We start from the raw sequence: 144179 nt of genomic DNA on the forward strand, positions 1-144179 counted from the left end.
CTCATCTACTCATTCAACAAAGTTCACCGAGTGCCCGTTAGTGACACGCAGTAGTGAGAGTAGTAAGAGCAGCAGCTACCACATAGCACTTCTCCCGGGCCGCACGTTGTTCCAGGGACTTTTAAATATGTGCCCCTTGCTCCTCGATGAGGATTATCTGATTATCTGATTATCTGATTATCATACTCTGATTATCATAAAGAAGGAGACTGAGGCACAGAAGGGCTCAACAGTCTGCCTGAGGTCCCTTGGCTAGTGAGTGGTGTGAGCAGGATTGAAAGCCGGGCTCTCTGGACGCGGAGCTCACGCCTGCATCCGTAGCCAGATAACCTCGATGTCCTGGGGTGCCGCCTGCTTTCCCAGCTGAAGCAAGACCTGCCTCCTGCCATTAAAGGAATGGACGATCCAGCGGAAGTTCCAAAAGAGCAGTGAACAGGAACATGGAGGAGAAGGTCCGCTGTGAGGCTTCAGTCAATCACAGTTTTCCCCGGGTAGGCCCAGATGGTCTTGCCCTCAACGGGGTCACCAACTGGAGAGCTGGCGGAGGGCGGGAGCCCAACAGCAGCATCCAGCAGAGGGAGGAGGGAAAGTCAGACCTCCCACACGCTCCCCTACCCTCCTCACAACAGATTGGAATTAGGCACATGTAGCTGGAGCACTTAGCAGGTATCTGGAACTTATCTCTGGTTTCCCTGAAATCCTTTATCGAAAACGAAGTCTAGGACATCCTATGGGTTGCCACTACAGGACTCTAAGGCCCTGCCAGGACACTGTTGACGTTTCATTTAAGATGATCTCTGCGAAAGTTAAATGGCCTTTGGGAAGCAACTCTGCATTAGTGTCCAGGTTAAAGAGTGCTTATGAGCTGAACACACTGTAGAAGAGGGACACGCGCACATTCCCGAAAATGTGCAGGAAACGCAGATGCACCCGAGCTTCCTTGCTTCAGAACCCGCATGACTGTCACTGCCAGGCTCTGTGCCCTCTGGCTTCGGCTCCTTCAGAGGACCCGAGAAGAAGTAGCCCTTCACCCTGCGTGGGTGTGTGCACGTGAGCGTGAGGCCCACCAACGTCATCAAGGACTGTTCCCTGCAGTTCTTAAGTTCTCTTTAAATAAATGAACTATTGGGGCACCCAGGTGGCTCAGTGGTTGAGGGTCTGCCTTCTGCCCAGGGCGTGACCCCGGGGTCCTGGGATCGAGTCCCACATTGGGCTCCCGGCATGAGCCTGCTTCTCCCTCTGCCTGTGTCTTTCATGAATAAATAAATAAAAATTTTTAAAAATATAAATAAATAAATAAATAAATAATAATGAATAAATAAATAAACGAACTATTCCAGTTATTTACTGCTCCCTAATAAAGCACCCTAAAGGGATGCCTGGGTGGCTCAGCGGTTGAGCGTCTGCCTTTGGCCCAGGGCATAATCCTGGAGTCCCGGGATCGAGTTCCACATCAGGCTCCCTGTGTGGAGCCTGCTTCTCCCTCTGCCTCTGTCTCTGCCTCTCTCTCTTTCTGTGTTTCTCATGAATAAATAAATAAAATCTTAAAAAAAAAAAAAAAAAAGCACCCTACAACGCAGAGGTGTAAAGCAACAAAACAAACCCTCTTTTTGCCCCTAAGTCTACAACAGGGGCCAGAGCTCAGCAAGGGACCCTAACTGGGTTCTTTACTCCACCCGTGGGCTCTCCAGAGGGACACCTCAAGGTGGCCAGACTTTCTCCGGGTCAGCTCAAGGCTGCCAAGGCCTGTGTCCCAAGAAAGGGAGCCAGGAAAAAAGGCTGTGTTGTCTTTCATGGCCTCACCCCAGAAGTCGTGCAGCCTTACGTCTACTGTATCCTGTTTTGGGTTTCTTGGTTTTTTGTTTTTTGTTTTTTTTTTCCAAAAGAGTTTCTTCTTTTTTAAAAAAATTTTTATTTAAATTCAATTTGCTAACATATAGTGTAACACCCAGTGCTCATCCCATCAAGTGCCCTCCTAGTGCCTGTCGCCCAGTCACCCCATTGCCCCGTAATCCTCCCTTCTGCAACCCTTCGCCTGCCATATCCTGTTGATCAAGGTGGGGGCGGGAGGGAGGATGGGGACAGACTCCGCCTCTTGTAGGGAAAGTAATGGAAAAGATGGTACCTGTGACTTTTGCTGCAGTCTACCGTCCGAACCCACAGGAAGAATTTGTTTCAGATCCTATACCAGGGATTAATGTGATGCTACCCAAGAAAATGTTGGCTGAGCTTATGAAGCTATGGATCTTGTTTCTCTTTTATCCATTGGCTTCCAGAAAACTCAGAGACAAATATGTTGCCTTCCTGTAGCCAGGCCCCTTGGCAAACTGCATACATAATAACTTCCCTTGTCTTCATTTTTACTTTCCTACCATTATTTTCCTTTGGCTCCAATTTTCCTCACTTTAAAAGCACCCTGTTGTCGTGTGCGTATTTTGCTAGGCTGCCTTAAACAGAGTGAGATATGAATTTTAAAATATTCTAAGAAACCAGAGAATCTATGCAATAGGAAATAAATCTAGTAAAAAAAAAAAAAAAAAGATACCAAAAGAGTATAAACCTCACTAGTAAACAGAGAAGTGCACATTAAAACAAGGCACTTAAAATTGAGTGTGGACCTGAGGCTCAGTGCACAGTCCCTCACTAATGTTATGAATTATTAAATTGATTTTCTTTCCTGTAGTTAGGGGTCAGGGTATCAATAGTGCTATCTGGACCTGGGAGAAATGTGAGCTGGGACAACTGTTTTCACAAAATAATTTGGTGATATTTAGTAAATGCTGTAAACATTGAAAAAGAGCTTTTCTATAAGAATAAAGAAATAATCCAAGTTCTGGGAAAGGTGTGTTACGCAAAAGGACAAATGCATTTCCTGTGTGCATTAAGGCATCATCTCGGCTTTCTTTTTTTCTTTTTCTTTTTCTTTTTCTTTTTCTTTTTCTTTTCTTTTCTTTTCTTTTTTTTTTTTTTTTTTTTTTACTGTGGTAAAGTACACACACACACAAGACTCACCATTTTAGCCATTTGTAAGTGTACACATCAGTAGCATCGAATACATTCACATCGTTAGGCAATCACTCCGTCGCCAAGACTTTTTCATCATTCTCAACATTAACTCTGTACCCATTAAACAGTGACTCCCCACTATCTCCTCCCCCCAGCCCCCGGTAACAACCACTCTACCTTCCGTCTCTATAAATTCAGCTATTCTAGGTACTTCATGTAAGTGGAATTGCACAATGTGTGTCCTTTTGTGTCTGGTTTGCTGCACTTAGCACAATGTTTCAAGGTTCATCCGCATGGGAGCATGCATCAGAGCTTCATTCCCTTTTAATGCTGAGTAATATTCCATGATATGTAGAGACCACATTTCATTCACCCATTTGTTCATTGACGGGAATGTTGGTTATTTCCACCCTTTAACTATCGTGACTAATACTACTCTTGTTAGAGATGGAATTGGCTTTGACTTATTTTATATCAATGAAAAATTAGAAGTAATCACCATGTACAACAAATAAGGGAATTGCTAACTAAATCATGGTACATATTCTTGATATCCATCTCCTTTTAAAATGAGGACTCTGGAGACCTCGCAGGCTGCTTCCGGCCTGCCCTCCTGGGCCCCTGGTTCTCCACACCCCATACCTGCCTCCATCACAGAACCTGTCCTGCCATGTAATAGCTCCGTTGAGCGTTTCCCCTACTAGGTCCCTGTCAGGACAGAGATTTTCTCTTCCATCTCTGGTCTCGGTTCCTCAATAGCTGGCACAAAATACAAGCTTGAGTAGTGTTGATTAGACAAAAGATAAATTAGCTAGAAATGGGAGGTCAGAAATCACCTCATAGTAAATATGATTCAGACGCCTACCAGCTGATTGTGAAAGCCTTCCCAAGGACATGAACCTAGACCCTAATTTGGGGAATACAAAATGAAAATCTTAGAAATGATGGGAAAATCTTAGGCGTGTGAATATACCTAACATTTGAAGGCACTGAGGTGGATTGTTTTGTTTTAGGATTTAATATACAGAGAAAGAGTGAGATTCTTGAAAGACCCGAGTCTTTTAGGAGAGCCAGGCGACTCTTTCCCACACAGAAGCATTCACATCTACACATTACCCTTTCCTGTCTATTCCAGTGAATGTGCACACAAACATACACACCTATATTCTAAGATAATAAATGTGTCCAATATTCTATAATGCCAGAGCTAGTAGAGATTTAATAGCCATAACATATCTAACCCACTCTTAAGTCTTAAGGAAACAAATTGACTTTTAGTAGCATATATCAGTAAATCCCAAGTCTTATTCAATCCAGATCCTCAATTTTTTTCATTTAATAGTGCATCCTCTTGAAAACTGAGTCAGACCTTTATTTAATGTCACTTCCTCCAAGAAGGCTTCCCTGATCCACCCCTCCCCCGAGCACACCCATCATTCTCCTTCCATGGAGACTCTTCCTGTCATTGATTATCACTTGACTTGCCATGTGTTTAATCTTTCTTTTGTTTATGTCTTCCCCTCATTTTAAAAGGTATACAGCAAAAGTTTTTATTTATTTTTTATTTTTTATTATTTTATTATAAGGTGCTTAGGGCATCACTTACAATACAATAGCAACTCAATAAAAATTTGTTAAATGACTATATATAAAGTTAAATTTAAAAATCAGGAACTAAATTATATACACAACATACACACTCCACACCCACACACAATTATGTGTAAATACACCAATAGTTAACCATAACATCACAATTGTAACATGGGTGGGATGCAACTGGTCTCTTCTGTATTCTAATGCTCTAGTGTAGTTACATTACTTTTATTGGTGGGCTATGTACCTGGGTGGGTATTGCCAGAGTGGGCAGTTTGCTACCAAGAATTCTCATGTTAGGGCTTCAGTAAATGCACAGTGCTCTAGCATCTTCTTTTTCAACTTGGTAAGCTCAAATAGTTGATTTTTTTTCTCAACCTGAGATATCATTCCTCTATGGAACTCACACTAATGTTGCCTACAAAAGACTAACATATAAACCCAAAAATGCGAATTATGTCTTTAAGAAATTTACTGCTAGGGGCACCTTATTGTATCCCATCGATTTAGTGATTACAGAATCAGATCAATAGTATTTGCTTTTAAGATTCTGATGTTTAATATGATAGATTATTCTTTATGGGGTCAGGCTGTTCCTGTCCACAGGCAGAGGAAGCCTGGTGGCCAAGTGATCCCCTCCTAGGAAGAACTGGGATGTATGGCAAATGTGGCTCTGTGACTTTACAAACTTCTATTACTGACCATCTGCTTCCTTTTCTGATTGACATGTTTTTTTCTTATGACATATTAATACAACAGAACCCATAATAGTTTTTTGACATGCTAATATAGCCGGTTTTATTGTACTTTCTGCTTCTGGATCTGAGCAATATTTATATTTAAGTCATGTTTTACATATATCTAATGTCATTATTATGGGCATAGGATCAGTAGGTTGAGTGGTTGCCTTCAGCTCAGGTCATGATCCCAGGGTCCTAGAACCGGCCGCTGCATCCCCTGCAGCGGGCTCCCTTCTCAGCAAGGAACCTGCTTCTCCCTCTCCCTCTGCCACTCCCCCTGCTTGTGCTCTCTCTCTCTGCTAAATAAACAAATAAAATCCTTTTTTTAATGTCATTATTATGCTTTGATTTGATTTTAATAATTCCCAGAGACTGAGGAGCACCTTCTTTTCACTGTTGCCTACATTAGATTCATTTAAAAACCATTTCTAAAGTGAGAAAGATAAATAATCCACATTATGAGAAGTTCCTTTTTATATCATTTTTTAAAATCTAAATGCTTCACAGACCAGGTGTCCATCAAACGATGAATAAAGAGGTGTTATACACACACACACACACACACACACACACACGTATATACATATATATGTATATACAATAGAATATTACTCAGCCACAAAAAAAGAATGAAATCTTGTTATTTGCAACAATGTGGATGGAACTGGAGAATATTATGCTAAGCAAAATCAGTTAGTCAAAGGAAGACAAATACCATATGATTTCACTCGTATGTGGATTTTAAGAAACAAAACAAATCAGCAAAGGGGAAAAAAGAGAGAAGAGAGAAAGCAAGAAATCAAGAAACAGACTCCTAACTACAGAGAACTGATGGTTACTGGGGGGGAAATAGGTGATGGGGATTAAGGAGTGTATTTGTGATGAGCATCGGGTGGTATGGAAGTGCTGAATCACTGTATTGTACACCTGAAGCTAATATTACACTGTATGTTGACTACTTGGAATTAAAATAAAAACTTTTAAAAATACGTATCAATGCTTCAGAATTTATAGCAGAGTTGAATCCGAGTGTGTCCTCCCGGATTCAGTACAAATGGGCATTGCAAAAGGACTGGTGGAACAGGCTTACCAGGGATCTAGTTTAGTGATGATCCATGCCCTTCCCAGGGAAGAACTCATCCTAAGGATACAGGCAACAGTCTTGGCTTGGAAGGGAGGCGTGAACGGGAGCATAGCACGTGACTGTCACTCAGACTTTCCTCCAGCCCACACTCATGGCAGGTTGCACCCATAGGAACCAAAATACTTCTTTCTCTGAAGCTTCCGTGTGGCCTTCAGACTGTGAAATATCAGCAACATTGGTGCTAACGGTGGCCAGGTGGTGACAGCAGCAGCTTCGCGCACATTGTCACCACAGATGGTGACAGCTTCGAAGCCCTACACGTCAAGGGCATAGAGGTCAGTGCCCTCCCTGCCAGGCACTGAGTCATGGTAACATTGGCAGCTGTGGGGCTTGAGGTGGGCACTGGGGACATAGCTGAGTGTGGCATCTGCAGTAACTGGATTCGTCATTACAGCAAGCCAGGAGAGGAGATGTTTTTGAAGTTTACACGACAGACATTTCTTAGAGACCTTTAGATTAGTTCACCAAATGTGAGAGAGCTGAACTTTCTGCAGACCAAGTGAGAACAGAAAGGCAGAAATATTGCCTTGTGACTGTCTTGGAGCCTCCTTCCCAAGGTAGATGTAGCCTGGGAAATTCGGATAACACACCTAAAAGTTCCATCTCAGCTGCATAGAATCATTTCATTTACAGAAAATGACTCAATCTCAGATGACAGGAGACCAAGTAATCACTGTTATTCTTCTTAAAATCAAGTTACATCTTCCTTTCAAAATGTTTGTTTTGAAATTTGGGGGAAAATATTTTAAAAATGCAGAGTACAAATGACATAAACACCCTCCCTGCCACTCAAAATGAACATAAATATATTTTTAAGATTTTACTTATTTATTCACGAGAGATGCAGAGAGAGAGGCAGAGACACAGGCAGAGGGAGAAGCAGGCTCCATGCAGGGAGCCTGATGTGGGACTCGATCCCAAGACCCAGGATCACAACCCGAGCCGAAGGCAGTTGTTCAACCCCTGAACCATCCAGGTGTCCCTCAAAATGAACGTTAATATTTTGTCATGAGTGCTCTCAAATTCTATCTTTTAAGAAAAAGCATCACCATCAAGGATATTGTCCCCTACATTCTTGTCCCCTGACATTCCCATCCTTCACTCTCCATCCCAATAGGAAGTAATGGATGCGATTCTTAAACAACACATGATTTATGGATACATAAATACAGAGCAAAAGTCTTAAGACAATGAACAGATACATACCAAGGTAAAATTTTAAAATAAGGGGTGGGAACAGAACGCTTTACTCTTCCTATAAATACTATCAAGAACCTGATTCTTTTTTAATTCAAGGAAAGTCGAAGGCTTTATAGAAAAGTATTGCACAGCCATAATCTCACTCCTCCTTTTCAATTGAGTGTGAGAACATGATAGAAGGAAGTTGGGAGCTGGGAACCAGAGATAAAATAGTTTCTTCCTTCGGCAATTCTTCCTTTTCAGAACCTGAAAGAGGAGGAGACTAGGAGAAACCTGCAGTTGATCTCGGAGCAGTGAATAGCTGGAGGCACCATGACACCAGCCAAGCCTAAAGGATAAAGCAAATCCCTGGGCATGGCTTTTGATTCCAAGCCAAGCGATTCAAAGTAAGCTACAAAAAGCATTCTAATCAAGGCCGACATATGTTTGATTACCATAAACAGGTATATCAGTAAAGTTAGTTAAAAAGCTACCCAGTTTCTCCATAATCTTTCCACAGTCTTTATTCGCTTTAAGAGTGAGTATAAAGCTTCAGTTAAGCACAATAGTCATTAAAAGTATTTAATAAGGTTTTCAACTGAAGAGCAAAAATAATGTACAAATTGCGGATTATATATCAGGGGTCAGATTTCTAATTAAACAAGAGATTAAACCTTTTATCTCTGCTCCTTCCTAAAACCCAACCAATATTAATACTAAAGGAATAAAAATCTATTAACTCTCACGTTTCCAGTGCATAGGTAAGGGTTTGGCAACTGACCCTAGATTGGGGAGAGACAGTGCAAATCTCCCAGAGAGCAGACCACAGAAAACAAGAGGGCAGACAAGAGCAGGAGAGAAGTAGCAACAAGGCTCTGGGAGCTAGAAATGAGGTGGTCTTGTGGTAATTGAGTTAGTCTAAGAGGGAGGGCTAGAAAGTACTGTAGAAAGTGGAGAATATGGGAAGAAGACAAGAAGTAAAATATCAGAAAGCGCGACAGAACATGAAGACTCCTAACTCTGGGAAACGAGCTAGGGGTGGTGGAAGGGGAGGTGGGCGGGGGTGGGGGTGACTGGGTGGCGGGCACTGAGGGGGGCACTTGACGGGGTGAGCTCTGGGTGTTATTCTGTACGTTGGCAAATTGAACACCAATAAATAATAAATTTATTATTTAAAAAAAAAAAGAAGACAAGAAGTATTACCTCTTCACACCATAGGATTCCAGAAAGACTCAAGGTCTGGAAGTGCTGGGAGACAAGGCTGACTGATAAATCACACCCCCAATTTTTCTCAATTGAGTAGAAAATCAGTTAAAACCTAAATGCAGGGTGCCTGGGGGGCTCAGCGGTTGAGCATCTGCCTTCGGGGTCCTAGGATCGAGTCCCACATCGGGCTCCCTGCAGGGAGCCTGCTTCTCCCTCTACCTGTGTCTCTGCCTCTCTCCCTCTGTCTCTCTTGAATAAATAAATAAAATCTTAAAAAAAAAAAAAAAAAAAACTAGATGCAGAAGCCAGACAATAGAAAACCAAATATCACCTTTAAAGGGAAATCCTGGATTAGATCCTGGACCAGAAAGATCTGTGGAAAACCTGATGAAATTCAAATAAGATCTGTGGATTGGTTTATTGTACCGTGTTGTGAATCTCCTGCTCTCTGTCTTTGTACTGTGGTTAGCAGGCCAGTAATAGCATCAGGGGAAGCTGGACAAAGGGTATATGGGAACTCTACTATTTTGGCAACCTGCCCGTAAGTCGAAAGTCATTTCAAAATTTAAATGTTTTTAAAATGTCTCCTTTATTACTAATAAAGCTCTTATTAGAACATAACAGGTTATTCTGCCTAAATTAGATGAATGTGCCAAATCCATTCCTGAATCAGATCTGCCCAATCACAATCACAGGCAAAGATGGGCCAACTCCACAGAATCAACCAGTAGGCCCTACGCTAACCTGCGGCTGAAAGCTGACAAGGAAGCACACTCTCTATTGACAACCAAACCTTAAACTTAAGATTTTAGGATTCCCCCAAAAGAAAGGAGAGAAGAAAAGACTTAGCCGTGTTTGCCTGCCTCTCCCATGCTCCACAGGTAAGTCACCCTTGCTGCCTGGGGAGAGGCAAAGGAGGAAGAAAAAAGAACCCAGGAGGATTATTCTAAGGCACGATCCCAGACTTTGGGGTCTCCAGACCCCTTCACACTATTAAAAACTATCAACGACCTAGAAGAACTTTTGTTCATGTTGGTTTTACATGTATAGATATAGATACAGAGATATTTACCAGAAAGGGGGTACTTTTTAGTGTTTAGTTATTAATTTATTTAAATAATATTAGTCAATCTGGCACATATTAACATATAACATATTTTATGAAGGATGATTATATATCCCCAAAAAAAAAAAGGACAGTGAGAAGAGTGGCTTTCTTGCACATTTTTACAAATCTCTGTGATGTCTGGGCTTAACAGAAGATAGCTAGATTCTCTTATCTGCTGCTGTATTCAATCTGTTGTGATATCACACATCATGTTGCCTCTGGAAAATTTTTCTGTATGCTCATAGAAGAATCTGAAAGAAAAGAGCAAAAGATATCTTAGTATTATTATAAAAATTCTTTTGACCTTTCAGACCCCTAGACCATACTCTGAGAACCACCATTTTAATAAATGCCCCTCTACATGCAATAATGGCAAAGGAAAAGTTCCCCCAAAGGAGAGAGTGAAGACCTGTGAAGGCTGGAGGAAGGGGGAGTCTGAACCACAGCAGCATTGGTTGAAAGTCTGCCTATGAAGCAGTTGAGTCCTTACTCCTAGGTGCCCTCGCTTAGCCGGCAAAATCAGGTGACTCTTTTATGCTGGCAATTTACTGAGAGGCAAAGCCCAGACAAGCCACAGACTCAGGGTGCCAGCCAGAGCTGAGAAACACCCTACAAAACCAAGAAAACTGGGTGAAGTCATGCATGAGGTGCACTGAGATCCCAATTGCCTTGGACCCATTTGGCTTTTAAAATCCTGGCAGTGGGATCCCTGGGTGGCACAGCGGTTTGGCGCCTGCCTTTGGTCCAGGGCGCGATCCTGGAGACCCGGGATCGAATCCCACGTCGGGCTCCCGGTGCATGGAGCCTGCTTCTCCCTCTGCCTGTGTCTCTGCCTCTCTCTCTCTCTCTGTGACTATCATAAATAAATAAATAAATTTAAAAAATAAAAAAATAAAAAAAAATAAAATCCTGGCAGTGTAGTTTGTTATCCATCCCCCAACACACACATCCAAAGCAGGAGATTGGGTAATTTTTCTCTGAGGAAATCGAACAACCCCCCCAAAAAAAGACCTATAAATACTGATAGTTGGGATATCCATCAATGAAACAACACCAACCAATTACCCTAAATTAAAGCCCACGTTTTGACAAGGCCTGCCTCTGCACACTGTTCCAATCAGCTTTTGATGCATCACTCTTTAGTGGTAATAGTCCAGGACTACTAAGCCAAACATTTTCAGAAAGCATCCAATGGGAAATAAAAAAAATACACCAAATGATAAAAGTAGAATTAAAGTGCAAAAATTTTTCAGAAAAAGAAAGAAAGAAACCTTCATCAGGGACGCCTGGGTGGCTCAGCGGTTGAGCTTCTGGCTTTGGCCCAGGGTGTGATCCTGGAGACCCAGGATCGAGTCCCACGTCGGGCTCCCTGCATGGAGCCTGCTTCTCCCTCTACCTGTGTCTCTGCCTCTTTCTCTGTGTCTCTCATGAATGGATGAATAAAATCTTTTAAAAAAGAAAAAAAAAAGAAACCTTAATCAAATAACAAAGTACTTCTCGAAAATTAAAAATATCAAAGCAGAAATTTAAATATCAATAAATTTCAATAAATTTATTTCAATAAATCAACTGGAAGATCCAGTTGCAGAAATCCTTCAAAAAGTAGATCAAAGAAAAATTGATAGAAAATAGAAAAATAATACTAAGAAAACCAGAGAATCAATATGAGTTAAACACGTCACAAATTTGACCCCCAAAAAAGTTAACTGAGAAAATCATCAAATAAATAAAAATAAAAACTTCACCGAATTAAAGAGCTTGAGTTCCTAAAAGGAAAGAGCTGGTCATATACTCAGGAAAAAGTCGGCCTCTGAAGCAGTTAAATCCGTATTCCTCAGTCCCCTCTGTTAGCTGGTACAATCAGGTGACTGCCTCTTTCTATGCTGGCAATTTACTGAGAACAGAAGCCCAGACAAGCTCCAGAATGAAGCTTGGAATATGAAGAAGAAAAACACGCACACACCGAGATATGAAGCTCCAGAATGCAAAGAATAAGGAGAAAAGTCTAAAAGCCGTACAAACACAAGAACAAGGAACAAGGAACAAGGACCATGGAGATTCAGAATGGTTTTGGCTGAAAATAATAACTCGGAAAACTGCATGATAATGATCATGGGGCAACCCCTTCAAAATTCTGAAAAATAATATCAACCTAGAATTCTAAACCTTCATTCAGGGATGAGGATAGATTAAAGACATGTTCACAAATGCAAAGGCCGAAAAAGATAACTTCCCAGCCAACCCTTTTCAAGATGCTACTAGAGAATGCAATGTAGGGCACCCAGGTGGCTCAATTGGTTAAGTGTCTGCCTTTGGCTCAGGTCGAGATCTCGGGGTCCTGGGATCCAGCCCCACGTCAGGCTCCCTGCTCAGCAAGGAGTCTGCTTCTTCCTCTTCTTCTGCCCTCTCCTCCCCCTGCTTGATCTCTCTCTTTCTCTCTCTAATATATAAATAAAATCTTGTTTAAAAAAAGAAAGGAAGGAAGGAAAGAAAAGAAAATGTAATCCACCAGAAGGAATTAGTCAACCAATGAGAAAAAAACATGGAACCCAGGATAAAAGATGTGGTAGCCAGTCTTCAAAGTGGACCCAAATGAGCCCCTCGTCCTGGGATTCACACTCTTGTACAGTTCCATCCCGTGTTGGACAAGATTGGTCTGTGTGACCCACAGAAAATGGCAGAAGGAACAATCTGTTACGTCTGAGATTAGGTTATAAGGGACAGTGAGGTTTCCATCTTGGTTGCTCCCTTGCACTCTTTGTCGAGTCACTCACTTTAGGGGAAGCCAACTGCCATGAGATGAGCAGCCCATAAAGAGGTCCATTTGGTGAGCAATTGGATCTTCCTGCCAACAGCCACAAGACTATATTTAGAAGCAGATTATCCCACCCCAGTCAAGCTTCAGGTCATTGCAGACTCTTGAGAAACCCTGAACCACAGCCATCTAGCTAAGTGGTTCCTGGATTCTTGACCCACAGAAACTGTGAGAGAATAAATGCTGCCTGTTTGAAGCTGCTAAATTTGGGGGTGATTTGTTACGCAGCAATAAACAACTAATATATGGGAATCCAACCCCGAGGAGAAGTGAAAGAAATTCCCAAGATAAGAAAGCCCCAGGGACAACAGCCCTGAAGCAATCTTAGTATCCAGTCCACATTCAAGCAGGAAGCCAGAGGGCTCTAAAGAAGGATGTCTCCCCTCTAAAATAAAAAAATAAATAAATAAATCAGAACTGATGAAATTGTCTTATGTAGCTTTTTTGATAGAGAGACGTGTATTGATTTGCTTCAGTGTGAATATACATTTATTTACACTCACACTTTAGTTTTCAGACTGGAAGTGTTAACAGGTACAAAAAAAACTGAGCAGAAGAAAAATTGGAATAATTATTAACTCTAGGGGGAAAAAAAGATTGATAAAGAAAGGAAATGTAACTAAAGTACCTATGGATCCCAGATGTGAACAATATTTAAAAAGTCATAGTAATGTAGACACTCAACACTGATTTATACCAAAATTATAATAATCCCACGGAGGGTACAAAGAAACAAAAGTGTGCATAGCGCAGAGTGGGTGGTGGCAGGGTGTGCCATTTAAGAAAGCTGAAACTTAGCTTCTATAGGAGGAAGTCAATAGATAATGCGTAAAACTTTAAAGATAAAAAAAATTGTAATGTAAGTATGTTATGGAGAAATTCAAAGGTTAATAGAATACCAAGATAAGAATACCAAGATAAGAGCTAAAAGAATTAGAAGCAGTTGACTCTGGGAAGCAGAAATTAAGGTTGAGGGGAATGGGGCCACAGAGCACTCTGACACTCTGAGCCTTATCATTCTTTGTCTTAAATATAAACAAAACACTTTGATTAAAATACAATTTTAATTTAGTAGTATTTACCTACCAAAGGAAAAAAATTGTAATCGTAATGAATAAATCACAAAATAGAAAATTTCACTGGGTGTTATGCTATATGTTGGCAAATTGAACTCCAATAAAAAAAATAAAAATTAAAAAATTAAAAATTAAAATTAAAAATAAAAATTAAAAACTGCAATAAAAAATAAAATTTAATTAATTAATTAATTAATTAAAATTAATTGAACTCCAAAAATAAAATAAAATAAAATAAAATAAAATAAAATAAAATAAAAGGAAGAAAATCTCCTTACCTATTTGTCAGTAGCCACCGGAAGATACCAAAAAGAGATAATAATCCAAATGTGCGTTCCTCTGGGAGGCAGGACTGGGAATGGCGTGCCAACATTTATTACTGTGCTACAAACTACCCCAAAACTTAGTAGTTTAAAATAAAAAGAATCGGGACCCTGAAACAGAAACAATGCAAGGCCTGGTAGGAAAGGCTTGTCGCTGCTCCCCCAGAGGCAGCTGAGCTAGCTCAGCTGGGGGACCAATGACCCTCACCCCAGACTGGTGCCAGCACCACACAGCCTCTGAGTGCCAGCTCTTACGTTCTGACCCCTTGTGCTCGGCCCTAGGCCCACACTGAATTCCTAATGTGACTTCATTCATTCGTGCTGTTCTGCAAACTTGCTGTCAGCCTGTAGGAGTAAGAGAGAAAATCCCCCTACCCTGGGGTAGCCCTTAGCATTCAGGTTCCCTCGTTGAGCCAAGCAGAGATGGGCGATTTATACTCTTCGGAATGAGACTGTAAATGAAGTGGCCTTTTTTTCCTACATTTGTCCTGCATGTGTTCAAAGAAAAAGAACTGTGGCCAGCCCTGGCCTCTTACTTCATCGCCACGAGGCCCAAGTCACACGCTTGAACAACAAGATGGGTGACAGGGAAGCTGTCGGTCATACAGAGTCCTGCCAGGAGACAAGCAAGGAAAGAATGAAGAAAGAAATGCCATCCCCAGACCTCTGAAACTGCCCCAAGCCTGAAGCTTGACTCTTTTGTGTCTGAAGTCAAGTGACTGACTCTGGTTGGGTGACTTTGAAGGTTGGACACAGGTGACATTTTTAAGGGTTGCATCTGAGAACACACCATGGCCTTGACACTGGGTTGTGAAGAGGAAAACAATACAGCCCCACGTGTGATAGGTCTTTCTTTTTGAGGAAAGAGTCTATCTTAAAGCAATTTTACTTCATGCCAGTTTTGGCGATTTTGAAAACTGGTTTCTTTTTATTTTTTTTTTTTCTTTTTGCCTCGCCTTTTGCTTTTGTCTGAAAGTCTACTATAGTAATAATATAAAATGTAAACTGGGCTGGAGCTCCTCTAGTCCCTGGGTGAGCCATGATCAACCATTACAACCAGGAAGTAATACAGCAAAGCTAATCAACAGGTAATCAACAGGTAATACAAAGACCTTAGCTTCTTATTCACACAAGCCTTTTTTCTAGACTTACTCTCATTCTCTCTCTTGAAGATGTTTACATATAATGAAATGACCAAAATTTTTAAAAAGCTGAAAAATTTTTATTTAATTTTTAAATAAAAATCCTCCTCTTCAGTTCATCTTCCTTTATTCAAGTCTTGTAAGTTGTCTACTTTTTCTTTTGTTTATGTATTTCAAAGTTCAAAGGAAATTGCTAAGCTGAAATTTCCAGACATACGAGAGGATGCACAGTATGTACCTCAATTCATCAAGAGTCACCTTTCAATTAGAGAAGACTGAAAGAAGTCTCCAGCAAGAAACCAGTACACTTTGCACAACCAGAGTTCTGCATCACTTGACTAATCGGAAAATATTTATTGGAGAAGTATCTTTCGGGTACTCTTCTAGGCTCTGGAGGACATAGCAATGTTCTGGGTGTCTATTGCTGCAAAATGAGATATCTCAAAATATAGTGGCTTAAAAAAATAGCAATCATTTTCTTATTAAACCACATAGATATGGAGGTTGACTAGGGTAACCTAGGCAGTTGTCCCTTGGGGTTTCTGATAGTTTCAATCATATGGTGACTGGGGCATAGAGTCATCATCACAAAGTCTTCCTCAATGACATGGCTGGCCATTAATGCTGGACCGCAGCTGGGAGTGTCACTCGCTCAGTTAAATATAGCTTATTCTTGTAGTCTGGGTTTTCTCACAGCAGGGCAGCAAGGTTCCAAGACTGAGGATCCCAAGGGACAGGGAAGAAATCACATTGCCTTTTACGAGTTAGCCTTGGAAATCACATAGCATCACTTCTGCCAATAGTCACAGGCCTGCCAAGATTCAAGAAGAAGAAGAAGCATAGACCCACACATCTCTCAATGGAGGAGTGTCAATGTCACATTCTGAGAAGAGCTCTTGCAGATTCATGTATGCCATGAAAAGTAAGCAAAAATATAAAGTCTCTGCCCTTGAGCCTACGTTTAGGGATAAATGAAGCCCGTCAATAAACAAATCAAGAGGTAAATGCAGGAAATATCAGGTGAAAATAATTCTTTTTTTTATATAAGGTGAAAATAATTCTATGAAGAATAAGAAGGGAAAGGAAAGGATATTGAGAGTATTATTTATTTTATAAAGGGCAGTCACAAAAATCTTCTCTCCTAAGAAGCCATTTGTGCAGAGATTCTGGGGCAAATGAGCCATGCAGATAGTGGGGCAAGCGCGTTCCAGGTGGAAAAAAGAGCAAGGACAAAGATCACAAAGGGAGAGGGGGCTTCAAGTGGTCAGGGAACAACCAGGAAACCAGTGTGGTCAGAACAGTAGCAAGAACTCCAGGAGAGGGCAAAGGGGTTGCTGGAGACCAAATCCACAAAGTCTTAGGCCACAGTGAGGACCATGGTGCTCGCTCTGAGTGAAATGGAAAGCCGTGGAGAGTGTTTAGCAGGCAAATGACAAAACTGACTTGCATTTCATAGGAAAACTCTGGATCCTGAATGGAAAGTAAAAGAGCAGCCTGACCAGGGGTAGGAAAAAGGAGACCAGTTCAGAGACTTGCAATCACCCAAGCGTGAAATGATGGTTCCTTGAACAAAGTATTTGCAGTGGACATGGTGCGAAGTGGTCAGGTTTTGATGCCAAAAATGTTAAACTCCATTATTTTTTTGCATTCAGGTAATAAGCTATTTTTATTTTATTATTTATTTTCTTACTTTTTTTTAAGACTTTATTTATTTATTTATTCATGAGAGACACAGAGAGAGGCAGAGACATAGGCAGAGGGAGAAGCAGGCTTCATGCAGGGAACCTGACGTGGGACTCAATCCTGGGTCTCCAGGGTCATGCCCTGGGCTGAAGGTGGCGCTAAACCGCTGAGCCCCCCGGGCTGCCCAATAAGCCATTTTTTATTTATTTATAACCATTATTTATTTTTTGTTTACTGATCTAAATATTAAAACCCGGGCTTAAATAATAAATGTTGATAGATAAAAATGCATCAGTTATCATCGGGCTGCACGTCACAAGGCATTATGGATTATCTCAAACACTTTGGAAAACTTTCCCTTCTACAACTTTAATATACATCCCTCCTTTGACATCTTCTCGTCCCTGTGTTCAAAGTGAAATGCAAGGTTAAGGTAATCATCATTAAGGCCAAAAGCCAATTGAAAAAAAAGTGTTTCAGGGGTTCCACATGACCCAGGTAATTACCTCAAATTTCCACTTCCCTTTACATACGCAGATAACAGTAGCAGCTGGGGTAAAATTCATGGGTAAGAAATATGTCACCCCTGTGGGGTAAATGGCTTTTTGTAGGACAAGAGAGTAAATCTCTCTTGGGGGTACTAGGTGCCCTAAAAGGGGCCGCTCCCTCCCACACATCAGATCACTTTATTCCCAGGGAGTTTGCAGCTCATGCCGGCTCATTGACCACACAGTCAGGATGGCTCTGCAGCCCTTAATCAATTATGGGTTATTTCCTTATTATGTTTGCTAAATGGTGGTGCATCTAATCATTTTTATCACGTAGGGAAATTTCATGAGATCTCCCCGGCCCAGCCAAATCCCAAAACAGGATTCCCCGTTTATTCCCTACTGCCGTAACTAAAAGTTAGTTGAACCAATTAAAGAGTACATAATAAGCCAATTAGTTGTTCCTCACTTTTCTTAATGAGTGTATAATGTGTGCCTACTCAAATTGCAGCTCATTTGATAAGATTCTCTGCTACGCTGCTACTACTACAATTTGGCATTATTTCATTTCTTTTAGTATCCACGGCATCAATCCAGTAGCTGAGATTCTCCTTTGAGATTCCATAGGAATTGAGCTTGTTGTTTTGTTTTGTTTTGTTTTTACAAGACAATCATTCACCCTTCAAATCCAGCATCCTGACCAGCAATCCGAGTTGTTGCAACATGGCCCCTCAGCAAAACTAAGCTGAAGCCAAACCATGTTCTGAAGACAAGACACTTTCCAGGGGAATCAGCCAACCCTTCAGATATAAGGGACTGTTATTTCCAAATTTATACTAGTAACTTGCTCCCACCAGAGGTTAATCACTATGTTCTGTTAGGCTTTCTTTGCCACGATTCATCCTCCAAGATCAAGCACGCACGACCTATCCAAGGCCAACATCCTATCCATAGATTACGAGGAAAGAGAAACTCTCGGATTGTTGTAAAGCAGCCAGCTCTAGTATCCAAAGAGAAAACAACAAGCTTTGGGGGGGAGGGGGAGGGGAGAAAAGAAAAAAAGAAAGAAAATTTTGTAACTTTGTCAACATTTATTTTCACCAAACAACTCATTAAATCACTATAAAAGTCAACGCATATGGTTGGATATGACAGTTTAAATTCCAGAAAGAGTTATAAGTCAAGTTAAACTCATAATACATAATGTAGCCTGGGTGTCTCATCCATGAATTATAACATTTTTATTACATCCCAACTGCAAATTATCAACTTGTTCCCTGTCCTGCCAATTTCTTGATTAAATGAGGGACTGTTGGGCATTATGAAAATATATTATAGTAAAGGATGACTCTATCATTTGTCTCGGTTATTTCAATATCTTTATTTAAAGCTTTATCACTAGAACAGCTGGCCCAAACTGAATTGTTGATTTAGCAAAGTGATAGCAGGGACAAAATAGAAAAAAAATTTTTTTTGCCCTAAAAGGCCCATGTTCCATAGTCATTATCTTGCTGTGTCTCCTCATATCTTTCTCTAATATTTGTGTGCCTTTGATACTTTGGTGTCCATTTTGATCACTTTAGTTCCTTCTCTTCAAAGTTATTCTTGCTTTACAGGCCTCATTCCCATGGGCCCAACTGAAGGGTATTTTATTCTGTGTCTTACACTGATAATGGGGCAATAACTTGTACCCATCAAGTTTCCCCATAAAATGGTTTAATGTCTTGAAGCAGTGCCAATATGTCAGCTGAGGGAGTGAATCAAGTAGATATCATTTCACGTATATCAGAGGCCTACAGTGCATTAGGTTCTTGTAAGGAACTTGCTCAAAAATTACTCTCTTTTAGAAGTTTAGAGTCTATTCTTTTTAGAAGTTTAGATTCTAAAACTAAAGGACACAAATTTTTCAAAATACAAATAAGTACCCATATATTGATCTTTTCATAATTTTCCTCTTATTTGTGTTTGTTTTGATCAAAGTGGTTCATCTACTTTTTTCTAGTTGCAAAGAAATGCATATCAGCCTAGAAGTTTTGAAAATCAAACATCCTAAAAAAAAAAAAAAAGAAGAAGAATCACCCACAGTCCCAAAATCCAAAGAATGGAGTAGTAACATTTTACAGTTTTCACAATTCATTCTGTTTTATGTTCTCCATTCATAGTAAAAGAGGAAAAAAAATTAATGCATTTCCTTGAGAACTTTCCTCAAGGAAAAAGCCTTCTTTGTTTAGGAGCACCTAGTAGACAGGTTTGATGATAAACTTAAGTCAACAGCTGCAAGCATACAGGCTTGGCTTGAATCTTCTAAGACAAGACAAAAGAAAATCTAAATGTTTTCCCCCAGAAATGGACAGGAATCATAATCTAGGAAGAAAGAGAAAAATTAAAGAAGAAAGGGGTGTCCCTGGCATGGTAGAAGAAATGACCAGTAATTTTTAAGGCAGATCTATCTGATGGATAGAACAGAGGAATGTCTAATATGCTTTTAATACTAGCAATGAACTCAGACCCTCTGACCCTCTAGTTCAGCTACTCTCATCCCCAAAATTTTCAGTAAATTCTGCAACACACAGTATCTTAAGTTGGTGGGACTCTGGGGAGAAAACACATTGGATAAGAGCACTATGCAGCAGGATAACATTGTGCAGGGGGAAAAAAACAGCATCCAAGAGGGCAAAATGCAGACGGGAAATCAAATAGGGAATCAAAGTAGGAACTCACAGCCAGAAGCAATTACAAAAAAATGTCACTTCCCTAAAATCCCAGAGATAATGGAAGAAACATTGAGTTTCCCACTGGGATGGGGACATAAGCCAAATTTTATTTAAATATCAAAACAGATGACTCCCAGCAAGCTGGAAGCTTCAGACCCAGTATGTGGGTTACATTTTTAAGAAAATACTGGAAACTTTAGATAATGATGGTGATGCTTACATACTTAAAGGTGGATGTGATGGAGGAGACTATGGGAGTAATCTAAAAAAAAAAAAAAAACTACTCAGTCAGTCAGTCAAGTAGCCAAATAAAATTCCAATATTTGCCAAGCACTTCCAGAAACAATTTGCTCAGGTAGGTAGAACACAATCCTGACTGCATCCGGGTTTCAGATCTGTCCCATTAATAGCTTCTAAATCTACTCCCCCTATCTACAGCTAACTCTTTAGAGATGCTTTGGCATTGGTTACATGGTAATGAAGGGGGAATACAGAAGGAAGTAGAGAATGGGGTTGACTAAGTAAGTCCATTTGCATTATAACCTTGTGCTGTGCCCTAAATCACAGGCAAAAGGAACTACAGATATATAACCTTCAATTCACAAAGAAACCATATAGGTGGTACCAACTACAGTCCAGTGATCAGGTAAGGGTAAGTCATTAAAGAGGGGAGATAGTGAAGAAAGAGAGAGAGAGAGAGAGAGAGATAGGAGAAGAGAAAGAGAGAAGGGAAGAGAAGAGAAGAGAAGAGAAGAGAAGAGAAGAGAAGAGAAGAGAAGAGAAGAGAAGAGAAGAGAAGAGGAAATGCCTGGGTGGCTCAGTGGTTGGGGGTCTGCCTTTGGCTCAGGGCATGATCCTGGAGTTCTGGGATCTACTCCCACATTGGGCTCCCTGTGGGGAACCTGCCTCTTCCTCTCCCTCTGCCTGTGTCTCTGCCTTCTCTCTTGTGTCTCTCATGAATAAATAAATAAAATCTTTAAAAATAAAAAAAAAGAAAGAAAGGGAAGGAGGTAGGGGGGAGTGGAAAGACAGGAAAGGGAAGGAAAAAGAAACAGAGATGAGGGAAGATCATTCCAGACTACACAAGGGTTTGTTAGGACATGGGAGATGGGAGAGGGCAGAGAATATCCCAATCAAGCAGAAAGTCTAAGCTCGGGTTAGAAACCCAAAATAGGATCAAATAATGAAGGCTAAAAAGAAGACGGAGTCTCAGTTTATGAGGAGATGGAGAGTCCGTGTAGATTCTTGATCAAGGACTGCCATGACAAAAGTGGCACATTAGAAAAATCAATTGAATCTAGTGAGAGGGATAAAATATAGTATGGAGAACACCTGAGAAGGAATCCGAGTTCAACGTGATGAGAGATGTGCCTTAAATGGGCTCCGCAGTGCTATCTTCATGGAGACACCGGCTACATTGAACAGGAACCTAAGAGCAATCACACAAAGAAACAAGAATCGAAGTGCCTATTTCTATTTGTCTAATGGGTTAATAAGAAAGAATAAGTAGGACAAGAGGGAGATGCTAAGGAGTCACGTGGAATAAAGGGATTAAGTAGGAAAACAAGAAAACCCAGAATATTTGTCTCCCACTACTACTGTCACAAGCTGTCACAAATTTAGCGGCTCGAGTAACACGAATGTGTTACCTCCTATAAGTCCACAGGTAGTGTCCTCTGTTTACACTCATTGACTAGAACGTTGTCATGTGGTTCCACTTAGTTGGGAGATGGAGGAATGTGGATCTGAGATGGGCCAGCAGTCAGCAGGGTCCGTGACATCCATAAAACGATTTTTTAGTGGAATCGGAAAGTTTTCAAATACAGACTCACCGTTGCTTCAGGGGTAAGCACCAAGGATGAAAAACAGAAGGGAGAGGAAGGAGAGATGCAGGTAGAGAAACATCGCCTCACAGAGTAATTTCTTGATATTTGATAGCATTTATGGGACATCAGAAACTATTTCCTAGCGATGTGGGAGGATGTCTTTCCCTGGAGATATTTAAGGATTTTCAATTACAATCAAGTGGACAGAAATGTTTTATGATTTCTCTCCTCTTAGAAAGCAAGGAAATGGACAAAATAGTCCCTGGAGTTGCCACGTAATCCCAACCTGTGCTTCTGGAATGTTAGGTCTCTGTCTTCTCAGTACTGTTTAGGGAAGTGTTCCTGGCAATAATCCAGAAGCTTCCAAGTGCAGGGATGAGGTCAGGAGAAAACAAATGCCAGATATTTAAAAAGTAAAGATATCAAAATATTTCTGGGGATACATAAAGGATGTGAATGGCTTGATTATAATGTCATTTTTTTTTGTTGTTTGAAAGATAATTTTCAGAGTCATGTCACCTATAATGAGTCAAATTCCATACGTGAGCTTCCTCCATATCTTCAAACATGTAAATCCAATGAAAGTAAAAAAATGACTCACAAAATCTTTCAAGAATCTAGTCACTTAGGAGAGGATATTCTCATCACAAATATTCATGGAGGACTATCCAACTGAAAGAGAGAACACATACCTGTGTGTGTGTGTGTGTGTGTGTGTGCAGGAGACAGAGGTGGAGAGAGGACTGGGAGGGGCAGCAGTAAAAAGAAATAGAAATGTTTTTTTATTAATAAAACTCTGAAAACACTGCCTTCCACCTGTGCGGAAATTACTGAGAGCGGCGCTACTTTGCTGATGCAGCAAGATATTTGGTTAGCAAATCTCCTGACTACACAAGAACGCATCGTCAAGTTATTTAACATGCTAAGAACTTCAAAAAACAGAAGTCCTTGGCAGCCTCTTTTGCTATGGAGGCATATTTCTGGGTTGTGGGCTCCCCTTCACTGCTCTTGCTACAGCTCTTCTCCCTCCCCTCTGCTCTGGCAGTCTTCCTCTTCCCACCCTTTGCTCCCAGTCCCATTTTACCCAACTCTCTTTGTCCAAGAACCTGCATTGCAGCCCTACAATCTCATGTGTCCCTGTGCAGACTGAATATATTCATTGGTTCCCTGCAATGATCCTCTTGTCTAGGCTCGTATAATTTATGAAAAGAAAGTTTGTGAAAGTTTAAATGGGGGCTGCACCATATTTAATTCAATGCCTTTTGATCGAGGGCCACCCAGAATTGTGCTTTGCAGTGTGTGGAATATAAAAGGAATACATAGCCCCGTCCTTTCTGTCAAGGAGTTTGCAATATTCCTGGGAATAGACTTTGGATGCTGAAGTAATTACAGGATACAAGACAGTATAGAGCAACACAATTAAATTATGTAACCAAGACCAAAAATATAAGGTGCAGACGACATTAGGTCTGGTCAGCGCAGGCAGGATGGAGCTCCAGGGAATAGCTTGTAGAAGAGATGGAACTTGAGTTTGTCCTTGAGGGATGTATGGATTCGGCTGAGTGCAACTTGAAAGGAGAAAGGCACTTGAAATAGTGGGAAAAGAGGGAGGAAAATTGCAGAGCAGAAACGATGGGCATGATGTGTCAGAGGGAATGTGAAAAGCTGCCCTAACCAGAAAGAAGGGGAAGGGAGGTCTCAGAGCTGTGTTAGAACAAGGTGGATGAAAAGAATATAAAAAAACTATGGAAAATCTTGAAGGGCACAGAAATGAATTTGAACTTGAGACATGCCCTTAATCTCTCTCCCTCCATTCCTTGATGCTGGTTCTTTCATAGCCAGCAGAGAACTCACGCATTGGCAGTCAGCATGACATGGTGCGAATATGGGCCCTAGAGAAAGAAAGTGCTGACCCTGAGTCACATATGACCTTAGCAAAGTCATTTAACTGCTCGGGCTTCAGTTTCCGCTACTGTGAAAATGGGCAAATCAATGCCAGTAAGTTAAGGTTGCCTTAAAAACACAGAGATAATGCGCATATTGCACCTTGTGGGTGTAAGTAGACACTCTTTTATGAGTTTCATTCATTCTGTATCTGTTGCATGTCTACTCTATCCAATGCTCTGTTCAGCACTAGGAAAACAAAACCAAAAATACACAGTGTCGCTTCTCAAGACGTGAACACATACAGTTTAAAACAATGGAGAAAGCAGCAGCTTGGAGTTGAAAGCCATTGCCACCATTTACTGGGCGTACGAATTTGGGGAAACTATTAAATCAGTCTGAACCTTGGTTTCATCATTTGTACAATTGGTCTAACAGTATCTACCATATAGGCTAACTTGGGAATTAAATACAAATATGTAAAGAAAGTGATATAGTACCTGATGATTGGCAACACTCAACAAATAATATTTATGTTACAGTAGAAAGGCAGGCATAAAAAAATAAACTTTAAAACAAGAAGTAAATGACTGGAAGAGAGTTGGAGAAGTTTTCACAGATGACAAAATCCCTGCACTGAGACTTAAATAGTGAATAGGATCTGCTGAGGGCGCGCGTATTGGGGAAACATTCCTGAAAGAGGAAGCAGCACAGGACAAAGCTTAGAAACATTAAAGGACTAGTATCTTCTAGGGCAGGCAGGTAATTCAGTGCTGCTAAATCATAATAAGCTCCAGGAAGAGGGTCCAGGAAGTGAGAATGGCCAGAAAGAAGGGGCCAGAAGAGCCTGGAATGCACTGGAAGGGGTTTAGAGCCCATGCAACAGGCAGTGGGCAGTCCTTGTTTAGTATTAAGAGGTAAAGTGACACGACCAGCTCTCTATACTGGAAAATTCTCTGCAGTACGGAGGAGAGGGGCAGGAAGAGCAGTAAGAGAGCTATCGAAAAGATCTAGATGGGACAGGAGATGAAGAAGAGGTGATGATTATTGGAGACATTCACGAGTTGGTTCCAACAAACTCAGTTTTGACTGGGTTTTAGAGGAGGGTAGAGATGGGGAAAGGATCTAGGATGCTTCTCTCCTTGCTGGAAGATTTCTTGAGAATAAGAATGCAGATGGGAAGCAGGTTTGGAGTCAGGATGAGACATCCTGTCTGGGTCGTGAATTTGAGGTGCCTGTGGAATATCCAAGGAGAGACTTGGACATGTTGTCCTGCAGTGGAGAATGAAGAACTGAGATGGCTGCTGATACGAACCTGGACGTTGTTGACACGTACGGGTGAAGGTCAGCCTTGAAAATAGACTTGCCCAGAGAAGAGGCAGTTGCCAAGTCAGGCCATTCCCGCCTACTCTCAATCATTGAGCTGCTCAAGCAGACTCAAATCCTTGAGGGCGGAAAGATAAACCTCTGCATGAGAGCATGCTGCAGTGTACCCAAGGTCAAAGAAATCCATTTCCTGGCGTAGCTTTTCTCTACGTAGTCGAAGTTTCATTTGTCGGGAAGGAATGAGAGGGAGCACACGGAGAACAGTTCTTGGATATTGAGGGACTACACACAGAATGACAATTATAAACAACACTGTCTCTAGAAAAGCACTTCATTTACAAAGCAGATTTGACAGCTCAAGTTGCTTTTTGGCGGAGCAACCCTGCCTTGCCCCTGTGCGACCTGGTGAGCTTCGATTACAGCTTTGATGCTAGCTCTACCACAGAGACCCCCTAAAAGGGGAGTGATAAATGAGGTCCTGTCAGGCTTCATTCCCCGGGTGGCCTTGAATCTCTGCCATTATCTGTTACCTTGCCAGCACTGACAGTGATGAACACAAGGCAGGCAGCTAACGACACCCCGATTCATTACCCAAAAAGAAGGGAGAGCAGAAATAAAGGGAAGGTGACTGCCATGTCGAAGCTTCCCTCACATCAGTGCCATTTTCCTCCTACAGGTCTGAATGGTGAAGAAATGATGGAGCCCATTTGTCTCAGAGAAGGGCTCTAATGATACTTAGAACAGAACAAGTCACAACAAAGCTTGCCGAGGAAACTACACCGGCCTCTTCACGGTCAAGTTCTCCACAAGCCTCACAGACATAAGAAAAACATTTATAGGGCCTGGTTTCCTTTTAGCCCACTCTTACTCTAGGAAAACACTTAAAAAAAAATCAAAGACGCATAAAAACATCCGTCTACACTGCTTGCCCATGCTAAATTGTTATTCATTCCAAGAGAGTACACAGTTTCTCTCTGAAACATTATACTAAGCCTATGACTCTTCAGGAGCAAACATTTTAGGCAGGCCCAGCCATTGCTTCCCATAATAGACATTTATCGTTCAAGTGGTATCTGGTTCCGCTCTAAGCAATATTTCATCAAGATTTTTGTTTCAACTGGGTTTTTTTCCTGACCTCATAGGAAATGAAGGCTTTTACTTCATTGGCTTCTTTTTCTTCTCAATGGGGCTCCCTGCGCTACCTGAAGACATTGTGCATGTTCAAAATAAATACATCTTGAATCTAATTCCCACAAAAGACAAGATTTTCCATCTTAATCCGAACTATCTTAATCCAGGATGTTAATCAGAGCATGGTTCTGTGAGACACTAAGAGGAAGGAAATTTCAAAAAAGAGGAAAAGTAGTTCCACGGTCAAACAGAATTGAAAAACCCTTGGTTTATACCTTCCTTCAGGTTTCTTTCCTACAGGACTTTTTCATGGTCCTTAATATGCCAATGGACATTTTGATTCCCCTAAAACAAATATAATATGTAGTATTTTTCAATAGGTTTTCTCCCCAGAGTTTTTTTTTTTTTTCAGAATATTTTTATAAGATATATATCTAGGCCACACTTCGGAAGCTATTGGTCTAGCCTTTCCCACAAGCCCTATCTTCTCACTCATTTATCCCATCAACAAAACCAAATGATTTAGATTCAAGCTATGTTCTCAATATTTGGCAAAATGAGATAGCCTGAGGCTGGAATACATGTTAAAGAAGATGTGGCTTCTGACCCTAAAGAATGAATACATCCTAGCCTTTATTTGGCCCCCATGTATTCTGCACTTTATCCTAATTTTTCCCCGTCTAAAAGAAAGAAGCATCAGTTAAAGAAGATGCTGAAGCAGAGAGAGAAGCAATAATCTTAAATTTGGGACAAAGGCAGTGGGGATGATTAATACATGGATTTTATCCTTGCTCTTCACTAAAGATCAAATTCTCTTTCTAAAAAGTAGCATAAGGCATTACCATTTCTTTTGAAGAGCATTCCAATTTTTTTTTATGTTAGTGCGAATGAAAGTGGTCAGAGCTTCAGAATACCTAAAAACTACAGCTCAAGTTAAAAAACAAAAAGTGACGAATCCAATAGCAAGCACAAAAGGGTAACTCACTTTAATATCATCAGACGTCTTATGTGTTTCTTGTTAAGCATCATATGCTGCTTCTTTAGATAAGACATATACACATTTCTCATGTTGGTTATTTGGTTTCCTCTAATAAAGTAAGCTACTAGTTATGTTCAAAATAGCTGAGGAAATCTGAAACCTGGGCTTTGGCACAAACAAAATTTAAAAAAAGAGATATGAACTAGCCAGCTTTATTTATGAGCGTTTGCTAATTAAGCTATGGATCAAAGACAAAAATAAAAGACTAGAATTTTCATTACCCAAAGAATCTTAAACTAGTATCAAAACAGTGTGTAAGTGGCAAGCTTGTAATGACTAGAAATGGACTGCAAAGCCTCTGTGATCTTTTTCATCTTAAAAAGCAATCAGGATTCTGGTGGGGAGAACCGATCATCCAAGAACTAAAGTAATATCTGGAAGAGATGAAACCATCATTATAAATTAGAAGCAGCCCATCATTCATTTTTCTGCTCTCTTCTCTTCAGGAGAAAGTAGACTCTCTGAAAAAGCTTACAGCCTTCTTTCTTCCTTCATGTGCTCCAGGAATTCAAAAGCCAATTATGATGTTTCCTAAATAATGGACAAATAAAGACATCTACATTTTTTCCCCCTCGTTCCCAGTGGCAGATTATTTGGATCCAGACCTCACAGAGTTTACCAGTGATAGGATGGATATAATTCTGTGGGTTTTGAACACAATGAGGTTTCTCTTTCCACCACATCCATGCAAAATTCTTTCTTTCCAATTTCCTACAACCGTGCGCCTTCTACTTTTCCTGCAGAGCCATTTATTTCTGCCTGACCAACCTGAGCTGTTCCGTTGCCTTGCTACCCACACGGTGACAAATATACTCCCTCATTTCTAAGTTTTCTGAGAGCTGGAGGATTGATGGGCATGAAGGAAGAGCTGGGATCACCAATGCAAGGAAGGAATTCATCTTATTAGCTTCTGATTTGAGTTAATCACCAGGGAGATAATATTTTAAGCTGCAAAAGACTTCTTGGAAGTTTCCAGAATTTCTCCAGAGACACAGATCAATAGACCAGAATAATCAAGAAAAGAGAGCAAGTTTGCCAAATGCCACTCACTTGGTAGGGTGTTTTAGTTGAGTAAGCAAAAGACTTTTAATGGAATTATTCCAACCCAGTAGAAAGAAGGAGCAAACCAGCCCTCCAGGGAAGTGCCTCCAAACCAAAGCTAAAGATAAAAGAAAGGGTGACACTTTAATTCCAATCTCTAACCCTCAGCACAGGGATAGAGATGGCACTTCTTTGTTATGTTGCTCAATTGACAAATAGCTTTCCCGTCACACTGAGCAATCAACGCCCTGTCCACTCAAAATAATGCATGATAACATGAGGGTCCAGGGCCCCATAATTTTGCAGAAGACTCCTCTCTCCTCTTTTAGCTAGAATAACTGAAAATGAAGTCTGCTTGATTGCTCTGAGGGCTCCTTCTTTGATGTTTAAATATCAGCCCCCAGAGCCCAAACTAAACTCCCATCAGCAAAGCAGAAGCTCTCAGTCCTGTTACCCTGAACCAGGCATGAAAATTCAAAATTTTTAAAGCAAAGCCTAAATTTTAAAAACAGAGAAGAAATCACACCTGGTAAGGTACAAATAACCAGTAAACCTCTTGCTCCCAAAAACATTTCAGAAACTTTTGTCCTCAACTTGATATGCTCTTCTCGTTTTTCTCATCCCCCACCCCACCCGCCTCCGCTCAATCTCTTTTTCTTTCCTTTTCATTCCTCTCAATCTCCCTCCAGGTGCCTTTCTTCTCTGCTTATGGCAGCCACTTAAGCATCCGTGGGTGCTCAAACTTGGCTTACCTGGCAGGGGGGCATGGAGGCTGCCCAGGAGAAAGGAGACACTAAGAAAATATAAAAATCTGAGCAGGAACAAAGCATTTCTTTAACTTGAAGTCAAAGGTATTTTCCTTAGCCCATGCTGCATGTGCTGTATTGTTAAGTTCTATCAAAGGGGTTCATATCTTAGGAATCACGGGAAAGTTTCAAACATGACTGATGGCTGGTCAAAAGAACATCCACAGCGCGATAAGCTGCAGAGAGGGAATGTGCTGAGCCGGTTAAGGATTGCCTGGCTGTGCCTTTCAAATTCCTTTCATCACAATCGGTGACTGTAAGCACTGCAGGGTAAGAACAAGCCAGGACTTTGTGGAATATTCTTAACCGCTGATATGTAATCCATACAGCCAGTGGTAGCGGCCCGAGGATAAAAGATTTAAAGAAATGGAGACACAAGGACTGATTTTTTTTTTGAAAGGCAACTTGGAAGGGGGAAAAAAAAGAGTGAGAACAGTAAGATTTATGTTAACCCATTGGGAGTGCTCTGGAAATCTCTTTGATGAAGGATTGAGATTGCTTTGAAGCAGACTTTATTGAAGCAAAAAGTAAGTGTGGTGCCCGGGGACTCGGGTTGACTGGGTCACTTACAGTCTTCCTGACTTTGAGTTTCCTTTTTCTTGCAAATTCTGCATGCTACCAAACTCCTAAATGCTGCTCTACAAAAATACTCTCCTTCTGAAGAGGAGGCTTTTATTGAGCCTTAGTAATTAGTAGAAAATTGACTGGGCGGCAGGGCGGGGAGCAGGGGGTAGCGGGGGGACATAAGGTTAAAAAACAAGAATCCAGAAAAGAGAACACACACACGTGCACAAACACATCTCAGTATAACATATAAAAGGCTACTACATAGTCTTAACCATTATGCATGACTTTTCTTACCAGGAGTTCAGGTTTCAAATACAACACTCCAGGAGAGTTGTGAACAACTCATGGGGGAAGTATCATGGGGAAGCAAAATGGTTAACAGTTTCCACAGCTGGGGGAACAGTGGCTGGGCCACTTTGACTTCAGGAACTGGAAGTCAAGATGCTCTTGGCTAGAAAGGAGACACCAACAAATAGAGTTTTGAACCATCAAAGAATTTGCACGGAACCAGGAATACAAAAGCTTCCCTTAAACAAGTGGGACTGCCAGTTTAGGGATCATGGAAGAAATCCTTAGCAGAAAAAGATTTTTTTAAAAAATCAAGGAGGAAAAAATAAAATTAAATTAAATTAAAAATAAAATAATTAAATAAATAAAAAATCAAGGAGGAAAAGAGACAAGTACTAATGAGTGAAATAATGACGAGAAAAGGACACAATGCTGACGATCAGGAAAAACTGAAAACATTGGACTGTCCTTTCTAGCACAAGCCATTGGCTGTGGCTGTGCTCAGGATGTTATTATAATCATTTTATGCTTGTCAGCTGTGACCATAGAGTAAGGAGACCGATTTTTTTTTTTTTTAAGAGACAAACTACTGCTTATCCATTCAAATGGTGTTGATTTTTCAAAGAGATCAATACTGGTGTTAGATTGTAAAGTCCCTGATACCAGCAAACTATTGTCCATGTGACTAATGTTTTGCCTCTGAAGGCAGTTTCCAAAGGGAAGTCCCAGAAATGGTTTGAGCAATCACACAACAGTGTCCTTAATACCACTGGAGTCGGTGTTTAACCTTCCCAGAAAACTCTTTGGAAGAACAATACTAATCTGGCGATACAGGTTCAAGAACAGTAGTACAGAAATCAGGCATTGGTCACAAGATGAAGTGACAGGATTATTGCAGCAAGGGGGGATTGATCCTTCTCTATAGCCCTTTTGACAGATACTAAGAAAGAAAGCAATCTGGTTACACTGATAAATGAAGAAACCACTCTAGAAAATATGAAAGCAAGAGCAGCGGAGACTCCACCTATTAGGTCATCATAGCTCCAGAAACAAAATGAAATCATTAGGCTGCCATTTGCCCTGATAAAGAAATGCAAACACAGCGTATTCTCAGATGTTTAGCGTGCTGATGTGTTCTACCGAGAGTCACAAACCCAACACTAATGGCCAAGGTGATTCCTAGGGAAATCAATAATACCACTACCTGGCAAACATTCAAACCCACTGCCTCCTCTTAGATTTTCCATGAGAGAGCAAGAACACTTTAAGACACAAAAACTTCAATATCTTAAATGAGTATCTGTCTAGAAGCAACTCATTCTTTATAGAAGGAACCGATCAAGGGTCATAACAGTAAATGGATACATCTCCTCCATAGGAGAAGACCGAGCGGCACCATCCCACTGAACCTCAGAGAGTGTCAAAACAACAAATGCTGTGTTGTTTTGTAACATCTGGGCCAGTTTCCTATGTTTTATTACACTGCCCGCCATTGTTGGAGTTCCTCTGGGGTGGTCAACACCAACGCCTTATAATTATGGCATTCTTATTTGGCTTATGGGAAAATAAACAGTGAACACATAAACTTTGGGAAAGGTTTTTTTCTACTGTTTCCAGCCTCTATAAAATCAATTAGTTACCTGAAGCTTTTTCCCAAACATGAGAGAGCTGACTCAGCTTCAATTGTTGAATTCTGATACTCAGAGGAAACCCGAAATCCAATACAACAGGTCAACATATGGGCAGATGTGATGAGCTCCAATGTGGCATCACTTCTAAGGCTCCAAGAGATGAGCAGGGCCCAAGCAGGGGAAGTTCTTGAGGTCACTGCAGGGATCATAGTCAGAAAATTATCACAGCTGATTTCAGACTTGGGGCTAAGTCCCAGGAAAGCACTAAAAAACCAATATGAGGAAGAAATGGTTTCTTTACCATGACTGGCCAATCTCTCTGATAAGCCAAGTTGATGTTTTCTGTTCAGCCTAAATTGATGTGTTAAGGGAGAAAGAATAGAACGAAATGACATTTGTTGAACCTCTATCATGTGCCAAAGACTTTATATCACAACAACCAGCGTGAGAAGAATCATCGCCTCCACTTGTGCAGATGAATCAGTTGAAGACTCTGAAGTGATGTGATTTATCCACCATCACAGAGCTTGCAAATGGCAGATGCGAGATTCAAACCTCCGGTCTCTGTGGTGTATCTCAAGCTGGGTACTTCTCACATCCCTAAGCCGAGCTCAAGTGAAGGCTCACAAGGTGTCTTACAGTTGTTTCTGTTTTCAGGCAAGCAGTACTAGGAAGATCCGACTTTATTTTTTTTTTTTTTTTGGAAGATCCGACTTTAGAAGAGAGAAATGAATTAGGATAAAAACTCTGTTTTAAAAATAATTTGTCTTTCAGTTCCTTTAATAAGGGGCTCACCTGGAGCATCTTCATAAATAGGAAGGATTCGTTCTCTTGCATGAAGTAGGTGTATTTGTAGAAGTTTGGGGTCTTTTTTTTCTGTTGAATCACAAATCCCCTTCCTCATCTAGCTCTTCACTCTGCCCCCCACCAGCACTGCTACCAACGACTCCCAGCTAGGCCTCAGGGGAGCCACAGCAAGGGGCATTTAACAGGTGAAAACAACTGAGGAGCCTGAACTTGGTCATGAGACGACAGGGTGTGACCCCTCCACTCTGAGCTCCCCTCTGCACTGGTGTTCTGACTCACTTGGCCCAGCCTCCTACTAGAAAGCTGTATGGCATCCACTTTTCAGTGTCAGGCACTCATTAAATTAAACATAAACACTATACTCCACGGGGTCCCAAACAAAACCATAATTCAAACAGCGCTTAAAGGCCCTTGGTCACCATTCTGTTTCTCCCATCTCCAGCCCGGTTCAGAAGCCTCATAACTTGTCCTCTCCACAAGTGACTTGGCTACAAAGCAAGTTGTTTAGAGTATCAGATAACAACCTCCCTTGAAAGAAACTAGTGAGACATTTTCGAAAACAGGGTCTGTAGCAAATGTGGTCACAGGAATCACACAGCAATCTCTCAGGACTCATTCCCTTAAGCATCACCCTAATGATGCTGCTCCCAGTCTAAACGATGGAGAACAGTGCCCCAACACCCCCTAAGGGCTGTGACGCCCCAGTATTTTCTCTACATCTGATGTGCAGGGAAAACTGAACGGATGACAGTGCCAAAGGACTTTCTCCTGGTTAATAGAGAGAATTTGAGATCACCTGGAGAGTCTCGGTCTATTGCAAAGACTCTTTGGGCAATAATGAGACTTGCGAGATTGATCTGCCTTCAGGCAAGGCCTCTCCTAAACTACCCCAGATGAGGCTCTAGCCTATTTTAAAGACCTCTTTAGAAAGGAGAGTCTTAACTCTTCCCTCCTATGCAGGAATAGGGAGAGAAATCGAAAGGCAATTTATTTACATCTCAAATCAGCTTATATTGGAGTCAACATGATTGGCCAAACAAAACTGAACTCCATGACATCAGGTAAGTCGTTCTTAGATCGTTTGTAATGAAAGTACATTCCTATCACCAACTGATAGCATCTGAAAGAAGAAAATGCAACCGAATCATTTCCTTGATCAAAATTCTTCTATGACTCTCCATAATCCAAGGAATCTCACGCAAAGGAGACTAAAGAGAGAATCCCTCTTCTCACATGCCACACATGCTCTCTTAAGGCCTTGCACTTAGTGTTCGAGACAGCCTATGGCTCATGCCCTCACTTCCTTTAAGTCTATCTGCAAATGTCACTTTCTCACTTAGACTTTCCATCACTATCCTATTTAAAATTGTAATTGCCCAACACACACACACACACACACACACACACACACTGAACTTTCACACCTTTCTCTATAGACCTTATCACCATCAAACATACTCCGTAACTTATCTTTTTTTATTGTCTATCTTCCCCTATCAGAATAAAAACTCCATGAGGGAAAATATTTTGGTCCACTTTGCTCACCGTTTTATATTAGTTATTAAAACAGAGCCTAGTACATCTAGTACTCATTACGTGATTGGTAAGAGAATTCAATGAACATATAGCTTCCTGCAAGACTTAGAGTCTTGTATAAGCTTCCGGATCATTACCTTTTTCAAATAGGACATGGACTAATGAATATGCAATAGTTGTTTCTAGTTAGGATCTTACTTCTAATTCTCTTTAAGAGTCTGGAACAGGGGGTTTCAGCTGTGAGCACCAGAGCCTTGGCATTCCTCAGCAATATTTCTTCCCCTCGGCCCTCAACCCCTGTCTCAGAGCCATGAGAGGGAAGACCGAAAAGCAGGGCTTCTGGCTTCCCTACCCCTAACCTCAACCAAGACAGCTCTTCTATTACCTGTCTTATACACTAGGATTTTCTGTCAGATGTAGTGGGAAGGAGACTGTCCCATTGCTAAAAACATAGAAAAACTATAGCCTGGACCATGAGACAGAAAAGCATGAAAGAACACTGGATGGAGTGTCATAGAAACACAAACTTAATTCATTTAACGAATATTTATAGAGCATCCATTGCGTCCCCAGGTTTGTGCTGGACAATGGGAATACACAGACAAGTAGGACATAGTCAAACTCACCTTTAACCAAGTTCACACAACAAAACATAATAATACCCTTGGAAATTTTGGAAAAATCAAAGGAGAATTGCAGAAAGATGTTAGGGAATGTACCCTCTTTAGGACTCAGTTTCCCCAACTGTAAAAAGGGGGGGAGGATCAAAAATTAGCTGATATGGACTATCCCCCCCAAGTATAAAAAAATGTATGGATCCAAGTTTTCGTACCTGCCCTATAACCAGAAAACAGCAATCATTAGCTTCAAGCAATATTGCTGAATATGGAACATTTTGGCCAATTCATTTTATCATTAATAATTTATCTGGCACAGCATGATGATCAGTGAGTCCCAAGGAGTCTTTTAAATTAATTGGTTCTCTTCCATGTATGAGAGACTTTTATTGCATTACCCAACTTCAATTTCAACAATTGCACTGTACTATGCTAAATGCCACATATGAAGTAACCTTAACACAAGCTATGGAATCACAAACGTCATTGTTCACCATTAGCATCAAGTTTGTCTTTACATTTGAGACATTCTCCCACATTTAACATATTGAGCAAGGAAGCAGAGCTCTCTAAATCTGTTAAATTTGGAACGAAGAAAAATTTCAAGACATTTTCCTCCTCCCTGCCTTCAAATCATAACTAACATATCAGCCAGGAATTTGTTCACTGTCATCAACTACCAAAAACTGTCAAAAGTTACCAGGTTAGCATGACGATAATGAGTGGGATTCTGTATTAATGCACTTTGAGAATGTCTATGTTGAGCTTTTGAGGTGTATAAATCCCATTACACTTATGGTGCCCATGAACGTGGTCACTACCCAGAGGATCAAAAAAAAAAGACTTAGCATTGAAGGAATCAAGTCAATGGCAGTATTTCTAAACACAAATATTGGGGTATCCTTAATCTTAAGAAGAAAGGGAAAGATATGAAAGGAGATATTCTTAAATTATGAAGTGTTCACTGAATTTACTTCACAGTTCTGACACTGACTGACTGTCATAACTTGTCCTCTCCACAAGTGACTTGGCTACAAAGCAAGTTGTAGCCACTGTGCAGACATGACTTGAGTGTTTTGATACTGTTTCTTCATTTATCAAATGAGGGTATCAATACCTATCAGAATGGAGACAATCCAGATGTTTATCAACAGATGAATGGATTTTAAAAATGTGGTATATCCATAAAGTGGAATAATATTCAGCATTAGTAAAGACTAAAATACTAATACATGCTACAATATGGATGAACCTTGAAAACTAAATGAAAGAAGCCAGTCATAAAAGATGATATATTAAATGGTTCCATTTGTATGAAATGTCAAAAAAAAAAAAAAAAGCAGATGTATAGCAGCAGAAAGTAGACTAATGGTTGTCTGGGGCTGGGGTGGAAGGATGGTGAAATGACTGCAAAGGGGTATGGAGATTCTTAGAGGGGTGATGAAAACATTCTAAAATTGATTGTGGTGACAATTCCATACTCCATGAATGTACTAAAAACCACTTAACTGAATACTTTGTATAGGTGAACCGTATGGTATTTGAAGTATATTCCAATAAAGTTGTGATTAAAAAGTAATACCTTTCAGGTTTATTGTGAGCATTAAACAATATAAGAAAGATGAAAGATCTTCATTAATTATGAATATCCAAAATAAGATTAGCCATACAGTTACGTTTAAATTTTCCTCGAAAAAGATGCTTTCAATGCCACCTTCCAGTGATATCTTCAAGCCTAAAACTATCAAAGGAGCCACGATCCACCACATGCTCTTAACATCAGAGTGTCTACCCAGAATGGAGGCTGGCCCCATGATCCAGCGGTGTGGCAGGAGGAGTCTGTCCGTCTCACTAAGATGCCATGTTCCATCTCCATCGCTGAAAACTTGGGCATCTGTCACTTTAGACTTCGTCAAACTTCTAATTGTCTCATTACTTGATATCTTGCTCTGAACAAACGCCAATAGAGCAGACAAGGATCAAGGTGCTGGAAGGTGTTTGGATATAGAAAATCTACTGTAAAAAGAGCTGGTGCCAGGTGTACATAAAGCAGGAAAGCTGGAGAGGAATTTTTCTCATGTGATAGAACCATGTTGATTCCAATTCTGAAACCATTTCCCCTTGCAATTGGAGGGCATATTGGTGAACACAGCTTTCTCTTGTTTCATTTAACAACTGCTGTTAAAATTTTAGTGACAGAATGAGAAAGCCATTTAATGGAGATTGCCAAATGTCTGATGAGATGATGGTGGAAACCAAAGGAGGGGAATCCAACTGCTAAATATAATAAACTCAGGCAGAAAATCATTGATGAAAAAAGAAAATGGCACCTTTCTTTTTTCAAACGGGGTACGCGGATTAGATATTTTCTGCGAATCCCTGTTAAGTCCATTGTCTAGTTATTGACTAACTGAGCTTCAGTCCTACATTGATTTCACATCTGATCAAGCTAAGACCCAGAATCACTGCAAACTCATTGTCACTAAAGGGGAAAAAATGAACATGTGCTTCTAAAATTTAAGAAAATAAGTAAAAACCATAAAAGAAAACATCAATCCGGCTACCTGAAAATCTTAAACTACTTTTAAACAAAAGTCACCTAAACAAAAATCAAAGACAAAAACCAGATTGTGAACGATATTTAAGACAAATATGAAAGACAAAATGGTTGTATCCAGAAAATAGGAAGACCTTCTACAAATTGATAAGAAAACAGACAATCTAGTAGGAAAATAAACAAAGATACAAATAGGCAATTTATTGAGAAGGAAATACAACTGGACAAGAAACATAATGACAATAGGTTCCCTTGCACTATTAACCAGGGAAATGCATGTCAAATCACTGATGACATTTTGCCCCAATCAGTCAGGAAGAAGTGTTTAACATTTGAAAATTCCAAGCATTGGCGAGGTTTTAGAGAGAGAGGGAGCCATTTGCCAGCGTTGGCTGTGTAAATTAGAACATTCATTTTGTACCACCTGTCAAAACATGTCCACACCCATGGGCCAGCTTTTATACTTCTAGATATCACTTTTTAAATAAATAAAAAAATTTTAAACCCCTCTGAGCATACGCAAAGATGTTCATTGCAATAAGTACCATGGAACTGTTGAACAAAATGTATATTCAAGAGGTGAAACATATGTAGTGGATAAAATGAATGAACTAAAGAATGAGCGTGTGCGTATATACGCACATAGCCATAGGTTGTTTGGTTTACAAGTAATTTGCATTAAAATATGTAAGATACAATGTAAATATGGTTTTATGTGGCAAGACAACACCGTACATTTCATAGAAATACATATATATGTACGTTAGTACAAAAAACAATTGTCCGGAAGAATATAAACCAAATTCATGATTATGAATACCATAAAAAGGCAGCACTAACAAAAAGGGAGTGCCACTCACAAAAGAGAGGGCGAAATTTAGATGATAATTGACAAGAACTTCAGCTCTATCTGGAATTTTTTAATAAAAAACATATAAGGAAAATACAGTCATATGCTCCTTGTATATTTTTTAAAGTGCATGCTTTAAAAAAAGCCTGAAAAGAAGTCTATCAAAATGTTCAAGTGGCTTGCTTGATGATAGAAATGATAGATAGATAGATAGATAGATAGATAGATAGATACTGATATTTTCACATATATGGGGAAGAGTGAGGGTGGGTGTGCGTATGTATGCGTAGATGTGTTTCCCAAATCCCTCACGTTAAAAAAAAAAAAAAAGAAAATATGACTACTATAGTTTGTTATTCAGTCATATGGAATGACAAGCCCAACTGTAAGAGTGGCCTGGATTTCAGTGTGGTAAAAGAACTTATATATTACATCGGAGGGATAACCCACTAACCAATCCACTATTATCCAATATATTAAACATTAGATTAAAATCTTCATTTAGTTTAAGCTTTCACCTTGGAAATCAAAGAGAAGACCTTTGAAGAATGAGCAGGGCAAGTAGGTTTTTGTGATTAAATATTACTACATAATTTGTCTTAAACGCTTTTCCTTTTTAAAATGTCAACATAATTATATGTTAAATATTACCTTAATAAGCCCTAGAAATTCAAATTTTAATTATAGAAACGTAGGAAACATGAGCTTCTAGCCTCACATCATTTAACTCTGGCCCCATGGAGTTTGCAGGTTACACCAGAATCCTTCATTACCTGGTTACACACTAGTGGACAATATGACATTTTGCTTGGAAATGATATAGGATAATATGATGGAAAATAACTGCACTTTTTCTATTGTGCTTCTCCTGTAAGGCTATAAATAAGTTGAATTGTGCTCCCTTGATTTATGTTTATGACTATTATTATGATGATTTATTTTGGGTTGAGTGCTGACAGTGTGCTGAGTGCTATACCAGACTCATAAGAAGAAATGGTTATGCCCCAGAGGCTTACATACCAAGACAAACAATTCGGCCATAAAATACACCAGCAAAGAGATGCTTAATCTCAGCAGTACAATGCTTCTTGGAGTTTATATGTAGGTGGAGAAAATTTCCTCCACCTGGAGGAAGAAGGTTAATGCTCTTTGAAAGACTTTGAGGACCAGTTTTAGATAGAGATTTCATACAGGGGTAAAGAAACATCAAAGTTCATGCTCTTAGACATGGTACAAAGCATGGCTGATTGAGGGTTCCCCAGCAAACAGTTTCAGCTTTTGAGTTACATATTGTGGACGGAGATTGCCCTTCAAGGGCTTCAGTCTAGTAGGCACACTCAACTATCTGATTCCAGGTAGAGTCAATGTGCTACTTTGATATTACAACCACCTTAAATCTGTTGTGGAATAATATGTGTTATGGACATCTAACTAGATCAGTGTTTCAGAATGTATAATTTAAAGAACACCAGATTTGGAGGTTGTTTTTAGGTGTGACAAAGTGAAAAAAAAAATCTGTGGACAAATAAACTTGAGAAATTCTGGATTGAACAAAGTGACACAAGTATCTCTATCTCAAGAAGACTCAGAGTCATCAATCAGGCCATGAAAATTGTGAATCTCTGAGTTTGAACGCAAAATGATTTTTGGTAGAGCACTTCACAGGACCAGGATCCTGGGAAATACACACTGGGAAATGTCAAGGTTGGCAGAAGACAGACCAAAGAATAAATTAAACTTCCAATTTGTCTTAACCATGATGCTCATTGGCATCTTTTGCTTTCTGATTTGAGGGATCAAAAGACATAGTGCACGCTGTGCCTCTTTCAGCAAGGCTGAGCAAGGCACAGTTCTCCCGACCATGATCCAAGCATGGATAGTAGGTGGGGCATAATAAATGAGTCTACACTTTTGTGGTAGACAGCCTCCAAGATGGTGCTCAGTGATCCATGCCTCCCTGCATTCTTGCCCTTAGGTAGTCTCCTTCCACAAAGAATAGGGATGACTTTTGGAACATTGTGGAAATAATAGGATAGGATATTGTGAAAATAGTAGAGTGTGACCTCCAAGGTTAGGTTGTAAAAAATATCTTAGCTTCTACCTTGCTGTTTTGTTTTTTTAAAAGATTTTATTTATTTATCCTTGAGAGACACAGAGAGAGAGGCAGAGACATAGGCAGAGGGAGAGGCAGGCTCCCTGCAGAGAGCACAATGCAGGATTCAGTCCCAGGACTCTGGGATCATGCCCTGAGCCAAAGGCAGATGCTCAACCGCTGAGAGCCACCCAGGTGCCCCTACCTTGCTATTTTGGATCATTTGCTATGGAGAAGTTAGCTCCCATATTGTGAGAACATTTAGCAGTCCTATGAAGAAGCTTATGTGGCAAAGAACAGAGGCCCACCTACAGCCATCTCAGGGAGTCATCTTGGAAGCACCAAGTCAACCTTTCAGGTAAGTGCAATCTCAGCCAACATCTTGACTACAGCCTCATGACAGACCCTGCACCAGCTAACCTGATCCCAAATTCCTGATAAACAAAAACCATGTGAGATAATAAATGTTTGTTGTTTTAAGCCACCTCGGTTTGGGGCTGGTTTGTTACACAGCAATAGACAACTAACACAACAGATTTTTCAAGTTTTCAAGTATCCTGTTGTTTATCCATATGTCCTAATTTGAGGATTCAAAACATTTGATCACAGGAAGAAATGCTTGCCTTCTTCATAGGGTGAGAATCACTGAATCTCTATCAGTACCAGCACCAAAAGAGAACTCCAATAAAAATCTGTGTGGCACCCTTTGAGAATATATTACTACCACCCACTTCACTGAAAACTTCTATTTCCTAGATGGGGCAGGCCAACTTCATAATAGACTGATAAAATCTCAGAAATAATGAGATTTTTTCCCTTTTGGAAAATAGGCCCACTGATCAGGCTACTGAGAGTCAGAAAGTAGCCTCTGTTCTCAGTTGACACTGATACTGCCTAAGCTCCACTATGAGGTAAAGCTCCACTATAAGGTAAAACAGAAGGTTCCATCTCTTATCCTAACCGAGCTCGGGTGTAGAGATGAATCCAGCTCTCCTCATGTTAACATTAGAAAGAGGGAACTAAATGGTGTCCAAGGATGAGGCAAAGATTGGAAATAAGAGACACAATACAAAAGGCCTAAAGAAAGTTGTGCAAGATGGTAAGAGAGTTGAAACTGAGATAAGGACAGAGCGAGTGCGTCTAGAGGAACATGTCCTAGCAGCACATCAGCAGGAGCCCTGTAGAAAGGAGCTGTGGGAAAATGCTAAGCAACTTGGGAAAGATAGTGATCCAACCTAGACGTATGAAAAGTTCCCAGATGGTACGGGAGAAGCAGACTGGCCTGGAAGGAATAAACACGTGGGTTAGGCAAGGCTCACAAAGCAACAAAGGAGTAGCATGCGCAAAAGAGGCTCTGAGATGTGTGACAGGGGGCACATGAGTGGGAAATCAACCATTATGAGAGAGACCTATCTGAGCTATGACCTTAGGGTCATACCCAAAAATGAGAGGGGGAAGAAAGGAGGAGAGGGAACGGAGGGAGAGTAGGAGGTAGAGGAGAGCCAGAGAAGTAGGTGGACTTCTTTGCTCATGGTAGCCACTGTTCTCCTTAAGGAAGTTTGGGAAACACTTGGCAGCCGTCTAGCTGAGTATGGATTTCTGGGTAAGGAGGTAAATCATAGGAAAATAACCCAGGGCCATCTGGACCACAGATGCCTGTGACTCAAGAGTGTAGGGTACTTGAGCGTCTATCAGTCTCCTTTTAAAAGAATGGTAAACTTTTAAGGAATTCTGCACAAATAAGTTGGAATTATTTTCACCCATTGCACCAAATCCAGAAATAGTCCATGACCAATGATCCATTACAGCTGCCGGTAGAAATAAATTTACTTGAAACTTTGCAACAGGCTCAATACACAATCTTGCCCATGGAAACGCACGTAGCGGTAATCAGTATTCCTCTCTGGCCCCAGACCTGGTGGATAATTACAATTAAGCTTCAATGGATTAGCTGCCAGCGGGACAGTAGATAGTGAGTGGTATTTTACATCTCTACTTTTTCAGCAAATTTGGGCATGTGGGTTTATTTCCTTCTCCATAGAAAACAAAAAAGTTATTTCCAATTAATTCAGGAGGCCATCAAAATTACTGAAAATGGTACTGTTCCCCATGGTAGGATGAATGAGGTACAGAACGACTCTCCTCATTGTGTTAGAAATGCAAGGGTCGCTCATATTACTTACAAAGCCCCTAGTTTACATTTTCCAATTAGGAGATAATCAGTGTGCCATTATGAGTAAAAATTGTTGGAATGACCTTTTGGCTGTATATTTTAACCAGCAAACCTTTGGGGAGGGTTTGATTGAAAGCATGACAGAAGAACAAGGCAAGTTATACTGATGATAAATAAGAACAATTATCACACTTATTATCTGATAAATAATTTATTGTGATTTCCCATTAATCCATCTCAAGCCACCTCCTGGATAAAAATACACCCCAAAGACTGACTTCTTCAGCTTTTCCCACATCATGTCAGAAATTCTTGTCTGAAAAGCACAAAGGAAGCATTTACCTGGAATATAAAGAGCTGTCACTGCATACTTGATCATTTTAATCAGGGCTGATAAATTATGCCCCTTATATAATGGTAAATCAGTACTTGGCTCTCAGTTTAAAAAGAAACAAAGCAAAACGAAACTTGCACGAGGCCATTTTGAGAAGCCATAGCTCAACAAGGAGCCAAAATCACATGGCACAAATCATCATCATTATTTTCTTCTTATATCTTGTCTCCCATTCTTATCAAAAAGACCTCAGCCTACGCACTCTCAGTCAACACCTACAGCAATTGCAGAATGTATATATTATTAATTGCAGAATGTATATATTATTATAAGAGAATAATTAAATTCTCTACAACTCTCCATAAATCCAATTGGTAAGGATTGGTTGAGTCTATAAAAATGATTCTAAATGTTGGACATTAGGGATAAATGTTGCTGCTTCTACTGTACTCTACTTGATAATTCCAACAGGCATCTATGTATTATTGTTGGTCCTGATGCCAGATAAGGAAGATAGAGCTTTTGTACATACAGATCACATTTCCCCAGTGACTTCATCTACTGAAGATTTTTTTTTTTGGAGGGGGGAATATTAATACTATTTTTCCCTTCGTTTCCTCAAATCTAACCCCATTTGTGTCTCTTATTCAAAAATGAAGTCTTAATTCTGCTTCTTCTCTTTTTTGGTAGGTTGTTCCTTTTCAAAATGGATTTTTTTAAAAGCAAATTAAGTCAATTTCTTACTATTTACCTCTGATGTTAAACATACACCCTCTATTAGGATTTTTTTTTTCCCACACTTTTATCTCTTGACATTTTTGGTCACCACTTTACTATTATTCACCCAGTCATCCTACCTATAAGCTTGGACTCATTCCACAGGATTCCAGGAACATTTTTAAATCAACAGAACATTGAAATTGGGTAGAAATCCATGTATCATTATCAGAAATTACAAACTGGCATTATCTGATCCAGTCTTCCCAACCACAGAACTGAGTTATGGACCTAAATCCAAAGGGTACTTTTCTCTGCCTTCAGGTATCTGAAAGAGATTAAAATATTTTTTAAACTCGGTTGAGAATCTGATTATATAAACATTCAAGCTATTTGGCATCCTCAGAGTTAGGAAATACTTCCCCATAGTTACCCAAATTCCTCCATCTGCAATAGAAACCCATTTTAAATTTGATTTGGGGACTGGGGGACTTATTGAACTCCAAATTTCACAGATGAGGGAAGAGTGGGAGAGCAGACACCACAGTGCCTTATTGTCAGTGCGTCCTTAGCAATGGCTGAATGAGGGAGGTGGAATTTTTTATAGTTATTCCTACCCACAGTCAGAGAGCTTTCTACCTACCATTATGAGATGAGCCAGGATGAACTTCATGAACCCCAACGAGAGCAGCCCTGAGAGACCCAGCCCCACGTGCTTTACAGAGCAAAGCAATGGGATGGAGAATTATGGTATAGTTCATGGCATTCTACAAATAATGGGTAAATTTTAGATTATACTCAATTTAAGGACTAAGACACTTCTCTTAATTTCTAACGTATCATACACGTCACAAAACCTCCCTCCACGTAGAATCATAGAAACTGTGTAAAGAAGCCTAGAAAAACCAGAAAGAAAAATGCATGCAGCTTTCCCTTGCCTGACATGAGAAATAGATTTCACTAATGCAAATCAGGACAACTGAAGGTCTCATGATAATGCAGCATTCAGTATTTTAAAGCCACACCATGAGAATTCATGAAAGGAAAGAATTTTTTTCTCTCTCCTATTTCTTTAGCGAATGCGTATGTGCAAATGCGTGTGTGTGTGTGTGTGCGCGCGTGTCTCAGATGACACAAGTACTGACAAAAAAATAAACGGCACAACAGAAAGAGTACTCTACTCTCCTCTAACAAAATGAATATGAGCTTCTCATAGGTGTGTTACTCTTTTTATTTTTTTTTATTTTTTTGTTCTTTTTTGTGTTTTTTTGTATGGTTTTTTTGGTTGTTGTTGTGTGTGTGTGTGTGTGTTCCTCTTTTTAAAAGACAACTCAGGGATCCCTGGGTGGCGCAGCGGTTTGGCGCCTGCCTTTGGCCCAGGGCACGATCCTGGAGACCCGGGATCGAATCCCACATCGGGCTCCCGGTGCATGGAGCCTGCTTCTCCCTCTGCCTATGTCTCTGCCTCTCTCTTTCTCTCCCTGTGACTATCATAAATAAATAAAAATTAAAAAAAAAAAAAGACTAAAAGACAACTCACTTTGAAAGCTGGTAACCCAACTCTCCCCAACTGGAAACTCTCTGGAAAATTAGGTAGATGGTATTTGATTTACCAAAGGCTAACAGAATGCTTATGGGCAGATCCTTCTGTTTTAACCAATTCCAGAAATGGCCCTTCTGTGACGATGCTTGTGTTAGAACATTCCAGCACTCCCTACCATGCAGAACAAAGCTCACGTTTCACACAAATCCAGATATCCTCGGGCCTCCCAAGTTACCACCTGTGGATTTGGATCTAAGCAAACAGAAACCTAAAAGAGGAGAAAAATCATCAGGAAATCTTGTAGGTGCCGATCCACAAATACTGGGAGCCAAGGGAAATAACCAGGAAGTGATGCTGCCAGAAAGGGAATTATGATCCGGTTGGCCTTGGGGAACCTGTTGGAATAAATCAAATGACTGAAATGTCAATACTGAGGCATGCAATCTGTGAAGAGAGGACAAAGAGGTGGGGCAGGGAGGGCTTACGCTATAGATCACAAAGGGTTGGACCCACAATGAAATACAGATGGATGATAAAGGAAGTAGCAACGCTGAAGCTTTATGAGTTAAGGTAAAAGAAATATATGAAATAAAGGGGAATTAGCAGTGGGGGTCCCCTGTGCACTACTAAATCAGGATGCGGTCACTGATAAATTACCATAGAGGGGCTCAAACAGATACCCACGTCCCCCTAAGCAAATAAAACGTAGCCTGCGGTATAAATCTTAGACTCTCCCTGCCGCTACCCAGTACGATGTCCCAGTGTGCTTCCCCTCCTTCTCCTCTTCCTCCTTTGACTCCCAAACAAGTGTGAGCCTGAGACCTCAGTTCAACTTCTCACCTTTGGATTAATGACGACATTCCTGGTTTCGGTGCTGCAAGTCCCTGGGCCGACGTCGACCACTCCGGGGTGGGAAGGCGTGGTATAAGTAAGGCCAACATAAGGAAAATGCTAAATGACAAGATCACAAAACTCTACTACTCTAGATTTCAATTACGGAGACATTTCTTAAGGGATCATAAAAAGAGCAAAACGCGGGTCATCTGGGAATTTTTAGAGTTGTGTTGCTATTAGTTGCTTGTTTCATAAAGTGGAAAGGGCAGCTAGAGGTGAGGCAATTTGGGCCTGCTCACAACAACTAAGGAAGAAACAATCAGGACTCTCGGGGTGAAGGGCACTTGGGAGCATGACCTGATTCCATTTGCTATGCTGAGAGGAGCCCTATTTGGGCAACTTCTCACAGATACACAAAATTGGAAGAAGGTGAAGCCGTAAGAGAGAATGCTGCCCTGAAAGTTAAAACTCACAAGGGAAAAATCTGTGAAGCAAAATTACACTGTGAAATGTCATTCTCTAAAGGGCTTAAACAAGAAGTGTGATAAATGTTATTACTCTGCAGCGCCATAAGGGTGTCGAGGACGCAGTCACCGCTCTGATTTTGCCCAACAAGTGCAAGAAGGCAGTTAGGGGAAAGCAGCCCCTGTCTCAAAGTGCTTTCAGCCTAAAGGCTGCAGGGAGAGAGGCACAACGGGAAAACCACTAATACAACCATCCAGCTCATACATAACTTCGGATCATCACTATCTGGTTGCCCTCTTGGGTTTAAAGGCACCATGGGGTCAGGGTAAGCGAAGAATGAATAAAGTGAAAGGTCAGAAAGGTCCAGAGAAAATCCACTCAAGAACCAAAAGAAAACCAGCCTAAACCAATCTTTAAGACTGATTTTCTTAAAGATCTCAGCAAAACAGTTTCGAGAAACCCCCTAATGTCACTTCGAAATCAGGCAAGTGTGTCTAAGACCGGAGAACAGCTGCACTGCTAATCTGGGATGCAGATAAAGAGTATCTAAACAGTTAGAAATTAACACCCGTGGGGATGGTGCTCAGATATGTGATCACAGAAACTTTACAAAATGTGTGTGTGCGTGTGTGCATATCGATACGTGTGTGCGCGCGTGGACGTATCACGTCATGTCATCATGGACTCTAGCAGCAGTGCAAGAGAGACAGACTTTTATGAACTAAAGTGTTATTTGAAATATTTTTTTTTAGTCACCCTTTGCAGAGGGTGGACATTAAGGCTATGTTACCCGAGTTGTAATCAAGCCTTCCCAGGCTACAGCCCCTGTAATGTGGTTTCCCAAGAAGGGTCCATAAATTAAGAGGAGGATCTGAAGGTGCCATGAAAGAGAAGGGCAGAAAGGGTCAAGAATCAAAGAAGGAGTTTGTTCCCCCAAATTCTCCTTAGACGCTCAAACAACTGGCCCTGAACGAGGAGTGCTCCTTCCCAGTGCACAAGGCTATCTCCGAGCTCATCAGTGAATCAAAGCCACCAGCAAAAGCAAGACAGGAGACTCTGAGCTCAGCTTTGGGCTTCCCCCGCAGGGACGCCCAAAGTCTCCCTCACAAACCTGCACAGACTGATGAGGAAAGGTACCAGCGACGTACTAATTTTTTTTTTTTACAAAGAAAGTTATAGAAAAACATGGGTAATATGATCCCATTTTTGTTAAAATACATACACGCTCAGTGGTTGAGCGTCTGCCTTCGGCTCAGGGTGTGATCCTGGGGTCCTGGAATCGAGTCCCGTGTCAGGGTCCCCGCATAGGGCCTACTTCTCTCTCTGCCTGTGTCTCTACCTCTCTCTCTCTGTCTCACATGAATAAATAAATAAAATCTAAACACACACACACACACACACACACACACACACACACACACTTGTACCTGTAAGTATTTCATGAGCGTAGAAAAAGACCTAAAGCAATATGCAACAATCTTTAATGGTGTTTACTGTTGAGTAAGGCCAGAGGGAGGGCTCTTACTTCGACTTGATCCATTTTTTGCAATGTTTCCATTTTTATAGTAATCGGGTCTTATTTTTATAATTATTATTATTATTTTTATAATTAAAAAAAAAAACAACTCTGATTTTCCCTGAATTCAACCTTGAGGCCTCCTAGCTGCCTTCCAAGACTGCTTGTTAATATAAAGTAACACTGGTCTATTCAACTTCCCCGAACTCTCTTAAGGTCGAGAGTTTACCTTCCCCGTGAAAGACAAACAAATGAAGCTGCTGCTCCAAGTGAAGGAGACGAGACACGGGACAACCATGCACAGTGCGTGCGCACCTGGTCTGGATCTGGACCAAAGGAGCTTATTTTTGTTGCCTTGCCATGTAAATTGACAAAGTTTGAATGAAGTCCGCAGACTTAGTAGAACTGTCAGTCTAATTTCTTAATTTTGATGACGGTACTCTGGGCATATAAGAAAATATCCTCACTGAAATAGAAGCAGAAAGAGGCATCTATCTTGTCTTCTGCTTCCGCTTAAGTAGGTCAGAAAAAAAGCATAGATAGGGATACACACACAAAGAGAAAGAAAGAGAAAGCAAATGTGGCAAAATGTTAGTTAGCATTTGGGCAATCTGGGTAGAATTTATACATGAATCCTGTGTACTATTCTTGTAACTTTTCTTAAAATCTTAAATTCTTTCAAAATAAGGTCTGAAAAGAAAAAAAAAACAGAAGAAAGAGAGGGAGGGGAGGAGAAAGGAAGAAACTTGTTCTAGTCTTTGCTTACAAAGGGTGCTCTGCTCCTCTGCTCTGTGTAGTTGGTTTTATTCATTTACATAGTCTGATCTGACCGACTGATTTCCTTCAGAGGAGAGGTGAGTTCTCACAAATATTTGAGATGAATTTAGCTCGTAAACACCTCGACATATTTCATAAGCAAATATTGATGACAGGTGTGAGCAACCCGATTTACTAATAGGTCAGAAAAACGTGAGAAATTTGGACAAAGTCAGAATAAGTCAGTGGCAGGATTGGAAATAGAAACCAAGTTTCCTAGCAGCTCACTCCGTATGATTTTTTAAGCAGGAATTTTGTGATGCAGCAGCTATTCTATGGTGGAAAATTGCCCCTGGGAAGCTACAAGAGTTCATCAAAGGCAGAGGGTCAGAGTCCTCTGTCTGCTACGGTGAGACGCTGGTCATATTGCTATGCACCCCATAAATCACAAATAATAATATCCCGAGGCATTCTCCTCTGTATTAAAAGATAAGAACTCTGTTTTTGTTTCCAGAACCATTGCTCTCTTTCCCTGCTTCACATGGCTCATGTAATTCAGAAGATAGACTTCATTCAAAGAATGAAAAATAGGTGAGTCTGACTCCTGGTGCCTCTCTCCATCAATCCAGCAGGCCGCAGCGCGTTATCTGCCTTGTAAGTAGCCCGGCTCCCTCTAACAAGATGAATTTTGTTTCTAAAACAGGTTTGCACTTAGGGGTTCGCCCCCCGGCAGCGTTAGCACCACTTGGAAAAGGATGCGCTGCTCTGGGAAGCCCAGATGTGGGCCTTGTCGAGCGCACATGGGCCTCCTCCTTGGAGGGAACGAGATGCACAGGCCCAGCCAACAGCAAGCCCTCGCAACGCGCGATCAGGAGACGTTCTCCGTGAGTCTGGCACAGACAGAGAGGCAGGCAGCCTCCAAAGTCAGCCACCAACTAGGAATGGACCCAGAGGCTTCCTGCAGGCCGCCCTGGCGTGGACTGAAGCCTCCCCACTCTCAGTGTGGCCCACACCTGCAGCCTCAACACCACCACCCTCCTTTTTATATATCTTGTCCAATGGCTCACGTTCCGCCCACATCCATCATCATGATGTTCGGGTCGCAGAACACCATGTGGCCACACTGAGTGGCCACAGCCAGGAGGTGTGTGGACTGTGCTGGGCCCCAGATGGACAACATTTGGCCAGCGGTGGCAACGATAACTTGGTCAATGTGTGGCCTAGTGCTCCTGGAGAGGGTGGCTGGATCCCCCTGCAGACATTCACCCACCACCAAGGGGCAGTCAAGGCTGTAGCTTGGTGTCCGTGGCAGTCCAATGTCCTGGCAACTGGAGGGGGCACCAGTGACCGACACATTCGCATCTGGAATGTCTGCTCTGGGGCCTGCCTGAGTGCCGTGGATGCTCAATCCCAGGTGTGCTCCATCCTCTGGTCTCCCCACTACAAGGAGCTCATCTCTGGCCATGGCTTCGCCCAGAACCAGTTGGTTATTTGGAAATACCCAACCATGGCCAAGGTGGCTGAGCTTAAAGGTCACACTGCCCGGGTCCTCCGCCTGACCATGAGCCCAGACAGGGCCACTGTGGCCTCAGCGGCCGCAGATGAGACTCTGCAGCTATGGCGCTGCTTTGAGTTGGATCCTGCACGGCGTCGGGAGCGGGAGAAGGCCAGCGCGGCCAAGAGCAGCCTCATCCACCAAGGCATCCATTGAGGACCAACTCATTACCCCAGTTTTTTGTTTTTGTTTCTTTTTTATTTTTCTAATAAAGTCATGTCTCCCTCAAAAAAAAAAAAAAAGAAGAAGAAGAAGTCCAGGCCCCTTCGTGGACACGTCGAATCAGGATCTGCACTTGAGCAAGATCTCCGGGAGACTCTGCGGCACATTGGAGTGGGAAACATGGGGCAGAAGAAATGGGGCAATGGAGAGCTCGAGCCAGGGAGGAGCACAAGAAAAACTCTGCATGCACGCGGGCGTGCGCACACACAGACACACACGCCACTGGGAGGCAGAGAGGACCACGGAAGACCCCCTGTTCCAGTCCGAACTAGCCCCACTCTGGCATCCTGTACCCTGCCACCTCATCCCACCATCCCATCTGCATTCTCTCTCCCTCCCCTGAGTCATGGGTCGATGACCCACGTTCATCCAAAGGGAGGGGCGGATGCTCTGCAGCCTCATGGACTGTCACCTTAGACGGTCGTGTGGCCTACATCTTTCATTCTCCTGATGCAGATGAATCCTATTGAGTGATCTGCATGTGTTGAACCATCCTTGCATGTCACGGGTGAATCCCAGTTGATCACCGTGTGTGATCCTTTTAATGAGCTATTGATACAGTTTGCTAGTATTCTGGTGAGAATTTTTGCATCTCTACTCATCAGTGATATGGGCCTGCTGTTTTCTTTTCTTATGGTCTGACTGTACTATTTTTATTCTTTTTTAAGATTGTATTCACTTGTTCATGAGAGACATAAAGAGAGAGAGGCAGAGACACAGGCAGAGGGAGATGCAGGCTCCAGGCAGGGAGCCTGACGTGGGACTCGATCCCACGACCCCGTGGTCACAACCTGGGCCAAAGGCAGACGCCCAACCGCTGAGCCACCCAGGGATCCCTGACTGCACTATTGTTAATTGCCTGGGAGACTAAAGGAAATAATTTCTGTTTATTGAGTGCTGACTACGTACCGGGCCACGTCTCAGGTACTGTACAAATATAACTTCATTTAATGCTTGTGACAGTCCTGTACGGTAACACGTCAGGACCTCTCTTACGTGAATTTAAAACCTGAAGCTTTGCCCAAGATCACGCAACAAGAAAATGTCTGAGCTGGGCTCTTACTCTAGATTTCAAGGTCCTTGTTCTTTCTCTTCTACCACAACTACACGGTAACTAAGATTTTTAGACTTCTTATTTCTTAAAGGACAAAAAGCCAATTCTGTAGGACTCCACTTCCACAGGAAAGTAGATTCCCTTCGGGGCAGCATATTGAGTTGCGGGCAGGCCAGAAATTGTTCGTGAGCTCTTCTGGGGGATGGGAAGGAAACTTACGAAATGTGATGGAACCATTGTCTGACCGCCTTCCACGGGCTTCTAGGGGGTCATCCAGGCTAAATACATCCCAGGCCATGCATTTCCCTTAAAGCATTGCCTTGAATGGTAACATGGAGAGCAACTCACTTCCCTAAGAACCTACCCCATTCTGTTGAAACATTTCATCCTCCAGTGGAGTCAAAATAAGCTCCAGTGCTTCTTTGGCGACCACACAAAATAATCCCAAACTCTTCTCTCCAGCAGCCTTTAAGGAACTGAAGACAACAAACGATACACACAAAAGCAGACCTTCTCCCTTGCCATTAAATAGGCTTCTTAGTCTTTGATCTCTTCCTTATAGAACATGATTTTCCATCTCTCTCCCATCCGATTCCAGCCCCAGGCACACAGCAACCTACCCATGCCCCCCTTTACAGGGAGCACCCATTACCTGTCTCATGATTATGGCCACGACGTGGCCGAGGCAGAGTCATTTCCTCCTTACCTAGAGTTGCGCACCCCCCCACCCCCTGATTTTTACCCTAGCCCCTCACACACAGGCTGCTCTGAAATGTAATTCATCTACCGAAGGGCAAAGCCGCTGATAACTACACAAATGCATTAACTCTCTGAAGTGTTTCACCAACCCACTCACCCACCTGCCTCCGAAGTGGCAATGTGATCCATCAAGTCAGTCTCCTGTTCCACAGCCCACACAGTACAGGGAAAAAAATTAATGACACTGACTGTTCTCGCTAGAGAAGCAACTCAACTAGACAGCAGCCTTCACAACAGAAAAGGAACGCTTCACTTTTACTCATCCTGTAAGAAAGAAAAAGAATGCGTTATAAATACATATAAAATGTGGAGGTTTTCACTTCCTGTACACACATGAAGTAACAAGCTATTTGTCCAAAACCAGAGCAGGGCGCAAGCTCTACCTAACGGAGAACCAGGATTCCCGTTTTCACTCTGTGCTCAAGCATCTCACGGACACCAAAGGCAGTGAAGTCAGAAGAATTTGATTGAGAGTCCCACCTCGGCCTCTGCGGTTTGCAGATGGGACTTCCAGACCAACTCCATGTGGATGGATGCATTACAAGGACAGGAGAGGCCCCCCCGTGCCATCCATCACGGGCTCCCAGCAGCTCCACTTCATTTCCTGCCCACCAGACCCAGAGAGTAAAGGCGAGCTGCATTTCTCTTCCTCTCTCTCTCTCTCTCTCTCTCTGTGTGTGTGTTTCTTCCTGCCCCTCATTCTTGTTTCTAGACAAGCTCAGGGGTCAGCCTCCCCATTACAAAACCCACATCCATCCCTTGCTCCAAAGAACTGTGAGGCGTTGAGACCTACTCTGCTCAGCCTTACGCACAGTCGCCTGACCTCTCCTCTTTCCCTCACCACCCCCAGAGGCAAACAGCCTTTCTGTGCCCCCTCTCTTCTCTTTCCCAAGACCTACTCAGCCTTACGCATCCTTAAATATTTGTTTGCTCAATTAGGTTTCCCGGCACCCACATTATTTACACAGAAACAGTACAGAGGAGTCGAGGGCAATGGTTTTCCAAGAGACTGTCGCAGAGGCCTAGGGTATCAGGAGGCTTCAGACCCCCTCACATTTCTCGCTTTTACATTTAGGAATTCTCTGTAGGATTTTTCTGTAATAGGAAAAGTCTCTCACTCAAAAGAAGGAAGAAAGAAAAAGCAACACTACCACAGGGAAACGTTCCTCTCCTCACACATCGCCCTATGACCACAAAACACATGCACAGAATGGCGCGTGCCTTCTCTACGCTGTCATGAAAGGAAAAGAGCTAAGAAAAGCCTTTGTGTTGGACAGTGAAAAGCCACAAACAGGCAGGATGTTTCATGCTTCGGCTTCCCCAGTGCTGAGGATGACACAATCCCGGAAAACTTGGGATCATCTGTCCAGCCCTTCATTATTCAGATTTGCAAAAGAAAACTCACCGAGGTTAACGACTTGCCTTACTAACTTAGAAGCCAAGTCAATACCATGACTTGTTTATACATAGTAGAGACTCCGTGTTGAAAGAAGAACTGCTAACAGAATTAATTTGTTAATATATACCCAAATCACTCGAGAAAAGACTTCAGGTGATTTTTCTAAGAGACACAAAAACAAAAGAAAAAAAAAAAAGAATGGGATTTAACAGGAGTGAAAAAAGAATGAGGGGATAGGACTACAGTTTTACTTATCTTGAACTCGACTCCAAAAATGTGTTCTTCGCTGCCCAAAGTACTCGAGACTCTGAAAATTTACATTCATTGCACTTTCCTCGGCTGTTCTAAATTTTGAGTGATGAACAATTTTCTACTTAGAACTTTAAATTGCTAGTGAGAAGCCAGTGAGGACTTGCAGTGAGATTTCTTGTGGGTAATATATTTAGGTGGATGCCGCCTTAATTTCATGAAAATTTGCTCTTCTCGGAAGACTAGATCCTTTCTACTCGTGCTTGCTGTAAGCAAAGGGCATCGGCCCAAAGGGCAGCCCACGCAGGCCACGGAGGGGCCCTAGGTTGGCCCGTATGGCATGCAGGTGCCTCATGGAGTCCGCAGTCTCCCTTCTCCCCAGTGGGGCTGCACACCAGCAGCCTTGGCCTGTTGAGAGCTCGGTACATGGGCAACATCTCAGGCCCCAGACCCACTGGATCAGAATCCACTTTTCCACAACACCCGCAGGGATTTGCATGCACATTAAAGCTTGAGAAATAGTGGTCCCAGCATCCCCGCAGCCTCAGATGCAGGTGCTCAAGGTGCAGCCAGAGAATAACTAGAGAGAGCCTGACCCGTAGGGCCAGAACAGGGCCGTTGATGAGAGGCCTTGTGGTTTCTGGGGCGGGGAGGGAAGATTCTGCTTTGATGTGGGTTTGTTCCTAACGTGTTCTGGTGTCCTCATTACTCTTGAGAGACCACATCAAGTGAGAGCAAGGAGGGGAAAAGGTGCTTTTCGAGCCACATGTTGACGCAGATACGCGCCCCACCCCCCCACGGGGCGTAATTGTTCTTGAGAAGTGACTTTGTTGTAGAGAAAACTTTGGTTTCCAGGGGCGCAGTCTACACAGCACGGAGTGGAATAGAAATATGGCGATTATGCAGTTCATTTACCTGCTGTACACAGCCAGGCAAGCCCATCCAGGGAGAGCAGGCTACCCACACACTCCGAGGGCCTGAGTCATCCGGGTTCCTGCTAAGGTCGTTCCAGGGAGCTGGATCTCGGCCAGACCCGCACATCCTCTGTGCTTCAAAACATTGTGCAGGGGAAACCTGCACCAGCAGCCTTGAGAGGGGGTGGAAAGGGGTCAGCAACTCCTGGACCCCCCTCCGGCCTCTGATGAGGGGAGGGACAGGTGTCAGCAATCTCTGGACCCCCTCCTGGCCTCTGATGAGGGAGGGACAGGTGTCAGCAATCCCTGGGCTTCCGCCCCCTGCCCCAGCATCTGATGAGGGGAGAGACAAGTGTCAACAACCCCTGGACCCCCCCCAGCATCTGATAAGAGGAGGGACAGGTGTAAGACCCCCTGGACCCCCCTCCCACCCCGGGCATCTGATGAAGGGAGAGACAGGTGTCAGCGGCCCCTGGGCCCCACTGGCCTCTGATGAGGGGAGGGACAGGTGTCAGCAACCCCTGGACCCTCGCAGTACCTGATGAGTGGAGGGTCAGGTGCAGCAATCCCTGGACCCCCAGAACCTGATGAGGGGAGGGACAGGTGTATGACCCCCTAGGCCCCCCGGGGCCTCTGATGAGGACAGGGACAGGAGGGGTGACATTAGGCTTCAGCAGAGCTGCGGCAGCCGCGTCTGGGGAGCGGTGGTGGCCCGGGGGGCGGGCGGCCTGCCGACATCCAGACCCGGGACCGGCCACGCAGAGAGGAAGCCAGATGGCAGCAGGACGGGGCGCCCGGCTGCTAGCGGCACACCTGGGCCGCGGGCACAGTGGCCGGGAGAGGGAAGATTTCTGCAAAGGCCAGATTGTGGCCACCAGTAGGGCCTGCTGGAAGGCGTCAGTCCCGGCCGCCGTCCCCGCTCAGGGTGTTTCTGTTACTTGTACACGACAGCTTCTCCAAACGAAATATAAGGACAAATTATAGCTAGATTTCCTCCGGGCCCAGGGCATGTTCTGGTTGCGACTTCGGAAGAAGAGAAACTCACGGGGATCTGTGCAAGGCTCCAAGCCACTTTCGAGGTGCTTTGCACATATGTTTAAAAGTTGGTTCTAGGGATCCCTGGGTGGCGCAGCGGTTTGGCGCCTGCCTTTGGCCCAGGGCGCGATCCTGGAGACCCGGGATCGAATCCCATATCGGGCTCCCGGTGCATGGAGCCTGCTTCTCCCTCTGCCTGTGTCTCTGCCTCCCTCTCTCTCTCTCTCTCTCTGTGTGTGTGACTATCATAAATAAATAAAAAAAAAAAATTATAAAAAAAAAAAAAAAGTTGGTTCTAATGGGGCGGCGGGGGCCTTAACCTAGGAATCAACCTCCCCTAAAGAGCTCTTGTCTGGACTTTAGAGATCCTGAAAGTCTCCAAAATTGTGTGAGGTTTTTGCGTATATTTTTTTTCTGAGAAGGGAAGAACATGATTCCCAGCGGGGGATGCTCAAACAGACCAGGAGCCCCAAAAGGTTAAAAAAAGATTAGTTATCTGAATGAACTACAAAGGATATAAAGAAACTAATAACTATTGAGTATAGGCCCAAAAATAAGTGATATTATCCCCATTTTAGAGTTAAGGGAAAGTAAGGCTAGAAGAGGAGCCTTCCCAGGTAGACACGCCTTAGTAACTCTAAGACCTGGAACGTAAACTCTGATCTATCAAGTGCAAAATCCAAAATTTTTCTATGATACCATGCTTCCTGGGTTTTAGGGGGGTTTGGGGGTTGGGGCATAAAGGGTTATGGGGGAAGACCAATGTGCCAATGCAGCCTGAGGAATGAGTCGAGTGTGGGCATCTGGAGGCAGAAGGAAGGGCCCTCCTTCCGGCTGCGGAGGACAAGGTGAGCAGCCGACCAAAATCTCTAACAGAGGATCTCATCTTCCCTCCTGCAGGCTCGGGGGCTTCCTAAAGGCCTGGGGGCTAAGTCATGTTCACAAGACTTGGCAAATCAAACTTCAATTAAAAAAAAAATAATAGTGGCTCAGCGGTTTAGTGCAGCCTTCAGCCCAGGGCCTGATCCTGGATCGAGTCCCATGTCGGGCTCCCTGCATGGAACCTGCCTCTCCCTCTGCCTGGGTCTCTGCCTCTCTCTCTCTCTCTCTCTGTGTGTGTGTGTGTGTGTGTGTGTGTGTGTCTCATGAATAAATAAATGAAATCTTTAAAAAATAATAATTATATATAAATTATATATAAAACACAAGACTAAACGTACCCAGGGGTCAAGCTTCTACCCCATTTAGTTCCAAATCTCCTGTCACCCAAACCCCAGTGCACCAGAGGATCACCACTCCTATCTGAGACCCCGACCTAAAGCCCAGGGGCGGCTAAATGCCCAGTATCGATTCAAACAAGTGCATTTAGCTTCTCTCCAATGTGTCTCGAGCCAGGAGAGCAGGTTTCCCGCAGGTCAAGAAGAAGCCGAGAGCTTACCCGGGGCCACTGGAGCCCAAACAGCAACACGCAGCCTGTCTGGCAGTGAAAGATCATCCGTTAAGTGTGAAGGTTTAATGCATCTCCAGTCCCCCAAGACGCTCTTCTCTCAATATAAATAATATCCAGAGACTAAAATGTTCCACGTGCGCCACCACACATTTAATCAGGCTTTCAGACACGCATGGACTATGTGGCGGGATCCTCGCCTTCTGAAATGGAAAAGCCACGCGACGGTGGAACGTTAGCATGGAATCCCACGTAATTGAATTGTGGTTTTAAATCCCCTGATTAACAGATGGCAAAGTCCTGCCCCTGTGCGCTCGCTGCCCCCTCCTTCTCCTCGGGGGACACAGCACACACCCCTTCCAACCATCAGCAGCAGCCTCCTTGCTTCTGCTCCCATGTTATTTTTAGCCATTCACTCCTTTTCTGGGGAGTGGGGGGGTGTCTTGTTTCCATAATTTTGTTTTATCCAATTGTTGTCTAAGTATCATTGACATAGGGATCCCTGGGTGGCGCAGAGGTTTGGCGCCTGTCTTTGGCCCAGGGCGCGATCCTGGAGACCTGGGATCGAATCCCACGTCGGGCTCCCGGTGCATGGAGCCTGCTTCTCCCTCTGCCTGTGTCTCTGCCTCTCTCTCTCTCTCTCTCTCTCTCTCTGTGACTATCATAAATAAAAAAAAAAAAAAATTTAAAAAAAAAAAAAAGAAAAAAAGAAAAATTAAAAATAAAAATTAAAAAAAAAAAATAAGTATCATTGACATCACCTATTTTACTAGTTTCAGGTGTACGACAGGGAATCGACAATGATACTCGTCAAGATGCTCACCAGCAGTGGAGTTACCACGTGTCGCCCCACAAAGGAGTAACAGTATTGTTGACGACATGCCCTGTGCTGTACTTTTTGCCCCTGTGACTTGTTCCTACGTCACAACTGGGACTTTGTACCTCTTGATCCCCTTCACCTATTTCTCCCATCCCTCCCTTCTCCTCCCCTCTGCTGACCACCAGTTTGTGAGTCTGTTTCTCTTGTTGTCGTTGTTTGTTTGTCATTTGTTTTGTTTTTTGGATTCCACGTATAAGCGAACTCAAATGGTATTTGTGTCTCTTGGATTTATTTCACTCAGCATAGTACCCTCTGGGACCATCCGTGTTGACACCAATGGCAAGATTTCACCCTTTTCTGTGGCTGAGTAGTAGCCATTGTGTGTGCGCACCACGTCTTCTTCATCCGTTCATCTACGGATGGACAGTTAGATTGCTTCCGTATCTCCGCTGTTGTAAAAAATGCTGCAGTAAACATCATAAGGGTGCATAGGTCTTTTCGAGTTCGTGTTTTCATCTTCTTGGGGTAAATACCCAGAAGTGGTTAATAACTGGATCGTATGATACTTCTATTTTTGTGTTTCTCCGGAACCTCGGTGCTGTTTTCTTGTGCAGCTCTGTGGCCTTATGTCTTCTGTGTAGGTCTTCAATCCACGTTGAGTTGATTTTTGTGTCTATAGTAGAATAAAGTGGCCCAGTTCATTCTTCTGCAAGTTGTTGTCCGGTTTTCCCGACGCCATTTGCTGAAGAGACTGTCTTTTTCCCGTTGGATATTTTGCGTCCTCTGTTGGAGTTTAATTAACCACTTCATGTGGGTGGATTTCTGGGCTGTCTATCCTACTCCTCTGACCTGTGTGTCTATTCTTGTGCCAGTACCATACTGTTTGGTTACCACAGCTTCGTAGTGTATCTTGGGATCTGGGTTTGTGACGCCTCCAGCTTCGATCCTTCTCAAGATCGCTTTGGCTGTTTGAGGTCTTTTGTCCATACAAAAATGGACTAGATCCATACAAATTTTAGGATTATTTGACATATAGGCTTTTGTAGCAATCTCATAGTTTTTTTGTATTTCCGTGGTATCGCTTGTGGCTTCTCCTCTTTCATTTCTGCTTTTATTTGAGTCCTCTTTCTTTTCTTCCTGATGAGACTGGCTAAAGGTTTATCAGTTTTGTTTATCTTTTCAAAGAACCAGCTCTTAGTCCCGTTGCTCTTTTCCATTTTTTTTTTCATATCTCTTTCATTTATTTCTGCTCTAATCATTATTATTTCCTTCCTTCTGCTAATTTTGGGTTTTACTTGTTCTTCTTTTTCTAGTTCCCTTGGGTATAAGGTTGGATTGTTTATTCCAGGTTTTTCTTCTTTCTTCAAATAGGCCCATATTGCCATGAACTTCCCCTTAGAATGGCTTTTGCTTCGTCCCAAAGATTGTGAGCCATAGTATTTCTGTTTTTATTGATCTCCAGATATTTTTTTTTATTTCCTCTTTTATTTCTTCATTGACCCATCGTTTGTCTAGTAACATGTAATTTAGCCTCCACATGTTTATGTTCCTTCCTTTTTGTTTTCTGTTTTTTTTTTTTTTTTTGTAATTGATTTCTAGTTTCACGCCATTTTCTTTTCAGAAAAGATCCTTGAGGGGCTCCTGGCTGGCTCAGTCATCAGTGGAGGATGCGACTCTTAATCTCAGGGTTGTGAGTTCAAGCCCTAAGCTGGGTGTAGAGATTACTTTAAAAAAAAAATCTTAAAAAAAAAAAAGATGCTTGATATAATTTCAATCTTCTTAAATTTATTGAGCCTTATTTTGTGGCCTATCACATGATCTCTCCCGGAGCATGAGCACTTACCTCGTCTTCATAAAGGAGCCATTTCACAAGTATTACTACTCCTCAAGTAAATAAGTCCAAGCAAATCTTCTCAGTGGCTTGTAAATGAATTTAAGTGTATAATGGCCCAGACCTCTTCAGACTCCCTGGAGGGGAATTCTTGAAATTTTACTTTCCATAAATAGAAGGCAAAAGAATATTAAAAGATAAAGATACACTCTATTCATCTTGTTTTAGTAGATCATAAGTTCCTTGAGGAAAGAAACAGGTTATTGCTGTGATTGACTTAACATTCATTGAGTCCTAACTATCCTCATGTACCATAGAAACAGATCTATCAACATACTTCATTACAAGAAAAACACATGGCGCTCTTTCAACAGGACCAAGCAGCATTCCCTTGGATGCTTTCTCTCCTTTATACTGATTAACGACTTGAAAGAGCAGCTCCTGTTCTAAAAAATATGAGTAGAAAATACTGCATTCTAGTCCATAGACTTGAAAAATAAGATTCTCCCTCTCTGAAATGACTAGGTGATAGGCAATGGAGGGTCTGCCGTGGAGGGGGGCAGGAAAATTCAAAATCCCTGACAACATTTCACTTTCAACGCACACAACCTCAAAAATCCTGCATAATTATGAGATTTCATATTTAGTATTTCTCAAACCACGGTTTCAACTGAAATGGATATGCTGCATAATGAAACTTAAACATCAAAATGTCAAACACACCCCAAAAGGAGCAGACAAATTTCTAACAGAGTCATTATCAAGACCAGGAACCATGTGCCTGTGAACGCATGGCCGACCAGCGTATCACTTACAAGTGCTTCCTTACACCGGGGTGGGGACATGACACGGGGGAAGAGGTGGCTGCAGTTTTACCCACGCCAACAAACACCCAGACCATCCACCAGAGCAGCACAAGGCCAGAGCTCCAGGAAAATCGGGAGCCCAACTCTGGCAGCTTGTTATCAATTCAGTGTGGCTGCCGTTTTGTAAACACATCTAATTTGGTTTAAAATTTTAATCCATAAAGTCATTACTGGAGGGCTTCGGGCTGCTGCAATGATGAACCAACTGCTTCTAAAGCAGACAGGAAGGCACCAGAGTCGGTCCGGGTTTTGTCTCCCTCAGGTCCCTCCTTGGTCTCCCTTATTCCTCTCTTGCCTCTGATGTCCTTCCCAGCAGTGTGCTGACTTCCCCGTCCCTGTTCGCCTACTCACACCAAAAAGGTTCTGTTGCTACCCACCTGCTCTGTCTCTATAGCTATATTTGTCTCTCCCTGTGTCTCACTCTGTCTCTGTGTCTCTGTGTCCATGTCCCCGTGTCTCTGTCTCTCTCTCACACACACACACACACAATTTCTTTGCCCCTTTCCAACCCAATATCCCAGTCACGGCCTCCTCTATGCTTCCAGTCGAATCCACTCCTCCTCCACTTCTCCAATGCAAACCCGGCTCTCTAACCAAAAAGATCAGGCTAGTGAGTCTGGGGGGAAAGAAATTGTCTTAAGGAACTGATGGCAGGAGACATAGCTGACCGACAGATGGACTGACCGGCTGCCTGGGCGGACAGCATCCCGTCGGCTGCCCTCCTTTGAGAATTGGTTCTCATGGGTAATTAAGCAGAAGATGAGAAGGTTTTCTTCAACAGAAAGACCAAAAGGTGACTCTTTTAAAATCTGGCATGTTATAAAATTTGGTTTATCAAGCAAACCATGTGTCACCACTGATTGGAAGGGACTTGCGAACTTCAGCCACCTGTTTACTCTCTGTAACGCCCCTGGGAGACGCTGTTACTCCTCTCCCTCACTCCCCGGGAGACTGAAGCACAGAGAGGTCAAGAAACTTGCCCAAAGTCACACAACTGGAAAGTGACTGTCAGGATTTCCACGCAGGCGGTTGGTCTCCAGAGTCCACGCATTTAACCGCTCCACTCCGCTGCGTCTTATTTGAGTGATTGCATCTCTGTCTAACAGAGAGGAAAATTTGCATTCATTTTTTATGCATTCTGTCTACTATTAAAGTCAAGCTTCTCTTGCAGAGAAAATAGATGACTGATTTACCCTATTGGGTAATTATTACCCTACTTACCCTATTGGGTAAACATTTATCCTGTTGTATAAATCAGCTGTTTGCTCAAAATTCATGCTTATGGCCCCCACCATTAACAACACGGGTGTTGACCAGCGATGTTCTAGACCAGCTTCTCACTTCCCTCCCCTATTCCTTCTGCCCATACACCTACAGCTGAAATTCCCTTTCCAAAAAGCAGCTTCCCCACCAGTCTCAGGGACGTCAGCCTCCTGCTCAGTGAGGTCTACGAGGGTGGCCCAGAGCAGCCAAGCAGCTCTGACCCCGGGACGCCCAACATAGAGGCCAAGGGAGCTTCCCTAGAGAAGAATTGGGGTTGATCTAGAATTCTCCACGTTCTGTGCTGCTCTGTGATCATCTGCCTAAGTCCCTTTCATTCCACACTAACGTGGGCAAAACAAATCCTAGACAAGATGGGAATGCCGGGAGAGAGGTCCCATTCTCTTCAGTCGTAATAAGAACATTTCTGTGCTGTGGGACTGACCTTTTCTGTCAAGCTCCTTCCAAAGCACATGCTGCTTCAGGCTTGTGCAACCCGAAGGCCCCAAGACTTCTCCTCTTTCAAAAAAAAAAAGGATGGTTCTGCTTTTCATTTAAGGTACAGTTTAGGAAGAAGCAGCCTGTGAAGCCAATTAACTAATTGGAAATCACTTAATGACTGTGGCAGCATTTTGGATTTCTGGCGCTGGTTCACAGCAGTCCGGAGAAATTGCTTTTCAATATTATGATCAGGTAAGCTGTGGAGGCCTCCCGGGAGACGATGAGCACTCAGGTGCCCCCCAAAAATACCAGAGGCACTATAACAGGGAATGAGGTGATGGTGAAGTAAGCAAAACATAAAAATCTGAAGATCTGCAGAGATCTGCCGAGAATCAACGTTGCAGCCACCGTTCCTGGCTCTGATTTTTGAGAGCTGACGATCTTTGCATGGACCCCAGGCTCCTGAGGTCGTGCTCACAGAGAGGGCCGGGCGTGCGCCCAAACAGAAGTAACGTGGGGAGGAGGAAAAAACACGGGAAGGAAGGCTCCCCGCAGAACGATGATCCAATTAATTGTTTCACTAGGAACAGAGTCACGTCCACATGAGGGAAGTAATCCAGTTAATCGCTCAAGAGTTCACATAGCCGGAGAAAATAAATTACCCCAAACACAAGATTTTTATCCGATCACCATTTGCTTGTTTCAAGGTAGTGGATGCGCTTAGCGCGTTTCTCGGAAGCATCACTCATTAGCACAAAGTCATCACCGTGGAAAGCGATATGCTCTATTTTTTTTTTTTTTTTTGATATGCTCTATTTTTAACAGTCTATCTAATGCCTTTTGGCTTTCCTTTAAAAAGAGGCCTGGGGTTAGGCATAGACCTGTGCAACTTAGAATTGCCTATTTCTCTGGGCCTCACAATCATTTTGTGAGCGTGGATGGCCGGTCTTCACCTCTCTTTGCCTTCATTTACTCAGCTGCAAAATGGCCTGGTGCCAGTTAGTAGAAATAGGTCGACCCAAATGATGATCATGGGGTTTTGCGAACCTATAGTCCCTCCTGCGATGACAAACTCTCATTTTCCTCCTTCCCTAGTGACACGGTAAGTGTGGGCGACAGAGATAGCCGCTATTGTTTCTACACACGCCTGTCACTCCACCACCTGCATGTGCACCTTCCCCAGTCCCCAGCTTTATTAATTCAGTAATGTGGGTGCCTCCACTGGGTGCTGCCTTAGATGCTTGCTTTATACCCAGTGATGACCCACAGGATGGAAGGTATCCCCTGCTGAGGCAGCAGCGTCAATAAAGGTGAGCACCACGCGCACATTGCAATGCCCAACGTCAGCCCATTGGACTGTAGGACTGTGGTAGCCCATTCCCATCACCGGCCTCCCATATGGGTGCTCATTCAAGGCACGATGCATTTTGCAGAGCCACATCCCTGGAAGTCCTGCGCCCCCACCCCCCCGCCCAGGGCAAGGAGAGCAACATTAAAACCACCATAAATTGATGACCCGTCCCTTCAAACAGTGCTGCATCCCGAGTTGAGCCGGGAAGAAAATGTCTAACCCACTACGTTTCTTGGGATTCAGCTCCTAATCTGCATTCTAGAAAATGACACCCAACTAATATCAAAATTATATCAAGGTAACAGGGTTGATAAACTCCTTCAATTACCAATTAAGAGAATCAAGAAGTAGAAGAGAACACGGCATTTGATATACGTGAGGGGAGCAGCCCTATCAAGAACTTCCTGGGTGGAGGTTGCACTCAGTCGGGAAGTAAGAGGGAAACATTTTCATCTTGCTAATAAAGGAAAAACCTGCAAAATACCAAAGGAGGGAAATCTTGCAAATGAGCTTCCGGACTGGCTCAGGACATTTTCCAGATGACGTACCCGCGGGAACGTGTGACTCAGCGGATAGCCTTCCGAAGCTCATCTGTCCCACTTACCACGTGCTGCACGCTGACCCCAAGAGGAGGCTACACCTACGGAGACAGGCTGCTTGCCAACTGGTACAACCTCATTTGCAGAGCTCGGCACTCTGGAGCTTCAACGTCCCTGCCTAACAAATGGTGAGCAATTAAGTCCATTGCGCAAAGCCAAGACCAAGGCCAAAGTCTAACAATAGCTCCCCTCTCCCTGAGTCCTTGAATTAGTGAACGTTATCACAAAAAGAAAATACACTTTTATCTGGGTTGTCACTTCTTCCCTCTGCTGTCTTCTGCAGCTTTGCCTATAAGTTCACAGTTTCTAGTCAAATTGGACAATTACCGAGCGAGAAGTGAATAATTAATGAACAGTCACCGTGGATGTTTGGGAAACTGTGACCCAATCATTGAACAGATAGCTGAACCACTAAAATAAATGACTTGTTCCAGTCATTACCAGATCAGCATTTGTTTAGAGGTTCCTAGGTGCCCTATCAAAATTCTAATCAGTTCTATTTAAATTACATTTTTTGCACTGCATTGTTATAAATGCTAATTTATGCCCAGAATGGAACAGCTTTATTTCTTACCTCCTGAAGAAACGGATGAATAAAAACATACTTCTACAGGGCATAAAAGATTATCAAGGGTTCAATGACTATTGGATTTTGCACTTGCCAAAACACATCCCGAAGCTCAGAGCCGAAGCTTTAGGAGACAACGAGGACGTTCACGTCCTCCCACAGCAAAGCTGTCCCTGTGAGGGGGCAGAGGGACTGTCACAGCAGCATCTGCAGCCATAACCCGAGACTTCCTGCTCCTGGGGACAGGAGCAGCTCTTGGAGGGAGGAAGGGGAAGAAGAGGAAATGCTTACTGCTGGGGAAGAATGACCCAAAGGAACATAAAGGCAAATGGTTATTTCACAGTCTCTGGACACCTTCCTGCGTTGAGAGAAATGCCTCCAAGCCTGGCCCCACGCCTGCTTCTGCCAAGGATATTCATGTCCGCCAGCCCGTAGGAGGTGACAAAGTTACCATACAAAATGGTAACTGCACCTCTTTTTGCACAATCAGTTTGCTCCTCAGCCTTAGTCCCAAGTGCCCCTCCGAGCAGGGAGAGCTGTTGCACCCAAGAGAACACAGAAGCACGTCTTCGCTCCCTCGGACGTCTCAAGTCAGGCCCCTCAGTCCTGGGCCCAGGAAGGGCCTAGCCAGACTCCGAGGCACCTGCGACTAGAAGACCTCCGAAGAGAAGGAAGATTGAGAGTGATGTTCTAGAAATAGCTAGAAATCTCCTAAGGAGACCACCCAAGTCCCGCTTCCTGCCATATGAGGCCCCCCATGTATCCCGAGCCTGGGGTCCCCGTGGAAGTCAGCGAGCCTGCCTCTAGCCTGCTTGAAGGGGGAGGCATTGGATTTGGAATTCGTTGCTAGAAGTTTTTTGCAAGCTGAGGAATTACCTTGAGAGGATTGAGTTGCTGAGTGTAAGTCAGTGGCTGCTAGGGGGGCTGAGGCCGCCCCCGCCACCCTGCCCCAGCGGGCCTCCTGTGCAGAGGGGACAAGACAAGGCCGGCTCAGCCTGGCTCAGGGCTGCGTGGCTGGGGGGCCGGGGGGGGGGCACAGGTTCACACAAGCATTTAACCTCCTGTGAGCAGTGCAGCGTGGCTGAGGCTTAAAACAAGGCTGGAACATTTTCTCGCTTATTATCACCTTGATAACCTGTTCTTGTGGCTCAGGAAAGATGTGGAAAGAGAAGGGGGCCGAGGGGGGCCCTGACAGAGGAGGGGGCGGGCCAGGGCCCTGAACCAGAGGAGAACAAGCTGCCGTTTTCTTGTTTTGTGAGCGCCGTTAGGAAAAGGGGGGAAGGTGGTGTGCTGTCTAAATATTTCTCCTCTTAAATAGAAACAGTATTTTTTCCAGAAGTATGGCTAATCCCTTAATGGGAAAAGGGAAAAAGGAATCGCTTTCATTCATTTTTTTTTTCTCTGAAACCTATTGAGCAGTGGGAAAGCAAAATTTCTCTAAGAGACACCTAAGTAATGGTGGGGCCTCTGCAAGACGCAGGGGTGGGGAGGGGTGGGGACCGGAAGAGCTGTGCTCAGGTCCTTGGGGGGTCGGGGATGGCCACCTGGAATGGAATGTGGCCCCAAAGGCTTTGCCACAGGAGTAGGCCTCAGGGAGAAAGGCCTTCCCCACGCCTTCCCAGAGTGGGGCTGTTGGAGCATGTGATAGTCTTCAGTCTCGTTTCAACTATAATAATAACCGATCCCAATAGTCATAAAAATTTCTCATCGTCCTTTAAGGTTTCTTGAGCCAGGACACCTAGGGGGGCTCAGCAGTTGAGCGTCTGCCTTCGGCTCAGGTCGTGACCCCGGGGGTCCTGGGGTCGAGTCCTGCATCGGGCTCCCTGCATGGAGCCTGCTTCTCCCTCGGCCTGTGTCTCTGCCTCTCTCTCTGTGTCTCTCGTGAATAAATAAATAAAAATTTTTTAAAAAGCCATTATAGGTATATTATATTTTACCCAAAATCATGTGAAAAATCAGTGAGGCTCTTACTTTGCTTATAAAATCAGGATAAGCCATTGTGATATGACCACCCAAAATGCTAATTCGATTTTTTTTTTTAAGGATTCATTTGTTATTTGAGAGAGAGAGACAGAGAGAGTGGGAGAAGGGGCAGAGGGAGAGAAGCTTCAAGCAGACTCCCTGCTGAGCGTGGAGCCCAAGGTAGGGCTTGATCCCATGATCCATGAGATCATGACCTAAGCCAAAACCAAGAGTCTGATGCTCATCCGACCAACCAGGTGCTCCTGCTCATTCAATTTTAGATTCATGAATAGGCATCTAGTCCAAAACAGTAGTTCTGTTGTATGAGGGAGGGTCAGACATCACATTGCTAGCCTAGAAAAGCTAATATAATCTCTTTCACCCACTATTGAATTCGAGCAAGTCATGTGACTTGAGCTCCAGTGTTCGCATCTGAAAGTGGAAATAGTAATAGCTGACAAACATATTCCTATAAAACCGTTATAAAATCAAATGAAACCATTTCCCTAGAAGTGTTTTAAAAAATCATAAAGTGTCACAGCCCTGGACATCTGCTGTTGGTTACCCAACAACCATCTACTTTTTTTGATAAATGCAATACAGCTCTCCTTTGAGGAACCTTCCCTCCACCATCCCAGCCACCTTGTGAACCCCAACTGGCTGAGGCCACAGAAATCTGTTCAGGAATGAGCACATAACCTAATCAGGACAGAGGAGACATGAGGAGACGATGCTACAGTTTTTGAAAAAAGAAAAAAAAAAAGAAGTCCTGCTCCATTTCTGTATTTGGAAACATAGATGAGTCTTGGGTTGGCATCCTACTACCGTGGAAAGAGTCAGCCCTAAAATGAGCTGCTGCACAGAAGGCAGAAACGAAAGAGACAAGAAACTAATGATCTCATTTGATATTCCGGATTAGACCTTGCCCCTGGGTCTGGATTGGAAGCTGAGATTCCCTTGACCATGTTGTATTCCAAGCCAATATTTTCCCTTTTCTGAGCAAAGCATCTCTGTTACTTGCAACAGGAAGTGGCCTATGATTATAAATTTGTTTTAATGCCTTGGAAAATCCAGTTATTCAATTGTATGGAAATAATAAATGAGAGAGTTTTCAAATGGACGTATATATATATTTCTTCAACAAAAATCAAATCTATATTTAGAATGTGTTCGATTGCTGTAATTGTTAGATTGTATTAGGTGGTTAGATTGCTATGTTGGATTGTTTCTCGGAACAAAATTTCATTACTGACTATGCCTTGGATTCTAAAACTCATATAAGGAATTACATAAAAATTTCGTTCTTAAGATAATTTTTTTTGCATTCTGCCTCTGGGAAAGCCATGTTTCCAGCCTTCCTCATCTTGTCTTCTTTGTCTTCCTGCTGAGCTAATAGCCAGATCTCCAACTAAAACAGCAGTACCCATCTCTGATTAATGGGACCTTTCTCCCCACCTTTTTTAATGGCTTCCTCCCATTGCGATTTCAATCAGAACAGTGCTGGGAATCCCTCCTGGTGCCTCTCCAGGACCACTTCTATTGCCATTTTTTATACATTCCCCCTCAAGAAGGGAAAAGCCAAAGAAATGTCTCCATACTCCAAGGCTGAAATCAATGTGCAATGTGAAGAAACTATAGCACTTTCTTGCTAGAGAGGGTCTATAGTATTCAACTAGTCCAGGGGTTGGCGATGTAGCCCATCCAGGCCACCTGATTTTGATTTGCAGGTGTGGGTAAATAAAATTTCACTTGAACGCGACATGCTTATTTGTTACGCATCGTCTATGGCTGCTGTCATGCTACAATAGCAGAGCTGAATAGTGGAGAAAAAAGCAGTATGGCCCAAAAAGCCTAAAATATTTACTATCTGGTCCTTTATTTTAAAAAGTTTGCAGACTTCTAAAAAAAATAAAAAAGTTTGCAGACTTCTGAACTATTCCAATTATTTAGTTTTTAAATAGAAGCTCAAGCCCAGAAAGGCCTAACCCAAAGAGGCCTAACCCAAATTTATTCTAGGTGGTGTTTTCATGTTCTATTCTGATCCACATACTAGATTTACAGATGCCTGAAAACAGATACTGGACCTTATATTTCTGTGGCATCCAAAACAGTGGAGGCTGGATATTGAAGTCACCATTAAAGCGAGTTAAATAAATGCATAGGGATTGAGGAAATTAAGAGATTCCTTCAGAGACCTCTCTTCTACGTAAACCATTTCCACTCGTGCCTCCACAGCCTCCAAATACTTGTAGACACAAACCAACCCTTCTCACAATGGTCACCAGGCTGCTATCTATGACATCATATGTTAAGTGCCATAAAAGTATCTACCTCCCAGAGTTGTGAGGGTCAGATGAGATAAAGTGTATGAGGCATGTAGCACAGCACCTGGTTCATGCTCAACATTCAAAGAGTAGTAGATGATGATGATGATGATGATGATGATGATGATTTATCATTATCATAAAAATGGAGGCAACTTGAAATATAACTGGAGATTGGGGGGACATATAATTACTGAACTGGGAATTTATTCTTAGATCCTTCCACAAGCAAAATAGGAGGAAAAATACAAGAAGGTAGGGTTCCAACACTCGATTTCTGCAAACAATCTAATTCATATTCAATTGCCATCATCCAAGGAAGTCAGAGCACAAGTGGAGAAATATTTCCCAACAGTGCTTGTAGCACTGGAGGGAAAGAAAAAGATTCTTTCCTTGGGGCCAAGGCATTACATAGAGCAACGCATAATAAACTGAGGGCTCTTGACCAAGGGTTCACTAGACTGTCATATCTTCTAATGCGTGCCAGCTGCCTCCCTGAGTCATGATGGTGAGGGTCAGAGTGAAAGGATTGAGCCATATTGGACACCATATTGGCTCCAGGGCTGCTTTTAACTCTGGCAAAGTAGATACTGTCACCATCAATGACCCCTTCATTGACCTCAACTACACAGTCTACACGTTCCAGTATGAGTCCACCCACAGCAAATTCCACAGCACAGTCAAGGCTGAGAATAGGAAACTTTCATCCATGGAAAACTCATCTCCATCATCCAGGAGCAAGATCCCACCAACATCAAATGGGGTGATGCTGGTGCTGAATGTTGTGGAGCCCATCAGAGTCTTCATCACCATGGAGAAGGCTGGGGCTTCTTGAAGGGTAGGGCCAAGAGGGTCATCATCTCAGCCCCTTTTGCTGATGCCCCCATGTTTTTGATGGGCATGAACCATGAGAAGTATGACAACCGCTCAAGATTGTCAGCAATGTCTTCTGAACTACCAATTGCTTGGCCCCTCTGGCCAAGTTCATACATGACAACTTTGGCATCATGGAGGGACTCATGACTACAGTTTATGCCATGACTGCCACCCAGAAGACTGTGGACAGCCCCTCTGGGAAGCTGTGGGGTAATGGCCGAGGGGCTGCCCACATCATCTGCTTCTACTGGTGCCACCAAGGCTGTAGACAAGATCATCCCTGTGCTAAATGGCAAGCTCACTGGCATGGCCTTCCATGTCCCCAGCCCCCGCATGTCAGTTGTGGATCCGAGCTGCCACCTGGAGAAAGCTGCCAAATATGATGGCATCAAGAAGGTGGTGAAGCAGACATCAGAAGGCCCCCACAAGGACATCTTGGGCTACATTGAGGACCAGGCGATTTGTCTCCCACGACTTTAACAGTGACACCTACTCTTCTGCCTTCGATGCTAGGGCTGGCATTGCTCTCAATGACCAATTTTTCAAGCTCATTCCCTGGTTTGACCATGAATTTGGCGATAGTAACTGTTTGGTGGACCTTATGGTCCACATGGCCTCCAAGGAGTAAGAGCCGCCTGGACAAACATCCCCAATGAGAGCAAGAGGAAGAAAGAAGCCTTCAGCTGCTGGGAAGTCCTTGCTCCAACTCATCCCCCAATATATTGAGAATCTCCCGACCTCAACAGTTACTATCCCAGACCCCCTAAAGACAGGGAGGGGCTTAGGGAGCCCTACCTTGTCATGTACCATCAATAAAGTATACCGTACCCAGAGTAAATAAGTAAATAAAAGAAGGAAAAACTTAGCAGTGTATCAAATAGCGTGTGTTCATGTGGAACCATTGGTGGCCGAGGATAGTTGCCCTAATTGTCCCCACAATGGGAATAGTCTCACGTGAGTCCAGGAGACCCCCTCAGGCCACACAGGCCTCTGTCTAGTGTGACTAACCTTGCCTTCTTTAAATTTTATGGCCATAACTCTCTCTCAGTCAATAGGAATTTATTGTCATTGCTCAACAGCATACCACCTACATCGTATGAAAGACTTAACCAGGGGCAAAATATTTTTGCCATCCATTCCATCCTTTTGCCAAAGAATTACGCTTATGATGTTATTTTGTATTTTAATCATGCCTAATATGGACATCAGAAGAGAAAAATGGGCCTTATAACCCCAGCTGTTGGAAATAGTCAAGAACTGCTCCTCCACACCATCTCTCTTTCCGGCCTAGGATGGCAGGGGGCGATCCCCCTTTAGATAAATGCCCCTTTAGAACCTAACAGGGACAGTTAGAGCATTGCAATCTACCTTTTCCCCCACACAACAGTTTCTTTTTGTTGTTGTTGCAAATCACAGGGAGTAAACTTTCTCCGGGGTTACTTAGTCCATACTGAGAATCAGACCCTATATGTGGTCCTCTGTGATGTGCTAAACTCATCCGCTTCCTCCTTGGCATCCAGAAAAGATATACTGGGGCTAATAACTAGTAAACTCCCACTTTAGAAGGGCCTTCCCCCGCCCCCCGCAGCCCCCACCCCTACTGCCACCATCTGTGTTTGTTCTCTTGCTATATAAGAACTCAAACTGGGTGGCGAGCATGTTATTTTTAAAAATCTTTTAGTGGCGTCTATACCCAGAACTGCCTCATCACAATTATCCTCACCAAACGAGGCAACTTCACATTGAGAATGGATATGGTGTTCAGCCAGCACCAAATGTCTCTCCTTCTGCCTTTTTGTCTTTCCGATCAATCAGAACATGTGAAAGTCCCAAATGAAGAGTAAACACACGGCCCAGGTTCCTTTCATCTCCTAACATATGTCATGAAGGGGGAAAGAAAAAGCCCTATTCCCAGCTTCAATCAGCCATTCGTTTTCTGCAACTTGAACCTTCAGCTGAAAGAGGGACGGGTGGGGGGCAGTGGAGGAGGGTTGAACGCGGGCCCACTCCTTGGAAGATAATAGGTATTCGCCGCATACCTGCATCTTGGAGTCATTATCTCCCCTGTGAGCACTTCTGTATTTATATATAATGAGATCATTACCAGGCAGCTATTCCAATTTTATTCAGACTTTAATATTTCTTGAGGAAAAAAAAAATAGCATACAAAAGGGTTTGTGATGCCAACTCAATCAGACGTGCTGTTGATGGAGAATTATTCAAGTGCAAGCCGGAACAGGAAAAAAAAAATCATTTCAGAGAGGTTTCTGTCAAAGTCGAGTTCTCCTGTGATGATGTTTCGAGTGAATGTGCCGAAGTGTCCAGAGGTGAGGAAGGAAAATAGCAACTAAGAGAAGAGAGGGCTCTGTGTGGGATTAACAGGGAGGCGTGTCCCCCTCAGCCTGAGCAGCTGGGTAGGGAGGGCAGGGCCTCCTGCCAAGACTGGGGCCCCCCCCCAGCTTTTCCCCTGGTAATTAGACCAGGGAAGCAGCCCTACTCGCCTGCCTTTCACCTCTGGTGGCCCAAGCAGGGCTCTGGTGTCAGAAACTACCCCTGTGGTGGGTGTTATTTCCTCTGGTGGTTGAGCTCAGGGGGTCAGGCCAGGTAGGCAAGACCATTCCCTTCCCGTTTTTCACAACACGCAGCTCTCCTGGAAAGAAGAGACTTTGTCTCTCACCATCCCTGTTGCCTCTGCCGGACAAAGAACATGGCAGGGTTTTCTTTCCTTTTGTTTCCATTCATTAAAAGGCCTACAAATGCAGTGCCCCTGCTAATCAAGGGTTCTGGCTAAGGTTGAACGAACCTTATCAGTTCCCAGGAAATTAGGAAATCAAATGAAAGAAACCAAATACTAAGATCCAACGAAAAGGCATCTCTCTTCCATAATCCACCTCAGGATTATTCCAAACCTTAGGTGACGATTAGGAAAGTTGTTTATCGCTGGCCGGCACTTCTAGAAATAGGCTCCGCTAATGTGAGCTCTCGGGATGTTTGAACTTCGGATAAACATGAATTTACTGGTTCATTTCTAAGACCTACAGTTTATCCTGAGATTACAAATCCAAGAAGAGGATCATCTTAGCTATTAGCTCTCGAACTACAGATGGGAACAAACTCTTGGAACAGGAATGAAAGCTTGTCATCACAATAAATGTGAAATTAAAGGATTCTGGGTATTTTATTTATAGTGATTGTAAAGTACTAATTCTTTTCCCCTAGCATTTCCTAACAAGGCAAACCAAAGTAACACTGTAAGAGAATTTGCAAAATGTACATGGTGTCCACTTAGCCCCCAAATGTGACTCAAGCATGGCGTCGGTAGACTGCTTATTGTTTGCGTGGTCCCACCTTAAAGAGATATCTTGAAATGATCCATAGTTAGTTCTGGTAAAATTGTTAAGGCTATTTTATAGATCCTGGTCTTGGAATGCACTCAACATTTAGAAATCAGTTTCTAAGAGAAAAAAAGGAAGGGAGGTAGGCTAGTGATCTCATGTCTCCATGAAATATAGCTAGCTCCACCAAAATCTATATTGTATAGGCAAAGAATTGCATCAAAAGAGTCCTAAAAACTCCCAAACTCAAAAGGGCCTTAAACAAGAAAATGGGAACAATTTTCTCCCTCTCTCTCTCCATAAATCCACAATAGCTAGTCATAGCAATTATTTGAAGATTAGCTCCTTGCAAAGGAGAAGAATCTGCCCAAGCAAGAATTATTAAAGTTCTTTCCATCATTCACTAATGTGTGTTAGCATATTATGTGGGTGTGCATGCGTGTGGGGGGGGGGAAAGAGAGAGAGAGAGAGAGAGAGAGAGAGAGATTTTTCATTTACCATTAACACAGACTCTCCAGAGGAGCATAACAACTCCTCCATCTGCCTCCCTTATTTCTCTACCTTTTGGTCTTCCCTCACAGCCTTAAAAGAAGAGAGACTTTCTTTTTCTCAAAAACCTTCTGCCTCTCCAGCGTCGTCCACCAAGCCTCCAGCGTCCCATTCCTTCTGTCATCCAATATGCTTGCAGTCCCCTTCTGTGGAGAATCCTCCCCAGGCTAGATATCAGGAGATGCAGCTCCCAGCCCCTGCTCTTCCATGTGCCCACATGACACCTGCAAGACAGCTGGGAGCAGGGGCACCTTGGTAGCTCAGTGGCTGAGCATCTGCCTTTGGCTCCAGGTGTGATCCCGGGGTCCTGGGATCGAGCCCCACATCGGGCTCCCTGCAGGGATTCTGCTTCTCCCTCTGCCTGTGTCTCTCATGAATAAATACATAAGATTTTTTAAAAACTGCTAGGAGCGTCATTTCCCCCTGTGCTGTATTTCCATATGTTGGCCTTGCAACCCCTTGCAAATATTGTCGTATTTTAATCCTTTCTTCAACAGCCAAACTCTTCACACCTCATAACCCATTCTCTCCATAAATACCTAAAATACAGCTTCCACATCCACCAAGCCACTGAAATTATTCTCTAAGATCATAAAGTCCAAACCTTTTGTCAAACTAAATAGTCTCTATGGACTCCTAACCTTTTGGACTTTTTGGAGAGACCTGAGATGACCAAGGAAACTCTTCTTACAGCCCTTTGCACTGAAGTCCCACTGGATCTGCTCCCCTGTACCTCGCCTCGGTCTGGTGAGGGCACCTACCTGCCACAGGGCTTTATTCCTAGCTGGGCAGCCAGGTATCCGGTGAAGCTTCAGAGGTGATGAGCTCTCCACCCCCACCGTCCCCACCACCACCACACACAGAGCACCGCTCTACGCCGAGTACGTGATTGAAGAGTCATCTTTTTGGGTTAAAGTACTGTGTCTCGCAGAATCTTCTGTCTGAAAAGTAAACGCCTTTTAAAAGCTTGTACCTTAATTCCTCATCTATTAATACAAAATTAATTTAATAGATAATTAAATGTTAGCTCAGAAATCAGAAAGAAGCACACGAAGAAGTGGAATATAAAATGAGTTCGTGTTGAAGGAATGTCAACCCTCTTGCCTAGACAGAACAAAATAAGATCATGCCTGAGAAAATAAATATACTTTAATGCCTATAGAAACACTGTTCACGTAATGAAGACAATATGAAAATTGCCATAATTGACAACAGGCAAGGTGATATCTTACTAATTCTGGGACTCTGATTAAAAACGACAAATTTGATGCCCCCTCAGAGAGTTGGAGGTCTATAGTAAGGAGGATTCTGGGGAAGTTAATTATCAATATCTGTCTATGAAGGTTCTAAAATAGCACGATGATTTACTGCCGGAAATGCGAGAGAGAACATTCCCCACCTACCAAATGTCGTGGTGCTTTCTAACTGCCCTGCCTGACTCTAACCAGGGAAAATTGGTCACAGTTTCTGCTGAAACCACAAGGACCTGATCCTTTTCCCCATAAATAGCTTTCTCTGCACATGTGCTCTGTGGGGAGCGCTTAACCTTGTATCACTGCTGTTGATAAAGTCTTGGGGCCTCACCCTAATGATTAGCTCATTGCCATTTAGACTATTGCTGGCAATCACCGTGCTCTGTGTAAAGCAACTGAGTGTTTATCTATCAGAATTCACTCCTTAATTTTTGCAACTGTCCCATATGCTTCTTTCCTGCAGCCCCAGAACCTAGATCAGTGGGTAGAAAATAAGTCGTCTCGACACAGAGTGTGAAAGTGGTCAGGTTTAAGCTCTCTCTCTCTCTCTCTCTGCAACATGTACTCTGGTACCAGATTAATAAGATTAGGCCTCCACTCTGGAGCAAAGTGCCACCTTTAATCATTTCCAGAAGTGGGCCACCTAACCTTCTGCCTGGGAGGTTCGCGAACAACAGGAAAAAGGTCAGCTGGCAGTGCCAAAGGCCAAAAATACCTTGTCTCCGAAGACCTTCTTCTCGAGAAGGGTCTAAGGAATCAAAGCAAGGGCAGAGCCACCTGGCATTCCCCAAACAGGGGAACTGAAAAACCCGAGCATCTGTGATAAAGGAGGCTGCAAATCACGCCACTATCAGAAGCACACAGGATTTGCAAGTAACTGCCCTGATCTGGTATGCTGGCATCGCGAAATGCGATTCAAAGATAGCGCAGAAACTGACTGGATCTGACTATGAGCCGACCCTTAGGTTGTTTGTCTCTTGATGTGCGTGACTGGCCATGTCTTGAAGGAGAAAGCACATTGTGGTCAGGGGGCGAAAATGAGACCCCCTTGCCCTGTTACTAGTCAGTTCTAGTGAACAGGGTCTGAAGACAGGAAACATGAGCCAAGGGTGACTCCTTTAGCTCTTCTTTCCCTGAAAAAAAGACACCTGCCCTCTTTACCTGTATCAACAGGATGCCTGTATCAACCCGGAGCAGGAGTTCTTCTTAATTGCAACGTATCAGGCGTTGGCAAACTATGGCCCACAGGCCAAGTCCAGCCCATTGTCTGTTTTTGCAAATATAGTTTTATTGGAACACAGCCATACGGATTCATTTACGTATTACCTACAGCTGCTTTTCTGCCACAATGGCATAGTTAAGTAGTTGCGACAAAGTGCTCATGGCATGCAACCCCTGATATCCACTTATTTATCCTTTATTAAAAAAAAAAGAAGGGTCACTTGATGGGATGAGCCCTGGGTGTTATTCTATATGTTGGCAAATTGAACACCAATAAAAAATAAATTTATAAAAAAAATAGTCTACTGATCCCTGCCCTATATCCTCCATGGCAAAGTGAAAAATAATTATAATAAGGGCCAATGTTTATCAAACTTTTCAATATTCAATACACTATTAAACACATGACATGAATTACATCACCCACAACAGCTGTATGGAGTAGATCTTTTTGTTTTCCCCCATTTTAAAAGTGAAGGATCCAGGGTGCCTGGGTGGTTCACTCGGTTGAGTGTCCGACTCTTAGCTCAGGTCATGATCTCAGGGTTGTGAGAATGAGCCCCCCATCGGGCTCCACGCTGGGCATGGAACCTGCTTGAGATTCTCTCTCCCTCTCCCTCTCCCTCTGCCCCTTCCTGCCCCCACCCCACTCAATAAATAAATAAATAAATAAATAAATAAATAATCCAAGGCTTTCAGGACTAGGAAGTGATGGAGGCAGGATTCAAAGCCTCTCCGTTTGACCCCACTACCCACTCTTTCAATCAGTAAACAATATTTCCTCTAATATAATGACAGCGATACCTACCATTTGCCGAGAGTTCACTATACACTAGCCTTCACATATACTGTCTCTAAATTTCACCACTGTCTACGTTTGTACTTTCCAAAGATCAAGGGACGGACGGGAACCCAGATTGGTTAAATAATTTACCCAGGATCAGACAGCTAAAAGTAGAAGATCCTGTGTTCAGCCTCAGACATCACTGTTCTTTCATCACATATACAACCTCATAGGAGAACGACAGTCTTTAGGAGAAAGTATCATCAGCATAAGAAATAATGGATTTTTTTCTAATTTTCCATTCTGTCTAGAAGAACTATGGGTCACCACAATCCAGTACTAGCCCTGACTTAGTCACTCATATACTATCTGTGTGGCCCTTGGCCCAGCATTTAACCCTTTCAGATCTCAGTTTCCTTGTTGGCAAAAAGAGGAGGTTCAGGTTGGATGCTCATCAGATCTCCCAGCTCAAACACTCTCTAAACCCCCCATTCCATCCCCTCACAGAGTTATGTGGTCCTTTTCGCTCTGCATGTATGTGCACGGTCCTGGTAATTGCAAACTATCAGAAAGAAGTAGTCAATTTTCTGATTTAAAACTCCTCCCATGGGGGATCCCTGGGTGGCGCAGCGGTTTGGCGCCTGCCTTTGGCCCAGGGCCCGATCCTGGAATCCCAGGATCAAATCCCACGTCGGGCTCCTGGTGCATGGAGCCTGCTTCTCCCTCTCCCTGTGTCTCTGCCTCTCTCTCTCTCTCTCTCTGTGTGTGTGACTATCATAAATAAATAAAAAAAATTTTTTTTAATAAAAATAAAAAAATAAAACTCCTCCCATGGGATAATCTCTCATTATGGATTCTACTTGCCTTCCATTCAAGGGAGAGTCTGAACTCAAGTCAACTCCTCTAGACACTTATCATGACAGGATGGCTCATGAAAACAGCTGCTTCCCCTTAAAACAGCGAGAGGACACCAGACACTAATGACTTTTGCTTCTTTTTGTTTCACGTTGTTGCCTTTGATTTGGGGTACTATGGCTAACTTATCAAACAGCCTGTAGGATCCAATTCCTGAGACCCAGATGGGTTGAATGCAGTAAATGTACATTAAATAGTATGTGATTTGGTAGAGGTGATTGTTTTCCTTTATTATAATATTTTGAATCGCTACCATCCATCTGGTAAATTAAAATAGTGAGGCTTATGGCTGTTCATAAGGTACGACTTTTCCAATGAGCTGTTTTATCTGTATCTCATTTCCTATTCCTATTATCTTTCTCTGTAGATTATCAAACATTAAGGACCACGGAAGTCACCATATAGTTGCCTTCATCAGGTTAAAAATGCCTTCTCGGGGCACCTGGGTGGCTCAGCAGTTGAGCATCTGCCTTCGGTTCAGGGTGTGACCCCAGGGTCCTGGGATCAAGTCCCGCATCAGGTCCCCACAGGGAGCCTGCTTCTCCCTCTGCCTGTGTCTCTGCCTCTCTCTCAATCTCTCTGGGTCTCTCATGAATAAATAAATAAAAACTTTTTAAAAATTGGCTTCTCAAGCAAAGGCTGAAGTCTAAAAACTGCCATGTAGAGGCTCAAAGGGCAGATCTTCTCAGCCAGCATTCCCCTCACTTTGACTGCTGGGCAAAACTGATGTAAGGAAATATTTCTATCGAGTTGACTTCTTTAAGTAACTTGGTTAAAAAAAAAAAAAAAAAAAAAAAAAAGGCCATCTTGCCAGTGATCCCTTTAAGCCTTTTTAATTGCAAAATTCTTTTTTATGGCATCGCTGACCTAGCCTTAGCAGAGTTCATTTCAGAAATGTGCTGAAGTGGGTACCAGTGCTGACAACTAAGGCTGAGAAATGTCTTAAGTATCACGACTCTACATTTTTCTCCTGTCTGTGAGGTTCAGGGATTCATCCTGTCTGAATCAGGCCTGCCCTTTGTTTATGCATGAATAAGACATTTTGGACACTGAGGACACGGCATAGACACCAGCCCTTCCTGGAAAAATAAGACCTAGATCTCAAATCAGGGTGAGCACACAGATGGTCCCCAGTGCCAACTCATTTCCGAATGTGAATACAGAAACATTGGGGAGCGGTCTTCTGTTCTCCCATCGGCCCCTCACCTTTAGCAAGACAAAAATGTCACGCAGAATAGATCCTAAAATTAACAGTACTCTTGCTTTTCAGCTGGCCAGATCCGCCCCCTAGCTCCTCCAGATAAGAGGCTGTCATTGTTTGAGTACATTTAACGACACCGCAGACTTTAGGCCCCAGAAAATATCTGATAACTTAGAAGCTCGGAATATGGATCATAAATAAACGTGCAAAGAGCCTCATCTCCTAGTTCTTGGTAGGGCCACACCTAAAGTGTCCTGTATCATGCAGGAAAATCTCTTCTTTGCAGCCGCATCTGCTAACCACTTCCTGGGGACCTGCTATTTACGAGACACTGTTCTAGGCTCCTGGCAGGCTCTAAACACGAGAGACAAAGTCCACATTGTAATAAATCTTACATTCTAGTAAAGGAGTCAGGCAATAACCAAATAAACATGAAAAGTGTACAGCAGGAACTAGTGCTATTTTGAAGATTAACCAGGTTAATAAGCTACAGAAGGACAAGACTACTTTTGAATAGTCAAGCAGCTCTGAGGAGTTGACATTTGTGTTGAAACTGGAATAAAATGATGACACCCTGGGAAGATGTTGGCCAGGGGAAGAACATTCCAGACACAGGGAGTGCTTAGTGCAAAGGCCCTAAGAAGACAGCTAGAGGTTTTCAAGACATGGCAAGGCGGGGTAAGAGAGAAGAGAAATACAAGATAAGGTCAGTAGGTGGGCAGGGGCCAGAACTCGTAAGGTCCTGAAGACTCCGTCGGAGAGCTCCATTTGGGCCTAGTAATAATGGGAGCTAGTAGGGGTTGATAATAAAGAGAGCTTTCTGACCCAATTCTTTCTTTTTAAGAGTATCGTAGCTTCCAGGGGCTCCCGGGGGGCTCGGTCGGTTAAGCATCTGCCTTCAGCTCAGGTCATGATCCCAGGGTCCTGGGACAGAGCTCCACATGGGGTTCCCTGCTCAGCAGGGAGCCTCCTTCTCCCTCTCCCCCCACCCCCCCCACCCCCACAGGAGCTCTCTCTCCTTATCTCTCTCTCTGTCTCTCAACTAAATAAATAAAATCTTTAAAAAAAAAAAAAAAAAAAGAGTACCCTAGCTTCTGTGGGAGAAATGGCTTTGGGAAGCAAAAATGGCAACAGGGAGGCCACTTAGGCCATTGCAGTGGTCCAGGTGAGAGATGATGGAGGCTTTCACTGGGTGGCAATTAGTGGAGATGGAGAGAAGTGGGAAGTTTGGAGAAATGCTTTGGAAGTAGAATGCCAGGATTTGCTGACAGACTTGATAGCGCAAAATGGGGGAGTCCAAATGCCTCTCCGGCTTGGGCTAGCTCATCCACTCTGACCCTGTCCACTCCTTTGGCATCTGAGATTGGGATGTTTCGGCCAAGTGGCACCAGAGGCATGTCCAATTGCGCTGCAAATTTGAAATGCACCAGAGGAAACTGGTATATTTTATAAACTGTCGTCAGAGAAATCATCACTGTTCTGAGTCACTCCTACAGAGCACTTTTTGTTAGTCGAGAGAGCCCCTGAGCCCCCGGCCTAAGAGCAGTGTTCTTAACTTAGGCAGAAAGAGTGCATTTCCTCATTATGCTCCCGTAGCCCGGAGGCACACGAAATAGAGAGTGGGCCTGGGATTCTGTGCTTTGTTAAAGTGAAGGGACAATCAGCATCAGGAACATTAGCCTTGGCAGCACACGGGCTTGCTCGACCATGTATGAAAAGGAGAACCAGTCATCTGAATTGAATTTTCAGCTGGAGCCTAAGAGGCCAAATTTAATCATCCACCTAAAATTATCACACAAGTCGATACTTCCTCCCCTCTCCTTACAAAGGGAAAGAGACTGATTCTTTATTTTTCCGTCAGGCAGGTGGCCTCCAGGCAGCTAACCAGCTGGCTGAAATCTAAATACCTTCGCCAAGACAAAAGCCAGTAACATGATTGATGATCTTGTCTTTGGAGGAGAAGAGAACCTCCCCCAGCCAATCAGCCTGCAGAACTACTATGGGCTCGTCGTCGGTGAACAAAACTAGACTTGCAGCTGATAAACCGAGTGCCCAAGTGCCAGGCCCTGACTGGCTGGGGCTCCAGCCACCAGCTCAGTTCCACTTAAAGCATTGATTTCCACCAACGTTCAGTTAGCTCCTTGGGTGGGAATCCCAAGCTTTCTTTTTTCAGATCCTGATTAGGTGTCTACACCCCCAGTCAATCATTTCAACACACCTGCTTCAGAGTTGGAATTGGTCTGCCCTTAGAGAGAAGACCCTTCTCAAACCTCTTGGAAGTATGTAGACTTCTGAAGGGCGTATGGAGTCTCCCTCCGGTGTCTTCCAGGGGTGAAAGGACCTTGTGTACATCCCACTTAATTGAGAGCCCACAGTTAAGATCCCGAACCACAGTTCGTTGTCCTACATCCCATGGACCTCGAAAGCAGAAAGCAGATGGTCTCAAACCTGATTTATTTGCAGAGGGAACCACCAGGTCGGGGTGAGGCCAGGCCAAATGGCCCATATGAGGTGGCACCCCCAAACTCTGGCGGGTTTGCTGCCTCTGTGCTGAAATTCTCCTGGGCATCTACAACATCTTCTGACCTCAAGCCTAGGAGGAATATGAAAATTGAGACGGACATATTTTAATAAGCAGGTGACCACAGGTGTCAAATTGCTCCTGGCGGGACCTCAGATTCCTCATTGGTAAGACAGAAAGGAAGAGTCACCAAATAAAACACTGGACAGAGGAATGTAAAGCAGGGCAATTAATCTTCTCCTGCAAGATTAATTCTATTTCCCCTGGAAGATTTCTCCCGAAATCCCATTCGAGGGCCAGAGCAGCTCCTTCTGAAACAGGATAATAATATAACAGTGTCCCTTATTCCTAAGAAAACCAAAGGATGCTGTGCACTTTTCAGGAAGCTTCTTTTCTCTTCTTTGTGATTGCCAGTGTCGTGGTTTGTGATGTCTGCTGCCCCGATAGGTGAGCTTAGGAAAAAAGGCCCTCATGGAAAGAAGCTGTCACAGAGGCAAAAGAAGCCAAGCACCCATTACGCAAGCCCAGGGTGAAAGGCGAGGTGAGGGCTTTCTCTCTGTGCCCTGGCGCGGAAATCTTTCCTCCATCAGCCCAAGAAGGTTATTTTCTTCCTAAAAACTGAACATCAGACTTGTCAAAAATGTTTCCTTATTGATCAGACGGGGACAGAATATTGAAGTCAGAGGGATATTTGCTGAACCATCTCCCTTGTTTCCAGGGGAAGCTGGAATTCTAATGGTGCCTCTGCCATGAAGGCCTCGATACGGGTAGTGTGAGGATGGAGGCCGAGGCCCTCCCAGCTCCAGCCTGGAAATACAGGCCCGATTGTCGCAGGCAAGAACACCAGCAACGGAGCAGGGGAGCTGGGGGAGGATGGGGAGCCAGGTGACCGCTCAGCTCCTCTCCCCCCAACAGGATGAGTGAGGAAATCACAGGAGCCCCAGAGCTGCTCTGGTTCTATCTGCGTCCTCCCCTCCTAGGCCCTTACGCAGAACCACAAATACAGCTGGTGAGAAACCTCGTGGTTTCTGGCAGGGGAGGAAGGCTGGTCTCCAAGGAATCAAGGGAGCCTCAGCTCAGCCCTGAGGTCCCTGCAGAGCCTGCTTCCCAGACCCCTGCTCCTCCCCAGGGGGCTTCTCCCCAGTGCACGGGGAGGCCATGGGGGGGCCATGGGCTGCTCTCGGGCGGGGAGGGGGGCTTTAAATGTGGCTCCTCTCTCGGGGTGACCAAAACTCAGGTACGGTTCTATCTATAGGACACAAAAGGTAGACAAAAGCCTTTCTGTTGTTCTTTTGCTTATTAATGGTGTTTATATTCGACTGGTTGTTTTTAATGGTAAGGAGGGAAAGAAAGAAAAGCAAAAGAGAAGAAATGAAAAGGGAAGAAGGGAAAGGAGGGAGGGAGGGAGGGAGACAGAGACGTTAGAGAACATTTTCAAATTTAAAAAAAAAATAAGGGGGTGGCCAATGAACCTGCTGCTGTGTCATCGAGCACAGTGCTCACGGGCCCGGCACCGAGAGGTGAGGGTATCACCCATAGAGGGGTCCCACAGCAGCACCTGGGGTGGGGGGGGATTAGCTATCAGAATTGCCTGAGCAGCTTTTTCCAGAATGTCATTCTCCCCCAGCCCGGCCGCCACCCCGCCTCAGAGATTCTGAGGTTGATCCACAACTAACAATTTGGAAAGATGTCCAAGGTGTGTTAGGTAAAGACACAAGATGCCGAAGAGTCATTCCATTTCCGTGAATAACGTCGCCATAATTACAGGTCACATTTGCACGTGCTGTTACACGTCATTAAGTGCCTAGAATGGTAGAGAAGAACATAGAGCAAATGTACATAGCGGTTCGTTCTAAGGGATGGTGTTAGGAAGCGCTTCCTGTCTTGAAGTATAATGTGGGAATATTTCTGATTATTAATCAGTATGTTTAGCCCCAGAACTAGAGTCACCAAGACCCTTTACAGGTGCCCTGGCATGAGTCACACACAGACAGAACAAGAAAAAATGTTGCCAATACTCAACTTTGAAGGAAAACAAAAATGTTTTTGTTTTCTGCTCCGAATCTAGGGCGAGAAGATTTCTGCCACATGCTAACAGAGCAAAGGTTTAAGAGGGAGCAACACAGGAAGAAAAGCCCCCATGGGCTGGAGAGAAGACGTGCAGGGAGCACCATCAGGGACCGAAGAGGGTGACAAGGAGAAGTTGTGAGCCCCACGTAGGAAAGAAAGGCTTGCCAGGTCCAGGGAGCTGCAGGGAGCTGAGAGTGGCCAGGTTATCTTCCCTCCGTGCCTCGGTGAGGACCACCCACGGCCAAGGGTGGTTTGCCACCTGGTGATGCTCACCTGAGAATGACACTGATCTCGGCCCCCTGTGTACCGAGCACCACCCCATGCCTGCTTCCTACCCACCGCCAGTGGAACACTCCCAGTAGCTAGTTCAACCACACCAAATACTCATGACCTGTCAACTTGCCCCAAACCAGATGGACCATGAGCAATAGAAAGTGGTTACAGGGGTAAGTAAAGCCTTGCTCCGGGCTAGATGAACAAATACGAAATTACTGCCAGGATGGCCATGGGAACATACCAGCCCTGATATATGAACATTTCATCATGTTTTCCCTTTCTGCTGCATGCACGTACTACCTGGTGATGAGAAACATGTTTTAGGGACACCCGGATGGCTCGGTCAGAAGAATGCGTGACTCTTGATCTCAGGGTTGTGAGTTCAAGCACCACATTGGGTGTAGAGATCACCTAAAAATAAAATCTTTAGGGGCACCAGGACGGCTCAGATGCATAAGCACCGACTCTTGATTTGGGCTTAATTCGTGATCTCAGGGTTGTGGGATCGAGCCCTGTGTCTGGCTCCAGGCTCTGTGTGGAGTCTGCCTAAGATTCTCTCTTTCTCTCTCAAACAAATTTTTTTAAAAATCTTTTTTTAAAAAAAGAGACTTTTTGGGATCCCGGAGTGGCTCAGCGGTGTGGTGCCTGCCTTTGACCCAGGGCACAGTCCTGGAGTCTCGGGATCAAGTCCCACATCGGGCTCCCTGCATGGAGCTTGCTTCTCCCTCTGCCTGTGTCTCTGCCTCTCTCTCTCTGTGTCTATCATAAATAAATAAATAAATAAATCTTTAAAAAAAAGAGAGAGACTTTTTTCAAGATATGTTTATTAAGAGAGAGGGGGAGAGAGAAAATGTGCACAGGCATGCTTATGGAGGGAGCGGGAGACGGAGAGAGGGTCTCAGGGAGACTACCCACTCAGCAGGGAGCCCAACCCGGGGCTCAATCTCATGACCCATGAGATCATGACCTGAGCAGAAACCAAGAGTCAGACACTCCAGCAACTGAGCCATCCGGGTGCCCCAAAAGGAAACATGTTTTAAGAGAACCCAATGTGATTCACCATTCATCAACTCTAAAGTCAACATTAGCTCTTAAGACCTTCCTTCTGTCAACTTTCTATTAGACCAATTCAGTGTCTAATTCATGTCCTGATGACACCCTTTCCCCCATTCCCAGGTACACAAGCACGTGTGTGCATGAGCGCACACCCCCACGTGATCCCTTCTTTCCGTTGCATGCCCAGGCTATGCCTGGGCACCCTCTTCCTTCCGTCCCTCTCATTCCTTCAGTTACTAAACGCCGACTGAATTCCTCTTTGGCTTTTGAAAACAACTACCTTGCTTCACAGTTACTCGACCTGCCACTGCCTGTCCTCACACAACCTGGACTAGGGATGTCTCCTCAGCAACAATGGTTAGCTTCCACTCCACACGAGTTGTGGCACACGACTCTCCGCTGGTCCACTGCCTCTGAGAGAGGATTGGAAATCGACTGCTCCTCTACCACCTGATCACTTACCAATAATCCTAGACTCTAAACGTTGTTTCCAGCAAGGATATTTTCAGGCTGGAATGGGCTTTTAATACTTCCTGGTAGAAGTTGTAATCAGACCCCCTTATCAGATTAACAGAGAGTGGTGAGGCTGGTGAGTGACATGTGCACAGAAATTTATGGTTGACAGAGACCTCTTCACAGTTGGCTTTCTTACAGACCCCCCTTCGGTCCTCAAGGAATGGGACATTAGAATGAGACTCTGCTCCCATCTCAAATGAGGTGCCACAAAAAGGGCATCTGCTATCAAGATGACTGGGACACACCACCCAGCAGATTCATAGAGATGGTCCCAGAACCCCTTCCACAACCCTTGGTTGTGTTTTCTGATAAGGGTATGAAAAGGGGCATCGAGGCCCAGTAAATTTGATGAGGTGTTTTTATGAGAATATCCATAAAGATGTCTTCAGACACAGCTATGCTGCTCTGAGTACCCAACAAAACTCCTTGTGGGGCAGGTGGGGTCCTACCCAGAGCAGTAAGAAGACTTCAGAGGAGCACCCTGAGCAAGCGTTCTATGTAGCTATCTCCTTACCTCCTGACCAGAGTAAGCAACGCTCAGAAGAAAGAGCGATTGAAATGTGAAAACCCAGGAGATCTGCCCTGCATTCAGTTTGCTTCACGAGTCCGGCAGCCAAAGGAAGGCTAAAAGGAAGAGAATTTGGCTGGAGGAGGAGCTGCAGGCCAATTCTGGCTCCCTCCCTACTGGGTCAGGGGCTTCAGCAGCCGGGGAGGAGGTAGACATTTCTGGTCCTGCTGTGGTCACATCCCAAACTCTGTGGTCTGGCTGTTGGGCAGCAGGGAACAGTCCCAGCCTTGACCCATGGGTGGCTCCACATCACTGAATGGGGATGCCGCCCAAGGAGATAGAACCATTATTCCCCATTTGAAGACCGGGGGCCGTGATTTACCTCATCTTGAAGGGAAAGACAGACACCTATCTCCTTGCCTAGAGGAAGAGGAGAGAGGAAGGGAAGAGAGGGGATGGAGGGAAAGACATTGCTGGTAAAATAAATAAATAAATAAATAAATAAATAAATAAATAAATAAGTCAGTCAGTCTTTGGAAGTATCAAAGATAAAGGCAAATCCATCTGCTTCCTTGATTATTCTGGAAATGAAGTTTGACCAAAAAGCCTGTTGATGAAAGCTCTCATCTCATTGAGAGCTTCTGCATTGTCTAGCTTAGGGTCTAAACATGAATGTGTGCAGGGCACCTGGGTGGTGGTTGGTGAAGGGTCCAATTCTTGGTTTCAGCTCGGGTCATGATCTCAAGGTTCTGAGACCAGGCTCTGCCCTCAGTGTGGAATCTGCTCAAGACTCCCTCTCCCTCTGCAGCACCCCCCGCCCCCAAGAAATAATACATCTTTAAAAATAAATAAACGTGCATGTGTGCCTTAGTGTACACCGGCACCAGTTTTGCAAATGGCCACGTGGGCCCGAAGTCAATATGGGATGACTGTTTAGCATGATGGAAAGCGGTAAGACACCATGGAACTCGGGGTGGTGTGGGGAGAACCCTGGCAGACTAACTGTCCCTCACTTACGATACACAGTGATAAAAACAACGAACCTGTTCAAAATCACTGTGCCACATTCACCTTTGGGAATCTTGATTTGATTTCTTTGAGACGCATCAGGGTTAGTCCCCATTTCTGGAAGGAGAATGCACTGATTCGTAACCTACTTTTTTCCAGTCATAAGCTTGCAAGGTCTCTAGGTAAGTCCCTGCCTCCGGAAGGGTCCCTCTGCTCCAGGCAGACCCCAGAATGTGAGCCCTGCACACATAGCAACTACCCTGTTCTCTCCGGGCCAAGTCCATGCAGGCCAGGCCTTCATGCCATTCGTGCGTTGAGCAAGTAGACCGAGGACCCACCATGTGCCAAACACGATGCCAGGGGCTGAGCCGAAGAGAGTGAAAAAGACGCGCAAGGCACCTGCCCTCCTAGTGCAGTTCCAGAAAATTAATTTGGAGAATTAGCTGGAGATCTATGACAGGTAAGAGATTTCAAAGGATTTGTAACTCAACATCAAATTAAGGGTAGGTATGTGGGTTTGGGGGGCTTGGGTTATTTTTTTTAGCTCCCACCAAGTACATTCTGCACAAGATAAACAGTGAGCACACGAAGAGGTCATCAGTAAGATACCGAAAGGGGCATCATAAGCAGGAAATTTCGGCCTTTTGTTCATGGCACCGCTAAGAAAAGAGTCGATATTGAGAATAAATCGAGATGCCACGAGTGTGTGGGGCTGGCTTCATGCAGACGCTGCTGTCGGTTCTCACTTGACACTTGTCCCACATTCTGCGACTCCCAGCGCCCAGGGAACACGCGAGACTGTAGGAACCTAAGGGCCACCTAAGAGTCACGGCCACAAAGAACCGTATTTCTGCCCACCGGTGTTTTGTTCTTAAACTCCCTGGCGCCGTGGGCGATTACGTTCTCAACGGAAGACCCTCTTGTGCTTCCCCCTTGAGGCCCCTTCCACAGGGGAGGGGAGTGTCTGTCCACTTGTCTCTCGACCCTGCAGATCCTGACTCCGTGGATCAATGGGAACGTGTCCTGGACGAGTCGAATCTTCATTTTGTTGGGGGAAGAACAGCCGAGACTGTGGCTTCTGTGGCCTGCGTCCCTCAAGCTCCCAGGCCGTTGCCCAGGTGTCTGGGTCAGGGCGTGAAGGGCCCAGCGCGGCCGGGAAGGAGGTTCCACAGGAGCAGCGGCTCGTGCTGGATGTGCGGGAACATCCTTCTCCGCTGAGAGAGAAATTTTTATTTCTGAGGGAGGGAAAAAAAATACAACATGTGGTCACCAGGCCGCATTATGCACCCGTTAGTGCGTGTGGGATCCTGAGCATGAGCGAGGCCTCCCGTCCCCGAGGATTCCTGAGCTGAGGGCTCAGGGTTGGGCCCAGCGCACAGCCGCGCCCGCACAGAATCTTGCACGGACCTTTGGCCCCATCTAGTGGCCGTGCGCTGCGAGGTCGCTCACAAGCGTTTTCCTCAGATTTTGAGGAGAAGGGGAGGCCCTGGCAGTGGAAGAAAGCTCCAGAGCTCCCGTCCTAAGGGCTCGGCGCAGGGCAGGACGGGCAGGGCCTCAGAAGGGCCCGTGGGCACCGCACGTCCTCACAGGACAGAGCCGCGGCCGGCGGCGTGGCCTCCTCACAGGAGCCATCTCGGGCCAACCCCTGAGGTGCCTCAGTCGCCCGCGGGACACACACTGTCTGGGACACCCGGGGCAGGGGGAGGGGAGCGTGTGTGAGTGTGTGTGTGTTGTGGGGAAGCCGCAGGCCGGTCCTCAGGCCTCGCCCTCCCCCCCCCACGCCAACCCCCCGTCCCCGGGGCCTCCACATCTCAGTCAGCTGTCGACACCCTGAACCAGAGGGACCCCCTTTGTCCATGCTCTGGTTCAAAGGCCCAGAAACGGGCCCCTGGAGGCCCAGCGGGTGAGCGCCTGCCTTGGGCCCAGGCCGTGACCCCGGGGTCCCGGGATCGGGTCCCGCATCGGGCTCCCTGCGTGGAGCCTGCTTCTCCCTCTGCCTGGGTCTCTGCCTCTCTCTGGGTGTCTCCCATGAATAAATAAATAAAATCTTTTAAAAAAAAAAAAAAAAACGGCCCCGAATGCAAGGCGACGCAGGCTGGCGGTGAGCGGGGCCGTCCAGGAGGTCACACGGCAGCCGGCGCTGCGGCCTCACAAAGGCCGTGACCTCACAAAGGCCGTGACCTCACAAGGGCCGTCCAGCCCCCTCCCCCTCTGCGACCCTGAACCTGCCCCACGGTCACCGGAGCAAAATGGTCAGAGGCCTAGACACCTGCTCTCCGTCACCCCCTTTGCCTTGTGCTCCCCCGACCCCTCAGGAGCCCCACGACTTGGCCGGTGACCTCTAAGAGGGTCAAGAGACGCCCATCGTCCGTGAACCCGGATCCTGCCTTCCCCAGCAAGCCTGCATGCGGGAGGGGACCTGAAGGGGGGCACCACCATCCCCGCCGCCCGGAGGCCTGTGGCACTAAAGCTTGAGCGACAGCCCACCTGCCTTCCAGAGCTTCCCAAGGACGGGCTGGCCGGGAGGGCCCTGGGGTCACGACCACCGCCTCCACTCACCTCAACCCTGGCAGGTCGGGAATCTCGTCGCCACTGCTCTCTCTTCCCCCCGCCCTATTTATCTTTATTGCCCTATTTTTTTTTCTTTTTACATTATTTTTAAACTATGTTTGCCTGCCAACTGGGAATTTAAAAGCAAAATGTGGGTGGGACAGCAACTCACTTTTCAGGTTCCCCTATTTAATTCCCAAGTAAAAAATGTGAACCTTAACCATCAAAACCATGTCAGTGACCTCATTAACCCGCATCCTGCAAGACAGAGCCCTTCCCAGCATCGGCCACACTGGGCTGCTGGAGAGCTGAGCGTGTGGACACGTGTGCAAGGCTGTAACGGCGCCTGTGCTCCCAGTCAGCGTGGCCGCGGCTCCCCACGCGCAGCGCCCCAAACGAGCAGGCCCGGGGGCTGACAATGACTGTTCGCTCTTCGAAAATTCTCTGTGTAGGTGGCATGACTACGTTTTCAGGCAATGCACGTCATCTTTCCAGGCCCTCAAGCTCCATAAGGAGGAGGAAGCACTAGGAGCTAGTCCATGGGGGCCTGCAGCCCCCCGATTCCACCCACACGTCAGGATGCCGGGAGGACTGCAATGGGAAGTTGGGGACTCTGCTGCTGCCCTGCACCCTGCAAGGCCTCCTGGATGTCCACGCGCAACCGCCTCCCCGGGGGACGCTTCCGGGGAGAGGGCCCCACGGTGGGGATCACCCGCCGTGGGGTCCCTGCAAAGCCCTGGCAAGCAGTGTAGATGCGTGCTTCCACTTGCGGGGCACACCCGGAATTTCAATTCAGTGACACTCTCCCAACAGGCCACTCGGGAGAAAGATTGACATGCCACGGGCGGGGGAAAGCGCTTCATTATTCATCCTTCCTGGGAAGACAAGTAATTTCAGCCCGACGAGACGAAAATGAGCAGAGGCAGACGGAGCGAGCGAGCGAGCAGATGAGACGGACAGGCAGACGGATGGGGGCTGCCCCGAAGGACAGATGCACGGGGACACAGGCGCGCGCACGCGCAACGATGGATGGATGCACACGTGGGTGCCCACGGACACGCGTGGAACGACAGAAGACAGACACACGCACAGATACGTAGATCGACAGACCCCAGGCCGCTAAGGCGAGGGGTACAGCGAGAGCCCCTGGTCCTCCCTGGTCCCCACCCAGCAGCACACACCTCCCCGGCTCCGGCCGCGGGTCGTCCCTCGAGGCTCCGTGTGAAGCTCGCTCGGGGGGTCCTGTCCCGACCCCGGAGCGCTCGGGAAACCCTGCCATTGACTCGTGCAGTCGCTGCACCTGCTTATTCACTCCCGGGGAAATGTCAAGATCTTTTTTATCCTTTTGTGGAACAGAGGCTACAGGGAAGGCACTTTTCTTTTTTCCGAGACTTTTTCAGATGGGGTGGGTTCGGTGTCTTGGGTTTTTTTTTTTTTTTCCCCTGCTATGATTCCAAAGATTTTCCTTTAGGCTGCGATGGCGAGCACAAAGAGGCATTCAGCTCAGCCTGCCGGTTGCTAGAAAACCCTTCACATCCCTCGGAAATTAGAGAGGCAGCCGCACTCATCAGCAATGGTGTATGAATTTGGAAGGAGTGATTTTATAGAATCAGACCATTTTAGAATGAGGAGAAACATTAGGCCCTCCTCTGCATCTCAGAGATAAGGGGACTGAGGTACTTAGGCTCTAATCTTTAGCTACTCAGGGCCTCGTTTTTCTCACCTGTGAAGCAGGAGGGGGCTAGCAGCGTGGCTGAATTACCCACAGGTTGGTGGCTCCACGCTGCTGAGCGGAAGCAAACCTAGAGCCCCTGCAGCCCCGGAGCCCCGGTCCCAGGCCTCCTCCACCCCTGATTCACGGGGAAGACACCCGGGTAGACAGCCTGGCTCGTCCCGGGGCCGCCCGGCAATGACAATTCTGAGTGTTATTTACTCGACGACCACATTAGGCACACACCTGCGGTGGGGAACATTCCGTGCATCTGTTTGGGAAGCAGCTTTGCCAAAACTGTGCAAAAAAAAAAAAAAAAAATGCACGTGAGGAAATTATCTCTTGGTCCCTCTGTGGGTATTAGGTCTTTCACTGTCTCTGTGTTTCAAAGTATTTCCTTTTTTAAAGATGCAATCTTAAAAGACTGCTCCATGGAGGGCACGGGGAAGAGCGGAGCAGGGAGAGAAGAACACAGAGGGGAACTAAGAGAAGCAGCAGGCAGGCGTCTGGAAAGGGGACAGGACGGTGGCCCGCAAGGTAGCCCATCCTCACTCCACCCATCCCAGAAAGCAATGTCTACATGGATGAATCGAAGTTTAAAATACGAATTGGACCTTGGGAGCAACAGCCTGGAGCTCTCAGGGAAGGGTGAACACGACTACTTACTTAGAGGAAGGAAAGCCGGGCCGGGGGGGTGCCTCCTGCGAGCTTCCCTGCTCTGAGAATGGTCGCGGTGGCCGAGAGGACGCAGAAGTAGGCCAGACGGGTCCCGACGGTCGCCTGGCCTTCCTCTGGTGTCCAAGGCCACACGAAGCTATTTCTGGCCCAGGAAGAGGAGTCCCTAAGTATTTCGCCCGAGCTTGCAGCCTCTACCTTGGTCTTGGGCTATAGTCCAACCTCTGCCTGGCTCCGCACCCCGCGCACGTGCTTTCGGGAAGGTCCAGGTAAATGAATGTCACAAGACAGGAACGGGCGGCCTGTGCAAAGCAGTTCCCAAGAGCCACCTCAGGGAACCCGAAGCTGCTATAAGGCCCCCCACACCTCGAAAAGATTAGGAAGGAGGACTGGGAAGATCCATAGGCCCGTCAGCCTGAGCCGCATGGGCTGCATCCAGGCTACGCAGCCCTGGGTAGCTAAAACGGGCCACATGGGGCGAGAAGGACGTCCAGGAACGTCTCCGTGGGATTTCCCAATACAATTTAAGAGAGGGAGCACAGAACTGTAGATAGGACCCGCCGCCAAAGGAATGTCACAAGATGCTTAGAATCTTTGCTATCCCCCCACCCCGTGTCTGGTTTCTGTCCCCACCCCACCCCCCGTTCTGTTTCTGCATGATGAGCAGCACTAGGGCCCTTGGACCAGATGCTCCACCTGCTGCAGGAAGCAGGAGAGCTAGAGAAAGAACCTCCTGCTCTCTAACCACACCTGGACTGGGAAAAGAGGGGGCAAAAACCCTGGAGGGGGAGAGGGTGACAACTCAGAAGAGGAGCCCGAGGGTCAGGCTGACCCTCTGGAGCCCTCATCGCCCAGTACGTGAGAAGCCAGCGGTGGGACCTGAAGGGTACAAGTCCCAAGAGCTCAGCCTGGAACCGTGAGCGAGGGGCCAGGAGCGCGGGGCCAGGGCGTGACCCCGTGGGCAGGTCTTCTCTACCTCTCTGGGCCTCCCAAAGGAGGAATTGGCTTCTTTACAGAGACTTTGGCCGGAGCAACGATGCCCGAAGGTGGTGGATGTGGGAATGTTTAGCCCCGCGTGCAGGACAAGAGACGTGCATGGTCATGAGAGAATGTGGACACAGGGATAGACCTGGCTCGGTCGCCCTGCCTTCTATTGTCGCCCTGCAAAGGCCATTGAAAGCAGAGTCTGCTAAAACGCTCCTCTTGGCCAGGGTGTCTCATTGTACACACACCCGGACACCTGTTGCTCTGAGGACAGAGAGCCCCCAGTTGGCAGGAAGTCCCCGGAAGAGCTTTCCGATGCTGCTCAGTACTTACGAATGGTTAGCGCCACCCTAACCCTGAACCACAGTCCTGCGGAAAAGCGAAGAGAGGTGACGCCGTGGGCTGCAGGACGGCCCCCCAAGATATCAGGTATTCGTAGCCGGAGCCCGTCAATGTTACTTCACTTGGCGAAACCTTTGCAGAGGTGATTAAGGGGCTTGAGGTTGGAGGAATCGTCTCGGATGGTCTCAGTGGGCCCTGAATGCCATCCTAAGCAGCCTCGTAAAGAAGAGGCAAAGGAAGATTCGACACAGGCAGAAAGGAAGGCAACCTGGCTGCTCGAAGAATCGAGAAGAGGTGAGCAACGGATTCCCTCCTGAGCTCCAGGGGGAAACACGGCCCTGCAGACACCTGGATTTCAGCCCAGGGAAACTGCTCTCCGACTTCCAGCCCCCCAGGATGGTAAGAGAATGAATTTCTGTTGTTTCAACCCACCCAGTTTGGGGTGCTCTGTGACGGTCACAACGGGGAGCCACTGCAGGCCGTGAGGGGGCAGGTAACTGGAAGGAGAGAACATCTTCAAAGGGGAATTGTGGTCTCCGCGACTTCACTCCGGGCTGCACCTTCTCCCTGGGGCCCCACATTCAGATCATCCGAAGGGAGCAGGAGAGACTTAGAGATGAGGCCTTGTGAACACAGAGTTGAAAAACCAGCTTCCAAGGCTCCAATCCCCCCATCCGACCTCTGGAAAACTTTGTCCCAAAGAAGGTGGTGACCACCCCCCACCCAATAGCGCCCCGGCAACCTTGGCGTGAATCTGCCGCCAGACCAGAGTTTCCAGGGCAGACACCTGGCCTGGCCAGGACGTCCTGGACAGTTCCTGGAGGGCCTCCCTCTGCTGGCTTCCCCTCTCGCTCTCTGTCTGGACTGTCCCTTTGGTGAAGGTCCTTTGTGTGCTGTTCAGATGGAGATCCTTTACCCGTGGCACGCAGCATTTCACCAGTGACCTACTTTCTCACTCCACGCGTTACACAAACCCAAATCCGTGCCTAAAGTGAGAAGAGGACGGAGCCAAGAGTCCCAATAAATGAGCTGTGTCTTAAGCCCCAATGGGTGGAAGTGAAACAGCAGGCTCACCTGGGCTTGGCTTCCCCCGTAACAGGAGAAAACCCCAAAAGCAGCAAAATGCCACGAGAAATAAGGATTGATACTGGTTAATCAACGTACCGAGCACGTGAAGTGCCTCCGTGGCTCCCCCCAGGGGCGCCTCACGTTCTCCGGGTGCTGCTGGGCAAAGCCCTATCAGGGCTGAATTTCTGTGAATCCAGACACAGCTTCAATACGCCAGGCCCGAGCTGTTCACTGAGGAAATCTCCCCGTGAATTCTTTCATAATGTGAGGACTCTAGTTTTAATTTATTTCTGATGAAAATCTGGATTCTTCCCCTCCTGTTTGTTTAAGGAGAGATGCACATTTACAAGCACAAATTCGAGTGAGTTCTGCTCCACTGCCAAGGTGAATTGCCGTCCCTCTTTCAGGGAAAGCTGGGATGCGAGGCCTCAGCTGCACCGTTTTTGCAAGCATCAACCTGCCCGGCCTAGATGAATTCCCCCAGCAATTCCCGCAACCTACTAGATAAACATTAGGGGTTCGAGGAACATTAGGGCCACGAGTCAGGAAATCCTTGAGGGTCCCACAGCAGTAAAAGGTACTAAAGTATTTCAGGAGGAGGTAAGGCTTTAAGGAGCAAATAGCAAAAGGGGATACTGATATTTTTAAGCAAGGGAACGAAGTCTAAATATTATATGATTGGGGGCGGGGAAGAAGAGAAGGACTGGAAGAGCAAAACAGAGGAAGAAGGGAGGAAAGAAGATCAAAATAAAAATAAGAAAAAAAAAGAAGGAAGAAGGAAAAAAGAAGGAAAAAACAAAAAAATAAAAATAAGAGATAAAGGAGGAAAATTAAGTGTCATGAAAAGAAAATGCAGGCTATGAGGGGAAAGGTGCAGTGGGCTCAATGTCATTTCTTACGGTTCTGAAGGCTGAGGAGACCCAAGTCAAGGCGCCAGCGGGTGTGGTATCTGATGAGCTCCCCCCCCCCCCCACCGGTTTGTGGATGCCTCCTCCTGCAGGTGTGCCTGCCTGGTCTTTGCTGGTGCCGCTGGCTCGGGGAGAGAGCCTCTGTGTCCCTCCCTCCGTTACAAGGACACTAATCCCATCGTGGGGCTCCACCCTCATGACCTAACTGAAACCGAATTATTTCCCAAAGGCCTCACCTCCAAATCCCAACACGTCGGGACTTCAACATATGACTTTTGGGGGAGCCAGTCGTTTAGTCCATGACGTAACCCAAACCACAGAACCCAGGGTCTGTCAGAAGTTTCCAATAGTGGGCACCTGGGGGGCTCAGCGGTTGAGCGGCTCAGCGCGTGATCCTGGGTCCTGGGATCGAGTCCTCCATCGGGCTCCCCGCAGGGAGCCTGCTTCTCCTCTGCCTGTCTCTCTGCCTCTCTCTGTGTGTGTCTCTCATGAATAAATAAATAAAATCTTTCTAAAATAAAAAAGGTTTCCGGTAGTAAGTAATGAGGCTGGGTATTGGTAAAGACCATTGACCAGTGCTGACATGGCGATGGCCAACGCAAGTGGAAAAAGCAGAAGAGAAGAGGTCTCGAAGACCTCCTCCTACCTCAGGCTGCCCCAGACACAACTGCAAAGTGTAGAGAGTTTATCGGGGACCCTTCAGCCCCTCTCTCGGAAGCCTCCCATCCTTGGATAGCATCCCTCTCCAGGGAAGCCCGGGGTCTCCAGGAGCTACCTCCCCCTGTCGGCCCTCTGCTGAGAGTTTTTCTCCCTACTGTGGACTCAATGTGTGTGTCCTCCCAAAATTCCAAAATCCCAAAATTCGTATGTTGAAACCTTAATCCCCAATGTGATGGTATTTGGAGGTGGGGTCTTTGGGAGGCAATTAGGTCATGAGGGTGGGGATAGGTGACCTTATAAGAAGAGGTAGCTGAGCTCGAGCTCGCGCCCTCTCTCTCCCCCCTCCGACTTCCTCCTCCTCCTCCTCTCCCTCCCCCTGTCATCCCCATGTGAGGAAATTCAGGAAGACATTCTCACCAGAACCCAACCGCGCTGGCACCAGGACCTCAGACTTCTAGCCTCCAGAACCATAAGATATAAATGTTCGTTTTAGCCCCTCAGTCTGGCATTCTGGTTGTAGCAGCTGGAACGAAGACACTCCCCCCAACTTAGAAACAAACACTTGTGTCCATCTAGTACACAAGGCCTTGGGCCACCACCACCCACCCCCCGACCCCCAACTCACACGGACGCAGTGTTGTGCTGGTAAATGTTCATCAGCCCAGCTCTAAAAGAAAAACTGCCCTCACTTGCAAGATTTGCCTCTTCGAGAGCGTAAACACTGCCACCATGGCTCATTTCGAACAACCAACAGGATGTCACCCGATGGGGAGTCGGGAAGAGACACCGAATCGTCGCGACACAGCATTTCTACCGCACGGACGCAGCAGGCGCGGAAAGCTTCAAAGCATCAAGCATTGTAAAATAATTAGAAAATGATGAGTTTTTAGCATTTATTACCTTTGTTTCTAACGTAATCTATTCAATTGTAGTTTATAGAATTTAATTCATGACAACGACGGCTGTGTTTAAGACCAGCTCACGAGTGCCCAGAGGATAGTGAGCTCTATCTTGCCCACAGAGGCCGCCTGCAGCAAACCATCCCACCCGCTTCCCATTCGGGCCCTGTCTCTGGTTTGCCAAGGGGACGACTAATCGGTGACATTTTTTACGTGACTCAAGAGATCAACTACAAAGGTCGAATTTTTCTGCAGGTAACTTTGCAGGTTTATGCAGTAGGTGTTTCTCGCTCTCCTGTCAAATTCTAAGTGTTTTTCAGTAGACGCTCTACCACCAGACAGATGGGCCACCCTGTGCCCGCTGGTGGCCGCTGCCCCGTACTTCATGTCAGTGGAAACACATAGCCAGGAACTCTACACGGCCCCCAACAGTGGAATGCACAGTGAAGGGACTGCTGGGGGGGCTCAGGGGTTGAGCGGCTGCCTTTGGCTCAGGTTGTGATCCCAAGGATCCTGGGATTAAGTCGGGATTGGGCTCCCTGCATGGAGCCTGCCTCTCCCTCTGCCTGTGTCTCTGCCTCTCTCTGTATATATAGATATAGATCATGTATAAATAAGTAAAATCTTTAAAAAAAGAAAAAGAAAGAAAGAAATAGGGGGTAAAAGCCAGCCCCCCTGCTCTGCTCCGATGCCCTGGACTAGAGGCTGAGCTTCCTCACTCGTCTTCCCAGTCACACAATATTTGAAAAAAGGACGGCACAGCCAGCAAATCCTCTCATCAAAGAGGCATTGACTTTTAATTTTACAAATGTGGCTCTTTTCCATAAGGAACAGAGAATTCATTAGTAATCATGCTCTAGAGACTTCTTCCACCTGCATCTTTCTTTCTTCTGGCTATCTTATAATTATACCCCAGATTTCTGATTACAGAAACTTCTCCCCTTCACCTCTGTACAGTTTTAAAATCTCTCCTTGGCCGGTCTCCTCTTCCAGTCGACCTTAAAAAAAAAAAGAGAGAGAGAGAGAGAGAGAGAGAGAGAGGGGATCCCTGGGTGGCTCAGAGGTTTGGAGCCTGCCTTTGGCCCAGGGCATGGTCCTGGAGTCCTGGGATCAAGTCCCATGTCGGGCTCCCTGCATGGAGCCTGCTTCTCCCTCTGCCTGTGTCTCTGCCCCTCTCTCTCTCTCTGTCTATCATGAATAAATAAATAAGTAATCTTAAAAAAGAGAGAGAGAGATCAGAAACAGGAAACTGGCAAAAAAAAGAAAGGTACCTTCCTTCCTAGATTGTGCTCCACTAGCGGATAAAAGGAATGGGGGGGAGCACCAGGCTGATGAGACCATCACCGTCATCCCTACAAAACAGTTGCAGGGTGTGTCCGTCTTGCCAACTAAAGCGTCACTGGAAAGAAGCTCACTGAGGGGCACCCGGGGGGCTCAGCAGTTGAGCGTCTGCCTTTGGCTCAGGTTGTGACCCCAGGGTCACGGGATCAAGTCCCGATGAGCCTCCCTGCAGAGCACCTGCTTCTCCCACTGCCTGTGTCTCTATCTCTCCCTGTCTCTCCTGAGGGCAGCTGGACAGTGAGGGCCACGGGCCTGGGAGATGCAGAGGTAGTTGCCCATTCTAGAAGGAGGCAGCCTCAGTCGGGGCTCCTGTCCGCCAGTGGCAAGTGCCCGGCCCCGCTGAGCACATCGAAGCAGCGGAGACGTCTTTCCCCGACTCACACACTTCTCATTTCTTCTTGCCAAAAAGGAAAATGTCTCTCTAGCTTTGTGTTACCGGCCTCCAGTGATGAACAATAGGTTGGCAATTCGGGGAACATAAACCGCTGCAATTATTATTCACTCCTTGCTCCAGATTGCTCTGTGAGCTGCGGGCTACATGCTCTGCATTCGGTGACTCGGGCCCCGTCCCATGTGTTTTCCCAGTTCAATCAACTGTGCTAAGAACTGTCACAATAGCCCCTGACGACAAGAAAATAAAATTTAGGGGAGAATGGAAAGCCTGACTCGCATGGTAATTCTGGTCTGCACCTGTTTCTCCCCCTCTTGCTTCCTTTCGCCCCTCACTGGCCATGCTGGCCAACCTTTCCATCCACCTTAATGACAAAGGAAAAGAAATGGGTTGTTTTTCCAGTTTGGGTAATCGCTTTGGAAATGTTGTCACAATCTTGCAAATGACTATATTTCTCTCGTGTCAGACCACTGCGATTTCTGCACGACACGGGTTAGGGTTTCGTTAGGGTTCTGGGCTGCTGAGAGGCTCCAGAGTTTTGTTTCGTTTTTTTTTGTTGTTGTTGTTGCTGTTGTGTCGCTTTTAAGAAAAAGACAAGGCGAAAACCAAATAAGTCACCGTGATAACTTATGACAGAAAAATCAACATCTGAATCGAATGATAATAGCAGGAGCCAGGCAGCAGGGGGAGGAGGTGCCTTGTGCCAAGAAAAGAAAGGCACGGAAAGTTATTTAAAACTGATCGAAACCCACTAGGAGTCACAATCCCATCACGGTTTCCCTTTGGAAAAGCAGTTTTCAGAAGCCCCAATTAACCTTAATTGAATTCTGTCTTAGTAATATCTGGAATTTTAATTGACTGGGAAGGTGATCATAAATCTCCGTTCATAATGCGGCTTAGCCATTAGTAAATCCCCGGATGGCACACGGCCTTGTCGTGCAGGGGAGCTACTATTCTGCGAGGGAGGCTGGGTTTGAGATCATAAAACAAACATTCGAAAGAGAAAGGCCTCCACTGTCAGAGGCAGCTGAAAACGGCTTCCGTGCAGAAGTTCAGAGGAGAAAGCAAGGATTTGGATGAACCAAAGGTTCACGTTTGTGCTGGAGGCTTCAGTGCCTCCCCGGAACGTGACCCGAAGCGCCTAGGCCGCTAAGCCTCCCCAGAAGAAATGGTCCCCCAATCATTTAGGATAAGCATAGCACCATTCATGTTTTCTCTTTTGGAAAATCAACCATCATCAGTTCACTCCTTTTTTTTTGTTTGTTTGTTTTTTGTTTTTTTTTTATTAAAACTGCTGAGGACAGGGAACCATCTTAGGCCTTTCAAATTGCCTGAATGTGGCCCTTTAACTCAAAGACTCTCAACGAGGTGCCCCTTCGGGACCCCCAAAGCAACCAAAAGTGAGGGAAGCCTGAGCAGGTGTGTTTTGAAGCAAAAAAAGAAGTCTCTCTAGTAGATTCAGATCTGGAATTCCCTACTACCCCCCCACCCCGCCACCCTCCAAACACACCACCTTGGGTTGAAAACCTGTGGCTTTAGCCACAGCTAACCCAATCAAAAAATCAGATGGACCGATTCTATTTCACTAAATTGAACGTATGTTCGAAACGAAGCAAGTTACTAGTTATTTTGAAATCATCCAGAAATAGTTCAGATGGGATTTGACATCGTAGGAGGCCTCGCGTCTTACACTCTTGCTTCTCTCATTTTCACCCACACATCTTGATCCCTCTACTACAAAGAAAAACCAGAGTCTCTCCCCTATGTAATGGTCTCCTCACTTTTGTTTCATTCAAACCCTCACTAATGCTGCCGGGAGACATCCTCAAAATCCTAAAAAAACTACCAAAGGGAGGAAAAAAGTTGTGTATTCTAGCCAGGTGGGGAAAAGAGTGAAAAAGTGAACTTAAAGAGTCCTGGTTGGGCACAGGGAAAATCCGTCCCTCTTCTAAAGATTCCCAGCTCTCTTCTTACTTCAACTATCACCATCTTGCAGGAACTACTGAGTTGTCTGGTGGAGAAGTTGGTCAGAAAGGAGGCCACGCAAACTTGAACTGACACCATGCACACTCAAAGGACGGGGTCCTTTCTTCAACTCTGTGCAAATTTTCCCGAAACTTGAAAACTTGAAAGGAAATAACAGCTGTACTCATCGCTCTTTAATAATTTTACACATTCTCTCCTTTTTCTTACCTAACTCAACTCACTCACTCTCTCTCCCTCCCTCCTTCTCTCTCTTTCTCCCTCTCTCCCTCCCCTCCCCCATACACATTTTGAATATTTCTCAACCAAAGGACACTTTTCAGGAATGACACTGAGAAGAAAGGAGACAGAACTGTTAAGGCAATCTAGACACCAATTAATTTTGCCCCCTGCTTGCTGTGTAACTTTTCAAGCCTCCTTGGTAACTGGGAATAAGAATGTCAATGATTGATGAAAGTTAAAGAAGATGCCTGCAGAACAGGACGCTCGTTATATTAATTCCCTCAATATACCTCACTTGGAATAAAAATATCAAAGAGAACAGAGGGAATTACATGGGTAAATCCAGCATCTATATGGCATAAGGATGGGAGATTGGCATTCTCGGCATACTGATATTTGTTTACCAGTTGGCCCGTTTCAGGAAATGTTTCCGATTACTTATAATTAAGGGCAAGTCACGGAGCAAGCCCAGAGAGCAGAATAGGCTATTTCAGAGTCGATCTTTAATATTCAGGCCAAAATTCCCAAAGTGTGATCAGTGAAGTACCTGCATTATAACTACCCAGGCCCCTTCTCACCAACACAGATTCCTGAGCCCCGTCACTGAGAATGGGGCCCAAGAATACACACTTTACGAGCTATTCGGGTTATACTTATGCTCATTAAAAATTAGAAGTCACCAATGTAGGCAACAATAATTATCCTTTATGAGAAATTTTCTTACCGAGGTTGAGTCAAGGGGATCTAGTCGTTTAACGATTGAACTCAGGAGAACATTTTTCCCAGGTTCATCATCGAGTTGACAAACCAAGTCGGACTTCTTATTTTGTTTTGTTGTTAAAAGATGAAGAAAGGTGCTTAAGCCCTCCGGGACTGGGAAGTCCAGTGTTTGCAGTGGGGTGACACAATAAGTGGTAGGGTCCTGTGGCTCTGCGGAAGTCTGGGAAAGCCACAACCGATCATATTGACCAGGGGTCCACCAAGTGACATGGCGAGCCAGCCAGCGTTTGCTATGTAACAAACCACTCCAAAACTTGGAGGCTTGAAATAACCACCATTTATTGACTCATGATTCCAAAGTTCGGTTGGATGGTTTTTTTGGTCTTGACCTGGCTCAGGTGGGACCAGGTGGGCTAGGATGACCTCACTCACCTGTCTGGAGACCCAGCTGGTACTGGCTTATCTCTGCTCTCTAGGCTCCTCCTCAGCAGGCCAGCAGGGCCTTCCTTACATGGTCGTCACGCTACGAGAGAGCAAGTATAACGCGCAACCCATCTCAAGGAGCCGGCTTAGAACTTGCAAACTTCACGTCCACCACATCAAACATGGCCAAGGTCAGACCAAATCCAAAGACCGGGGAAATTGACCCTATCTCTTTATGGAGGGAGGTGCAAAGAAATTGTGACCATTTGCAATCATACTTCATAGCATAGAGAGGCAGAGACAACGAGGAGATTCTGGAGCTTTGGTGGTGCTGAAAAGAGGATCAAAGAGGATGCTATGTCTGTGCCCCTCACATAGTCAGCAACGTCCTGGCAGTATGGTCCCCCCTCATCTAAAAACTCTCCCTCTCTTCACATCCTTTTCAACCACATACCCCTCTCCTTTTTGTTTTCTAAAGTTCCTTGTCAAAAACAAGCAAGCCTCTTTATGACACTGATGTCATCAGGACTGGAAAACAAGGTAATGGTAACACTTCCCCGCAAGTTGTCCAGACTCGAAATTTTGGAATCACCTTTCACTTGTCTCTCTCCTCGTCATCTCAAAATTGGCCATTGCCTAGCCCTGTGGATACCATCTCTGCAACACTTGTTGCCGGAACATGTCCCCTGCCGAGGACTCCTGCCACCATCAGCTTCCTCAGCATCTCAGTATTTGCTAGTAATAATGAGACCCTGGGCAACTCCCTTCAGGTTTCCCAGGGTCTGTGTCCTCATCTGGAGAATCAGAATGACAATGTACTGACTGGTCAGAGTCGGTATGAGGATTAAACGGTATATTCCACACGGAGCATTTAGCACAGAGCCTAGCTCAGCAGCACATGCTTACTGGACGTAACCATGTTATTCATGTTATTCATGTTATTCATGAATAACCATGTTATTCAGCCTATCCCAATTCATCCCTCTCATTTGCCCAGATTGTTTCTCCAGCTCAAAAAACACAAGGAGTCCCCCCAAAGACTTTGAAAGTAAATTTCTCAACCCGGTATGTAGGGCCCTCCCCTCTGACCCTGTTGAACCTGCCATCTTCCTTGAGCTTCCCCTCAAAATTCTCTGCTCTTCTGATGAGAGCCCTCGCCCCTTTCCGCCCATCTAAGTCATACTGATCCCTCAAGACACGTGCCCACAAACACTCTGTGACCACCTACCTGCCCAGGCGCCACAGCAGTGCCCTCAAATACACAGGCACAGTCTCTGACCTGGGAAGTTCACTGTCCCCTCGGAAGACCCCCTCGATCACACTTCTTCTCTCCCTCCATTATACAGCTCAGCCTCAAGGGATCCTTTCTTCCTTCGAACATCCAAAATAATGTGTTTGTGCTTCTCTCATGACACTCATACTACATCTTGTATTGTGGTTCTAACAGCACATCCCGAATTGCAGACCCCTAGAACCATGTCTTGTCATCTAACCTCCATGACTATACTTAGTCTAACATCATGCACATAATAGACCCTCAATAACCATTTTCTGAAGTAAGCGATAGAACGAACTCCTGCCTTATCAGCATATTGGACCTTATCAGGCTGTGATATATTCTGAGCCATAATTGAGCTGAGCTGGTATAACCATTCCCCATAACATTAGTATGTTCTGTTGTATTTGTATCAACACACAAATGTGCACAATTCACTGCCTCAATTGCTTCCTATATATTTCTGAAGAATTTGTAGGAGCAAGAGGTTCTCAGAGGTCTCACTTACTCTTGATTTTTTGTTGTTGTTGCCGCTTTTCAGAGGATCTGTGGGTGAACTATTATCTCTGACTGATGGTATTTTAAATTTACCCAATGGTATTTAAATTTATCTGATGGCATTTTAAATTGATCTAATCGCTTTAATTTATTTAATCTAATTTAATTAAACATCATTTCCACCTGATGTTATTTAAATTACCCAGATGATATTTTACATTTATCACAGAAGTTAATCAGAATCAATAAAATCGGTTTAGGGCAGTGGTTCTCAAAGTGTAGTCCCTGGACCAGCAATAGCATCAGGATCACTTGGGGACTTTGTAGAAAGGCAAATTCTCAGACCCTACCCCAAACCGATTGAATCAGAAATTCAGGGGTGGGACCCAGCAGGCTATATGTTCACAAACTTCAGGTGATGCTGATGCATGCTAATGTTCGAGAACTCTAGTGACGAGATTAGGTAAAATCATTTCTGGGCAAATAAACTGATACTGCAGATGCAAGACGGGAAGCAATTTTTTTGATGAAAACCAACTACCCCTGGGTTATGGTTTGCATACATTTGCAGAAGACCAACAGAGATGGCAGATGAGTGCAGTGGCTGAGACCCAATTTCTGTGCTTGGCCAACGTACAAGATATGCATCTGTTTATTCTTTTTTAAGAAGAAGTTTATTTAAATAACAAGGTGCTAGGCAGCCCTGGTGGCTCAGCGGTTTAGTGCCGCATTCGGCCCAGGTTGTGATCCTGGAGACCCAGGATCGAGTCCCATACCGGGTTCTCTGCGTGGAGCCTGCTTCTCCCTCTGCCTGTGTGTCTGCCTCTTTCTCTCCCTCTCTCTCTCTCTCTCTCCGTGTGTGTGTTTCTCATGAATAAATAAATAAAATCTTTAGAAAAATAAAAAATAAACAACAAGATGCTTGACTTGGAGGGAAAACTATCTAGGATGCATTTCTTTTAGAGTAACTTATCCCTACTTAAAGACAGATTGCCCTACATGTAACAGCTACATACAAAAAAGTTATAAAATTGTCCTTGGTTTTACAATGATAAATGAAAAACATTAAAATTCTCCGATCGAACAAGGTATGCAAGAATTTTTATGTTGTCTTTTTTTGTTGTTGTTGTTAAACAGTGAGAGCAAAAGAACTTACTGGAATATGAACATAAGAGCAGACTGGGCATGCCACTAATGGAGAGAGGGGGTATTTTCACAGAAGCAGTATTCTCCCCCATCCCATCTCCATTTGATGTCAATCAAAACATACCATTGGCCATTTAGTTTAAAAAAAAAAAAAAAAAAGGAGGGACACCTGGGTGGCTCAGCGGTTGAGCATTCGCCTTTGGCTCAGGGCGTGATCCTGGAGACCCAGGATCGAGTCCCGCGTCAGGCTCCCTGCGTGGAGCCTGCTTCTCCCTCTGCCTGTGTCTCTGCCTGTCTCTCTCTCCCTGGGTCTCTCATGAATAAATGGATAAAAATCTTAAAAAAAAAAAAAAAAAGAAGAAGGGGAATATGCTTGTGCACATACACAGTTACTTTACACACAATAGGGGAAGGGGAAAACGAAAGAATAGAGAAAACTCTACTGTCGTAGTCAGGGTGCGGAGGAACCAAATTAGAGCTTTCTATTTGAGAATGTCTTCTTGGTCTGGAGGAACAGAGTTCTGGAGTAAAGGAGCAGGTTCCCTTTTTAGTAGACACCCCCTGTCTGCTGCCGGAACACATCAATGGTCTCTTCACCCTCCACGTCCCACTGTGCAGGTGTGTCTGGTTCATTGATTGGCTGCCCATCAACTCGGAATCTGATCTGCCTCATTGGCAAACCCTGTCGCTCACCGTAGGCTTTCATTAGTTTCCTAAGTGGTGTGTGCCTCTTAATCTTAAACTGCATCCCAGAACCATCCTGCCCCTCCACCTTCAAATTAATATCGTCGTTGTTCTCAGTCTTCACTCCTTCCTTGGGCCTTTCATCGGCCATGACGAGTGCCAGAGTGTCCTCAGCTGCCACTTCATAGAAGAGGTACCAGGTCCCCACCGAAGGAGCACACAAGCAGCACCAGGAGGGGTGGAAGGGGGCCGCAGCCGTCGCACCTGTTTACTCTGGGACTAAGGGGATAGGGACCGTGTTAGAATGTGACACTGTCAGCACCCAGAGTTGCTTTTAGAGCTGGGTCTTCTTCCTTCATGGGTGGAAAGGGAAAGTCCGAAAGATTTAGGATATGCCCCAAAGAACACAGTGTATAAAATGTCTGAGGATTTGGGTTTTCTCCCCCTGCAATGGGAGATTCGGAAACAAAAGGGAGGAGCAGAGTGACTGCACGGTGGCTCACATTACAGTGGACCCAGCCAGCCGCACCTGCAGGTGTTCAGGCCTGGAGAGCGGTGGCTAGGTGGCTTAGGAGACTTTCCTGATCTCCCTGATTCCTGCTGGTGGCACACCCGCTCTCACACATTCCCATGCCCACCGGGATTACTCTATTAACCTTAAGGACACCACATGGCCAACCAACAGAAACCACATTTTGCTCCATAACTACTTCATCTCCCTTAGATCTGGTGACAACTTTCCAACCAGCAGGAAAACAGGCCTCACCCTGTTTGAGGACTCACCACTAGGCCAACATAAGTAAAACCTGTGACTTGCTGAAAAATACAGAGCAAGGGCACGTGTAAGTTTAAACTTCATTCTATACAGATTGCTGTTGGCTAAGTTCCTCCATCGAAGGCTTTTCAGTGATTTCTTCGAAAATCAAATTGGCTGCAGAGATTTAACGATCTATTTTAGAGAGGTGCAGGCAATGTGGGGAGAGAGGGAGTTTAAAGCATGACACAATGCGAGAAACTTCCACGGAGACAAGAATTTGATCCGTAATTCCTAAGTTTTTAAAAAGCAGGGGTGTTAGTGATAAGGGCTAACAGGATACAGGTGGAAGCCAAAGGGGAGCTCAAGTCAGAAGTGGCTGCATAAAATTATGACTATAAAGCAATGAGAAAATAAATTAGATTCTGCATCCAATGTAGGTTCTACCCGACTGTTTAATGGTCCCCACCATTCACTGTAGAAGGTGACATTCATTGGCAAACAGCTTGACATAACTTTGGCTTTATTGAGGTATAATTGGCAGATAAAATTGTAATATATTTAAAGTGTACAATGTGATCATTTGATATACGTACACAGTCCCCGTAATTTTAGAAGCAATTGACTTATAATGTCCCCTCCCACTCCTTCCCAGTCCCACCTCCATCAAGACCTAAGGACTTACTAACAAATACGTTGTAAGGGAAATGTCTATCCTTGACGAAGCTGTAGAAGAACTCTCGGTACACTGAAGAACAGTATGAAATTCTTCCACAGATTTTTTTTATCCTCCCTTCTCATCTTTCAGATTCAATGTGATTTATTCAGTACACAAATATTCACTGAGCTCCTAATAAGTTCCAGATGCTGTGCTATAAACCGGGAATACATTCAAAGAATTTGCAATCAAATGCAGCAGACCAAAGTTTCATCAGAATCACCTGAGGTGCTTGTGAAAATACCGATTTCCAGGCCCTGCTCCAAGCCTTCATCAGAAGCCCTCAGGACGGAACCTTGGGTCTGTGGGCCTCAGAGGCCACACTGAGTGGTGAAGCCCACTGGTATGGGTTAATGGGAAAAGCTTCTTCCCTCTTCTGCAGACTACGGTGGCTTTGTCCTCACACCGGTGACTGCTTCCTTAGAAGGAAGGCTGTGTGCACGGTGGCTTCCAGCCATTGCTCCCTGCACTCTGGCCTCTCACAGACCCCAGATTTTGGCAAAGGCAAACGAGCCACTAGGGAAAGGTTCAGGCCATTTGGCCTTCAGCTAAGGCTCTGGGACCATGAGGGAGGTCTCAGCAGAAGCGGTACAGGCTGCTACGACTTGACTTGGTTGTACATGACATGCGTGATGGGGGAGGTGGGGGTTCCAGTGACTCAGCAGAATAAGAAAATGGAGGCAGTGATCTGGGGGCTCTTAACATAAGAGTGTTTAACTGAAGGACAAAAGGTAATTATTTCTAATTCTACATCCTTTGGACTTTACCATCTCTGGACTTGAAATTTCAAGGGCATTTAATTACTGAACCTTAATTTCAACCTGGGAATGTGATCATGAGAAAGACTTTCTACCCAACTTTGGGGTATCTCTCTGTTGTTGGCATTTATTACTAGGCCATTTAATCTCCTTCTGGATTCTCTAATATGCAATGCTCAACAACAGGGCCAGAGGGGAAAGATGCTATTTCTTGGGTCCTCAACAGCCTTCATACAATCCGTATCTCTGATTCATTCGAATTCAGAAATTTGCTGAAGGTCTGTGAGGTTCTTGTTCTGACTAGGTCCCCCGGAAAATTAAATTCTCTGGTTTAAATGATGCTAAAAGTCATTGAGGGAAACTGGGACTCAAAAATGTGCTGATGCAGTGCTCATACCTGACTCCAACAAGGCCAGGCCCAAAAGCTCTCATAAGCAGGATTTGGGAAGTGAGGTATCAAAGACTCCCAGATTCCTGTTGTCCGAGCAAGACCCAAGAAGGGGACCGATACCCAGAGAGTCCAATCAGTGGTTCTAAGCTAGGGGTTCTCAGAACACCAACAGCAGCGGCACCTGGGAAGCTGCCAGTCATTTCTGTGTCTAGTCAAATCATCGGTAGGATCCCAGAAAAACTCCTTCAGGGCCAACACGCCCAGCACCTCAACACAGAGCTACAAGGCCAGAGGTCACATGACACTGTGCAGATGTCTGAAGGCTAGGGTGCCCCCTTGTATATATATATATACAGTTCCAACCAGGTGAGCCAACCTACAGGATCAGGTTAGGTTGTCAAATCTGACTCAAATCAGAGACTTTGCCCAAAACCAAGCTGTACTAGTAATTTTAAGGATATAAATAAATAGGAAACAGGCAAAACAGAGTGAGGTCTGCATGACCACCAGGTCTTTCCGTCCCACACCAGACACACATCCTCTGGCCCGGACTAATAACACATGGGGTCTCTAGATGAGGTTTACACATCCCCTCTCACAGCAGGGGGGTTTTAGGTTATGAAACATCCCCAGTTTATACCCAGATAGTTGTACAGATGACATGATCTCCTCCGGGGATCATACCTTATAAATGTTTAGCATCTAGATTTGTTGACCATAAGTAATCTTAAATCAGAAACATCCAGGCAAGAACATTCCATATATAAGGACTTTCCTATCAAAAGTCATTAGTCTATCAGGAGGTCCAGTTGTCAGCATGTTTACAGGGAGGTGGCACCAAGCCACCTCCTTACTTTTTCGGGAGGATTCCCCCAGGAATCAGAGGAGAAATGGATGAGCCTCTTTAACTCCTTCCTCTTCCCCCCTGGACCCTTTTGACAGGGAATGGAAAGGCCGTATTAATAATTATGCCAAAAAATAATAATAATAATTATGCCAAAAAATAATAATAATAATTATGCCAAGACAACAAGTATAAATTGGTACTGGCCTGAAAACCCCAGAATAGATTGTCACCCTATCTACAGCATCCCCCCTGGGAGGTGGGTGCTCACTGGAAGTTTGTATGTAGCAGAAGAGAAACAAGATTTGAAATGGAGCGAACCAGAAGCCAGTATATGGAAAAGCATTTGAATCTTCAAACATGTAATATTATAACTGGAGGACTCCATTTAGGCATCGAAGCCTACTCAAAACAAAAGTTCTTTTCTGTCAGGAATATATTCAATAAGACATGATACACAATTATACATGCACTCAATTTTTTTTTCTTTTTTGGTGAGAGTTGTACAAAACAGAATTTACCATAACTCCCTTATCATAGGCCAAAATACCGTAGTTGTATTAAACAAGGTTGTCTCTGTGTGGTATCACATGATTTATGTATTCTCAACTCTAACAAGTAAAATGAAAAAGTTTTGGTCATGCTGAAGGAAGGACTGAATTACCTATTAGCACCATAGAAAGTGATATTACAAAAAATAAATAAATAAATAAATAAATAAATAAATAAATAAATAAATAAAAGTAAAAAGAAAAAGAAAAAAGAAATTGATATTACAAAATCCTTGTCATGTAAAGAGGCAACCAAAGCACACTGCCAAAAAAAGTAGGGGAAAAAAACGTAAAGGTATCCTGGAAAATATATCAATAAAAGTAGTATGTTATTTTCTGGATTTTGTGACGTTTGTGAAATTTTTCAGCTTCTTGACCTGCAACATGGTGAGGTAGGAAAAAAAAAAAGATTGGGGTAGTCAGACAGACTTGCTTTGAATCCCGGCCCTCCCGTTTACTAATTATGCAACTTTGGATGAGTCCCTTTACCTCTGCTGCCTCGGTTTCCCCATCTGTAAAATGGGGAGAATACGAGTGGCCTACATCATAGGAACATCACGAAGAAGAAATAAGCTGATACTTTGAAAGTGCCTAGAGCATGCCCTGATGCATAGTAAGTACTCCATTTGTTTCAACAAGTCAGCAGGCAAATTTCTTAACCTTTCCAAGCCTCCATTTCTACTCTTAGAAAATGAGGAAATAATACTCATAGTAAGAAATGCAAGGATTCAAGGTCACTAATGTCGCTGGCATCAGTGGATGTCAATAAATGAGGATTATTGGTCTTCAAGGCACCAGGGAGCCAATGAGTCCCTCCTCTCAGCTTCCTCAATGAAGGACTCCCATCCTCTTGGGAGGAGATGTGGGAACTCCTACCTGCAGCTCCCCCCCACTCCACCCTCCACACCGCACCTGCCCCCCCACCCCCTCCCCAACACCCAAGCACCCTCTCGGATTACCAGCTGCTCTAAAAGCAGCCTCAGTTTAGACCTTAGATAACATGGTTTCCTTATCCTTTGTTTTGAATAAAAGCCCCTAAGTAGCCTTAAGGCAACAGGATTTCTGTCTTTCACATTTTATTTCATGGTTTTTCTTTTTCCTCTCTTTTTCGAGTTTACAGTGTTTATTACACTCAGTATAGAAAAAAAAAAAAGAAAAATGAGTTGTTAATTGGAATGCCTGGGTTCTCTCCATGCCTAGAAATTAAACGATACACTTGGGCCCCAAGAAGAAATGGGTATTGATTCCACTTTAACTGTCAGGGACGTTCTCTGACTTTCAACACGCCCTCTGTTCCCTTCCTCCCCGCAGCCGAAAACAGCATATTTTAGGTAATGCAGCCTGACTTACCTAATGGAACGGGTTGAAGCCTTTATTTAAAAAGCAAAAGCCCTAAACCAACACTTCAAATGAGGTCATTTCAATGTTGTACTTGGAGGAAACTATGAAAAACTTGATACTTCACTGAACTCCAACCTCCGGTGTCAGTTTAATCCACTCATTGATGTTTATTCATTTATAAACCATGAAGGCCCTGCGTGTTCCTCTGCGGGGCCCCCCTCAGATGCAAGGCCAAGGAAGCCAGATTTTACTCCTCAGTTTCGGAATGTAAAAGCGTAGGTGCTGCAAAGACCAAGCTCCCGAACCAGAGGAGGAAGGGGGGACGGGGGAAGGGGCATCAGCTCTGTGCTCTGCGAGCGTCCACCTCTGTGTCTGAGAAGAAGACTATGCCAGCTCTGAACCTCCATCCATTGGACCCCTGCCCAAGCCAAGTTTTGGGGGTTTTTTGTTTTTGTTTTTATTTTTTTTAAATGAGGCAGACCTAGATAGAACATGGAGAGAAAATCACTGATGTCATCCCAGGTAATTCCAAGGCATCCTCCTATTAAACTGTTTAATCTATAAAACTGAATGAGAAAAAAATAAAAATTAAAATAAAATAAATAAGTAAATAAAAATTAAAATTAAATTAAATTTAAAAAACCGAATGAGAAAGATGCGGGTTTTGCTCCCTTTCAGGGTTGGGTCACTACTACGCCACACACACACAGGCCTGGGGGATCATCTGGTTGTTCCCCAGCTCTGAAATGAGTCCTCCCCTCCCCTCTTATTGGGCTTCTCGGCCTACGTCTTGTCTCATGGTGGACCTGGATCTCAGCTAGTACCTGAGGACTGATGCTCAGCAGCCCCACAGCGCTAACACGTTCAACAAGAATACTCAAAAGCCTGCTACGAAAAGACTACTAGAGTTGAATATCATTTTTGTAAATTTATGTATTTATGTATGTATGTATTTATTTATTTATTTATTTATTTATATTTTAAATATGAGTGGTGTGTGGAAGTTTAAACACTAACGGAACTGCCCGGGTGGATCAGCGGTTGAGCATCTGACTTCGACTCAGGTTGTGATCCCAGGGTCCTGGGATCGAGTCCCGCATCGGGCTCACCAAATGGAGCCTTGGTCTGTGTCTCTGCCTCTCTCTCTGTCTCTCATGAATAAATAAATAAAACCTTAAAAAAAAATACTAACAATCACGGCATTTAGACGATTCGTATGTACGTGTGTTGTATCGTGAATCCTCCTTCCTTTCTTCCCTCCCTCCTTTTTTCCTTATTTCTTTCTTTCACCCCTTTCATCTATTTTCGGCCTGAATCTCCAGGACTCTCCATACTACGAAAGAGTGATAGAAACTGCTGAGCAGGCTTGGAATCTGTTCCCGTCTCAGCTCTCCCAGGATTTTAGGACGTCTAGCTCTAACGCGTTTCACAAAGTAGGACTTTTGGTTCCAACTACGACCTGAGAGGAATCTCCAACCTGCCTCAAATCCTGGAATATAATCAGCAGACCCCAACGAGTCACAGACAGAGGCCTGGTTACTGAGGATCCCCTGAGGAGTCTTGACTGCTCAAGAAAATGACAGTCGTCCTTCATAAATGACTATAATGGAGTTGACCCATTGCCGGTGAGGAAAGTAGAGGACTGGCTTTAGGATCAAACAGGCTTGGGTTAAACTCTTGGCTGTGCCACTCACCAGCTTTGTGACCTGAGACTAAATAACCTCTTGGACTCTATTTTGTCACCTGTAAAATGGGAAGAACTACATCTACCTCATCGGGTTGTCATGAGGATTAGCGAGATGAGGCTGCGAAGCCTGTGGCTGCTGTAGTGCCTGGCTGCGCAGGCTCTCGGTCAACGGTGCTAATCAATAGTAAAGGCTACTGGGTAAGACCTGGGCCCTGAGCTATTTTTATGGGGAAGCACAACCCCGGCAATTAGCGTCCCTCTTTCTAAGGTCAGCTTTCTTTGGTAGGCAGGAACAAAGCAAGGCTCCAGTTACCTCCTGCCTGAGCTCCCTGTTGGGAAGCACTCGCTCCTCCTCCTCCGGGGCAGGTCACCACTCACCTTGGGGCTGGTCACTGTCTGGGACCGCGACGTAGACTTCAGACGGCGGCGGCTGCTTCTCTAAGGGAGCCAGCAGAGAGGCACGTGTGCGGGCGGCTCCTCCTTTCAGTGTGCTGCCTCTTTATTCTCTGCATCACTCAGTGGAAGGCCACACAGGGATGTGTACTGGATTTCCCTAAAAGGTTGGGGGAATTAAAGCGAATTACAACATTGGAAGAGAACGCAAGGTTCTATGCTAAAGACGATGTTGCCCATGGCCCCGGGGGGAAATGGACCCAGAAAACTAACCCCCTCCAACAAGGGGCGCATCCCACTTCCCAACACTGCTCTCCTATCCTCAGGTCTGCCCACATCTGGAAATCGTGTCAGGGGATCCCTGGGTGGCTCAGCGGTTTAGTGCACCTGCCTTTGGCCCAGGGCCTGATCCTGGAGTCCCGGGATCGAGTCCCACATCGGGCTCCCTGCATGGAGCCTGCTTCTCCCTCTGCCTGTGTCTCTGCCTTTTTCTCTCTGTGTGTCTCTCATGAATGAATAAATAAAATCTTTTTTTAAAAATTCTAAAAAAAAAAAAAGAAAGAAAGAAAACGTGTCTTTCCTTGATGCTCTGCAGCAAACACTGTGTTAACCAGTCCTCGTTCCTTCTCCTCTTCCCGGGCACGCAGGAAGCCTCCTTTCCCAGCCCACTTGCAGTTAATGTTAGGGCATATGGCTGGGCCTAGACCACGGGAGATGATTGGAAGTGACGTTTTCCACGTCTAGGCCTGGTCATGAACTCCTTGCCTGGGAGTCTCCACTCCTCCTCTTCTCCAGCTCCAAAGTCCTTGGAGGCTGCGTGTTTCAGGTGCAGCATCACTACAAGATGGGCAAGTGCCCACCCACCTAAGACCCAGTGTGTGCAGCGAGCAAGGGGTAAACCCCTACTGTGCCGAGCCTCTGTGAATCTAAGGCCTAGACGTTAGTGCCGCACAGCGTTGGTTACTTGCACAAACACACCTCGGACTGCGACCCTTCATTTACCACGCAAGACACCCCTACCCTCAGGGGCTCCAGGACCTACCTCCTTCCCCTACCAGATCTGAGCCAGCCACCCCACACGATGCCCCAAGAAAGAAGCGAGCCTTTAGCAGAACCCCGAGTGATGACTTGGGCACTTCAAGTTCCAAAGGGGAATCCAGCAAGATAGTCTTGGACCAAGACTCACAAACTCACACGTCTGGAGCAGTCACACAGGTGATGCCGACGAGAGAGGCCGGCCAGGTGTAAAACCACGGCAGACCCAGGAAGGTGCGCCTTCCCTAAAGGAAGCAGCCTCTAGCAGTCCCTCCAACCGCTACCGTGCAGATCCTCCAATTGCTTAAAAGAAGATAGAAATCTGGGTTTCTATCTAAAGTCTCCAAAGTTTGGTGATTTGGCAATCACCCCAAATTAAAAACAAACACTTTGCACGTCAAACACAACCAAACGGCCCACTACACCTGCCCGCACCTTCTCACATTACCTTTTCGCATCACCCCTTTCAACCCTCTATGGTTTCTTGAACTCCTGCCCCATAGTCTGCAAGGCCGCCTCTCTCACAGCGGAGTTAACAACCTATAATTATGCACAGCAAAACCTTTCCTTTACCACCAACCCTCCCCCACCCCCAAATCCTCAAATTCTTTTTTTTTTTATTGGTGTTCAATTTGCCAACATATAGCATAACACCCAGTGCTCATCCCGCCAAGTGTGCCCCTCAGTGCCCAACACCGAGTCACCCCAACCCCCGCCCACCTCCCCTTCCACCACCCCTTGTTCGTTTCCCAGAGTTAGGAGTCTCTCATGTTCTGTCTCCCTCTCTGATATTTTCACTCATTTTCTCTCCTTTCCCTCTATTCCCTTTCACTATTTTTTTATATTCCCCAAATGAATGAGACCATATAATGTTTGTCCTTCTCCGATTGACTTACTTCACTCAGCATCATACCCTCCAGGTCTATCCATGTGGAAGCACATGCTGGGTATTTGTCGTTTCTAATGGCTGAGGAATATTCCAGTGTAGACATAGACCACAGCTTCTCTATCCATCATCTGTCCATGGACACCGAGGCTCCTTCCACAGTGTGGCTATTGTGGCCATTGCTGCTAGAAACCTCGGGGTGCAGGTGTCCCGGCGTTTCCCTGCATCTGTATCTTTGGGGTAAATCCCCAGCAGTGCAATTGCTGGGTCGTAGGGCAGGTCTGTTTTTAACTCTTTGAGGAACCTCCACACAGTTTTCCAGAGTGGCTGCACCAGGTCACATTCCCACCAACAGTGCAGGAGGGTTCCCCTTCCTCCACATCCTCTCCAACATTTGTGGTTTCCTGCCTTGTTCATGTTCCCCATTCTCACTGGGGTGAGGTGGGATCTCATTGTGGTTTTGATTTGTATTTCCCTGATGGCCAGTGATGTGGAGCATTTCCTCATGTGCTTGTTGGCCACGTCTATGTCTTCCTCTATAAATCCTCAAATTCAAACTCTGCCTCTATGGTCACCAACCCATTGATAGGTGTGCACACACACACACACACACACACACACAGAACTGCAGCTCTCTTATTACAGGAAGCCCTGCCCTAAGCTTTAAAATTACCATATGCCATCAAGTGCCCCCCTCAGTGCCCGTCACCACTGGGTGTTATGCTATACGTTGGCAAATTGAACTCCAATTTTTTTTAAATGTAGAAATAAATTAATTAATTAATAATTAATTAATTAATTAATAAAATAAAATAAAATCACCATATGCAAGGACTCTGTTAAATTCTTAGCCAGAGATTCCTTGCTCCATTCTCTCGGGGAAAGAAGGTGGTGGAGGCCCATTAGTGATTATGGCCTCACCCCCACCCACCCATCTCATCCAAATACCCCGGTGAGCAGCGAGCTGCGAGTGTGAAATCAGTCAGGAATTAGGACTATTTTTGTGTGTGCCTGTACCACAATTTCTCTGAGAACAAGCCTAGCTAGCTTTTAGATGGATCAAATAGAATTTGAAAATCACCCTACTTTATATGGCAAGAGCTTTAAGAATATCAAATATTTCTCACCCAAGAAAAGCATTTGCAAGCAAATGGGTCAGAAGATTTTTCCACGGTTATCTCTCCCAGAACAGAGCAGCTTGAAACCAGAGAAAATGGGTGTTGCTTGGGGGGGGACGGGTTAAGGGGGGGAGAGGTGGGGACACCCTAAGAGTATGAGAAAGCCAGTCCCTGAGAAGCTCAGACACAGAGGTGGCCAGAGACTTTCTCCCACTGCACACGGGAGCTTCAAGCAAGAAAGGCTGCATTTCAAGCAGAAAGCTCTTCCCAAAGTGCAAATATTGGAAAAGCCGACCAAGACCAAGACTTCGGCAGGTGCTAAGCCCAGCTGTGTTTGTCCACAGCGACCCCCTGCACACTGTGGCTGATCTAACCTGGCCACCGGGGTGAGGGGCTCTCGCACCCCATTATTCAATCTCCGAGACTCTCGTCCTCCCAGCATTATTATGGTTAAGGTTGGATATGATCAACTGACCTCTTTTTAAATGTTGCAGCCAGCAGAGAAGTTTTACTAATCTTCGCAGTAGTAGAGGGTGTGCAGAGGGCTGTGAGTTGTGCTTGCTCTGGGAGGAAAGTGTCCAGCCACCTGTTCCGAGTGCAGGCCAGGGCTGCTCCCGCTGGGACGAGTGTCACCCATCAGACTGCCTCGGAGCGGCAGGTGTCTCCAGGACAATGTGTTTATTAGTAGGGGGGTCGGGGAAGTTGGGGGGGGGGCACCATGCACGACTTGCCAGTAGGCTGGACTCAGGGAGCTGGAGGTCAGCTGCCCGGGGACAGAGCGCAGGGCCCCCCACCTCCCAGAGTGAAGCGAGCAGAGTGCAAAGCTCGGGTTGTCATCAGGATAGTGAGCAGGCCCGGCTGGGGGGGTGCTCTGCAGCCTGCACCCCCAGGCCACAGGGAAGGGGACAAAAGAGCAGGGACGGTGCGGCCCGAGGGTACAGGCGACTGAGCATCAGCATCCAACAGAGCACGACGAAGCCCTTGTCTCTGTGGCCACTGCAAGTGCCAGTGCGGCCAGGACTGCGGGTGCTTGCAGTTTCCATAGCAGCGCTGCTGCTCCGGCTGGCGGGGGACACGGGGGGCGGGGGATGGCAGTGGGGGCCGCCCTTCTCTTCCACCCGCGACCTGTTATTTTATTTTTTTCTTATTCTTTTATGTATGTATTCCTGAGAGACCCAGAGAGAGAGAGAGGCAGAGACCCAGGCAGAGGGAGATGCAGGCTCCCCAATGCAGGACTCGATCCCCGGACCCCGGGGTCAGGCCCTGGGCCTTGGCAGGTGCTCACCCGCGGGGTCCCCGGGGGGCCCCACAACCACAGCCTCCTAAGGCCTTTGCTCGTCTCCCACTTCGGTGCCACTCAGCCACCCACGTGGCCACGGAGGGAGCCCTGCGGAGCCCACAGATTGGGATAATCACCCCCACCCCCTCACCCCCTTGTCCATGGAGGGAGCCCTGCAGAGCCCACAGATTGGGAGCATCACCCCCCCACACCCCAGGAGTGGGGTGGAGGGGTGGGTTGGAGGCACAGGGGAGCCAAACCCCAGGCCCTGGAGAGCCGGGCCTCCTACACGGTGAGGGTCTGTTGTTTGCTGGAGGGACAGCTACTACCTGCTACAAGGGAAGGAAGGGAAGAGAGAAAATGCATCAGGTAGGAAACAGGCAGTATGAATAGGTGTAAACTTCCCTTTTATTTGCGTCTTCATCTGTTGGACCCAAAGAGGCTGTCTCAGAAAAGGCAGCAGAGTCCTCTCCGGGCCCCAGGGAAGTTCAGCAATTTCTTGGTATTAGGACATCAAAGCGCCTCGGCAGTATTTGGGGCGTTACATAGAGTCCTCTCATTTAGAAATCCTCGATGATCCCTGTGCCATCCTCTCACTGCTATCATCATAGCCTCGATCTGACGAATGGAAAAAAAAAAATCAGAAGTCCCATTAAGTTCCACGTTTGCCAAAGGTCGTAAGTGTCAGAGGAGGGGTGAGAGGGCAGGAGCTCTGGGTCCGGGTCACAAGCTCCTCTCACTCACCTGAGGATACCTCTCTTGCCTGCCCTGCATGGACGCAGAGGGGGGAATGCGAATAAATTGGCCGCATCCTCGCTGCTCTTCTGTGACTGCTCGTGTGGCTGCAACGACACGCATCCCTGCGCAACCTAGACTTCTCCCTGCATTTGGACCTTCAGGTTAACGGTCTTAAACGTTGTTCATTTAGGTGAGCATGGTCTCAGCTACATCTAAAATGTCTAAATTACAAGGATAGGAAGACAGACCCGAGATGGAAGGAGCTGGGGAAAATCCACATATTTCAACCTTCACAGTAAACAAAGGGCACCTGTTCTAAGAACTGGCTTTACCTATGATCAAAAACCAGATCTCACTTGTCTTTATTTCTCCAGATTCATAAGCAGCCGCCGGGCGCATGCTAGGTGTTCGTAATTATTTGTTAAGCTAATGATAGTCCCCAGGTCCTGGCATCAGTGTGGAAAGAATCGTCTGTGAAATGCTTCCCTGCACCTGAGGCTCACCTGCTGCGCCTCCAACCTGCTCCCTCGGGGCCAGTCCACCGGGAGCTCCTGAGTTCACAGGGGCTGTCCTGTCGTGCTCCCTGCTGACGCTGGAAACCGGGGTAGGTCATGCCTTGGGGGGAAGAGAAACTGCAGTTTCTTTCCTCCTGTTCCAATCCTAGGTGAGGACTTATTCTTTTTAATTATGAGTTAAAAATGAAAATACCTGTCTCCCTGCAACCCCTCAAGCAACAGCAAGTGTGTCACCAGCCGCATCATGTCATGTTCCTGAAGAGCCCTCTGCGTTTTGTACAAAATACTCTCAAAAGTGATTTGGAGAGGAAAAAAAAATCTGATTTGGAGGGAGCAACTAACAAAATAAAAACACAAATCAAAAAGCCTCTGACGTGTGGCGCTTATCATCTCCTACGAGCCATCATTTAGGGAGTATTTAGGGGCGGCCGTCCACTGCGCTAAGCATCCTGACACCTGATTTATTTTTCAAACACCTGGAAATTGACATTCATCCTCATTTGGCAAATGAAGAAACAGGTCAGAGAGGCCGAGTAGCTTGGCCTTGATCACACAGCTAGTAAGCAATGGCTCTGAAATAGGAATCCGGGTTTGACTGACCCCAAACCCCAGGCATGCTCTTTACCATTACAGGCTGTCCCCCTCGCTCCCGCCTAAGGCAAGAGGCAGTACACATGCCATATAAATGATAAATGAGTCTACAGAGGTGTTCCAACCACTGCTCCCCAGACCCGTGGCAGGAAAAGGCCTTGGAAATGCTCAGAATATTTTTCAATTTTTTTTAAATAGGCAAAACACAGGTTTCAAAAATCAAACCATCTTCAGAAGTACAGAGTGAAACGTCTTTATTCCCACCCCATCCCTGATCGGCTCTCTAAAAAAGGTAACCAGGGGACCCCTGGGTGGCTCAGTGGTTTAGCGCCTGCCTTTGGCCCAGGGCGTGGTCCTGGAGACCCGGGATCGAGTCCGGCATCGAGCTCCCTGCATGGAGCCTGCTTCTCCTTCTGCTTGTGCCTCTGCTTCTCTCTCTCTCTATGTCTATCAAGAATAAATAAATAAAATCTTAAAAAAAAAAAAGTAACCACTGTATCGAATTCTGAGGATATTCGTCAGAGTTCCTTCATGCAAATACAAGCACATATGAACACGCATCTGTTTCTTCCTTGTTTTTCACAAAAGGGAATGAGCTCTACATCCTGGTCTGCACCTTGTTTTATTTTCCACTTAACCAGACTTGTCGGTCTTTCCGCACCAATGAAAGAGTTTTGCCCTCTTCTTTTATATAGAGACTTCCCTCTTCTTTTACACCGCAGTGTATTATTGCTTAGCATCCTTTTGTATTGATCACAACTGATTTAACCAGTTCCATATTAACAGACAGTTGAGTTGTTTCCAATCTTTTGCCTCTAAGAAAGATAGTACAATGAATGATTTTGAACATATGCCACTTCATTCGTAAGCCAGTGTATCTATATGATAAATGCCCAAAAGTGGGTTCCTGGTTCAAAGGATGTATGTGCTTGCAATTTAGACAGTTAATGGCAATTTGCCCTCTGTAGGAGACACACTGGTGGCGCTACCAAGAGGTGGGGGCACCTGTCTTCCCATTGGCCTTAACAAGAGAGGTTTTGTCAAAGCTCTGAGTTCATCCAATCTGGTGGGTTAAAAACATAATATCTCCATGTACCTGTAATTTTCTCTTGTAAGGTTCAGGATCTTTTCATAACATTTTGGGGACATTTATATTTCCTTTTGGTAAGCTCTCTTTTCATATGCTTTGTCCATCTTTTTTTTTCCCCATTTATACTGTTTTCCTCATTTTTTTAAATCAGATCACTAGGCTTAGAGAAAATAAAACCATGATGTAGGACATAAAATTCTGAAGGGATGGGCCAGAATTTGAGCCCAAGTCTGTCTGGCTCCAGAACCTGAGAGTTTAACCACCACCAACCCATTCCATCTTATATTGTTTTTCAAAGGAGCTATTAACGGAGTCCTTTGTTCAGAAAGAGCGCAAAAATGAGAATCCAGTTGTCTCCCAAATCTTTTCTTAAGTGTGACGTAAAAAAGCAAACATGATGTCTGAGTCCCATCAGATCCATTTGCACAATAAAAATTTCAAAGCGGTAATGGGAATAACTGATGAAAATGCATGAGGATGGTCTACGAGGCATCAATCCAATAACCTGCATCTGGCAGGGCAAGTCCTTGAGGAATTCTGTGTAGGTCTTGCTTTCAATAGGCATATGCTTTCATTAGGAAAGATCTGTAACCCACGCATGAAACGTGGAAGGATCAAAATTGGAAAAAAACAGAGGCACCTGGGTGGCTCAGCCAGTTAAGCGTCTGCCTTCAGCTCAGGTCATGATCCCAGGGTCATGGGATCAAGCCCCACATCAGGTTCCCTGCTCAGTGGGGAGCCTGCTTCTCCCTCTCCCTCTGCCCCTCCTCCTTGCTATGTCTCTCTTTGTCAATCTCTCTCAAATAAATAAAATCTTCTTTTAAAAATTGGAAATAAACATTCTAACTCTATTAAGGAATTAGATAAAATAAGTAACAATACTGACTTGCCGAAAACATTAAGTATTTGTCCATTCATTCAATATTCTTCTTAAATTTTTATTTCAAAGACAGATAAACAGGGATGGGCTAGAGTTCATAACTGTTGGGTGGACACTGGCTTTCTGTTTGTGAATTCATGTGGTTCCAGCTGATTCTATCCCAGGGATAGACCCTCACGCATAGTCCGTGCCAGTCAGCACTTACCAACCCCTCATCAGGCTCAGAGCTGAGCACTGTCAACTAAGCATGTCATTCAGATCAATTATTAGTGCTTTGCTTGGAACTTTAAGACAAACATATTTTTTTCTTCCTCTGAAAAGTGTGAAATAAAGTCATTTCTGTTACCATGAGGAGAGCCGGAAGGAAATAGAACTTTGAAATTAAAAAAAAAAAAAAAAAAGGCTAGTGTCCCGATGATTTTGTGATGATGATGATACATTTGATCAACCTCACACAAAGCCTAATTTACCTATAAACCACTCAGTGACAGGAACCAATAACATCTCTTTATTATTTAAAAGAATGTGAGAGAGTTTCTATGGCTTGAAATCAAGAACTTGGTGGAAGATTTCATGAGGGTATTAGTGTTTGGGCCCAAAGGAACTGAATAGTATGGTATATGGAACTTTCCAGGAAAGAAGAGTGATCTGATCAAAGGCAGCAATGCCTTTGTGATACTTTAACCCGTCGTTTGTAGAATTGGCCTTTCAGGCGTGACAGTTCTCAGAGAGCCTCTGTGCTTCCCACTCAGTGAGTAGGCCGACACTTAGTCACCTTGGTTTTACATTGTCTTAACTCACTAGAACCACCTACCGTTTCTCTTTCCTCCATTGTATGGGTTCCCATCACTGGTATTCTTTCTCCAGCAACTGGTGGACTTCTACATGTCCCTAGAGCTTCAAGACTCTCGACTTTAGAAGATGTCCGTCACTTAACATAAAGTAGACCCTCAAAAAGGGCCAAGTGCAGGGCACCTGGGTGGCACAGTCACTTGAGCATCTGACCCTTGGTTTCGGCTCAGGTTGTGATCTCAGGGTCATGAGATCAAGCCTCACATGAGGCTTTGTGCTCAGCATGGAGTCTGCTTGAGATTCTCTCTCCCTCTCGTTGTGCCCCTCCTGTTCATGCTCTCTCTCTCTCTCTCTCTCTCTCTCTCTCTAAAACAAATAAATAAATCTTAAAAAAAAGAACTAGTGCATTCAACCTGCATATTTCCCACTTTTGCATGCTCTATGAGAACCTCTTCCTTTAACCAATTAACCATAATCTAGTTTATAACCAGATCCAGTCCTCACACTGGTTATTTTTAACTACATCAGTTCAGTTTCACTGTAATTTGGATTCACTTTCTACCTAACATTTGGTTTATTCTAAATACAAAGCAAATCCTATTCCAAATTGTCTGGCAAATTTGTCTTTAAGACCTAAGCTGATAAGTGATAAGTCACTAAATTGTACACCTGAATCTGTATGTTTACTAACTGGAATTTTTTTTAATTTTTCTTTATTCAGGAGAGACACACAGAGAGAGAGGCAGAGACACAGGCAGAGGGAGAAGCAGGATCCCTGCAGGGAGCCCAACATGGGACTCGATCCCAGGATCCCAGGGTCACAACCTGAGAGCCAAGGGCAGATGCTCAACCACTGAGCCACCCAGGTGCCCCAGCTAACTGGAATTTAAACAAAAACTAAAAACAAAAACAAAAACAAAAATCCCACCCTGAGCTGATACAAGCATACCTCAGAGATATTCTGGGTTTAGTTCCAGACCACCTCGGTAAAGCAAATCTCACAATACAGTGAGTCAGATGAATTTTTTTGGTTTCCCAGTGCATATATGTTATATTTACACTATCCTATAATCTTTTAACTGTACAATAACATAATCCTTTAAAAATGTGCATACCCTCATCAAAAAATATTTTGTAGGATTTCATTTATTTGTTTATTTGAGAGAGAGAGCATGTGCATGAGCAGGAGGGAAGAGCAGAGGGAGAGGAACGAGCAGACTCTGTGCTGAGTGCGAAGCCTGACTTGGGGCTCCATCCCCCGATCTGAGATCATGACCTGATCCAGAATCAAGAATCAGATGCTTAGCCAAGTGAGCCACCCAGGTGCCTAATTAAAAATATCTTATTGCTAAACAATCCTAACCACCATCTGAGGCTTCAGAGAGTCATGATCACCGATCACAGATCATCAAAACAAATACAATAATGATGAAAAGGTTTAAAATATTGTAAGACCTACCAAATGTGACACAGAAACATGAAGTAAGCAAATACTATTGGAAAAATAGCACCATAGACACACTTAACACAGGGTTGCCACAAATCTTCAGTTTATAAAAAAACCTCAATATCTTTGAAGTGCAAACTACAATAAAACAAGGTATGCCTAGACTGCTTAAGCAAGAAAATTCATTCAGCTCACTTTAGAAGTAGTTCATTAGTTTAGTTTTTGACAGATTGATGAGACAGTGACATGGGACAAAGGGGATATAGTTTGGACTGTTACCTACTACTGTGTAACAAGGTTACCACAAAGTTAGTAGCTTTAAAAACACATATAGTTGTTCTGTAACTATAGATTTCTGTGGGTCAGGAATCTGAGCACAGCTGGGCTGGGTCTTCTGCTTAGAGTCCCGGAAAGCCACAATCAAGATGTTGACTGGGCTGCAATCTCACCCGAGACTCAGCTGGGGATGGATATGCTTTTCGTTTCTTCAGGTTGTTGACGAAAATGCAGCTCCTTGAGGTTGTAGGACTGTGGGTTTTTAGTTTTTTGCTGAATATCAGCTTGAGGCAGCCCTCAGTTTCTACAGGCCAACTGCATTTCCTTGCCACCTGGGGTTTCCCACATGGCTTCCTGCTTCTTTAAAGGGAGAGGGGGCAGTCAATTAAGCATCCAACTCTTCGGCTCAGGTCATGATCTCTGGGATGTGAGATCAAGCCCTGCATCAGGCTCTGTGCTCAGCACAGAGTCTGTTTAAGATTCTCTCCCTCTCCCTCTGCCCTTCCTTCTCATTCTCTCTCTCTCAAATAAAAAATCTTTTTAAAAAATAAATAAAGAGGGATGCCTAGGTGGCTCAGCAGTTTAACACCTGCCTTTGGCCCAGAGTGTGGTCCCAGAGTCCCGGGATGGAGTACCACATCCGGCTCCCTGCGTGGAGCCTGCTTCTCCCTCTGCCTATGTCTCTGCCTCTCTCTCTCTCTCTCTCTCTCTCTCTCTCTCATGAATAAATAAATAAAATCTTTAAAAATAAATAAAGAGAGAGATTCCAGCAAGACATGAGCTATAATCCTATGTAGCAGCATCATGTAATCATGAACACCTAACCTCATACATCCTATCACTTTTGCCATATTATATCAGTTGGAAGCAAGTCACAGACCCTTCCCTCAGTCAAGGGAAGGGAGTCATAAGCGTGTGATCACCAGGAGGTGGGGACTGGGGGGACAAGAGAGGAACTATATCAAGAGTCTGTCTGCCACAGGGTGATAGAAGACTTCATCGACAGTTAAAACAAAAAAAAAGTCTCCTTTTAAATGTTCTCATTGGCTTGGTCCTGTGGACTGAGGCACGCGCTCTCACCAAGCTCCTGACTGAACTCAGACGATACCAGTGTTAGTTCAGTAATGACTCACCATCACCAGATGCCTCAGTGTCTACCTCACCGCAAGTGCAACACACTCTTCTGCTTTGCCTGCCCTTTCCACATCTTAGTGCTCCCCCCGGGCAGTGGTAGAAAAGGGGGTTTGCTCGTGGGCGTAGGGAGATAATGGGGTTTTTCCTGAGCACGACCACGGGATGTACATTTGTGTGTGTGGTGTGTGTGTGTGTGTGCCTGTGGTAATAGGCTCCAAGGCCTTGTAGCAAAGATGATGGATCTCCACTGAAGAAAAATGACAGTCAGAATTAGAAGACGAAGCCAGCTTGTCACTTAATGCAGAGGCTGATGGTGCTGCAACACGGCCTGGCGCCAGGATTGATTACAAACAAGATGACACTTCCCCGTGGGCTGCCTCCCACGAGCCTTAGCCTAAAGAAATACACTCGCCTTAGCATCCACATTACTGTACAGGACAGATCATACGTCAGCGCCTTAGGTATACAGTAAACATCCCAGGGAGCATAACAGCCCTCCCCAACCTACGACAGGAGTCTTGCCTCATGGAACACATTTTCCTAAAGAAACTAAGGCTGCAGCACCGCACCATGAACACGGAAAATGAACGCAGAGTTTGACCCATATTAGGGATTCATTTCCATGCAGGGCGTACTTTAAAGCGTGGTAGGGTTTTTGTTCCAAGCGGCCTAGGGCCTCTCAGCAGCTGTGCAGCATTTTTGATCATGGGCAGCGAAGCCCATGAGACCCACTTGATCCCTGAGAGTATTTCCTGAAAATCAGAGTCTGGCTTTCAAGATGGAAATAATCTGTTGGATTTATCAAATATCCCCTTGCCCTTGCCCTGACTGTTCCAAATCTGTCATTCTACAGTCTTTCAAATAAATAAGTAATTTTAACCGTGGAATAAAGAACAACTCTTTTCTATTTATTTTCTCCTGCCTTGCTTCGGTACAGGGTTGGATTTGATCTACGGTGTGAAAAATATCTTTTTTGTTTTCATTTCCATGCCTCTCCACTCGCTTTTCTATTTTTTTTTTTCCATGCTTTATTCTAAGTCTTTATTGCATTGGATTTTCTTAATTGCAGTAACTAAACTTCAACACAAAATTTTTTGCATAGGTTTTAATTGGTTTAGTTAAAATGCAGAATTTTTTAGTACATGATTTTTTTTTTTTCCCCACTCGCTTGCTATCCTGTCGGTACCTCTTGTGGACGTTTCCCGGTAGCTGTTCTCCAGGTCGGGCATCTCCTCCTTTCTCCACCTGCCTGCCTCGCCCCCTGCGGATGTGACCCGAGCGCCCTCTGCCGGCCAGACTGGGACCCGCTCGCTCCACATCCAAGCAGGTTCAGAGGGCAAACCCTGCAAGTATTGTTAAAATGAATAATTTATTAAACCACAATTGTTTATTGACTGCTCTTCTGTTATTTACTCCTCAGTTATTAAGCACACTCGGCCGGATGCCCGGATGCCAGCCCTGAGCCCACTCGCAGCTTCTTTCTGGGCCCATGAGGTCCCCGGCCCCCTCGCTTTCTCTCCAGCCAGACATTTTCCATCTCTTTTGTCAGGTCAGGGTCAAGCTACCGTTGTTCTCTGATGACTTTATCAATTTTCAGTTGATAGACTCAAAAGGAAAAAATGCCTGCTGCTGCCTCGTCGCTGCTTAAGAAGAAGAGTTATTTGTGCAATGTTGTGTCAGTCAGGCAGGGCCTGTGACAGACGCAAGGAGGCCAGTGATACAAGGGAGAGATGTTTCCAATGCCTTCTTTTAGCCTCTCCTCCTTCCATCAGGGAGGAGACATACCCATTCTGGGCTGTCCTTGCAAACCCAAGCAGGTGAGGGAGGAAATGTCCCCCTCCCCATTCAGACAGTAATAGCCAGACGTGCTTTAAATAAGTATGTCAAGTATTGCCCTTCACCCTGAAGGTGGGAGGGGGCCCTGTCCTCAAAAAGAAAATTTTCTGGCCTATATTTGGAGGGAAGCATCCATCTGCACCCAGGGTGGCTCCTGCTTTTGAAGAGCAGATATTTCCATTATTCAGAATTTCAGTAATATGTGCTGTTACCCTGAAATAAATGAATGAATGATTGAATGAATAGGCTCAGGGCAAAGAAGAAGTAGGAGCTCCCAGAAATAAGTGGGAGATTTTATTCTTCTATTTATTTTTTTTATTTTAAAAAATTTGGTTGATACTATGCTTAATCGGCTTAATACTACATTCAAGCACAGGAAAGCTTTCATAGCTCGCTCTCTATCTCTCTCTCTCTCTCTCTCTCTCTCTGCCCCAGCACACACACCCACTCTGTCCTGAAATAAGGCAATAGTTTCATCCTCAAATAACTCCTCATCAGGAATCTGTTTAATGATGTTCCAGGAACACTCACACCTTGATATTTTCTCTCCCGACACTAATACTTGCAGACTCAACATCCTGGGTGGCTGGGGAAGGGTGGGGGAACAGGACAAGATCCTCCAGAGGCGAATGGGGTAGGGGATCAGGGAGGGACCTACCAGCAGCTCTGCATAAACCCAAGCACTAATGTCTGTAATATGCAGCACATTTTAATAGTTAAAAACCCTAAATCTAGGGACATGCGGGTGGCTCAGCGGTTGAGCATCTGCCCTCCTCTTAGGTCGTGATCCCAGGGTCCTGGGATCAAGTTCCGCATCAGGCTCCCCATAGGAGCTTCTCCCATAGCCTGCTTCTCCCTCTGCCTGTCCCTGTGTCACTCATGAATAAATAATTTTTTCTTAGGGCAGCCCGGGTGGCTCAGCGGTTTAGTGCTGCCTTTAGCCCAGGGCGTGATACTGGAGACCCGGGATCGAGTCCCGCATCGGGATCCCTGCATGGAGCCTGCTTCTCCCTCTGCCTGTATCTCTGCCTCTCTGTGTGTGTGTGTCTTTCATGAATAAATAAATAAATAAAATATTTTAAAAATAATAATAATGATTTTTTTTAAAAAAAAAAAAAAGCACTAAATCTGAAGTGAACCTGACCTTCTGACCTGGGTTCCAGTGATGGCTTTACCAGGCAATCCGCTATGTGATTTGAACATGTTTCATAAACCCACTAAGCTTCAAATTTTTACAAAAAATTGAAAGCTCATTTGTAAAATGAAACTGATGCTTCTTCTTTCATGAAATGAAGCATGAGAGTTCCTACCTGTCATGTATGCAAAGCACTTAGCTCAACTAGGGGCAAAATCAACACACAACGTGTGTATGGGCCCTGACCTTTCTATTTTCATTCCCTTCTTTCCCTCCCACTCAGCATAATCAAGTCAAGAGAAGGACTATCCTCTTTTAAGCTTCCTGGATCATCCAGCTCGCCTTCATTTATTTATCCGGCAAACATCCATTAAATCCCTGCTATGTTCTAGGTATACTGGACTCTAGCTACTGTAATGTGAAAAACAGACTCCTCACCCTCTAGGAAAAGAACACATACATTAATCATCTACATAATAAAATTTAGTTTATTTGTTTCTTTGTTATTGGCACCAAAATAATTGGTGTCATGCATGGCTATGTGACAGAGTTGAAGTCTACTTTGGGAAAGGGTGTTTAGGAGCAGGAAGGAACAACTATTTTCCTTGTCCTGCAAAGGAATAACACATCGCATCATTCAGAGTAACACAATATGCTGAAAGTTTAAATTTATAAATCTATATATTTTGAATGTTGCTGTAATTTTCTGGATGGTAAAGAGGACTTCAAAATATTCAAGATTTTTATTTTTCCTCACAGTTGTCCATTTTAATTTTTCTATTTTTCTTCCCTGTGCATTCACATAAGAAATCATGCTAGGGAAAACTGTCATCTTGAGGATAAACAAATCCTCGCTCCTCATCAGCAAGGGCTAGGAAAATTTGAGAGATGTAAGAGTCCAAAACTCTAAATATTTTTTCTCTGTTGCGTCCTTAATTTCTAGTCCAAAATCTGGCACAGAGCAGGTGCTTCACAGATCTTTTATGACAGAAAGAGGTAACAACATGAGGGCTGATCAAGGAGGCTCTTCCAAGCAGTCGCCACTTGGGGCTACACCGGGGGGCCCCCAAGGACCGCAGGCAAGACCCAGGTGTACTCTTTTTTTTAATTTTTTTTAATTTTTAATTTTTTATTAAAAATTACCATAGTCACACACAGAGAGAGAGAGAGGCAGAGACACAGGCAGAGGGAGAAGCCAGGTGTACTCTTGAGCACCTGGAGATGGGCAGCGTCCTTCCAGAAGCCGAAACCCTGAGCAAGGAAGACATCCAAGAGAGGAACCGGAGGGATACATCTGGAGACCACCTGAAGAGCTGTGCCACTTCTGTCACGGAGAGAAAATACAAATACAATTTCAAACGAGTGAGCCCGAAACTGATTGTTCTGAATGTAATGTGTGCTCAAGATCCGAAATTCACCTTGCATGTCAAGCCCTAAAATAGAAAGTCTAGAGGAGTGGCTATTTCGATGATAAAGTCAGGACCTTATCATCCAAATTCCAGAACATTCTAAAATAGCAACAGAGCCCACCATAGTACATTTTTGAAGGGTGTAAGCAAGACAAATCAGGAATTAGTCCTTGGACTAATTCCTCAAATCACCTCCATTTGCTTCCCAGCATCTGCAGTGAATAAGTGTATTGTCTCAAAACCACCAAGGCAGGCACTCAGATTCACAATGATTTTTTTTTTTTTTATCAAATTGCTTTCCACAAGATCTCCCACCAATATTGATTTCTATGTGTTCCACCTAATAGAATTTTTTAAAAAAAAGGTAGTATAAAGCTTTCTTCAAAAAAATATAAATAAATAAATAATTAATTAATTAATTAATTAATTAATTAAAAAATAAATAAAGCTTTCTAATTAGTTAGAAATTATTATAACTCTGAATTATTATCATTTTTAAAAATCACTGCAATTGGAGTATTTATTTTTAGTCTTCCCATTAAATTTTGTTTAACAATAACTAAAAATTGTCCTGGCAACACTAGGTAATTCAGGCAACTCAGAAAGGAAAAAAAAAAAAAGTGAAGGATGCCTGGGTGGCTCAGTCAGTTAAGTGTCAGACTCTTGATTTCGGCTCAGGTCGTGATCTCAGGGTTCTGAGACCAGAGCCCTGTAGGGCTCCACGCCCAACAGAGATTGAGATTTTCTCTCTCTCTCTTTCCCTCTGCCCCCTCTCTGCTCCTCCCTTTTCTTTAAAAAAAGAAAAGAAAAGAAAAACAGTGAGTGCAACGACCAAGCTGTGTGCATAGTTGTGCAGAAGCAACGAGGAACATTCCTAACACAGTTGGAGGGGTGGAAGAGAAGAAGAAGAGAGGCAGGCTTCCCAGGGGACTCAGTTGAGCCTTAAAACTTGTTCTCACCCCATTGCAGCTCCACCCTCCTTTCCATTTGTATCCAAATACAAATCATCCTCTCCTTAGGATCAGTCCACTTAAACCCATTACCAAGTGGAAAATGTATTCACTACACCTAACCTGCCAAACACCACAGCTTAGCCTTGTCTACCTTCCAGGTGCTCAGAGCACTGACATTAGCTTACGATTGGCAAAAATCCTCGAACACCAAGCCTACGTGGTGAGTACCTCATGTAATTTACTGACTACTGGGCTGAAAGCAAAAACGGAATGGCCATGTGGGCACACATGGTTGTAAGTCTATGCCAGTTATTTACCCTCATGACTGCATGGCTGCCACTGGCCAGCATCATGAGACAGTTTCATAGGGCATATCACCCCACATAGGGCATTCCAGCCCAGAAAAGGAGCAAAACTCAAAGTATAGTCTCCAACCAAATGCATATATTACTTCTACAGCATGACAAAGGCGAAAATCATCAGTCAATCCATCAAAGGGCAGGGAGCGTCTACAGGCATGGCCATATTTGAAATGAATGACTAAATCCACATACTGAGTATATCCAAACCCAAGGAAGGGAGTTTGTAATTGGGACCTTCCAAGTGCTCGGAAGACTACTCTGTTGTCACATGGAAGCCAACTGAATGATCAAATAATCCATTTTCAAAATATCTTTATATTTTGAAACATCTCAAAATAGTTTCAAAGTGGAACAAGAAAAGAGGAGGAAGAGAGGGAGAGGAAGGAGGAGGCCAAACAGGCCCCCCAGCAGAAAGGAACTGGAAATGCTCCTTTATAAATGGAGAAACCTTCTTCCCATAGATGGACCTGGTCTACCCAGATCAGAGTCTACAGAGAGCCTCTCATCATAAACCCAAGCACTTTTCATTATTTTTATCAGAGGAATGGAGGAAGTTTACACTGCGATGTGTTTCGAAATTTCCTGAGGAGTGACCCTAAGTGCAAGAAGGTGCGAGAAGTGCACCTAAGCGCAAGAAGGGGCCATCACATCCCCCTCCTTCTTCCCTGATCTGTAAGGCCCTCCCTCGGGAGAATCGTGCACGTTGGGAATGGGTTGGCGTGAATGTGAGTGAGGTCAAGGAAAATGGTGGCCGAATGTTGGCAGACATATCTACAAATGACACCCATGTCATCTCTTCAAAAATACATCTCACTCAAACAGCAGCAGAAGAATTTTTGATGAGCTTGGAGAGAGTGGAGTAATACGATTGGCAATAGCCTGAGCTTTCCCGCGCACCCTCTGTAGGGATCTATTAAAGACACAGGAAATGGAAAGAGAGGCTCAGCGTGTGATGAATGTCAGTTACTATTACTTTTTATGAAGCTCTTCTGGAAAGGCCCTGGGTATAGACTCCTATGTAACAAGGTAAATACACAAATAAACAATCACCTGCATTCCAGGGTTATTTGCCTCAACCCTCTTTGTGAACTTGTTGAGACTTGGGGAGGTAACGAGAGAGATTGTAGACGGAGTGTAATATGAACTTGTCACTGTGGCAATACGCTGAACAAAACAAAAAAGATTTGTGGCTTCCGTCTGGGAGATCTGATGGATTAGGGCATTAGATTCTTCACTTGTTGGTAGGGGAAATAAAGAATACTCAAATCCCCCTAGCCTCACTGTGTGCCTCTTCGCGCTTTATGGATGGTTTTGTTCTGATTCGGAAAGTCAGTAAGACTAGGACCCTCTCCAGGCAAGTGGTGGGACTATGAGAAGCCACACATGGCCTTGCTTATAATAAGCCATGCTGATCTATATGTCACCAGGGGAGAATGTTCGGTAGCAAAACAGACTTTCAAACAAGTGATAATAGTGCCTTATGCTTGCATGGTGCCTTTTTTTCCGGACGCTTTTTCCAGCATTTTACAAACTTTTATAAAGGGTCCCTCACCAGTCATCTGAATGCAGTTGTGTCTAGGGTGGAATAAAGACAGCTGCTCAGCCAGAAAGCAAATATGCTTTCAGGAAGAAAGGTTATTTTATAAGTGTGCTTATGAAATTCTCTAATTTTTCTTTCTTTCTTTTCTTTTTTTTTTCCAGGGCATTTCTGTATGAGAGTAGAGATGGGCTGGTGGGTACAAGGCTCAGGACCATTCCAGTAGGAGCGAGCTGGGGCCTGTGATGTGCTGCCCACACACCCTTCACCCTCCTTACAGTCATGGCTCAAATGAGCAAAAATGTGTTAAGTTAAATGTCCCAGGCAGTTGGAACTGGGGGGCAGGGGGGCAGAGCTAGTGCGAGAGGGAGCAGTGTTCTTTGGAGATAGGAGACTGCATCATGGATCAATCCTAAGGGTCTCGGGGCCTTTTTACCACCACCTGGCAGATCAGAGTCCCTTTCTCCTCCCTAACAGCCTGGACCCCCAGAGCCCAGCCACCGGCAGGAATCGGCATGGGGTCTCCAAAGGGCCAACTTTATGTGCAGCCACATAGAACCCCCACTGAAAAGGACCTCACGCTTGATTTCATGCTCCCATGTTGCCATCTAAAAATGCCTGATAATTTTATCTTTGAACCTCTGGTTTATAAGTGAGGTCCAATAGGACAATGGAGCAGGGGCATGAGCGGAGGAGATACGTGTGTTCACATGGGTCACAGCATTGCTCACCACCCACTCACATGTGCAGTGCCCATGTGTAGATTCCCAGTGTTGCCGTGACGGGTGGGAGTCCACCGTGACTCTGTTGCATCACCACTAAGGGGTGCCCCCCCCCAAGCACCAGCCCTCATAAGAAGCCACATTTTCTCTTCAAACCAGAGGAAGAAATGTTTGGGGCCTGAAAGAAGTCAATAGTATTGTAAGCAGAAAGCACAGGCAAGGAACCCTGTCATCCACTTTCCCGCTCCTGTTCTATCTGCTTGGCCAACCACACTGAAAATTATGACATGGGCGGAAGGGGAGAGAGAGAACAGCCCGTAGTTCCCTCTCCTGTCCATCTTTCCTCGTTTAGCAAGCCAATGGGAGAGATTGGTAGAATGTGTTTTATCAAGTCAGACATTTACCTGGAATGGAAAAAAGCTGATCTGAGTTCCTAACCACATCACAGTTTTCCAACTTTTGAGTGATTTTTCAAGGGCACCCGAAAATCTAAAAGCAGTTGGCAAACCGATTGCAACATACGTGACAGAAAGGTAACAAACGTCCTGCACATTTCAAAAGCTCTTGCAAAACAATAAGAGAAAGATGAACGTTCCAAACACGGGGTCCAGCACATCACAAAACAACTTCACGTGACCAACCAGAAGCATCGGAAAACGTTTCAAGACTCACTGATAAACGAAATGCTAAAGGAAACAACAATGATGTATTAATTTCTATTATTTTTTTATTTTTCTTGATGTATTAATTTCTACCTGAAGCCGAAGGTAACTGGAGGATGCTTCGACTACACGGACCAAAATACCAAAATTAAATGATAATTTATTATATTAAATGTTATTGTCTTTGATTCGGCAATGACATTGCTAGGAATCTACTAGAGAGACAAGACGAGTTTTATAAAGGCGAATACGCAAGGTTGTTCACCACAGCATTAGCTAGAGTCTCTACAATCATAATAACACCAGCAGCCGTCTATTGGGCACAGGGCTAATCGATTACGGTAAATCCATAGGGCATCTGCAGGTGTTAAAAAAGAATTAGGTGACATTATACCTGATGATCTGGAATACGTAGACAGTATATTGCGAATAGAACACAAAATGATCCCATTTGGGGGGAAAGATGTGTATAAAAGTTTATACCTTCTTTTAAATGTTTCTGGAGAAGATCATATTTCAGGGTTACCTTTGGGGGTGGAATTCACTGTAGCAGAGAGAAAATAAATGAGACTCATCCTTTATGTACTTCTGTGACATTGAGAAAAAAAAAAAAAAACCATGACAGAAGCATATATCTTTGCGGTAAATTTTAAAAATTCAAATGTTGAAAGTAAATTAAAATCACCGACTTCACATCCCTACAAAAGAATATTAAATAGCCATTAAAACTGATGCTGCAGATCTAGTCGCATTGACCCCAAAATATGGTCATGACGTAGGTTTCTGAAAAAGAAAAGGAGGTTATTGAGGAACACATGTTGCACAAGTACATTTGGATAAAATTGTGTGTCTTTTGACAGGAGAGTCAACAAGCTGAAAAGATGTTCACCAAATATTAACAGCAATTTACCTTTGAGTAGTGGTACTTTTTAATGAGGTTTTCCTTTTCTCTTTATGCTTTTCTATGTTGTATGATTATTTTTACAACGAGTGCATATCCTTTTTATAAATCAGAAAAAAACAAAAAGCTTTTTCTGTTTTGAACTCTTTAAAATGAGTAAGAAATTTCCACAAGGGACACCTGGGTGGCCTAGTGGTTGAGCGTCTGCCTTTGGGTCAGGACATGAGCCTGGGGTCCCGGGATCGAGCCCCACGTCGGGCTCCCTGCATGGAGCCTGCTTCTCCCTCTGCCTGGGCCTCTGCCTCTCTCTGTGGGTCTCTCATGAATAAATAAATAAAATCTTAAAAAGAAAGAAAGAATTTCCACAAAATGAATACAAAGGAATGTCTTCCTGATTCCCAAGAGCATCCTTAAAGGCAGCACAAAAATGAGAACCTGACTGTTCTCTGACTTGAATATTTTTGCCTCGATTTTGCCAACTTTACCAAAAAGAGAATGTCAAAGCAGCCCCCACGCAAACTCATCCCTAATCTATTGATCCAGCGATACGTTTTCAAATGCAGCTATCTGAACTAAAATGGTTTTCTTTCCAAACTAACTTATTCTGAACTTTCTCATTTATCTCTCAAGCACTGTGCTTAATGTTTATAATGTTCTTACAAAGTACTGACTTGAACTAATATTAGTGCTGCATTAATGCTCAGGTATATTTTCCCAATTTTTGTCCTAATGGCAGTAATTATTTCAGAACCTTGCTAAGTCTCACTTCTTTATCAGTCTGCCCAATAATTCTCACCAGGAAAAAAATGGCAGTTTTATTTTTCTTTTCAACCAGAGATTTAGAGGCCAACAGCTATAGTGAATTCTCACCTGACAAAGAGTTTATTGCATTTTTCAAGACATACTTTTCAAGACATACTGCAGGACGTTTATTAGTCAACTATGAGGTATTTATCACCAGTAATTAAAACTAAGCTGTTCCTGTTGGAATAAATGCACAGAGTCAGAGATGCGATACTCTTACTTTTTATTGTTTATTTGCTCTCACTTTAATCCAATCTAAAATTTCCTTTTTTATCTTAAGAGATGTTAGACAAACCTGTTTGGTTTTTGCTAAGAACACTAGCATTGGAGGTTACTATAAGAAGATTTCCCAAAAAATAAAAATTAAAAAAATTAAAAAATTAAAAAAATTAAAAAGAAAAATAAAAAGAAAAAGAAAGAACATTTCCAGGAGCGCCTGGGTGGCTCAGTCAGTTGAGCATCTGCCTTCAGCTCGGGTCATGGTCTCAGGGTCCTGGGGTGGAGCCTCGCATCAGGCTCCCTGCCCAGTGTGGAGTCTGCTTCTCCCTCTCCTCTGCTCCTGCTCCCTCTCTCAAATAAATAAATAATTCTTATTTTTTTTTAATAAAAATTTCTAAGGCAACAGCACAAAGTTCCAGGAACTTTTGTGTACTATTCAAAAAAAAAGGGATCCCTGGGTGGCGCAGCGGTTTGGCGCCTGCCTTTGGCCCGGGGCGCGATCCTGGAGACCCAGGATCGAATCCCACATCAGGCTCCCGGTGCATGGAGCCTGCTTCTTCCTCCGCCTGCGTCTCTGCCTCTCTCTCTCTCTCTCTGTGACTATCATAAATAAATAAAAAAAAGTTAAAAAAAAAATGTAAATTGACTTTCAAAAGATAAGAAGGTCATTTGCAACAGGGAGGAGACTTAAAAATATTAATTCCCTTGACCCCAAAACTTTCATGTATCCTGAAGAACTTACTCATGAGTATACGTGATGTGATTAGCTGTGAGACTGTCCAACCATGCGGGATTGGTTTTTAAAACTGTCTAAATAACAAAATGCTTTTATGCCTATAGAAATTAGGGCGTTGAAAAACATTTAATTATAATGTAGATGAGAGAGAAGTAGTTTACAAAACAGTACACACAACGTGATCACATAAATAAACAGATGATGAAACTAGAAATTTATCAACCAAATATTAGTAAATCACCAAGATATAAATGTCAAAATCTCTGCATAGTAGAATTATGAATGGAGTATATGTTCTCCTTGTACCTATCTATATTTTCCAAATTCCTACAATGCACATGTCCTACTTTTATAATGAGAAAAATGTCCTTATTAAGAGATAGTAATTACCCTCCAAATACTTGAGGAATAAATGAATTCAGTTCATTTCCTTACATACTGCTTCTGCTTGGAGGACCTTCTACATATGTCATTTGGGGAGAAAAAGCTTCGGGTGTAATTCAAACCCAGCCTCACTGAGACCTGAACAAGACCACCAAGAATTGTCTCAAAATGTCATCACACCCAGACACGTACGCATGAAGACTGACCATGTGACCTTCTAATAGCAGCCAAACGTGGTCAGATTATGGTTCAGGAGTAATGGTTTGGCAACAGCCACAAGCGACCCCGCTTCTCCAAAGACAGAACTATTTGAGAATTCTATTAGCTTCAAAGCAGATAAACATCTAAAATTTAATTTAATAAACCTGATTTGTAAAAAAATAAATAAATAAATAATTAAAATAAAAAATAATAAACCTGATTTGTTATAAACCCCCCCCCTTTTTTTGCTTATGCATGTACACACATGAACGTACAAAGCAGATCTCGAAGTGCCAGCAAAGTGATGACACATCAGTCAAACACGTGGCAAATCTTTGCCAGGTAAAGTTCTGGTCACAAGCTTAGTTGGCCCACGGATTTCTAGGAAATAGAGAGCAAGTCTGCTCACACTTGAAGCCACAGGCCTATCCTTTGAGCTGTTGCCTTTATTTTCATCATTTTGGGGATATTGTGGTTTGGGGAATGTTGGGGACGAGAGTCACTTTAAACTAAAAAAAAAAAAAAAAAGTTTCAGTTGCTTAAAATGAAAAGCAGTTCTGGAATCCCTCCTTTACACGCCTCGGGCTTACCAAGGCCACGTGGAGTAAGATCGCCCGCAACCCGCCAAGACACTCAAGCCCCTACCTCCCTCTCAAGTTTTGTAATTATAAAGAAGTTTTGTGATTTAGGGGGCAACCGTGGCGTAAAGAATTTTGCAGGACAGAATTTAAACAAAGCAAGGCCACACTAACTTGCCTTGCTCTTTGGTTCCAAGGCGATGGCTCTAAGACAATCGCTCTTCAGCCAACCTTCTGGAATAAGGGAGACATGGCAATCGTGCATGAAAGGCTGCTTATTGTTTCAGACCAAACAACCTGAAGAACTTCCCATAGACAGCTCTACCCCTGCAGAGGGTTCTTTAGGTTTCTTGCACCTTGGCAATGCAACTGAAAGGTTAGGCGTACATGTCATGACTGGAAATGCCAGGTGTATCTAGAAAATGAAATTAAGTCACGGGGCTTCCTACACAGTCAGGGGGTCCTTTCTGAGGTGGTGTTGTGCAGAAGGAGTGAGAGAACCCCTGCACCCCTGAAAACAGACTCGGTGCCCACGTTCCATGGCTCTGCCCTTGATGAGGAAAGAATTTCCGAGACAAGCTTTATTTCAGACCAGCTACACACCTGTCTCAAGCCCACAGGGCTGGAAGGAGAAAAGACTGCCATTGACTTGGCTCTTCTTCCCTTTAATGAGTTTTGAAGGGTTTCTTTTTATCAAAGAAATAAGGAATGCCCCTTGCAAACCGTGGGGGGGAAATGTCCTATTTGGAAGTAATTGAAAATATGTTTTGCAGCCACTTACAAACTCTTTTCCAAATAGCTTTCTTTTCTAATTAACTTGCCATGACACACGCTTTGCTCTGGAATTCACTGGGTAGAGAGTGACATCTAGTGTGTAATAACAGAACTTGAAATAGAGAAATTTGGGCAAGGGCCTTATAAGATCCAGGTTAATAACCATGACTTTTAAATACTTCCATTCCAATACGATACGAATTGCCGGATGGAAATGCAAGGGTGACATCATAGAGGTTTCAAGATCTGAAATTATGGGGAAGGTTGTTTTTTTTTTTTTTTTTTTTTCGGATAGAAAATTTGGGATGTTTTAAGGCACGTTTTGTCTAAAGAATCATGCTGATCCTAAAAGCAATTTGTATGGGGACAGGGTAGGGTCATAACACCTTAGAGATGAAATATAGCTTCTCCCTGAGGTCAGAAAAGTAATTTTCACTTTAAAGTTAAAGCGAAAGGCGTCAGTGATGACCAGCTGCCTCTGAACTCTAGGAGTTTGTCATCCCGGGAATTTTTCCAGGCTATACAAGCGGAGTGTTCCAACCTCGTGTTAGGGGAAGCAGTCACTGCCAATCTCACTGATGTATGCAGACTCTCAGGGTGCCCGGCGTCTGCACTGCAGAAATTGCAGATGGAGCAAGACGAGGCAAATGCCTTAATCGAAAAATAAATACAGTGCTCATATAGGGACGCAGAAGAGAAGGCAACGTTGGGTGTCTGGGTGGCTCAGTCGGTTAAGCACCTGCCTTGGGCTTAAGTCACGATCCCAGAGTCCTGGGATCGAGTCCCTCACCAAGCCCCACCTCGGGCTCGCCGATCAGTGCAGAGCCTGCTTCTCCCTCTCCCTCTGTCCCTCCCTCCAACTCACGTTCTTGCTTGCTCTGCTCGCTCTCCCTCTCTGTCTCTCTCTCTCTAATAAATACATAATTTTAAAAAAGAGAGAGAGAGAAGACAATCTTATAGAAGGAACAGAAACTATTTAGCTGGGTTGGTGGAATTACGACTAAAATTTTTGACATGTGAAAATGGGAAGAAGGAGCGTTCCAGGTCAAGGCAAGCCCCTGAGCAAAACCACAGACCATGAACAGTTCTGAGTGCTAATCCGCTGCTGCTGAACAGCAGGTGGTACCTGCGACTCCGAGGCAAGGTATCATCTGGCACAGCCTCTGTGTTGCCCATGGAGGGATTTCTCCCCAGGTCCTTGGTGGCTCAGATCACTGCTACTTATCAGGGACGCACGCCCGTGTTCCCTGATCGCCAGAGCCCACAAAGGGAGCCTGAAGCACAGCAGAAAAGCCGGTGGACAGTCATCTGTGGCAATTAAGAGAGGCAAGGGCAGCTCTATCTGTCAAGGTCAACGCAGAACCCAGGCGTCCCCTGTTAAGAGCCATCACTGACAGTGAGCAATATACACAGAAGCTTCTCCCCCACAACCCCCAGATTGAAGGAAAAAGATGCCTGATATTCCACAGGAGGACCCTGAGTGTTCCTCATAAAGGGGATTACCATCTTTGACCTTGTCCTTTCTGTCAATGACGCAAAAACTTTTCTAACGAGATACATACGGATAGCCAGACCGTAGCTGCTTGCTGAAATGGGGATCACACCACTAACAGGAGTTCCGTGTTCAGTAAGCCCCCTCTGAATACAGTAAGGCCACCAAGGGTTATTAACCCACTAACAAATGGCTGGGCCCTGTCAGATCCTGATTTACATTTGCTGGTTCCAAAGGACAGAAGGCCTCTTCCTCTTTGAGGCAGTGAAGCCGGATATTTGAAAGCTGACATCCAATCACAAAATAAGGGTAGTCGGGGGATATTCTGAAATCTAAAATTAGCATGGGAGTAACTTTTTCTTTTTTTTAATTTTTTTTATTTTATTTATTTATTTATTTATTTATTTATTTATTTGGAGGAGTAACTTTTTCAAAGGAGATCAGATAAGTGTCCCTGAGGACAAAGATTTGATGCGAAAGTCTTGCTCATCAACACTGAGGTGTCAAATACACTCAGGCAACCCCCAAGATTGATGGCAGGTAATGATTTGTCATTTTACTGAGATATAAATTTGAATCGAGCCTAGTCTGAGGTCCAGCCTTGTGGGTCTCTACATGTCATCATAGTCTCTGAAACCCTGGAAATCTAATCTCCAGTTCTTAGAGGGGGAAAAGGCAACAGATAAGAAGAAAAGTATTAGCAAAGTGGAAAACTAGGTTTTGGAGAGCATGAGGATCCTACAGTTGGGGTTCCTCTAGAAGAAACTGAATTTTTTAATTAGGTATATATCTGTATACAACCAAACAAGACAGCTCAACAAATTATGAATTATTTAAAGCTGTCAAACAGGAGCACCCCTCTCAGGTCCCCTCGCTCTTTGGGAGCTTTGTATTATCACTTTACTACGGCTCAACAAACTTTGCTTTGCTGCCCACCAAAAAAAGTTAAAAAATAAAAAATAAAATAAAGCTGCTAAACACCATCACCCACATTAGAAAAGTAACTTGATAGTCTTATTAATTACTTGACACACTTCTATAAAACATTTTTTGTTACTTTTTTTTTTCAGCTGCCTATCCTTTGCCTCTTCATATCATGAGATTTAGAAAATCGCTTCCTATAGAAAAAAAATGAAAAGATAATTCAGTCCCTCTTCCATTATAACTGACTAAAATGTATTTTTATTATTGATAGTGTAGAAAGGTTTCTTTTAGTTTCGAAGTTCCACAACTCATTACTGAACCCAAGTAAAATGTTTGGAATTATCAAATTTGAAAAGACCTCTAACAAGTTTCTTTTATAAATGAGGTATAAAAATTCAGGGCATTTCTAAATTTTCTTGAGCAGTAGTTAATCGTAAGTAGTATTGGCTGACATTTCATTAAATAGTTTGTCATCAATATCTTCAATATAATGACATATTATGAATTTTATTTTCTTTATGAATACCAGTATTTTATCAAATAAGTAAGAAATGTAGATCTTGGAGCACCTGGGTGGCTCAGTCAGTTAACTGTCTGTTTTCAACTTGGGTCGTGATCTCAAGGTCTTGGGATTGAGCCCCACCTCAGGCTCCCACCTCAATGGGGAGTCTGCTTCTCCCTCTGCCTCTCCTCCCTGGTGGTGCACTCTCTCTCTCTCTCTCTCTCTCTCTCTCTGGCCTGCTCGCTCTCTCTCAAATAAATAAATAAAATCTTCAAAAAAAAATGTAGATCCTTTCCTAATGTGTTTATGCGATTCATTCCTTTTCATCAGTTGTGCTATCAAACACCTAAGACCTTATTCATTATTTCTATTCAAAATTTAGTTCTTCTCAATGGACTACCACCTACGTCATGAACTGAAAAACTTTCATCATAATTCACTTCTTTGTTTCCTAAATATTTATTTATTTATTTATAAGAGAGAGATTGAGAGAGAGAGAGAGAGAGAATGAGCAGGGGGAGGGGCAAAGGAAGAGGGAGAGAGAATCTTCAAGCAGACTCCCTGCTGAGTGTGGAACCCAGTGCAGGGCTCAATTCAGGACCCTGAGATCATGACCTGAGCCAAAATCAGGAGTCAGCCTTTCAAACAACTGAGCACTTAGGGGACTCAGGTATCCCTAAAATTCACTTTTTGATATCAAAAAAAAAAATTACAATGGATCTTGCCATTCCCCTTAATCACTTTTGTTTTGAAGTCCATTTTTTTCTTGATTTTCTCCTTTATTAATAAAAATGCTGAAGGTGAGTAAAGAAGATACCTTTCATTTAGATCCAAATCAAGTCTATAATTTCTCGACAAGTATTAAAATGTTGTAAAATTTCTTTCCAAATTCACTTCCTACTAGAGTGGACTTGGAGTAGACTTAGAACTCAAGAAACAGTAAGGATATTAAAGCCCTATAAACTAGTTATTAAGTGTACCACACTGTATCAGCTCGATCCGCTTGGCTCAAATTCTGGCTCTGACACTCACTTCCTTCCTTATGTCCTTCTTTCTTCGGTGGTAGAATGAGGATAATAATAGTACCTATCTTCTATCTGTTGTGAAACTTAAAGAAGATAAACCATGTAAAGTGCTGAAAACAGGGCCAGGTGTAAAACAAGCACCTAATTACTAGTTATCATCATTATTATTACTTGCCACAAGACTTGAAGGTTGAATAAGAGTAATCCAGGACATGGAAGGGCATTCCAGGCATATGGAACAGTAAGAGCAAAGGCACAGAGGTATGAAAATTTCTATGGCATCTGGAGGAGAGTAATTAATGCAATGCAGCCAGAACATGGAAGGAGGTGAGGAAAGATTCGATGTGAAGGGTTAGATGCAGTCAGCCCATGAGGAATCTTGAATAAGATGTAAAAGAGTTTGTACTTTATTTTGGACACAAGAGTAAATGATAAGGTTTTTCTTATGCAAATATATAGATTACATAATCATGTTTATGAATACCTGGAATGCCCAGGCTTCACCAGCCTAAGAGTATAAATCAGGCCACATTTGAATAGCTACCCCAGGTCTTACTCTGACTACCCACTGCTTGAGTAACAGGAGGTCCAATCTTTGCCCAGGGTTTCTCTTCCTGTATATTCCCAACTTCTCCAAGGGCTGTTTACATGAGTTTTTCAGTCAATCCTGGTGACGACTTACTGCTGCCTTGACCCGTGGTGTGGGACCTCTCGCATATCCCTCAAGGGAGCACTCCACTATGTTAAGAGAGATCTGCTGTAACCACCACCACCTCAGTCCTGGATGATAGAACCAGGAGGTCCCTTTTGAAGAAAGAGAAAGCTCAATGCAAGGTTGTCCCATATCAAAATTGTCTGGTTCTCAAAGCATCATAATCTTATACATTCACATCGTCTCCCCAAATCCATTCTCTCCATCTACTATAATAGTAGATTTATATCCAAGCACACAGCCATCTAGTTAGAAATGACATCAGCCCTCCTTGGTCAATGTAGATGAGGTCATATGACTTCCCACCAATGGAACATGGCACAGTGGGATACCCCGCTTGTAGTCCCCGGCCTTAGGATATTATACATGTGTTCCTCCCTGTACTTTCATCTGCCCTCAAACTGGAAGACTGACTGATTGTGACTCAGTTTCAACCATGTTAATTAGAAACCAGGATTTAAAAGATGAGAAAAAGCTCATGAGAAAAATGAGAAAAATGCAGAAAAATGACACAGTGAGAAAGCTGGGTATCTGAATACCTGAATGACTTCATGGAGCAGAGCTCACCTTGCACTGCAGCTAACAAAGAAATAAACTTCAAGCTTCCATAAGCCTCTCGAATATTTTGAGTCTCTTTGTTACAGCAGTCTAGTTTTAGCCTACACATTGCTCTTTCTACAAGACTTATACATGTAGCCAGGTAAGGCTTTCAGGTAGAACCATCACCCCCATCAAATACTTAGGCCTTGGGACACTGGGCGACTCAGTGGTTGAGCATCTGCCTTTGGCCCAGGCCGTGACCCCAGGGTCCTTGGATGGAGTCCTCATCGGGCTCCCTGCAGGGAGCCTGGTTCTCCCTCTGCCTGTGTCTCTGCCTCTCTCATGAATAAATAAATAGAATCTTAAAAAAAAATACTTAGACTTTGATCTTGAGTTGGCTCATTGTACTACATTTCCTATCATGAATTCTGATTTGTGTGTGTGTGTGTGTGTGTGTGTGTACTCACCATTATCCCTCCTATAATCTGACTTATACCAGAACCTGACAAGGCTGAACAGGGGTTCAATTTGCTTTTTCTTGTGGGAATTTTTCCTGCTCTTAAGTGATGTCAAAAATATAAACGAATACCTGGGGGTAGGGAAATGCCTAATCCCTCTCAACAGAAGCACCTTGCGTACCGTACTGCTTTGCTCAGCCACAACCCCCAAGACCCAAGGTCCTAAGCTGCCTGAGAGACCTCTGATCACTATAAGGAGAGTAGACTTAAAAGGTAAGGACAGGGCTCCATGCAAGGAGAATGCTGCAATTAC

General features: G+C 44.5%; 1 protein-coding gene and 1 long non-coding RNA gene across 7 annotated transcripts; both read right to left on the bottom strand.

Moving 5' to 3' along the window:
* Positions 1 to 9140: 9140 nt before the first annotated feature.
* LOC121493735 lies at positions 9141 to 74904 on the bottom strand. 5 transcript variants are annotated; one of them, XR_005988543.1, is made up of 7 exons: positions 74734 to 74904; positions 64364 to 64476; positions 57182 to 57393; positions 54710 to 54881; positions 52248 to 52410; positions 31769 to 31955; positions 9141 to 10230 (listed from the first exon to the last, which is right to left on the bottom strand). It is a non-coding gene; the product is annotated as an uncharacterized LOC121493735 (long non-coding RNA). The 5 variants fall into 5 exon arrangements; XR_005988545.1 differs by lacking the exons at positions 9141 to 10230; positions 31769 to 31955 and adding exons at positions 41861 to 43770; positions 51752 to 51863; XR_005988541.1 differs by lacking the exons at positions 9141 to 10230; positions 31769 to 31955 and adding an exon at positions 41861 to 43770 and having other exon boundaries at positions 51752 to 52410.
* Positions 74905 to 105645: 30741 nt separating this feature from the next.
* On the bottom strand, positions 105646 to 105933 carry LOC121493788 (small ubiquitin-related modifier 2-like). 2 transcript variants are annotated; one of them, XM_041760038.1, is made up of 2 exons: positions 105780 to 105933; positions 105646 to 105722 (listed from the first exon to the last, which is right to left on the bottom strand). In XM_041760038.1, the coding sequence occupies exons 1-2, from the start codon at positions 105931 to 105933 to the stop codon at positions 105646 to 105648; spliced, it is 231 nt and encodes a 76-aa protein (XP_041615972.1). The 2 variants fall into 2 exon arrangements, with proteins under 2 accessions (XP_041615972.1, XP_041615971.1); XM_041760037.1 differs by having other exon boundaries at positions 105646 to 105933.
* Positions 105934 to 144179: the final 38246 nt, after the last annotated feature.

The sequence above is a fragment of the Vulpes lagopus genome, chromosome 6 (genome assembly GCF_018345385.1).
Source record: "Vulpes lagopus strain Blue_001 chromosome 6, ASM1834538v1, whole genome shotgun sequence".
Taxonomy (NCBI): Eukaryota; Metazoa; Chordata; class Mammalia; order Carnivora; family Canidae; genus Vulpes; species Vulpes lagopus.

Excerpts from the sequence above, each read along its gene's own strand:
- LOC121493788 (XM_041760037.1), bottom strand. The coding sequence starts at position 105,933 with ATGGCCGATGAAAGGCCCAAGGAAGGAGTGAAGACTGAGAACAACGAC.